This window comes from Megalops cyprinoides, chromosome 5 (assembly GCF_013368585.1).
Source record: "Megalops cyprinoides isolate fMegCyp1 chromosome 5, fMegCyp1.pri, whole genome shotgun sequence".
NCBI lineage: Eukaryota > Metazoa > Chordata > Actinopteri > Elopiformes > Megalopidae > Megalops > Megalops cyprinoides.
Genome location: NC_050587.1, coordinates 28,134,032 through 28,254,251, shown reverse-complemented (window position 1 = coordinate 28,254,251; position 120,220 = coordinate 28,134,032). Strand labels below are relative to the sequence as shown.

The 120,220-nt window shown below is 39.0% G+C and overlaps 7 protein-coding genes and 1 long non-coding RNA gene across 8 annotated transcripts; 4 read left to right on the top strand and 4 right to left on the bottom strand.

The window, feature by feature from the left end:
- Positions 1–2,734: 2,734 nt before the first annotated feature.
- pcyox1 (prenylcysteine oxidase 1) lies at positions 2,735–10,073 on the bottom strand. Its single transcript, XM_036529545.1, has 7 exons — positions 10,045–10,073; positions 7,449–7,592; positions 6,740–6,946; positions 6,407–6,581; positions 4,905–5,116; positions 4,027–4,179; positions 2,735–3,473 (listed from the first exon to the last, which is right to left on the bottom strand). Exons 2-7 carry the CDS (start codon positions 7,558–7,560, stop codon positions 2,803–2,805), a joined length of 1,530 nt encoding a protein of 509 aa, XP_036385438.1. The 5' UTR covers positions 7,561–7,592; positions 10,045–10,073; the 3' UTR covers positions 2,735–2,802.
- A 1,032-nt stretch (positions 10,074–11,105) lies between these two features.
- Positions 11,106–14,401, top strand: fam136a (family with sequence similarity 136 member A). The gene is made up of 3 exons (XM_036529633.1): positions 11,106–11,430; positions 12,971–13,111; positions 13,889–14,401. The coding sequence occupies exons 1-3, from the start codon at positions 11,344–11,346 to the stop codon at positions 14,075–14,077; spliced, it is 417 nt and encodes a 138-aa protein (XP_036385526.1). The 5' UTR covers positions 11,106–11,343; the 3' UTR covers positions 14,078–14,401.
- Positions 14,402–17,044: 2,643 nt separating this feature from the next.
- On the bottom strand, positions 17,045–27,089 carry gmcl1 (germ cell-less, spermatogenesis associated). The gene is made up of 14 exons (XM_036529540.1): positions 26,998–27,089; positions 25,670–25,853; positions 25,167–25,290; positions 24,726–24,822; positions 24,513–24,610; positions 23,449–23,561; positions 23,136–23,201; positions 21,893–21,977; positions 21,055–21,145; positions 20,534–20,674; positions 19,821–19,890; positions 19,004–19,079; positions 18,139–18,372; positions 17,045–17,582 (listed from the first exon to the last, which is right to left on the bottom strand). The coding sequence occupies exons 2-14, from the start codon at positions 25,843–25,845 to the stop codon at positions 17,442–17,444; spliced, it is 1,512 nt and encodes a 503-aa protein (XP_036385433.1). The 5' UTR covers positions 25,846–25,853; positions 26,998–27,089; the 3' UTR covers positions 17,045–17,441.
- Positions 27,090–28,073: 984 nt separating this feature from the next.
- lmbrd2b (LMBR1 domain containing 2b) lies at positions 28,074–42,916 on the top strand. The gene is made up of 18 exons (XM_036528884.1): positions 28,074–28,396; positions 29,887–30,150; positions 31,087–31,193; positions 32,106–32,204; positions 33,976–34,143; positions 34,342–34,552; positions 34,661–34,735; positions 34,888–35,001; positions 35,177–35,360; positions 36,856–37,037; positions 37,678–37,811; positions 38,019–38,124; positions 38,951–39,048; positions 39,645–39,748; positions 40,332–40,378; positions 40,961–41,078; positions 41,171–41,294; positions 41,567–42,916. Exons 2-18 carry the CDS (start codon positions 29,977–29,979, stop codon positions 41,628–41,630), a joined length of 2,109 nt encoding a protein of 702 aa, XP_036384777.1. The 5' UTR covers positions 28,074–28,396; positions 29,887–29,976; the 3' UTR covers positions 41,631–42,916.
- Positions 42,917–50,536: 7,620 nt separating this feature from the next.
- Positions 50,537–54,903, top strand: capslb (calcyphosine-like b). The gene is made up of 5 exons (XM_036530181.1): positions 50,537–50,602; positions 52,663–52,802; positions 53,210–53,387; positions 53,607–53,816; positions 54,799–54,903. The coding sequence occupies exons 2-5, from the start codon at positions 52,666–52,668 to the stop codon at positions 54,901–54,903; spliced, it is 630 nt and encodes a 209-aa protein (XP_036386074.1). The 5' UTR covers positions 50,537–50,602; positions 52,663–52,665.
- Positions 54,904–58,203: 3,300 nt separating this feature from the next.
- On the bottom strand, positions 58,204–71,856 carry il7r (interleukin 7 receptor). Its single transcript, XM_036529902.1, has 8 exons — positions 71,685–71,856; positions 63,467–63,572; positions 62,346–62,500; positions 61,948–62,096; positions 61,569–61,731; positions 59,393–59,486; positions 59,099–59,171; positions 58,204–58,994 (listed from the first exon to the last, which is right to left on the bottom strand). Exons 1-8 carry the CDS (start codon positions 71,767–71,769, stop codon positions 58,611–58,613), a joined length of 1,209 nt encoding a protein of 402 aa, XP_036385795.1. The 5' UTR covers positions 71,770–71,856; the 3' UTR covers positions 58,204–58,610.
- Positions 71,857–96,247: 24,391 nt separating this feature from the next.
- Positions 96,248–96,918, top strand: LOC118777430. Its single transcript, XR_005004966.1, has 3 exons — positions 96,248–96,292; positions 96,465–96,540; positions 96,728–96,918. It is a non-coding gene; the product is annotated as an uncharacterized LOC118777430 (long non-coding RNA).
- Positions 96,919–105,349: 8,431 nt separating this feature from the next.
- spp1 (secreted phosphoprotein 1) lies at positions 105,350–109,579 on the bottom strand. The gene is made up of 7 exons (XM_036529946.1): positions 109,565–109,579; positions 108,036–108,077; positions 107,366–107,428; positions 107,133–107,183; positions 106,840–106,887; positions 105,906–106,199; positions 105,350–105,703 (listed from the first exon to the last, which is right to left on the bottom strand). Exons 1-7 carry the CDS (start codon positions 109,577–109,579, stop codon positions 105,350–105,352), a joined length of 867 nt encoding a protein of 288 aa, XP_036385839.1.
- Between the last annotated feature and the right edge of the window lie 10,641 nt (positions 109,580–120,220).

The following is a 120,220-nucleotide window of genomic DNA, read 5'->3' as shown; positions in this document are numbered from 1 at the left end:
CCACTGAAGAAAGCCATTTGTCAAAATGAAACCACTCAATTCCCAAGGGTTTCAGCTGAGACCTAATGGACTTCGACCTGCAGTGCCATCACGTTCAGTTTTACTGTTACCAGAAAAGAATGGAAATGCCAAAGACCTTCAGCTCACAAATCAAGCACTTGGCTTACATATGACAATGACTCCAAGAAACCCTTGACTTACCAGTTAGGACACCATGATAACCTTTAGACATTTATTTATGGCTCAATATGTTCTGCTTCTAGCCCAATACAATTATTTCTAGCTTGTTCAGTGAAAAATAAAATTGTGCTTGAGTGTTGACCTTATTATGCTTCCTTGCTTTTTTCAAAAAGTGCATCTTTAACATGCTCAGCGCATATAACATTTGTACTAGTGTTTGAGGTGGGGAGAGTTTCTTCTGGGAGAAATTCAGTGTTCACAGTTTAGGACCATATGGATCCTCTTGTCAGCCCGGACCCACACAACACAACTTCAATCTCCGAATATGCATAATTCATCAAACATTCCATGAATTAATCATTACTTGAACATAACCAATACTTATACTTGTGTCCTCATCAAGACCAAATTAACAGTTTACCTTAGTTTTTCTTTTTAGTTGCCCATTTATACAGTTGGATATTTTCCAGAGGCAGTTTAGGTCTGGTATTCCGCTGCCTTGCCCAAGGGTCTTATTCACATGCTTCCAAGCATTTGGAGATTCTAACAGGCGGAGCAATTATCAACCACAAGAGGGCAGTGCAATATCAGTACTTAGGAACAGCACAGAAAAAAAGACATTTAAGCCAAACTTGCTATTCTGTCCCTCCATGCCCTACACACCCCTTGCTGAGAGGTCAAGACAGGGTTGTTCTGTTTTATAGTATTACATCTGCTGTGCACCAGTGCATTTTACAAGGGAAAAAATACAGATTTGCCTTTTCAAACACTACCACTGTGTGTGCTTGTGTATCTTGAAAATGATCACAAAACATACAAAAATTATGTAACACCATCAAACTGTGTCTGGGGGTTATACAGTATATTTTTATTTAATTAAAATAATACACAGCAAGGCCAATGATCTGTTGTGCTTTTATGTAAAGAATTCGGTAGGTCTATACAGCCTTGTTTGAAAAATTTGGGGAACACCAAACACTTGCAAAAAAATATGCTTTCTGGCATCTCGACACCTCATCACTGTCATTCATCCTCATGTGATGTTAAACATCAGTTTTCCTTGAGTATTTCCTTTAATATCACGCTAACAGTCACAGCATTTTTCTTCACCAATTATGTTCATCAATTTCAAATTTAGTAAAGTAACTCAAATTACTAACCCGTTATGAAACTACATTAATTATATTACAATGCCTGCAATTAAAGAGCAAAGGAAATTACAGGGCATTACCATAACGCAATCATTAATGACATTTTTATTAAGAATTATGAATAACAAGTTTAAATGAATGTAGGTCTGATGACAATTTCAGTGATGATCATCCAATCAGCTGTGGAATGTGAGGCTGAATGGATCTCAGAAAGAATTTATTATTGTCTGTCATTCAGCCAGTTTCCTTCCATTTCAGGGGTATATCTAAAATTTAGAGTTCACCCTTCTGTTGAACTTGTGAAGTAGTCAACTACAGTTTAATCAGATCAATAACTATCTTTGATTTCAATCGTTGATGAAAACTTAACTTCTGGATGCCTTTTTGACTTGTTTTTTAAAATGATTCCAGTGTAAAAAAATGCAGTGCTGATCACAATAGAGGTCACACCTCAGACGTTAGCACTGATTAGAACTGACTGCATTTAGTGTTCTTTTCACAGTGACTGTTTAAGATGACCCGCATTTCCGACATTTATAAAAATACTGCCATTAATTGCTCTATGACACAAAATCCTGCTTTATGACACCTTATGACAATTCAAATGAATATTTTTGGGATAGCCTGAACTTGATGTTGCTGTCTCATAGGCTAATTTTGTCTGTAAAATAACATTTAAGGTAGACTACATCGATTTATTGTGTTGTCTTTAACTCCCCGTTTTCACTTGGTAAACCCATGGGGGAACTTAAATTGTATTTATTTTATCCTTTGTGTGTTCGTGTGCTCTTGTTTGCCCTGTACATAAATGCTAGGCTGAAGACTACGGTTTGTGTTCCCTGTGTCCCGTCATTCCTGTACCATCAACCAGCGTGCATCACAATACTGAATATTTGTATATTTAAATATACAAATATTTTTTAAAACATTAGTGTCTTATGAATAGTTAATCTCAATTTAAGCTTTTTTAGAGGGGAGAAATGAGATTTCTATTCTGTGTTTGTTTATATCTCACTAAGAACTATGGCTTTTTTGAAAATGTGGTTCACCACAGAGATTCCAGCACCACTTGTGACATAAACATGCAGAGTGTCTATCTACGCAGATAAAGGGTTGCCAATAACAACAACCACTTGGTACAAAAAATGATCCCCATGGGGCTCCCAACTAGCTCTTTGGGTAAGGCACTCGCCTTTAGTGCAAACTAAGCCCTACGACCCGCGCTCCATTCCAGCCGTGTCATTTGCCAACAAAGACCGGGAGCCCACGGAGATGGAACAAACTGTCTTTGTTCAAGCAGGGACAGGGATGGGTAGATTTTCCAGGGTCCCCACATATCAAAAAATAGTGTTGCATAAAGGGGAAAAAAAAACAAAACAAAAGCAAAAAAAACTACCCCTCTACTACCCCTCCCTCTACTCTAATTTTTCCTTCTGCTGCGGCCTTCAATCTCACAGTCCTGCTTCCCTCCCTATAGCTCACTCCTCAGTCTGGTATGTAGGTCTTCCTGATCAATTTTACCTTTCATCCCATGCCAGCGGTGATGTGCCAGCAGTGCTAGATTCCTGGCGGAGATGGCACTCATCTCCATGGCACTGGCCGCCCACTCAACCGCACCCAAGTAGTACAACCGCTCATGCAGCACAAAAGGGGGTGTCCTCCTGTTTGGTTGGCTGTAAGAGGGATACGCCAGCCATCGCTTCTCCGAAACCTTCTCCCAGGACAAGAACATCTGGGAGAGCTGGGTGTCAGTCAGCGGCTGGGGTGAGAACACCTTCCACACCTTCCGGACGCTGGCTGCAGGACGAGAGTAGCCAGGTGGGACATGGACCGGGTCGATGGAGCTGAGGCTGTTGAAGATGGAGCCCTTGTGTTCCATGGTGAGGATGTCAGACACAAAAAACTCGGATGGCGGATCAGCAACCCCCAGGAAGGAGGTGTTGAGGAGGCCGTGGACCAGGGTGGCAATGGTTTGGTGGTAGCGTCCAGGGAAGTGCGATGGGATGGAGGGGGAGAAGCCATGGAAGGCTATCTGGGAGAGGCCCTGGTGGAGTGGGGTGGCCACTATGACAATGTCATAAAGGGCATGGGCAGACCCAGATTTCTCAATATAGCTCACCTCATACAGGCTGGCCATGCCTCCTGCAGTGGAGAAGGGGGGAAGGAGGGAAAGAAGTACAGGTATTAACCGACAGAGGGAAACACACTTTCAGAATGAGTCTAAGTACACATCTGCATTGAAAGATTTGTCGTCAATTTACTAGCACATTAAACAAAGCACATCATGATTAACTCCTGTAATGACATGCACCAGTCTTAAAACCATGTGGTAACTGTCTCTTACAAACTGCAGCAGAAAGTTACTATTTGACAGAACAAAATTGTGGTTCCTTATGTGGCAGTGTTCCAGACTACCAAGAAAAGGCAGAGCTAAGACACCATTTAACTTCTTTACAAAATTTTGTTGTACGTATGGGTACGGAATCCAGAAAAAGGACAATATCGTTATAAATAGATAAAATAGATATTAAAAAAAATTATCATTCCTGGGAAGACACATGGGCTATTATTAAACTCTTCAAATTCCCTTAGACCCTTATAACCCCCTAAAAATATCTGAAATGGTTTAGGAAAACTAAAGTAAGTCAGTGAATGCCAGTGTTTCTCCAAGTGACTGTGTGCTCCTTCTTCTCACCAGTCTTGATGGGTCGTTGTTTGGTGGAGATGGCCGTCACCCGTGCTGGAATGAGCTCTGCCTTACTGTGGTACAGCAGCCCTGAGCACACCTTCTTATTGCCCCCATCCACAGCCCACAGCCCTGGATCTGTCCCTGCCAGGGACACCGCCCCTTGGGACAACAAATGAATTACACTTCAGGTCAAAAATTTCAAATACCAGAGATTATGCAGACACATATCTGCATCTGCAACCAATTATTTACTCCTGTGTTGTAGTGATAAGCATCTTCAGTATCTGCGTGTTGGGCACAGAGGTGCTGATCCTGGATCAGTTTTTTAAAGCTTATAGCGGGCAATTTCAGAACAAGGGTAGGGAAAGTGGATCTTTGCCCAGTGCAGCTGGGACTGCAGATAAACTGGTAGCACCATAAACTAGCCAGCAATATCAGTGGACCAAAAGGCAGCTTTCTGTCTTTCTTCCTATTTAAAGAAAGACCCCTCAGTGTATGACTGTCATATGGGAGCTGTATTCTCTTCGGTCAAATCCACCAAATCCTTTCAGACATGGTCTGACAAAACATAACGAATTATTTACAAAAAAACTGTATGTATCAATTTTTAGATATGGGTAACCATCTGCAATGCCAAATATGGCTTGACACGCAATTTTGGACAAACACGTATGTTGTCATAAATGGCAGGACCACTGTGCAACAGTTCTGGATATCTTAATAAATACTAAAAAATATTTTAAAAGTACAAGGTCCCACAGCATTCCACACAGCTTTGTTTGCTCGAGTTATATTTGTATAACAATTCCTCCCACAGCCATTTCAATGAAATCTTTCCACCTGACATGTTTCTTCTCCCACCATTCCTTTCTGCTTTTTCATACCTACGAAGCCATTGATGCGGACACTCTGACCATAGTTGACGCGGGTGGCAGGTGCTACAATGCCATTCAGGAAGCTCTGTGAGAAACCTGCTCCCAGCATGGCCTCCTCTAGTGTCTGATTGGCCAGATGAAGGAAGCTGTCCCCGCCCATAGCATGCAAGAGCCTTTCAACACTGGAAAAGGAGTAGCCAAACTGCTGGTACTGGTAGATCCTGGAAAAAGGGAGAGTCCAGAACCATAAGGAGTGGGACACTGGGCAGAGTAGCCTAATAAAACTGTCTGCTGTACAGAGAGGTTTTGGGTTAAAAAAAAAATAAAAAAAATTGCTCACCGTCAATAAAAGTACATCTATATGTCATTTTATCTTTAACCTGCGATAGTGCATTTTTATTCTTCACAGGTTTATCTACTGTTTTCAAATGTACTGGCTGATTTTGTTGTTAAGCATGTCGGGATAATCTGAAAAAAAAAAAAAAAATGTCTTCGACTAGAGGGTTCTGAGAGAGAAAACTAAAAATTTAAATACACAAACATTTCATACCAAGAAAATAACACCTGCTCATCCAAGCATTTACCCGATAAAAGGCAAATCTTCATAATTCCATTTTTACATCACTTTGGCAACAAAAACAATACTCTAAATTATAGTGTATTAATACATATATCTCATACTGGGGCTATAAAGCCATACTGTTAATTCAAATCTTCCAGAAACTTTGCACAGAGGTCAAACTAGAGCACAGGCTGACAACATTGATAACAGTAGCTCCTCCCAAAGTGCCAGAAGGTCTGGTTAAAGGGAAACAATTCACAGGTCACAGCATAACATATCAGAGCTTTAAGTAAACAAAATCATGGCCATAAAAATCTCTCTCATGGACTGTGCTCAGTGAGAAATGCAAACAGTTCACACACTCTTTAGTCCTTTGTTAGGGAACGCTAACAAAGGACTAAAGATCAGTTACTTTTGCTGGAACTTTCCGGCAAAAAAATGGGTTTTAGGCAAAAAACTTTTCTTACAATAACATAATAACTTGACATACAGTCTATGACAGTAGACAATTACTTACAAATCCCCGAAATATTAGCAAGTAGAGAGTGACGCATCATGTCCCCCAAAAGGAGTGGAGACTAATCAGTGACCAAATCAGTGCTTTTCTGCAGACAGCAAAATCTTTTTATGTGTTCAGACAAACCGTTCTGGGGTTCATGAAGCCTCACTCTCATAGCACAATAGAACAGGCCAAAAATTCTTTGACAATCCAGTAAAATCTGGCTTTTACCAAATATTTATGTTGAATACGAGTGTTTCTCACAATGGGCATGCACATCCTTGATTCAAAATCAACTGTTCTCCGAAGCATGTCATACCATTTTGAGATCTGTTCTTCGCCCACAAATATTTTAACTAAAGACGAAAGCCAAAGCTTGCAAAAGGGGGACACCAGGATGAATTCATGGCATAAAAGTCCACCACCAAAAGGTGTTCCTTTAGATTTTACCTCATGAACTTGTCCAGGACACCCTCCACCCACATCTGCATGCGCAGGAAGTTGAAGCCGTATCGCCACAGCATGCGCAGGAAGTTGATGATGAACCAATCACTTTCTTGGAAACTCAACTGCTCACCATCAAAGATGGCCATTTTGCCAGGGACATCAGTACGCTGGGACAGGCCTGAATTTGGAAAGAAGGACCAAAGGCAGGTGCATCTACCCATCAGTATGTGTACCTTTGAGCCACTCTTTGTGTAAGCAAACCCTAACCAAACCCTAACTCTATAAAAACTGAGTTTATAACTCTCTGACAGGGCAGAACTGTTAGAAACTGCTTACCCAGTCTGTCCACAAAGTGCTTCATGTGAAGGTTGAGAGGGTGAATGACAGCACCCCCCGTCTCATACTCAGCCCCTCCAATCTCCTCAGTAGCCAGTCGGCCCCCAACTGTCCCAGACTCAAAGATGTCAATCTTCACCCCTGTCCCAAACTCCTGACGCAGAAAGTAGGCGGTTGCTGTACCCCCAATGCCTGCCCCAATCACCGCTGTAGCAGAGTGAACAAAAATTGATTGCAAATCAAGAACACAAAGCCTTATCTTTTTCTCTAACAAAGAGAAAGAGTACTTTAAAGTGTTAAAATTAGAAGTTTTCTATTCCATCCCAAGATGTAGTTGAAACTTGCATTACAAAACTGTATCCCTCAGACAGAGGATCTGAAAATAAATGCACACTGAATTAACATCCAAGTTTTCTCATATTAATCAATGCTACATTAAAATGATACTCATACTCATAAAAACACTGACATTGCATCATGTTCTGGAACAAAAAATGCTATTTCAAAAAAAAAAATACAAGCACAGATACTGAACAAGGAACTGCAAGTCAAATCAAAAATGATTTGAAGGACCATCCACTTCAACAAGCTGAACCCCAGGAACAGAAGAAGGCAAATCATGTTGTCACAGGTCTTGATAGATACCTCACTGTAAGCTGGGATGATTTTTGCCAATTACCTAAAATATTAATGAAAGGTTTCAGTTTACCTATCCTCTTGGGAGGTTGCTTCACTTCCGGGGCAGAGGCGAAACCGCGGCGTCCAGCCAGGCACAACCCCAAGAACAGGAGTGTTCTGGCTGGCAGAGTTTTCACCATCATCCTGAGTTACCGTGCATTTAAAAAATGGGCATCTACAAAAACAGAAGTCAAAAAGCAAAAATGTAAAAACCTTTAATTCCTCCACTACAGAGGGACTAAATTACGGTCTAAGATTTGTAGCTGCATTTTGAGCATTTAGGCAAATGTGATTGGTTCTGAGTTGAAAATAAACTTCAGAGTCATTATTATTGAACTTGCACCAAGTGAACCATTTGATCAACAAAGACATAACTGTCAGCTGTCCTGATATTGGAAAATGCATCCTTGTAGCAAACTCCAGTATAATGGAGCTAATGATAGCGACACAAAAATAAGAGAATAAAAGGCTTTACCCAAGCTGTATGCACTTGTTTAACCATCTACATTAGTTCAACCATTCAAGTGGTCTGAATTACATTGATTCAATAAAAAACAAATGCCAAAGAATACATACATGAATGTTATGGGATACAAAAGCACAGGCTAACAAATATAATGAATGAAAACTCATTGCTGTAATCTTTGTAAAAATGTGCAAATAAATGTTTTCATTGCTCCATCTGCCATACTGCTCACCGCTCTCACCACTCATAGTGAATACTGAGGACAATTTAAGAGCTGCAACATGAAATTTGTCAATGTCCATCAATCATTCCACAGTTATACAATCAAATGCTGAGCTTATCACAGGACACAAAGTCCAGGGAAAATGAAATGCTAGATGTTTTGTTTCAAGACAGATAATAAAGGTATCCATTTCTTCTCATTCTACTAATCAGAATGGGCAAGAACACTGGTCCAAAATAATTTAGTTATTATTCTGAGTGAACAGATAAAGAAATGAAATTATATTATTATATTATATTAAATGAATTGTTAGCAAAGACAAGTAAATTATCAGAAAGTGGAAGCATGGTACTTCTGGAAATGACAAAATTCCCAAATTGAACTTGATAAATAGTGAAATTAGGCACTGACATTGATTTCAAATACAAACAGCATGGTTAGCTAGGTGAATGGCATCTACAATTCCTATCAATGTTCTGTAATGCAGAAAAAAAGTGTACTGTGAATTACTGTACAGACATGTGATTAGAGTGGAGAACAGCTGTGCATACGAAATCAAACATTTATTTTAGTAAGCCGGACCACAGTCACTGAATTTGAATGAACAGTGCTGATCCCAAAGCATAACACATCATGCAGCAGAAATAGCCATAGCCACAACAAGCAGCCAATAAGTTAGGAAATACCTCTTCTGCACTGCTTTTGTAAAATGTTAGAATGCGGTAACAAGAAAAGTGGAATGATGTTACAAATCGGAATGATTTTAAGTTAGAATACTCTGAATGTTTCTGAAATGAATCTAGATTAGAATCTAGAATTTTTAATGCTTAGAATGCGGCTGAATGAGGGAGCAAAGCCCTGATGGTGCAGGCACCCAAAAGATTCTGCGATTATGGTTAGAATGACATCAGAAAGGAAACAGAATATAATCAGGAAGGTGATATCTTAATCTTAAAAATTGTACGGGACAACTGGGTGGCACGAACAACTCTGAAAGTTACGACTTTTCAATGTCGTTGAAAATTTGAACTTTGTTTTTATGTAACCGGCAAAACTTTGGAGCAGTTTGGATAATTGCCAGTTAACAGCCACCACAACTATATCCTGAGCTAGAAACTGCAACCAAAAAGGGTACAAGCAAATGAAAAGGAATCATGTAACTCCTCTGACACATTTACTACAAAGTTTCTAAAGTGGATAGCAGAGGTGTGGTAACAAGACATCATTATCTACCCAGCCGAAACATTTCGCATATGAACAATGAATCAGCTAGCTACAGTCGATTCTTAGCCAATTACTTCTATTATCTACAGGACGCATACAACATTATCGACGGAAAAACCCGAGGACGGATTAAGTTGTATACTATTCGCGTATCGGTGAAAGCAAACCTAGGAGGTACTTTGCCCACACTGTCAATTATTTTTTGAGTGGCACGACTTCCCCAGCTAGCAAAACAATCAGGGACCGGCATTTCCCAAGACAACAGCACATACAAAATAGCCTGCCATCTATGTACGTTTAATACCAAGGTGAACGTAACTATTTTGCACATTGTCCTAGTAGCAAGCTACTTTGACCTCATAATACTTTCTATCTCGCAGACGGACTAGCTAGCAAGCTCAGTTAGCCAACTAGTGAGACTAAATATTGCATTTCTTGTTATAACTATCCCTGCATCGACCTGTTAAACTTAAAAGTAAAACTTCAACCTACTGATATAGCAAGTATAGCAAGCTAAGAACAGCAGACAGGATATCAACACTCCACACAGCTACAAGTGTATAAGCATTATGCAGCTTTATCGTGTCTAAACTACATGCCTAATAACGTTAGCTAATTAAGACAGTTAGTCTAGGCATCATAAACTACTTAGCTTACTAAAGTAACAAAGTTAGCGAGCGAGTTATTATTCGACTCTTCATAAAATATACTGACCGTCTTCAGAAAAAAACTCGTTGGTGACTCGTTGGCGCAGTCTCTGTAAAAACGGTAGCATTGGGTACGAGATCAGCACGAAAGGGTATATGAGACGCAAACAATCGATTAATAAGGCTGCTGCCCGGAAGTCTACATTGACAATCGGGACATGCATATTAACTAGACACCATTCACCACGCTCTCTCATGCAAGCACAGTCCAGGAAGTAAGCGGAGGTAGCCTAGACTGCGCCTGTCTGTCTGTCTGTCGGACCCATGTTGACCATTCGAAAGAAGAAGAGGGAAAAAAGAACTAATGTCAAAGGGTGTTGCTTCAACAGTTTGTGTTTTCACCCACTTGTCACCTTTACATTGCCATTTCGGGAAATGCATTACTTTATGCCGTACACAGAGAGCGCGTAATTTGTCATCTGTCGTTGGGTCCAAAAGGCCATAACTGATCATTTTAAACAGTCATCTTCTAAACTATTATGGAAGCTATTGTATAATTACAGGAAAAACATTTGCCCATATCTTATGAAATTCTATGAAATACTGTATTAGAAAATATCAAATTATGTGTGCCTTGCATAATTGACTTACTTTTTCATGATTCAATATTAGAGAATATTTTTTGACTAATTATGACTTAGTAAGTATAATAATCATTGTGGTTTTGCATTAGCTTCAGGTCAAATGTTTTGGGCACAGTGAATAAGGGGCATGCGCAGTACAGACTCTGTTCAATTCCTGGACTTCAACTCGCTAGGAGCATGTCGATCCTTGGAGTATTATGGTGATATGGTTGAAACGCCGGTCGTGTTTAGTGTCGCCATCTTTTGAGGTTCATGTATAGGTAAACTATTTCGTGCAATGGGATGTTGCTTATTTACGCAGCATTGTAGGACTGCGAGGCATTATTTGTGCCTTGTATTCACCAAATCTGCAATTATGATGGATGTTATATCATAAAGACTCAAATATTCAGCCAGATTACATGTAGCTCTAATGCGCGTGTGCAGTGAGCCTCACAGTTGCTTCGCATATGACCATTAACCTTAACTCCTCTTTCCACTGCCGTAGGTCAGTGGTTCCCATGTGCTACTGATTCTTTGAGGTGACCTTACAAGATAGCCGTTTTGGTGTTACCGTGCAGTTAAGAGAGCATATAATGTTGTCGCTGATAGCTATCTAGCTAGCAACAAATACGTTTTTTTCATACATTTAAATTCCGATATACCTGGTCTGTTAGTTACCCACTTAGCTAGCTATCTTTCGATAGCAACCTAGCTAGCTAGTTGTTTTAGCGTAGTCCGGCATGGCAGAGGCACAACAAGCTCGGGTTCAAACTGCGGTGGAGGAGATGGTTCAGGGTTTGGAACGGGACCACATCCGAAAAATGCAAGTAAGTTGGCTTGTGCATTAGCTGTGTCGTTAGATATAACTGCGGGCTAACCGATATCCTTTTTTTCCAGACTTGAGAGAATTGCTTGATTGCTAAGTGTACTCGTAGCTACCAAATATGTTTTTTCAATTTGGAGAAATGAACAAATTGGTTACCAAATAGTCCAATGAAATGTTGATATAATATCCAGCCATTATACATAGTACGACAACACACTCTTTAATGAGAATGAATTTGCCGAGACGGCATTTTTCGGCCATTAATAATGCGCGTGGGTGCATTCACTTTATTTTACTTAAAAAGCTTGATGATAGACCGACTCCTCTTGCGAAATTTAGGTTCGGGCTTAAAACACTGGTCTGACGATGATACTTCATTCTGGGCTTGCTGTCTGAGAAATGCTGCTGTGTTGGTCATAAAGACACGAACCTGAGTGTCACAAATCATCACTTGCAAGAGGTTAAATCAGCAGGTTACCAGAAAGTATATGGACGTTAAAAGGTGCGTGAGTGTTTGTCCAGTGTTGTCATTGAATGATCATTCGAACTGTACAATTAAATGGCAAGAGCTGAATCTGTGTGCGTTTTGTAACTTAAGTCATTAAGCTTGCACCGTATTCCAGTGGCAGAGCTGAATTCTAAAATGCATTGAAGGTCAAAGGTCATTTAGAGCGATTCTACTGAATACACGTCTGTACACCAGCTAGATACAGTCCTGACCGAAACAATAATACCCATTACCCAACAATATAGTTGTTGAGGGTCTTGATTTGTGTCATCCACATCACTTTTAACATTGAGCCAGAACATCGAAAATCACCAAACCAAACCAAAAAATGTTATTATAAAAACACAGAACATATTGGCCCATTAAAGAATCTTTCACAATTAATTAGTTAATTTCATAAATGGTGTCTGAGGTTGGGTTCAGACAGATACGAGATACTCCATAACTCCAGCAGGTTAGTCGGCAGTGGCCTAAAAATCTGAAGTGAAGTGAAGCAGCTGGTTCTGTTACATGTGCATTGCTTAGCCTTGTACTTGAACAGCTCTAAGTCTAACCCATCAGCATTTAATATTGCAATCATTTCATGTCAAGTAAAGTAGATATTTATTTTATCATGGACCCTACTCTAAGGATTCAAAGTCTCTGGGTGTACACCACTACAAGTTTGACAAGATGATTAGAAACGTATCCCTTGTCTTTCAAAAGTTAAAGATTGAGAGTACAATAGTAGATGATTATGTAGATATGTAATGCACCACCAGCAAGCTAGTAGCATCTTTGAGTGTTGTGTAAAGAAAAAGCTGTAAAATCAGCTGAGGTACATATCAACATGTAGCACTTTTCATGGATTTCAAATAGCGTTTCGGGTAAGGTTGGCATCAGGGCTAAGTCATGTGCTCCACCATCAAGAAGTGCAGTCCTTTATTGGACCCCTTGGTTTAGTGAACAATGCATATGTACAATGTCAATGAAGTATTGAACACTTAAACCAATGAAGCTGCATGAAAGTGACTGTCTCTCTCTTCGTTATCAGGGTCACATGTTCCGGTGCAGTGCAGAATGCTGTGAACGTACATCAGACTCCATGTCGCAGGTGCACCAATGTATTGAGCGCTGCCACACCCCTCTGGCGCAGGCGCAGAATCTGGTTACTATGGAGCTGGAGAAATTCCAAGTAAGAACGCACAGAAACTACACTTAAGTCATTATGGTAGATGCTGACAGTGTGTCCCAGTTTGCACAATCACCTGCCTTTGTCAAGCTGCACATTTTTGTGTTAGGGTCAGTAATAATAATACTGGTGCCATTTGACTCAGTGGTCATAACATAGATGTTTTAGGTGGTCGCAGGCAAATATTTTCCCAAAATCTTTTTTATTGTGCTTGAATGTGGTTTTCTAAGGACTGATTCCAGATTAAGTGGTCAAAACTGAGCTGCTTTCAGGATTTGGGCAACTTTGATTGATGCTATGGTTTATTGCAAGCTATTGGTCTAAAAATATAAAATTTACAAGTTATCCAACCATAATTTCTTTATTGATAGTGCTGTGTCAATTGTTATAAGCTTCATTGCAGGTTAACACTCATACCAGTAGGATCCAAAAGCAAGCTAACGTTGTCTAGCAGGTTGGCTACTCAAACTACATTTAGCTGCCTATCAAATTAGCTTAATCGCATAATTTGGGAACTTCATGAGCTAGAATTAGTTAATACCTGTACCTTGTGTTATGGTAAAGCCAAAAAGCAGGATCAGGCCGTGTGTATGTAGTCAGCCAGCACATATTCATTATGCTTTAGTACCTAAGTACCTAGGTTTGTCCTACTGAGGATAGTAACTTTGCATTTCTTTTACATTAAGCATGTCTGCTAAAGGCAATGTACAGATGACTTTGAATGGGCTTGGCCCACAATGGCCTGCACAATGGAGTCTGTAACATTTAACTCCCTCCCAGGACCGGCTGACCCGCTGCACCATGCACTGCAACGATAAGGCCAAGGATCTGTTTGACTCAGGGGCTAAGGAACCAGCTGTGCGGGCCCTAATGGAGAGGTGCGTGGGAAGCTGTGTGGATGATCACGTCAACCTACTGCCCAGCATGACTCGCAAACTCAAGGACAACCTAGCAGGGATACCACAGTGAGAGGCAGCAGGGAGGTGGGGGGGGATTTACAGATACTCAAACATGCAAGTGTACAGACTAACACTCTCAGTGATTAACCAGAGCTGGACGGACTGATCCTGCCGCAGCCTGCAAATATTCACGTATCAGTTAGCGGTACAGGAACACAATGAATCAGTCAGACAGATACAGAGACTGACTCGGGGGGGAATGACCTGGAGAAATAGTTGGCCGTTCAGAGATGTGTTTAATGGAGTCAGTTGTTTTACTCGACAGGTGTGTACCAGTGGTCCTTCTGTTGAGTGAATCATCTTGCATAAACCAGCACACACTCAATGATTAGCAGTCAAGACTCGAATAAGTACATAAGTACACACACAGACAGTGTATCTGGACGAAAGACTTACATTTTGCACGTCATCTTGTGATGAGGAAGAATATCTTGGGGAAAAATACTGTTTTCTGTTCAATTGTCTTATTACAAAAAATGAAGAATGCATTACATTTACCATCACAGACTGTAAGTTGAACTGTGCTGTTTTTAATGAGCTGAGCAGGTTTGTGAACTATCAGGGTCCGTATGCATTAAAATTCAAAGAAGATTCTTAACAACGGACTTGAGTCTCAAAAAAGTAATTTCACAGAAATACACCAGTGAATCCACCAAACAATAAACTTGTCGCTTGTTTTTGTAATTCATGAATGGAGTGTCATTATATCCATCATAAATGTCATGTTGGTATCAGTATTATTGATATTAACATTATTTTTGCCACTTTATTTAGCCAACATCCACACCTTTTTTCAAGATACTTGAGTTTTAGCTGTATAGCAGAGCATAAAGATAAAGGTTGTCATTGATGAATGCACCCTTCCTCATGACGTTACAGGAGTTATGGTTTGAGTAAACGCCTAGGTTGTTCAAATTCCTCACAGGTAGAATCTTTGGCATTTTAAGTGACAGAAATGAGGCATCTCTTCATACTTAAGATCACAGTTTTCCCCTTGGAAATTTCTTTAAATAAAGTGTCAGTTTCTTGAATTTTTTATGCCTTCAGACCCTGGGTTCTCTTCAGCAAGATTTTTACACTGTGATGACAACGTGCTGTACCATTGTTTTTGTTTGTTATATGTTTTTATATCAAAATTAAAGACGAAAGTGAAACATGCTCTTAATACACCATAGTTCTTTAGTGTGTTTGAAGGTATGACTAGATGAGTACATGTGGCTGATACTAGAGATTGACTTGATGTCTGACACAAAAGACCTTCACCAAAAATGTTGCAGGAAAAAGTGATATCTGAACATAGTCTTATATAAAGTGCTCTATTTTTTATCTTTTTATCAAACATTCATATATAGGAAGAAAATCGTACATACACCATACATAAATTAGTGACAATGAAATTTAGTGATTTCTAAGGACCCTTTTATGAAGTAATGTGATGAGTCTTGTATCAAAAATGTAGATCTCAGGAAAGAAGAAGCAAAACATTTTACTGTGCATTGTAATTTAAGTCAATACAATTACTATACAACAAGGCATCTTGGTAGCCTTCACTGTATAAGAAAGTAGCCAGCTAATCTGATCAGTTTGTGCTAATTGTAGAAAATTAAAACTGAAAAGCCTTAAGTAATGCTAAAGGTCTCCACAGTGAGATTAACTGAAATGGGCAAAGGTGGTGCCTAAGAAAATAGTAACATCAGAGATGTTGCTCTGCTCTGCTATGTGGCTATTTCACAGAATTTTCAGTGTAAGTGCAGGTCACACATGTAAGAAACCAATAGATTGACATCTGAAATTTAAATTAAAAGCATTTGAAACAGCACAGTGAGAATAAGAAATGACCCTGAATCCACGATCCATTGTGATGAAAAAAGTGATGCCCGGATCAGCACACTCATACTAACTTAACTAGATGCAGACTAATGAAAATTTTATGGGCAACCAGTGGGTATTTAGATTGTTTAAGCTCGGATCAATCCTGCGTATGAATATGGATACATCTATGAAATAAGGCTGGCTAAGGGGTTTTGATCTAACAGATCCAGTACATGTCCACATGGGAGTGTGTACTTGCAGGCACTAAATTCAGATATTATACAAATAATGCATTTTAAAGTAAAGAAATATACTTAAGTTACGCCTAAGGTGTGTCCAGTCCATGGTAACCTTAAGTCTACAAACAAAACGTAGGAAAAGCATGCACTTTATGGAAAATGCAACATTTAACCTAACATAATTATATAACTTATTCCCATGAAAAACAAGTTTCACATCTGTCCACTATTTAATTTGTTCATACTAGTGGAAACTGTCTAAACTTGATAAATGCAAGCAAATCTTTCTAGTGTTTCTATCTATACAAGCACTGCAATGCCCAAATGGAGGTCAGTCTTTACATACAAGAGTTTCTGGCCAATAAACTGGGGTTATTCACAGGGATAATATTCATAGGTACTGGAAATGTATCATTACTCTCTGTTGGGATTGAGCTCTCATACTGTAAATTTTACATGATGAATGACAAAGGTGTATCTGAATTTTCAATTATGCAATTGGATAGAGTTGTAGATGAGTGTGTATATGTACACTAAAACATCAACAGTATAAAAACAGCACAGTAAATACAAAGTGGATGTAATAGTTGTAAAAAGGACTATATCAGTCATTTTCAACTTGGACACGAAATGGCCGCTTTAACAGAAAATGTAAAACGAGCATAACCAATGACAAAAAGTTGTATAAAACGTGTACATATATATATAAAGGAAATAAGAACAAATATACATATTACACAAAATACTGTCTTTGTCCCCATGCTACCATAGTCCAAAATAAATTGGGGAGCAAATGGCTGGCTTACAATGTAACAGTGATACATTAACATCCAATAGTATTCCAAAAATCAGTTTTTGAGCTCTGGCCATTGAACATCTACAACTTACCGTTGGAGAGCAAGAAAATGCACATACAGTGTACACTGAAAGAAAACATTTGTATTACGGAGATATTTTTACTTAGAAATTAATTAGTGGTAACTATGAATTAATTAGCAATAACTATGCATATTATAAAGAATGCCAATATGTATTTATCAAAAAAAAAAAAAAAAAAAACATGAAAAGTTTCTTCATTAGAGTAAAGCTCAGTTAAGGTAAAAAACAAGTCAGATCACTTCGCCCTGACAGTTCAGAAGCTCTGTTCCTGGTGTTTTTAAAGAGGGCTGGGGGTTTTGGTTTTTTTTTTTTTTTTTGTCATGCGTTATATCCCCAACCACCAAAGTCCCAGTGCAGTGGTGGGTCTAAGAGGAAAAAAGTTTCCCCTAAGACTGTCAGTGAGTGGACCATCCAAGAAGCCGGTTTCCACTGATGGAGGCAGGGTCAGGACACGCTGTGGGCGCTGCTCTCTGGCTCTGGGGCATCAGCTCGACGGCCTGATGGTGGCGAGGTGTAGAGGAAGTTGCAACAGACATAGAGGGGGAAGGCCAGAAGCCGACTGTCCAAGTTCATCACAACATATTCCTGCGTGAGGAAGGTCAAGAGATGCCCTGAAGCACGCAATGTAAATCACTACAATCATCATTTTAACAGAGAAACAGAAGCAGGACTGCTTTCTGCTAGCATCTCTTGTGCTTTTCCTTATTCCAAAATGTTTTCCTCTGATTCTGCCATCCCTTCTCCATTTATTTATTGCCGTTTTCTCCTATCTACCACACTTCCTCTTGCCAGACACTTTATAATAGCAAGAATGAAAAAACAGCATCAGTCAGTTGATGATAAATCTAAGAGAGCAAGTCTAATTTTCAGTTTTAGATTTTAAATTTTAGATTAAATGCATATTGTGAATTATTAATCTAACGTATATACAACAGTACATCAAATGTGTAATTTTCTGTAAGACATAGTTCCTAATCATTAGCAAATATGATCAGTAAAGCTAGTGTTCAGATAATCTGCTGTCAATAAAACTCAATAAAACTTTTACAAGTTTTTTCCAGTTTGACTTTGGAAACTTAAACCAACCTGAGTAAGAACTGTGCAGCTCTCTAAAACACATTTCTACCTTCCCTTCCCGTACCTGGTCCTTTTCCAGAGTGAGTAGCTGGTAGCCAGTGGAGCGGCTGCAAACAAGTTTCCCACTGGCGTCAAAGGAGGCCAAGCGCAGCCTGTACGCAATGTGTCTGCGTGGCTGCAGGCTGACAGAGCCTCCGCACGGCTGGCTCAGAGTGTTCCTCTTGAAGACAATGAAGCGGTTGGTGTACGTCACCAGAAGGTCAAAGCCGAAGTTGAAGCCTGTCCACCGCCAGCAATACTGCAAGCGGAAATTTATCACTCGTTAAAAATACAGATCGTATCATTCCTCTTAGGTTTCTGTACTGATGTTTGCACATTCAGAATAGAATAATGTGCACTGTAAGTGTGACACTGCACACTGAAGATGCATGAACCATGAAGTGAAACAATGCAATACTCATGACAACTCCTTGAAAATTTATCTGTTACATTATCACAGTCATGTTATGTTCAAGAAAGGAATGGACAACAAGGTTTCCATACATAATACTGTATGGAGAGCAACTTTCAGGTGGAAAACCAGCTCTACATTATTTATTTTTGTGCCTCCTTGTTCAAGTGGCTGTATACTGTTAGTTCAGTATGAGCCGTACCTGAGATGACAGCAAGAGTCTGAAATATGATTTTGAAAAATACAGCAATTCACTGTTATACCTCTCAGTGTGTACATCAGTATAGGAAAGCAAATTACATATTTCGATAACTCCCCACAGAGAAAAGCTGAGATCTGTACATATCAGCCGTTGACTGAAAACGGGCAACTGACTGCAGACTCCCATGATGAAAATCTGTTAGGCAGCTAGTATGCCAACTGTTAAATGACCATGCCATATGTTAAATGATTTTACGTAGATTTTACATTCACTCACATCTCCATCTTTGGCCAGTTTCCTGCCACACCTCATACTGTTCAAATCAAACTCCTCTTTGTTGGCTTCCTGTGGCCTGAGGAACATAAACAAAAAGCACAACATTAATTCACAGCATTAATTTCCATCATTATAATAACTATCCTCAGATAAAATGCTTTACAACTGATCCCCAATAAAGACACACTATATATCATTTGCAAAATTAAAGCTAATTATAGATTATACATTCTAATTTTGTGTTGTGGTCATTTTTAGGTCTTTCAGAACTCAGACATTTGGGACACTTAGAATTACTTGTCACACATACCGTATGCCTTGCCCTAATTTAAATGGTTCAATCTAAAAAAGTTCCTATGAACCACTGTGACACTGACATGTCCTCAGAGAGACATCATTAGACATATCAATCTACACAATCAAATAGCAATTTAACATATGACTGTTGAAAGAGTCAGTTGTCAGATCTTCAACTGCTTCCAGCAACATGACCAGCTATCAAGAACGGTCATAAATGAGAGAAAATTATTCATTTGCAGGATCCACATCTATCATGAGAAATCACGCAATGGTTTTCAATACAGAACATAAAAAAGAAAATGTGGAAACAGAATATGCATTATAAGCAGATTAAAATTGATCCCGTCTCTGATAATCAGCATAAAAATAATTTTATCTATCAAAAAGAGTTAGTGTAGTACTGCCCATATCTTTTATACTCTATCCAAACCCATTGTCTGATGATTCAGTATTGCTGGCATTGTTTCCATGTCCACGTATATTGCTATTTATTACAAGTGATACATCAGACACTAACCCGGTATCATTGTCATGTTCTGTCCGCAGCATAGCAAACCACTGCAGCTTATACACAGCAGATAGCCAATCTGAGGGGCAGGGAAGAGAAATATAAGGTGAAAATTGAGCACCCAATCAGTCACACCCCCATCTACACCCTTGCCTGTGTCTCATTCAGCTAACAGAGGCTTCAAAGGCCTCTTTACATATGAGTATGACAAAAACAAAATACTTCACAAAGCAATTCGCTCTCCTCTGTAAAATTCCTCAAAGTATTGTAATATTCTGCAAGTACTGCACATTTTCCTGTGCACAATGACCAGCTGTGACTACTTAAAACTGGAAAAAAAATTACATATATACTTTTAAAAACTATTTTAAGACAGTATATGAGCCACTCTGCATATTGTGCTCCTGTTTCCACTGATTAATTTGGCATTAATAATAATGATAATATAATAATCAATAATCAATGACAACCATAATCATGCAGAACAGGTTCAACTGCATCAGTGTTTATAGGATGCGGCAGCAGCCAATCTGTAAGACTGTACCCTTACTATCATAGGCTTCAGAAGATCAGTTTGTGTACACATTTTGGAAATAAACCTTGACATTGTCCACTGATGATCTGTACTTGTACAGGGATATTTTTCCATTGTAGCATATTAACTGCAATCCCTATCAATTCAGCCTAATCCCCACCTTGCCCCTTCCCCCAATCGGTCTCACCGTGAGGCAGAATGTTGTCCCTTTCCAGAATGCGAGCTGAGGCCAGGTCGTTGATGATGTACTGTAATCGCACCTGTCTGAATACTGGGGCGAAAGGTGCCCCCTGTTCAGTGTTCAGGAAAGCTTCCTCCTCACCCCGCTCTGGAAAACATTGGAAACATTCACAAAAGGGAAAGTAAATACTAATATCCACACAAGTTTACAACCAAGTAGTTAATTTGACATATTTTTTTCTCAAAGAAAAAATCCTCATACGTGGTAAAATCTACCTAATTTACTCACTGTCTTTTTGGTAAAAAGTTGTGACATTTCATTGTCAACAGATTTTTAAAACATTTTTCACTGTAGCTACTACATGCATAGTCCTAGCAGTTATGCTGGACTGCATAGTGCTTCTTCTAATAATAAATTCCAATCAATGGCCTTTTTTGTTTGTGTCCAAGCTCCAAAAATTCAGTAAATGATGGAATGTTTTTACACTGAAACCCTGAAAATAGCGGTGTGTGTGGAGCAAAACCCACCACTCCTGCTCTTGCAGATCCAGTTGTCTGCATCAGCAAGGAGCTGCTTGATAGGACCATTCCAAGAAGGGCAGAGCTTAAGAAACATCCACTGAAGAGGAGGTGGAGGAGAAGCCAGCAGAGGGAAAGAGAGAGAGAGAGAGAGAGAAAATTAGATTATGAAGTCATCTAAAGGCACACAGTATCACTTAGATGCCAGTGCACACGGTAAACATTTCTTTACAATGCACAGCACATGTCATGTGGGCACCATGAGATCTACATAGCACATTTTGTTAGCTTTCTTTACCCTTTAAAGGTGTACATTCAAAATCGCTGCAAGGCTTTATAATACAGGTAATGGCCAAAGAAACAGAAATTTTTCCACAACGTTTTACACATTTATTTGAACCAGACACTGTCAGAGGTTGGGTCTAAAACTTGTTTTATATCCTGGTGTAAATATAAGTGAGTGAGGATAATATTTGGCCAGTCATTTAGTAAAGTGATGAGGCAGTTCATGGTCTGGATGTGCTTTCATTGATTCTCTAATTAATTACTTTTACCCTTTCATCCTTTAGTGGTAAAATAAATGTACTTCATGTCTGGGAAAGCCACTCAGTCAGTCCGTGTTCCAGTGAGTTAGTGAGATCATGGGCCCACTGATTCCAGTCAAATTACGCAAATGTGTAGCATTTCACATCAACCTAATCCCAGGATCAAAGATCACTTAAGATAGTATATTTTGATGATGGCATTTAGTATGTATCCTGCTAACCATCCGGACAGCTGTGCGTATTACAAAAAATTGCGTTCAGTTGTGCATTGTCCAATCGTGAAAGATGACACTGCCATCTACCTTCTTCAGTGCTGTGTAGACATCCATCTCCACTTGCATGACAAACAGGTCGGACGACTGCACCAGCTGCTCCATGACCCCCACACTGTCAACAAACACACACAGGCAGCTGCGGTTACATGACAGATCAGATGCATAAGTGCTGTATAAATGAAAAACGCATAGGCCGTACACTTAATACAATGTAACAGGTGACTTACAAAGCAAACATCTGTCATATCTACACATTTTCACTCACTTGTTGCTAGCTAGCAAGGAAGCATGCATAAATGACTGCAGTCCAAATAACACGAAGATAAAAGTTCACCCTCCATCTTCCACACAATGAAAAAGACCTGTCTGGTTGGATATTGTTTACATTTACTCTAAGAAACTGAAAATTGTGGGATATGACAATGTTTACTTGGCTTTGTGCCAGACTAATTCCTTCTTTACTGACTCCATAAACACACATCCTTCTACCCAACATAAGGTAACAGCATTTTGACCACATCAAATACTAGCTAGTCAGCTGTACCTCAATGGACACTTTCATTCCCACCTCCCCTATAGCTGGCTGTAATTGGAAACAGCTTTAAAAGCATGGCCACCTTCAAGTGAGTCTGGACATGTTTGAGTGGAAATGAAGCTTTAGATTTATGACTCATCACATTAAATGCTCTCAAGTGGCAGAATCAAAATTCTACGCTGATTTATTCATACACCCATGGGCATAACTGCAATTTAATCCTGTATGCATGTATCAATTCTGGTTTTTACAAGCAATTGGACTTAACTATTTGCCATTGATGAGAATAAATTAAGTACATCTAAATGGATACAGAATATGTTAGTATACAGGAATCTTACAAAAAAGGTAGCTTGGTCTGTGGGAACACAATCTCTGGATCTCTGAGGATGCTTGCTTGTAGCCACTGGAATGTTGCAATATCTGAGTTGCGATGAAAATTGTACAAGCTAAAAATCCATGTCAACTATGAATATGGCTTCATGAGTCAACACAGTTGTTTGTATGATGGGTAATGATGAGTCCATACTAGCAAGCTGCATCCCTGCAGTTAAGAAACATTATGCCCCATGACCAATGCCACACTATAAGCAGCAATGAACTAGCAACCACGCCATTGGCAAAAACTGGGGGAAGATAAAATCACAAAATTGTCCCAAATTAACCTACGGAAAAAACTGAAACAAAAGAGACAGCCAAATACACATCTCAAATTCTCCAAGGTAAGATACATACCCTAGCTCCTTCATGAGCTCCACGTTTTGGTGGGTCATCAGATTATTAAGCAGCCACTCCAGACATCTACAAAACATATATACAGTCATCATATCATTTTATAAGCTCATTGTGTTCTACGATACTTTTTATTTATATGTGCAGACTTGACACAGCAGCACTTGAACCAGACAAGAGAGGGGAAAAAAGGTCAAATTTATCAAAATCCAGACATCAAGGACATCTAAAGACCAAACACCAAAATATAAGACGGCTCATACCAAGGTTAGAAAAGTAAAAGTGGAAAAACTGGCACATAAAAAGGCGTACTGACTTCTTTGTGACTGAGTCAAGTCCGTACATTCCAGCAGAGGAGTAGTAGCCGCACACAGTCTTTGCATTGATGGTCTCTTTCATGGTCTCCCCACATTGCTGAATCAAACCATCCTGCATGCACAGACCATCACAGGTGGAAAAAAAACATGAGGTTACATCAGGCCTACAAACAAGTGGACTTCAGGAAAATGTGGGGTGCAGAAAAATCATTACTTAAATTTTCTGATTCCTGGCAATCTAATAAAAAAGACCATGTAGTCAGAAGTTACTGAGGTAAAGCAATATTTATTTGTACTGAAAGGACTACTAAGATGAGTTCCAATAAATATAGTTCTGTGTAGTTTTTCCTGAAATGAATATTAAGCAGCCAAGATGGTCTTCCCTCCCTTATTGACTGTATTGCAATCTGTATAGTAAAACCACAGAAATAGTGCATTGCAATTGTGAGATATACATTAGTAATCATAATGTCAGTATTTGCTGTACCAGCACTTTGCAAATAAAAATCAAATTGCAGCTCTTTCAGGGGAACTGCAAAACTAGCATGACTTGATGATCAAGGTGTCAATAAAAAAACTTTTACATAACTAATTTGCTGAGTAATCTTAGCTAACTGGTCCTGCAACCAAACCTACTGAGATTCCAAGCTAAAGTTTTCGAACACATGCTGTAATCCATACACTCTAGTTCTTCCTAAATTTCTGTTTGTTTCATTACGAGTAAACTGCACAATGAATTTGCTAAAAGAAGTTGCACACACACTTCTGAAAGCAACATATTAAGTTCTCTCAGTCTGTATTTACCCAACCTTTAGTCCACTCAGCCTGTATTTACAGGTCCATCTTTAGGCTCAATAAAAGGTGGGTCAGTTTTCCCCTTAATATATCTCTTGGCTTCCTTAAATCCTGAAAAATGTTTCCAGACTGGCATCCCAATCATTCATGATTTAATCCCACGTCTATTTACATTACACTACATTTACATTGACTCATTTATTTATTGATGGCATATTAGAAAAACAGGGGTGATAGATAATGATAATGTAATAAATAATGTACTGACCAGCTGGAGCATGCAGGCAGCAGCTAGGATACTGATAACTCGACTGGGCTTGATCAAGACATCGTCCCGGTACAGAGAGCCAAATGCCACCTGTAGTGCTGTACAGACACACACGAAGGAAACTACATTCAAACCTTGTAACAGCAGCAGCTGAATATGTCTGAGCAGTGTACGAATCATGACAGAACACTGTGCTTGTGAAGAAGACCTCACCCTCTGTGTCGATGTTCTGGTCTGGAATCTCCAATTCAATGGTTGTCATACTAGACTCCTTCCAGGAGCCACTGAACATGCTTGAAAAATACCCCGACTAGAGGGAAGGAAGAAAGAAATGGAAATATTGTCCATTTTTTTGTTTATCAACTTGAAAGCCAAAGCATAATGATTTTTATTTCAATGTATCTTTACTTTAAATGTAACTACGTCAAAGCAACATGCTCATAAGATAATCTTCAATGGAACCATCAACTGAATGTAATTTTCAACCGAAGTGGCTGACTTTATTTCTTAATTATTACTGGTGTACAAACATTTCTGGTTTACTCTGTTGTTACACAATTGCTATTAATGTTTGTAACAAAAATTCTAATATCAAGAAAAAGTATAACTGAAGGAATTGAATGGATTGAAGTAATAAAACTGTCCCCTGCTTACCTGGCACAGGTAAACCTTGTGCAGGTTCCACTCCTGCCCCAATGCACAGATTCGGATGTCACTGTTCTCCCCATTGAGGAACAAAGTCTGGTAGATGTACTTTGAAGTGCTTTTCAGCTTCTTCCTGTAACAGATCCAGAGAGGGTCAGCAGAGGAAGAGGATAAATGAACACAACATATCCAATTGCATGCTTTAGAACAAACATTATTTGCCATTGAACTGCACTAAATATATTACTAAACTCAGCATATTTGAATGTACACATTCATACCATGCAAGCTGATTCTAGCATAACAAAACACTTTTCTTCATTTACAGGCATGAAAAGAAAATCCTCCACTTTTTCATGACCATGAGTGGTACTTCATCAGAAATACACCTCATGTCATTTGCATGATGTTAGTCAAGCAGGTAACCTTCTACAGGGTAGATAATCAGCCATGACGAGCTGTCATGCAACCCGTGGCAATCTGTTTGCGTCTGGTCTCTGCACGCGTTTCACCTGCGCGGTGTGTTGAGCAGGCTGTCTTCCTCCTCGGCCTCGCTGTCGCACTGACAAGGCGAGCTGCGCTTCCTCTTCCTGCACTCACAGCTGTGACCTGCACCCGTGCAGGTCCCCTCCGCTGGCTCCTCAGTTCTGCTGGAGGACGCCTGAAGCCGACTGCCCAGTGAGCCCATCTCTCTAACTAAACAACGCACACAGGAAACACTACTGTCAGTATCAAATCATGAGCAACACTACCAAAATCAGGCGATTTAGCTGTTTACTTTATCAGACAGGGGCAAGCCTAGCTTTGAACTGTGCAGAAAAAAATCTTTAAATGCATTGTTTCTTTGTTCCTACGCTGTGTTTCTTTAAAATGCTTGAAAGAAAGAGAAAGTGAGGAACGAAAATAAACACCAATACACTGATCAGTTGTCCATATTTACACTGAAAACATGAATCCTGGCATTCAACAACAGAGTGGATTTTATTAACACGTCTAATCCGTTTTCCAGCGTCTAACTGGTACTTCCCTGACCATATGAAGGAACGAAATTGGGCAGACGACGAGGGATGCTTTTAGTTTTAAAAATGTTATGCTCCAATCAGACTCTTTGGCTTATCAACAATCATTACAGGTGCATTGTAGGACACGACACTCTACACCCATAACAACAGTTCAACAACAAGTTAATCACGTTAACTGAAATTGTATTTATAAAAAAGACAAGCATCACTGGGAGTATGAGTATATACATATAAAAACCCCGCTATATTAGACATGAAGATCACACCATTGCACTGTCAGCTGTGTAGCTAGTGGCAGCTAGCTACAATATTCGTTTCGACTTACAAATTCGCTTTTGAACGGTAGCTGACCACATTCTTCCGAGCAAGAGGTGGTCAGATTTCAACAAAACACAACTTGCTTGGTATTGGAAAAACAATGCGAGAGTACACTGACTAATGTTCGGTACCTAGGTCAATGTCAATGTTTTCAAGATGGCTAGCCAGAGCTAGTCAGCAACAGCACCTTCATAACTAGGTAAGCGAAGCTAACTATTTCTCACTTATAAACATTGTTGCTAATTTGTTGTGCATATTATTGAGTCAGTCAATTGTGTTTTCGTTCAGCAGCTAACCGGCAAACCTTGCTTACTTGGATCACAACAGAGAGGACAGCTAGCGAAAGAACAATGAGAGTAACGTTACACCCTGTCCTCCTGGAGGAACACTGGCTAATGGCTAACCGTCTGCCACACGCACATTCAGCTAATAATGTAACAAATAAGCATGCCTTCAATATTTTAAGGTAGAAAAAAGGCATCTGAATTTGTTCTACTTACAGTTCTACAACCGGGCTTTTTCCATTTTACCCAAACAAAGCGACGCTTCCTATTCGTTTATCTCCGATCCACACGACATGATGCAAACAGCAGCACCAGTCCATCAGACAATCGTAGGCTCAGTCCACCCTTCTGGCCAATAGGAGACCGGAATTCAGGACGAAAAACAGACAGTCACATACATTTGTCCAATAGAAACTAAGATATTCGCGCGACCGAAGGTGATTATAGCAACAACAGCAGCTAGCTAAATTCTGGACCTTGTTCTTGGTTGTGTGCGCTTTTTGTTCTCTTCGCAGTAGTATCGTCTTCAAAACATTTTAGAATGCAATAACACATGTATTGTTTATTTAGTGAAAAAATTTGCCCCTGGATCCTGTTAAACCGATATGAAAGAGCCATGGAGCTGAAACCCAGGAAGCAAGCGGTGTAGAGGGCACTGCGCATGACTCCTGTCAGTCAGCCGAAAACAACACTGATACCCAGTGAGTCAATTCAAAGCCAAGTGATACTCATATCAGTGGATTTGTGGTGCACCTACTCCAAACTGATGCTGATGAATAAGCAGTGTATGTGAAACCTATGAAAGTATGCCGGTTATGGCGCCAATAAATTAAATGGCAATTACACGTCTTACCCACAGACTCAAGAACCCCACTGCTGCAACTATGGCTAGCTGATCATTGTAGTAAGAAAGCTAAAGGGTTAGCTGGCAAATGAACAAACTAAACACATTCCAAAATATTCAGCTCTGGAAATGCTGGTGCTTTATCCATGGTGCAGCTGTATGCCACATGTATAGGCTTTCGTAATTTAATTGGGGAATTCATGGAAATATCGACTTAATCACCGATTTTCACTATATCATACAGATGATATTAAGGCATATTGTAAACAAAAAGATTCTCAAAAATATCTGGTTGTTCACAGGTATATCATTTCTAAATAGGAGCTGCAGAGATGCACGGATCTTTGTGTCATTTTGGGTTAGCTGCCTGTCACCAATGACTAGATTAATGCAGGACAATTTAAGGACTAAAGTCTAATCATTATTTGAAGGTGTCATTACCCCCACCTTTCTCAAAGACTGGCGTGTAGTGTATTTTCAACAAGACCTGCGGGTATCATTTTGGCTGTGTTGACAGATCCTTTGTCTGATCTGAAACTGCAGAACAGAAGGTGGCGGTATACACCTTTTAGCGTAACAAATCCACCCCATAAATCAACAGAAGAAGGAAGAGACAGGAAGCTACCGGGATATGACGTCGTGTCCAATGCAATGCCTCAATGGTACACAAATGTCAGTGGATTGCTCAAAATTTCCCCAATTCTGGTTCTCGTCAAAGGTGGCTTGTAGTTTAATTGGAGGTGTGGGATTCACTTTGACAAACAAGCGGAGGTAAGAAAAGTATCGTTTTGATTTTTGATATTTGTTAGCTAGCCAGCTGTTATAGCTGATTTACCCAGCTGACGTTGGTTAACTAGCTAACTCTAACGTTACTCTGTTTGTCGTTTGCTTATCCGTTGTGAGCGATGTTGAGTTTTTTTAGCCGTCGTAGACGATGCTGGGCCGCTTCACCTGCGATCTAGCTATCTTCCCAGATAATGTTGGGTAGCTACCCTTTACAGACCGCTGTCTGTATTAGATTGCAATGTCACAACTTACATTATGATACCTGTGTCTGTCTGAAGTATCACTTTCATGCACCCAATGAAAAGCGTATGTAGCTAGCTCGTAGCCTAGGCAGGTAATTTAGTGACTTAGCCACGTAGATACACGTTTCTTCTGTCAAGAGTCCCGAACATGAACGTTTGTTAGCTGGTCAGTCTTTAGCTTGTCGTTAACTAGACAGTCTATATAGCCTGTAGCTTTGTGCTAATATAAGATTTGAATGGGACCGTGACATGGACATTCTTGAGATATCCTCTATGATAACTAAGCAGCGCAGCTAGTCTGACAAGCTTGCGCCCAGTTCCACTTAATAGACCTATTTGAGTCCTTTAGTTTTAGCTGTCCAAACTTGCTCAAAGAAAATACGAACGTGCAATAGTCATGGACAGTCATTGCCTTCAATAAATGTACATTCATTCAGGGGGTCCAAAACGGGTATCAGTTTAACGTTTTTCTGTGAGAAGGAATACATGAAAAGAGAAAATTGGGTCTCTTAAAGTGATAATATAGTCACATCATGATATGGATGTCTACAATTACCGGTATTTCGAGTGTGGTGTGATATCTATCACTGATGTCATTTCTGACAGACAAAGGAAACAACATCAAAATGACAATATTTAATACATGTAGAAAATATGTATAATATGTCATGAAATACTTAAAACAGCTTCAGTACATCCTGACTTACTGGCTCATCGAGTATGCATGACACACGCAGGGTGCGTCATCAACTCCTTATATTATTCAGAGGAAAACTGACCCTTTTATGTAAACAAAGAACCATTTTAGGAAAGCAAATATTAGTACTGGCAATGTGTTTCATGGAGCTGGCTTGTATCTTCAGAGAGGTGTGCCTGGCATCAGACATAAATGTATTTAGATGTGACAAAAACCCAGGCTAGCTCAAATGCTGTGAAAACCCCAGTTATCTGTTTCTCAGACAGTATATTCTATAGGCTTTTCAGGAATTTCTGTTCCACGGTATGGTATTCATTTTTTTCATTGCTATCTATTTACATAATATTACTATAGAATGGAACCCAGCTTTTGAAATACGTTCTTTTGAACTGGAATGGCTATGTCAAGCCCTCCTTTTTTGTATGCGTCATCTTGTTATTTCATATGTTGTTGTGTTCTCCCACACAGCCTGATTGTGTTTTTTGGAGCCTAGTGGACTAGAATAAATTAATTGATTTGCCCTGCTTTCCCTCCAGGCTGGCTCTGTGATCTGCAGTGAATGTGTGGCTGGCTTTAGTTTCGGTTAGTTGACAGAGCTGCCCTGGGATCAGTGCGGGTGTGGCAGGATGAGTGGAGCTGCACTGGGCATCGAGATCGTGGTAGTGTTTTTCCTGGCGCTCTTCCTCCTGCACCGCTATGGTGACTTCCGAAAGCAGCAGCGCATGGTGCTGTTTGGCACACTGCTGGCCTGGTACCTCTGCTTCCTCATCGTCTTCATCCTACCACTGGATGTCAGCACGGTAAGTACAGCCCTTGTGCCCCTCCCCCGGCCCTTTTAGTCTCTCTTTCTGTCACATTTCTGTCTTATGCATGGAGATGTGCTGTGTCACCTCAATGCCCTCCTTGTTTGCATGATAAATTGTTACTGTGACTCTTACTGTCATTCCTGACTGCCTCACATCTATGACTATCTCATTCTCACACAGAGGTGCTTGTAATGTTCTCATCCTCTGTTGTATTACTCACTAGCTCATTGCATGTGTTGACATCAGGGCAAAGGAAAGGGAGAAAAGTGCAAGTGTTCAACTCACAGAGGTCATTCTAGCTGAATATGAGTGTCCTTTTTACCTCAGACATGCTCTGGTCTGATGTAAGGTGGCTTAAGGTGGTAATACAAAACTTTCTTGTTACTTCTTTCCTGGGAACAGTGACTTTGTGTTTTCTTTTTAAAGAATATTTTATATTTTTAGATCTTTATTTAATTTTGATGTTTACCTTGAAAAATCATGAATTAAAATTCTAGTTATGCTCGTGCTGTGATTCCAGTTGCCATTAATCCAGGTAATGTTTTTAAAATACAGTAATCGATTATTAGGGTGTATTTCTCTAAGATGTACTGCATTAAGTTAGATGATTTCGGTTTCTTTCTATGTTTTATATAAATTAGATAAGATTGAATCCCAAACTTTTGGCCAGTATTCCTGTTAGCTTTGCTGGTATTGTACACACTTGCTGACAATGAAGTTATAAGTACTGCATAGTATCTGTATGGTTAAGGCCCACACTACCTTTACTGGGTCATATAGTACTGGTCCTTGTTCACGTTTGGGTTCCTTAACCTTGCTGTTATACAATATATATTTTCTCTATAAGTCTCAGTGCTCTATTTCAACCTTTAAAGTTTTCAAAATAATTACCACGGTCATTGTTTATTGTTTATTTTTTTGCCTCTTTAGACAATTTACAGGCAGTGCAAAAATGAAGAGCACACAGCAATTCCGACTGTGACCTCGACCGTCTCCAACCGGACAGCAACAAACTCCTCCGTGTCCCCAACTAAAAGGTTAGGACAGTCTGCACATCTGCCAAGCATTGTCATCTCTGTATGTCATGCACTGATTTGTACAGGGTGTTATGGGATGTTGCCTTTTGAGGAGCAGGTAAACATTGGTAATTTGACTGATGTGACAACTGTTCTGAAATTTCAGAATGGCTGGATTCAGTCCAAATTTTGATTCATTCACTGATTAACAAATTAGATATCCAGGACAAATAATGACCTGAAATTGGGACAGAACAATGTTCATGGTCCTCTGATTAATAGTACCAGCTTTGGTGCTCGGTTTTCCATTTTAGTTTCATTTCAGCTGTAGTCAGTTATGAATGAAAATACTAGTGGTTCTCTTACTCAGGTTACTTTATTAGCTTGATTTGCTCCTGTTGAAAAGGAACAGTGAATATCAGTACACAGCAATGCACAAGACACATTTTTTTTTCATGGATTCCCACATGAGAGCGGATTTGACCGGGGCAGTTCTGCAGAGAGAACAGGGCTCTTTTTGAAGTCAAGGCCCAGTGAACATTAATTAAGTACGGATTAGACACAATCTGCTTTTTCAATTAGATGTACTCTCCTTTTCTGTCTGAAACTATCAAGGCTCTTTTTATCCCCCCCCCCCCCCCCCCTGGCCTGCCCGGTCCTGAGTTCTTTTAGGAAAAAAAAAAAACATAATTAGTCATCATTTACTCACTCTCTACTTAGTAAAAATATTTACAATGAAATGTAGTTACAGTTAGCTAAAATTAGATTTTAAAATTTAATAAGGTACTATATAAATTGGTTTCATTCAGACAAAAATGTATTCTCATTTGGAGATACAGGCTATTGTGTAACATACTTCTTCTCTGGTGGCAGCATTTCCTTTTGTTCACACAGCTAAAGGCCTTTTTCTGGGTCTTTCTTTTTCCATTATAGTGTTTCAAAAGTGTGTTACAAGCCATGGAGCTACATTCCAGATGGAATCATGCCTGTGTTTTGGCGGGTTGTGTACTGGACCTCGCAGTGTCTCACCTGGTGAGTACATGACACTGGTTTTCGGGCCCTGTCAAGAATTATGAAAGGAGGAATGACAGGGAGAAAGAAAGGGGGGGGAAAGCACCAAAACAATAGGCTTTTAGGCTGGCTTGAAGGCTGGAGTAGGCTATATCAAAACCATTAATAGTGTGTTGAGGTGACTGATCCTTCTATTGTGATATATTTCTCATATTAAAGGATTCTGTGCTGGGGAAAAATGGGTGGGCACCATTTCCTTTAGCCAGTCAACTGTTTCAACATGGAATGATGTGCTGTTTTACTGTTGGGTTATCACAGATGGGGACATTGGTCAAAGAGAGAAGCCTTGTTTTTTTTAAAAAAAAGAAGTAGCATAAAAGGAATTTAACTAATTTGGAGAATTATTAAAATATGGCATATGCAGACAATATTCAGTAATGTTAAAATACCCATTATTGCTCAGTTTTCCTTTTTCTGGTAATTTTTCCAAATGTAGTTCATGGATCTGGAATTGCAACTTGGCTTTTTTGCTGCAAGATTGACCTGAGTCTCTGTATAGATTTCTGAAATCAGCAAACTGCCTTACTGGAGAGAGCTGCATAGCCAGTGTTTGCATTGCCAAACATGAAGGTCAAGACAGTTATTGCAGGCTGTTGCCATATCATTTGGTGTCTGGGAGACCATAAATCAGGGGTAGTGATGGCTGTCTTATTCTGGAGAGGAGCATCTCTTCAGAGCCCAGTATTTCAAACCATTGGAAATCGGATTTTGCCTCCTGATCGGGATTATATCTTAAAACTTCAAAACAGACAGGATCAGGATTATTCTGATCTGGATTTTGATGCAGTAATCTGATTTGACATTTAATTGCAATAGAATGCTACCACTGGATTTTTCAGAATTTTAAGTACAAGTCAAGATTACTCTGATAGAAAAATACTGGGTCATTCCGATCTTATGAGAATTGTGGATTCAAACATTCAAAATGTGATTAAAACAATGATTCACTGTAAACAGAAAATGATAATTAAGCTTATGTTTATTTACTTTATCGGTTTTTCTGGAAACAACAAAGAAGCACAAATAAATTATGGCATATAACATGTCAACCAAAATAGTACAGCGTTAGGAGTGGTATTTTAATATTATAAAATAGGCTGTTTACACCTGCATGTTTAAATCCATTGGTTACTATTGGAGTAACTTATCAAACTTTATTTAATCCACAAGAACCTTACAAGTACATTTTACAGAATTATTATGGATCACTTTGAATCAAGAAATGAGGCTGGGCATGTCAGCACACAAATAATGATCTAATGATCATATTTTAAGATCTTTCTGTGTTGACAGTGGAGGCAAGTGGAGGCAATCAACCACTTGACTTGGTACATTTGTCAAAATAAATAAATAAATAAAAATACTTTTGTGACAGGAATTTGATATTGGTCTCATGAAAGTGTTACAGCCCAGCCTAAGCAAAACATTTACTTGTCACCACAGCAATGACTATCTGCATAAGATTACAATAGCCATTGATGTGTGAATAAACTTGGTCCAACAATGCTTTCCTGAAAACTAGAATCAAGTTAATCCAGACAAAATGTTTTAATTTGAAAAATTGGATTACAAAATTACAAGATAGATACACAGGTCTCTTAAACAATAATAATAATATAAAAAAGAAAATTGTTAAACACATCTGTGTCAATACACAGCCTATCACATAGTTGGTTATCCTTAATGAAAGTTTGTTGTAATATAGTAACTTCACCTTTTGTCCTTTGCACAGGTTGCTGCTACCCTTCATGCAGTCATATGCTCGGTCTGGGGGTTTCTCCATCACTGGGAAGATAAAGACGGCACTCATTGAAAATGCCATCTATTATGGCACCTACCTGCTCATTTTTGGCTCTCTTCTCATCTATGTGGCCGTGCACCCGCAATGGCACCTGTCCTGGTGAGCCCTACCTCTGTCACGCCACCCTACACCTTCGCTAGCGTCCAACCCATGCCTCTCCTTATGACATTCATCATATCAGCCATCTGTTCTCACTTCTGTTCTTCACTTCTCCCTTTCCCCGTCCCTTGTGTATTTCCCAACATTTTTGCTGACTCCCCCCCCTTCCCTCCCTGTATCGCCTGTGTTTGCGCTCAGGTATGAGTTGCAGACAATAGGCATTACTGCAGCCAACACCTGGGGGCTATTCCTGCTGGTGTTGCTGCTGGGCTACGGGCTGGTGGAAATCCCACGCTCCTACTGGAACGCCTCACGTCATGGCCACCTGCTGATCAAGACCTACTTCAAAGCAGCCAAGCTGATGGCTGAGAAGGCAGATGCTGAGGAGAACCTGGAGGACATCATGGAGGTAAGGAAGTAGGAGGTGGGGAGGCTTGGAGCTGTTGTTTTCATACCAAAATCAGGCTGAAGATTTCTCTTCTGCCCACCATGCCCTCTCACTGTCTGTCACTTACAGGAGGTGAGGAAAATTAGCGAGGCTATTAAGTACAACCATCCCCTGCGGAAGTACATTGACACCATTCTGAGAAAGGTAAGGGAGAGAAATTAACTGAAGCATAGAAAGCTCAGAGAACGTAGTAATTTAGTGTAAAGTTTCTGTGACCCTGCTCTGTTGGGATGGCAGACCTCCCCTACTGTGCTGTTGACTTGTATAACCTGAATCATTGTTGGATGGATCTTCAGTGTCCCACAGACTACCAGGAGAAGATGGGCAGGAACATGGATGATTATGAGGATTTTGATGACAAACAGAACACTTATCCCAGTGAGAAAAGCCTGGTGAAGCTTCATAAGCAGGTACTATGCAGAATTTTCACAGGTGTTGTTCTTGTTTGGCTAGTCTGCAACAAACATCTGTTACATTGCTGGAGAGTGAAAAATTTTATGGCATAGGGCAGTAGTGCATTAACAGAACAAAAAGTATGTTGTATAAAACTATGCTGTCATGTGACATTGTGGGCCTGTTGGTCAGGTGATCTATGCAGTGCAGCGGCATAATCGAACCCGAGTTCAGTGGCAGATCCTGTTGGATGAGGCCTTCCACTTGGAGGACGTGGCCAAAAATGAGACCAGCTCTTCTCGCCAGTTTGTCCACAGCTTTGCCCCTGCCGAGCCTCCTGGCTGGATCAACCGCTACATCTACACCCCCACAGTAGGTGAGTGGGGTGTCAGGCATGGGAAAAGAGGAGCATTCACATCAGCCTTACTGAGTTCTCTCATTTACTTTTCACTGTGCACCAATGTCTCTCCTATTTATGGGTGTAACTGAAGGGGGTATGCTCACTTTTTTGGCTCTGTGTTTGCTGATGGAAGGCCTGAACATCTTTCCACAGTGATTTGATATTCCTTATGGATCAAACTGAAATATTCCATGGCTTATGAACTTAGATTTCAAAATCAGTCCTTAACAGCTTAGGACCTTAACTTGAAGTTGCAGGGAACAGGGAGCAAGAGGCCTTCAAGTCACACAGATGAAAAATGTTTCAGTGAAATGTTCTTGTATGTTAACAGGTTGCAATAGTTGTAATTTTAGATACTCTGTAATAACATGAAAAGATAATAAACTAAACCAAATATCAAAAGTCCAGTCACAGTTTAGGGAGATCACTACCTCAGTTATGAAGAGCTAATTTGAAGGTCATACCTGCTTTAGTAGTGAGTATTTTTTTAATGTAGTTTGTAGCATTAGCAGAAATATATAGACCATAAAATTTGAGTTTCTGGACAGGAAGCTGGTGAATTTATTAAAAATGTTGTTCTCAGCAAGGTTAAAAATATTTTTCTCAGCTAGATCTGTGTAGTTAAAGTTCCAAACATCTTTTTTGCATTTTAGATTGTGTCAGATGACTGTGCTTAGAAACGTTAGAAACGGATGATATTATCATAGGGTTGCCTAACACAGGAAACCCTTGTGCTGTTATGAGGGATGCTTTTTCTAAAGTCTTAAATATAAGCAATGTCAAAGGTCTGTAGGCCATACCGCCTTGAAAGCCTATAAAGGAAGAAGAACAAAAGTCCTTTTAGCTGTGACTAAGCCCTCAGTGAGAGTACCACTTCTATAGCTAAGTCAGCGGCTCCAGCAATACCCTGTTCCAATGCCCTCATTTTTTCTGCTGAGTAGCAGAAAGTCATTAATAAGGGTATCCACCAGAGGTAGTTCTTTATCTTGTTTATTTTTAGTTTAGTTTAATTTTAGCTCATTTTCTGGTATTACCACAATATTGCATAACTGTAATCAAGCTGAGAGGGCAGAAAGAGAGGGGTAAAATAAAGCGGTAATGAAATGGAGTAAACAGTCTAAAATAACCATTTTGACAGACAGAATATGCACACAGTATGGCATCACAATGGGAGACACTAATAAAGACACAAATGGGAATCTGAATAGCCATCAAATATTCAACAGATGTTGAAATATCCAGTGATTAAGAGTATTTGTCCAGAATTAGACCATGTAGAGTAGACTATTTGAACAGTTTTAATAACTGAATATGAACAGAGAGAATCGCGTCTAGCCTGCTGTGTGTCTGATTTTGTAAGTAACTGAATGTTGCGTGTGTATGTGCATACACACACTTGTCTCCGTTTGTCTGTCCTCACAGTAGTGCTGTACATGTGTAAGTAATGTGTATGTGTATATCTCTCCCTTAGAGTGGTACTGGGAGTGCATGCTGAGGCAGTGGTTCTACCGCGTGCTGGCGGTGGTTCTGTCTGTGTTCTCTGTGGTGGTGGTTTGGTCCGAATGCACCTTCTTCAGCACTCGGCCCGTCCTCTCTCTCTTTGCCGTCTTCATTCAGCTGGCAGAGAGGGAATACAACTACCTGTACATTGAGGTGAGATTACCTTGCCCTGAAAGACTGCCTCTCCCTATTATATGCCATCAATGCCAATGGTGTGACAAGGTGCTGTTTGTACAAAAGAAAAATGTTGAACATCCAGAAAACCCTATATTTTTTAGTGCAGTCAAATTTTGTTAGTGCAGTCATAAGCATTGCCTTAAATGGCACCCTTCTTATCAGATAATATGTCTGAGCCCTGTTGTTTTTGGTTTTAACTGATTTGTTCCAGAAACATCATTTTTAATTAAAAACAGCATCTCCTGCTATTTTACTAGTTTCATCTGAATTTTGTCACCCAGAATAATTTAAAATACAAGCTATTCAGTAGAAACTTTAAAATGTCTTGTTTTTTTAAGTTTTTATCTAATATAAAAGAAACAAAATGTGTATACACCCTCCACACAGCTGGAAGGCCATTATTGTAATGGGGCACATAAAGAGCTTTGAAAATGACAGAAACATTGTCTCTGAATGATGTAGAGCCAAAGTTATAAAAGTTATATAAGCAGTAAAGTCACAAATGACTTATGAAAGTGAAACGTTGCCTTTTGCTTAACCTTAAAAGAGGACATGGATCAGTCAGCTTTGATAAATAATCTTATCTTCTCCCTGACGATATTGTTCTGCTTACCAGATGGCGTGCTTCATCACAATCTTCTTCCTGTGTACTTGTGTGTACTCTACTGTGTTCCGCATCCGAGTCTTCAACTACTACTATTTCGCCTCCCACCACCAGACCGATGCCTACAGCCTCCAGTTCAGCGGCATGTATGTCATTGAAAGCTGTGTTAGTCATGGACAAGTGAGGCTCGTCAACCTCTTAATGGGGGGAGCTGCCACGCACTGTCAAGCTGTGTTTAATTTGGACCAATGAAAGCCCTTTTCTCTAGAGTAAAGGCACTCTTGTTCAAGCTGGTAATTAATGAATCATGATGGCTCTTCCCACTGCCTTATTAATGCTATGCTGATCTGCAGGCTCTTCTGTCGTCTGACTCCCCCTCTGTGTCTGAACTTTCTGGGACTGATCCACATGGACTCGGCTATCTCGCATCAGCAGAAAGAGCAAACCGCATACACCTCTGTGAGTCTGTGGGGTCCCAGTGGGAGGGAAGGGGCAGGTGGTGCATTTCAGAATGAGCATTTCAGAATGAATGTATGGTAGTATACTTGGCTTTCTTTGTCTAGTCAGGTTGCACAAGTTAACTTGTGATAGGGCTTGCTCTGGGAGTGTTGTTAGCCTGGTCTGACACTGTTGCTCATTCAACTTGAATGCATACACTTTTCTTGTTTTATCCAGAGCAACTTCCAGCACAAGAGCATCTGCTAAATGAATGTAATGTAATGTAATGTAAAGCCTTATTCTTTAGTATTTCCTTGTAAATCATCTTTGTAATCATTCTTTGTAAATAATTCAAAATAGAAATAGCCTCATTGCCCTGCTCTGAACTTCCTCTTGAGCTTTTGTGTGTGATAGCTAGGTAGTGAAACTGAACACAGATATACTACCTTCGGCCTGAATAAGGCATTGTATAATTTTAGTAAAATCTGAGAACTGATACTCTATTTTACTTCTTCAGCATTAATTTACGACTTTGTCTACTGCACATTTATACGGCCACATGACTGCTTGTTAAGTTGTGGATGTTATTATACAGTGCAGGAAAGGTGGGGTACTTTGGGCCACTTGAGGGGACTTGGGGCTAATACATAAATCACAAAGAATAAAGAGAGGGCAAAGAAACAGAAGAGCAACCATATTTTAAAAAGGCCGTTTAACTGCAGGTTTCTTAATGAATAGCTGGAACATGTTCTTGAAAGTACACCAGTTCTTTAGAGCTAACAATGGGTATTCATTTGGACTACACTGCAGTGCTTTTTAACTTTGCCTCGTCTTCCCTCTGTTCCAGATAATGGGCTCCATGCGGGTGCTCTCCTTTATAGCCAACGGTTTCTACATCTATTATCCCATGTTAATTGTTATACTCTGCATCGCCACTTACTTCAGGTGAGCCTTCTCCGTCACTACTACATTATAGAGTTATAAGTGATGTAAGAGTTATATCACTTTCTGTAATGTAGACTGTGGTGCACCATAGCACATGAGGGGAGTAAAAAAAAAAAACTAAAACTCCACAAGTTTCATAATTCTACAAGTATAGCTTATATCAGGATAAGTAAAAAGAGGATTTTGTATTTCTTTGTTTCCACATTTTTTTCTCATTTAGGTACCCATTTCACCTGTTCCCAAGCAAATTCAAATGTATTGTTTGATAAAGAAATTAACCATTTGATTTTTCCAAAGCTACTTTCTTTAAACTAGCAGTCAAAATGACTTGAAATTCAATTTACATACTTTGGTGTGGCACTATTTGCATAAATGGTATATGTTAATTGTTACTGTTGTTTTAAGGCAAAGCTGGATTTAAACCTTAAATATGTATGTTCCAGGAATATAAAAAGCATGTAATTATAATTGTAAATGATAGTGCATTACAGTTATAATAACATATTGTAATGAGCGTGGGCAATGAAGTGATGCAGAAGGAAAGTGATTGACAGAGTGGGTGCGCTAACTCTGACCCCTGAACCCTCTTTCTGTAGCCTGGGCACCCGCTGTCTCAACCTCCTGGGTTTTCAGCAGTTCATGGGTGACAACAACATGACCTCTGACCTGATCGACGAGGGAAAGGAGCTAATCCGTCGAGGTGAGCAGGAGTTCATTTTTGTCTAATTTCATCCAGCCTGTGTGAGCTTGTGGCCACAAAAAATGTGGCCTTTTTGTTTAGTGAGTGCTTTGGCTCTATTTTCCTTACACTTAACATTTATATTTACCCATTTAGCAGATACTTTTATCCAAGGCGACTTACCAGTGAGGCAGAGTACAATACAAGCAAAAGTCACACACACACAGTCACAATATTAGAAGTGTTGCATGACTAAGTTTCAATAGTTTGACTAAGTTTCATCTGTCTGCCTTGTTGCATGTGTGTACCTTCCTGTTTGGATATGCCATAAGAATAAAGAATTTTTAAATGTACACCTCCTCCAAACAAGGTTGTGTTTGGTTGCCAGATGAGTTAGCCGCTATCTTCTAGCAACATGTTTCACATACAGTCATGAATGTTTCATCCTTTCTGTTGCTTAATTATCCCTTGACATGGGAAAGCATATCTGCTTTTGCGCCTTACTTAGCTTAAGAATATAATATATGTGGAATGTGTCAGTGGAGTCAGTATATGTGTCAGTGGAAAATAAATGGGATGTTGAGTCTGCTTGTTTTCGATACAGAGAAAAGGAAACGCCAGAGGGTGGAAGATGGAGAGAACAGACGAAGAGTGAGTGCTTATTTTTTTATTACTTCCTCTTTTGGGCCAGCAGGCGTATGCTTAGAGTAAATAAAGTCTATTACCATCATTATTAAATTATTTTAATGTCACTCCACCTCTGTCCTTGAAAGATGGAACCTGTTTTGCAACTGTGCATTCTGTAGTTATACCAGTAAGTACCTCTGTAGCCTCCATTATGGAAGCAAGTAGGTGGGTAATATCAGAAGAATGTGGTTGGCAGTGTTTGCTTAATTATTAACAGTCAGTGGTTTACAAAGTGGATGTAAAGGATAGAGGACGTGAATCTGATAAACAGGCCCTTACCCAAGGACCAAGGGACTTTTCAAAGAAAATAAAAAACCTTAAAAATAGAATCCTTAATTGTACAACAATATTTATTCCCTAGAGTATGTATGAAATTGGGTGGAATACATTTTTTCTGTAGTTTGTGTTTGTTGTTTGACGTGACATAAAGGCTTTTTGACAGTTTAAAACTATCGATTGCCCTTTGGGTGTTCAGCAGTAGGGTTGAGTTTTAGAGAAAAGGAATGCAGAATGCTGTTTTTTGTGATTGCAATACCTGTATTTCAGGAATGGAAAGAGCGCTATGGGAACCAGCGGGATGACTATTCTGCCAGGAACAGAAGCACTCATTCTGAGCTGAAAGAGACCAACTACTCTGACACAGCTAACGCGAGCGCTAACAGACGTGAGTGTGTTATCAAAAGTCAGGTGTGCTGAAGTAATGAACCAAAACTGCAAATGTGTTTACATTTGGTGCGTTTTCTCTCTCTGTGACAGAAGCTAAGTACTCTCGGTCCAGCGGCCGGCCGGAGAGGGACCGAATAGAGCTGCTGCAGGATGCCGAGCCGCTGGACTTCAATGCTGAGGCACTCTCCGATGACCTGGAGTCAGAGATGGGGAGGTGGGGTAGACCAGGCATTCTTTTATTCTCTTTCAGCATCCTTCACTTTCTGTTCTCCTCTTTTCCAGTCTCCCTTCTTCCTTAGGGTCTTTGCTTTCTCTGTCTCTGTTTTCCTGCTCCTCATTACCGCGTTTACTTGTGTGGTTGATGCTTTGATAGCTGTGTATGGAGCCCTTACGGTACACTTTCACATTTGGAGATGGAGCACAGTGAGAAAGAGGGAATGAGCACTACCCCTCTGTGAATGCACCCCTCTCTGTCCTGTCCCGCAGACACGCAGGGGGTCGCTACCTGTCCATGTCCTCGTCCCGGAGCCGAATATTCGACGACGTGTGACAGCAGCTGAGGACGGGAAGGAGAGGAAAGCATGCTGACTCTCTCACTCCTCCCTTCCACCCCTCACACAGGCAAGACAGTGGCCAGGAAGGTGGCACAAAAAGTAGCACAGTACCTCTCCCTTTCACTGGTGATGCTCTTTGCCTGTCAGGGCGTTGTGTATCCCAATGGCTGCTGTTTGGCCGGCTTGTACTCAGATGTGAGCATACATCCATGTAAAACTCAAGCAGCTCCAGAATATAATCTTGTTGTTGGCCCTGCTCTTGGAGCAACTGAAACTGAGTTCAGTTGAGCTGCCCACTAGACAAATTTGCCTCCTTTAGGTTAAACTTGTAACAAAAAAAGATCATTGATCATTGGAAAGAACACAAATCACTCCTCTATGGATAAGCCCTATCATTTTTGGCTTAAATTCATATGTATAAGAAAACTGACAGATTTATTTATTTACTTATTTTAAACAGCATTTTGATATTTACTGATTTTCAACCGTAGTTGTACCGTCAGTGATAAATGAAATGCCTTTCTGGGTTAAAGCAAACTATTGATTGAACTAACTTTCTTCCAGAGGAATTGTAAAGAGGGCACACAAGTTTACGTATGAAGATATATCTTGTACAAAAATGATTGGGCATGCTGCTCAGTTGGTTGAAATAACACTATACTTAAGACATAATGGAAACGTTCACTGATATGTTCACTGATATTCAACAAATGCCAACAAATGCAGACTACTTCCGAAAATATCTCCTCGTGTAAAGAGGCATAAGCCAGTAAGGAATTGTAGATGTTTCATTGCCAGATAATGTTATTGTTTGGTTTTGGATGGCAACATTGTGCAATTTTAGTAACATAAAGCAACTTGGAATTGCTAGTAAGCAATAGATATGAGTTTTGTAGATAACAACCTGACTATAACAATAATATCAAATAGTATTAGCCACTTAGAGAGGCTAGTTAGCAAGATAAAATCTGAATGAATGATGCTAGGTAATAGGCCAATATCTGCTTCTTACAGTTATAGTTCAGTAGCTTATGCAGAACACACTAACCAACATTTGGGTAACTAGTGCATTTCTTAGTGGACATAAATGCTTGTACAGCAGCTTAGCCTATGTCAGTTGTGATACCTAATATTATGCTGGTGATGAAGTTAGAGCTGTGTGTGAACCATGCAATACCAAAGGTGGGGAAAAGTTTTTGTTTCTAAATAAAAATGGGTCTGTCTCCTAAGTATCTTCATTTTCATTAAGGACATATCTCCCCTTTTAATCCATTTTAAATTACACCCGATAAATTGCTTGATTTTTTTTTTTTTTTAAGATTTAAGATTTAAGATTTAAAAAAAAAAAATAACGATGGGACTTATCTATAGATTGCTGAAAATCCTGCTCATGTATCACAAAAATCAATTTGAGTGTAGAATTTGAAGATTTGAGGCAAGTTCTTCACTTCCATTTTTAAATCTGCAGAAATATATTTCTTTAAGTAGTAAGTCACACAACTCATGTGTTTACAGAATAATTCATTTCTCCCAACTCTTGCCGTCTAAGAATTTAACCCAGAGTTACTTTTCCACAAATTCTGTTTTACATGTCCATAAGGAGGACATTGTGGAAAGATGTAGGGAGAGTTTTCTTAATGGAGTGGTCTAATTTGTTCACCTTGTGGCAGCTTTAAATTGGCTCGTTGCACTCAAGAGAACTGACACTTGGTCAGTGGGAATAGCTCACATCTGTTTATAAATGTGCAGCCACAGTATGTATCTGCCCCCTTTTCTGCTGTTGTATTAATTCTGCTCTCTAAAATTGTATTTATTACTGAATTGTACATACCTAAGTTACTGTGTCTGCAATATTTGGCAAAGTTGTTACATTATTAGTGATGTAGTTTGTAAATATTGGCATTTGTATTTAAGTAGACATTAAGTACCGTTTCCGGTTTTTGTGGCCTCTGCATGGCATATTATATGGTAAAGTAGCATCTGATGTATGAAGTAGTCACGGGGCACTCAGGCAGTTATTCCCTTTGGATTCCACTAGGAAAATCATGCTGTTGTTCAGAATGAACAACTCTGTTCAAGGGTCACTTACATGCTGTCTCATCTAAGGCAGCATCCTGCACTACTAAATGCGCCCCTCCTCCCCATCCCTTCCTAGAGTAAATCCTGAATGTGATGCTTTGGTCACATCATCAAGTGTCCAGTCAAGGTGGCAAGAGATGTGGGGTAAGATGTGCAGGGAGGAGGGCAAAGCTTAAACTCTCCCATATAATGATTTGAAGCTATTACCTCAACATTAATACTGTCCCTTAGAAAATTTTTAACTATCAAGTCAGCAGCCATTGCAGCATTTGCATAATTAAAAAAAAAAAAAAATTGCTGTGCTGCTTCGCTGCTTGTAGCTGGATCAGTTAGAGGGATTCTTCATTGGTGCTTATAGTGTAATTTGTTACACTTGTTTAGATGGTACATGTGAACTGCCTGGTCAGTAAGCATCTGAAAACTTATGTTTGATTTGTAGCCTGGGGTACTTACAGAGAGCGAAGATGAGTTTTTTCCCTGTAACTTGATAGTGATCTGCTTGATTTATAAACATACTAACCTTGTCAAGCATGCATATAATTGTTTTCTTGTGTTTGAAGAACAGTGCAAACCTGTGTCCTTTTTACACTCACTGCATGGATTGATGCTGTATTCAGGGTTATTTTTCAGGTTACACAAGGAAATTCAGTAAACAAATGAAGTAAAATTATTTGCATGAACATAAAGTACTTGCTTTATAACAAAACATTACAACAAAAAACATACATCCCATTGGTCAGGCTGATTTGAAGGATCATATGGTTTCATATCATGCATGTCTGAAAAGAAATGCCCCTGTTGGCCTTAATTGGGGAAAAAGGTTTATATTTCTGAATATAAACTTAAATATGTATTATAAATATGTATTTATTATATCTGTTATAAATATATATATTGTAAATATGTTCGCCATTCATTTGCAATATCTACCTTAATTGTATTGCTGAAAATGTTGGCGTAATTTTCTGTGCAGTTACTTTACAAGAAATTGAAGAGCATTTCCTCAAATTTTGCAAGCAGTAGTTTTATTATTGTATTTAACCTCCCTGCCAAGGCTGCCTAAAAATACCAAAATACTTCTTCAGTTTTTGCTATTATGTATTTTCATAACAGTAATAACACATACTGTCAATTATATATATTCATCATGCACACTATGCTTACTTGTTTTTTTTTTTTTTTACTACAGAACATTCAACAGGCATGCATGAGCAGTTCTAGTTTTTGATCCAGCTAGGATTTGTCAACAATTATCACTTATGTGCATTTTATAAATTTGTGTTTATTTGTGCATACAAAAAATAAACAGTTTATGTTTCAGAACATATTTATAAATTACTGATGAATGAGAACTTTTTGAAATTGTTGTCCAGGATCTGACTTTTGTATAAGATATAAAAGCGATAGCCCTCGTCACGGATCACTTTGTGAATAGTTCATGAGGTGACACATTTTGTTCAAGTCAAGCCTAACCTTGCAGAGAATCATTTTAAACATCTTTGGGAAGTCATTTGGGTGGCATAATATAAGTGTAAGCACTGAGGGAATTAAGATAATCGTAGACTTTTCAACAAAGGACATTGAACCTGTAGGCACTGTGAAATAGATGTGTCAGAAAAAATGAAAATTTTGTGGATAGGTCACACGGAATTGTTACTGTAGTCCATTTTAAAGCATTCTTCTTGGAAATAAAAAGCATCAGTGGTACAGGAGTGAAATGAATTTCTGATTATACTCTGTATATGATTCCCTGTAAGACAGGTATTCACCAAGAGCTAGTGTAACTACATCACTAACCATAAGGTAATGTGCCTTGTGGGTACACCAGTATGTTGCTTTGCTAATGTTCGTTGATCACAGTCATAATTACTGTTGTGCTGTTTCTTTTTTATATACACAGCATTTGATGAAGTTGGGTTACTTTGTTTATTTTCAGTGGCATTTGCTAAGAATGTGCTGTTTATCTTTGGTAAGATTGAAATGTGCTGGTACTGTAACTGCTGAATAATAGTACTGCTATTTAAGCGTTATTTATGATGAAACAAATGGAGAATGAAGTGAACAGACAAATATTCTGGCTTTCTCTGAATGCCACCCTTGCCATTATGTAGTGGATTCCCCCACTTGCTTATTTCCATTCTGATTGTGGCCTTTTGGTATGGCTTTCTCCCAGTACCAGAGTCTAGACTTGTGACAATCATTGATCCAAGCTATGTATTGGATCAAATTGAGAAAACTATTTATAGGGTTTGGGAAAAAAAAATGTTATTCCTTTTACAGTTTTGTTATCGTGTCAACAAGCATCAAAAGCCATTTTCCCCACTGTGAGAATGATGCAATATTACAGTGATCAAGGGATCTATTTGTCTGGCAGCAACAATGAAGCCACAGGTTCTTTTCCCTCAGAGCTACAAAAGCATGGTTGCACAGATATTTGATGTATTGTCTGACATAATGAGGTGCACTATGGCCATGTTAGTCTCACTATACTGGTAAATTTGATCATGGGAGATTAAAGTGTTTTTTGAACACATACTGAGATCTTTGGGGACTTTTTCTATGACTTTTGTAAGGGTTAGCGTTGAGATTATGGGTAATATTCATAAACCCTGTTCGTATGCGATTGATATTGATATCGGTATTGCTATAGAGATTGGCTTTGTGTTGTATAAACCGACAGAGCAAGAGAACTGTCAAAAAGTAGGATAGATGTTTAACATTAGTTGTAGTGAAGGAAGAGTGGTGTATTTCATCAGTCGTAACATAGCAAGTGTCTGTAAATTGTCTGTGATGACTATTTGGTAACTGCTAGGCTACTTAGGTGGCTAACATTAGCTAGCTATGAGTATATAGTGAAGTATAATCATTGTGTTAGCGTCCTTGCTGTTTGTACCTCTCTTTCTTTAATAAAGAGGGTGACAACTCGCAGTAGCTAGCTACCTGTGATGGCACTAATTCACCTCTGCACATCATCAGAAAACACTGACAAATATTGCACATATGGCTTGGTCTATAAGGCAAAAAGCTAATGTTACTTAGCTAGCCTTCTATCAATTTCATTTTTCTGTTTGACCATTGTTTCAAGTGTATCAATTAAAAGATCTAAAGATAACGAGAGAAAGGGGAGCATAACACATTAATGTCTTTAAAAGTGTTTTATTTGCTTGCAATTTTACGATTTTTATTAATGGTATATAGGTATTGAAGAATACAAGATCTGTTGTTTGTATTCCTCAGGAATGTTTCATTTTCAGTAGATCTTTTTTATCATGTCACCATGGCTTATGGTAACTTGCACCTTAACACCAACAGGTTGTGTATACAGTGGTCACATCTTTAAGACATTAGTCAACTTGAAAACATTGATTCCAATATCTGAGTTGAATGTCGTTTTGTATAACATCATGCTATATACTGTAAATAGCTCTTAAATAGCAGTTTTGTTTGGTTTTTATAAGGCACATGTATATTTTCCTTCCCCTTATTGTTCCAGTGAATGAGAAACATTATACCTACTTAGGGTATTTATGATTTTTTTGTCAGCGTCACAGCCAAGAGGTTTGTGGCCTACATCAATAAACATTGTAAATATTTCATTCCAGGTCTTCTCAGTGCAACTAAATTTCAATCATTCATCTAGGTGTGCAAAAAACTGTAATCTGATGTTTGCTTTTGACGATTTTGTTGGAGAAAATATTCACTCTTCTTATCTCTGCTATTTTTACCACTTCACACAAAAAGAAAGGTTTCATATTTTGTTTTCTAATTATTCTGAATTTTCTAATTGAATGATATAACTGGAAAAACATAATATTTAAACATTCTGTAGCATTTTATTTATTTGAAATGAAGAAACATGAGGAAGAGACTGCCATGATTTCCTTTTAAAAAAAAAAAAAAAAAAAAAAAAATCTGTAGCTGTATTTACTGGATGGACACGTGTTCTGATGCTGGGATTCTAATTTATTAGTCATGATGTACACTGTGTTCTCAATATATGTGAAATAAAAATGAAATTGTAAAAGAATGTCATGATGTATATTAAAATAAAATGATCACTTTCAATGACCTATCCAGTTTCATTACTTTACTGGGGCAAAAAAAAAAAACTAAAACCCATAACAATAATGTAGTACTGAATGGAACAGCAAACTCCCTTTTTGTTCTCATGAAAAAGAGCTTCTCCAAACAGTTAGAACTGAACACTGTGAATGCTTGCTGTGGAACTATAATTCAGGAGTATCTACCTGTGCACCGCCCATTCCCACCAAATTGATGCGCCCCCCCCTTCCTGTTTGAAGCCTGTCAAGTGGGCCATTCCTGTACAGTGTGCTGTGTTGGATCTAGGGGTCCAAGTGCATGGACGTTACTTGTGGCTGAAACTTCAGTCCAGTGAAATCCTCCATGTAATACTCTAGTCTACATGATAGAGTGGTGGATTGTCATTGTGAAAGCATGGCTCTGCGCTGCTGCTCAACAGCTCATGCTCCTCCGAGTGTTCTTGCCCCAGCTCTACATCCTGTATCGATGGACTCTGAGTGAGCAACCAGAAGAGAAAAAAACTGAGATGACTGGAGATTCTGTTAAAATTCTTTTTACTGACTTTTAAGAATTGAAGGTTGACCACCAAATAGCCACACCAAGAGGTCTATTTAGGATATGAGAGAAATGGGTGCACTTGTTAAAGAAATGAAATGTGCTGCCACAGTTAGTTATGGGGACACAAATAGACACAAACACACACACACACACAAATGAATAGATCAAAGAAACCAAAATAAACTAATAAGTAGTTACAAGCACAGTAAAGACTACTAATAAAAAGAAAATAAGTAAATAGCTAAATGGTCGGGAAAATTGGGTTTTTAAGCTTAACCACCCCAATGCTGCATTCCTCATTATTATACTGTCCTGTTTGTTTTTCCTCTCCCAGACTTTGTCTTAATATCATGTTTCTCAGCACTTTGAGATAACAAGCTTTTGCTGCCCATTTTCTCTGTGCATGCCCTGCCAACATGCACTACTCTTGGCTCAGTGTCAGCATCATCTCTTTAGACTGACTAAATGCTCAATGACCCCCATAATTCAATGCATCTTTTTTGTTGTCAGTTCTGCCGAGTCGTGGTGCTGAGTTTGAGGCAGTGGCATACCTCAGCATTACCTCTTCATATACTCAATCTGCACATCCACAGAGTACTTCTATGTGCCTTCTAATCTGTACCTTACTGCATTTGTTTACTATCTGCATGGAAGACATCTGAACCTGCTTTCCAGCTGAATGCACACTTTCACGTACTTCACCTGAGCCGCTAAGGAGTAAAATGGTCAATTGATCAGTCTTCTATTCATTAAATCCCAATCAATCAGTTGCATGCAAACTCATCAAACTGAAAATACAAAAAAAAGAAAGCATAGTTCAATTTTGAGAGTGGTTATTTTTTGTGTTGTGTTATTCCATCCTAGGTGAGAATGTAGTAAATGAGACAGCATCGTTATCAATCAAATTATTCAGTATTTTATATATGAGTTGAATTAAATATATAAAATTGGGAACATATCCATGATAATTCTGATCAGCACTGACATTGCACTTATGAAACCTGAAGATTAGAGTAGCCCAGACTAGTTAAATATTCAAAATGACTTCTCTACCATAGCTGTGCAGAAAGCCTTCATTCCCACACTAATGTTTTTTTTTATGCTGATGACACATTATCCCACTCCAGACTGACCTTGGTGATTCCATAATACTAAGTAACATAGCTATGTACAAAAAAAAAGCCAATTTATAAAATGGCTACTAACTAACTGGTAAATGTTTGGACAGTGAACACAAGTTGACTTCTACTTTGCCCTTACCCTGAAGAGTGATTCTGAATGAAGAATATTGTAAAATTGTGAGACTGATGATGTGACCTTGGAGACACTGGCTTTTCTTGAACAGGTAAAGTACTGGTGGGAACTAAGTTCAAAGAGCTTGAGGAGGTTCGCCAATCCTAAATCATGACACTGTTTCAATCTATATCCCACTTAAATAACAATTAAAACAGCAACCGAATTGACTACTCTTCAACATTTAGTTGCATATTCCTGTTTACTGTTCGGCTAGATACCAACATTCAAGCAAATCTGTGAGAATTTAGCTATAGCTTTGTGAAGCCACGTAGAGTTTGCTCCATACCCAAACCCTCAAAGAACACAAAACTTAATGTTGAACTTGGTGTAATGGGCGAATACTTCCGTGTTTTCCGATTCGCTTCGCTGCCCAAAGTGCCCATGCTTTGAAGATTACCCAGCAAAATCATCAAATTTACTATTCATTTTATTCCCCTGTCTTTCGCGGTCTATTACACGACCACAAACAGAACACACAGGCTATTTGATTTGATACGCAAAGAACGGGAGAGGACGAGCAGAATTACATTAATGCAAACCGTTATACATTAACTACACCAGTTACATTTTACATGAAGGCATCTCGCTTTTTTTTTTTAGTTGAGCAAGTCTGAGCCTACTTTTGAGTCGAAAATAATTCGAAAAAACCCGAATGTTTCCATTTTTACAAATTACACTTTTGCTCCTTATTCATTATAATAAACATGGATACTGTGAAATATAAATAATAATGAAAAAGTTAGCTAATGCGCAAATATTCTGTCAACACACAACCCAAAGGCGGTAAGGAGGCTATCTTCAAAAGATGGCGGGCAGAGGCTTCAACGGCAGACGCCAAACCCCTGAAATATGAGACGCATCAAACCAACCACCATGCGCAACAGCCATCAATACACTCTGTATATATTTCCATGGCAACAGTACGCCACGAAAGGATTCTTGAAGGTTGGTTGAGGTGGACAACCTGCTGAATTTTAATATCGTGTCGGTTTAGGTAAGAAATTATTAAACGGGATGTACTTTATTGTGATTTGACATAAATGGTGAATGTTATCGTCTAGCTTCTCAGCTTCGTTTTCATTAAGAGGAAGTAGGTAGAGGGACTTTTTGGATCCCTTACCAGTGGAAGCTATGTTAGTTTATAGTAATAAAGCCTGCTAACATCTGTTGCATGTTTTCTGCTACTTTCATGGTAGTGAAGAATTAAATACTAACTTTAGCAAGTTGTTAGTTGGCGACATCAGAAAAAGATTTCATTCCTTTGTTGTTAAATGAATTAATAATATTTGTCGATATTTGTCGAGCCAGGTGAGATAACGTTAGTTCACGTTATAGTGAGTGCTTTGGATGTGTTTCCTCCCACACTTGTGCAAATGCAAGTTTTCCTGGCTGATGAAACATCTTATGTTTATTAACATTAAATATTTCTTCAGATACAAAGAGGGAGACTCAGAGGGATAAAAGGACGCTGTTCTGGTGCCCATAATGTATATAGCGCTACAAACATTACATGGGACGTTAGGCTCTATTATTGCCAGTGCATAATATTTCTAACTATTGGCTGTAGACACAGGGTGGCGTCAGAACACAGATTGGGTATTTGTGATGCAACAGAAAAACGTTTTTAGGTAAAAAGCAAGTGGCAGTACAAGATAGGATACCAACTCTCACAAGCTGCAGTATTTGTATTACCTACCTAACTGGACGATGTGTGTATGGAATACCATTAAAAAAGAACTTTGCTAGCTAAATACTGTATATGTCATTCACAAGATGAAAAAAACATGTCATTATTTGTAGAACACACTATTCTGTTCTCTCTTTGTGTTCTAGTGTTGATAGTGCTACAGTTTTACAATTTATTTGCATAAATATATCAAGGGTTTTGAGGCCACACACACACACACACACACACACACACAAAGCAAATACAGTGCCCTGCATATTTATTTATACATCTGACTACATTGGAAGTAAAAAAGAGAGAGGAGAAATACATATTGGGGTTTTTGCTTGCTTTTTAAAAATCTCAATATCACTGCAAAGGAAAAAAAAACTCATATTACTCCCAAATAATTAATTTTATTTAAGAAACACAAGGGTTGCATTTATACATTTTAGTTACCTTTTTAACAGTCTTATACAACACATCGACACCAACATCCTGCTTTCTGTAAGCTAAATGGGAGCTTCTGAAACTATACAGAGGCCTCTGAAGGTTTCCTGTTTCTCTGGGGGTGGAGGTACGATATAGAAGAAATTAATTAGTAGCATATTCTTGGGTTAGAGAATGTGGTAAACTTAGTATATATATATATATATATATATATATATATATATATACACTCACACACAACAAGCTGAATCTACCACTTTTGCCCATAGTGTACATTATTAAGAAATTTAAGGCTGCAGATACAGATACGGGCTGCAAAAAAATGGTTCAAGGGGCAACTGTAAATCCAAGGTCATCAGTGTGCATCTCCAGAACATACAGCGTTAGAATGAACCATGGCATTCATGACCAAGTTGCCAAGGAAGATGCCTCTACAGAAAGAGGTACCTTGAATTTGCTAAACTGCATATGAATGACAGTTCGAAACGTGTTATGGTCAGATGAAACAAAAATTGAGCTTTTTGGATATACTTATGGATGGATATAAACTCATAAACTTATACTTATAAACTGGAGTTTTATGTTAAGCATAAATAGGTAAAGATTATGTTGAGAAGAAAGTAAGTAACAATCAGAAGCATCATGTATCGATTGCTCAAAATTAACAGGTGCTATAGACAACACTATCTTGTCGTCATGGTGGATGATATTTGAATCCCAAGAGCAGAGACCACTGCACAACAGGGAGTAAAGGAGTAAAGACAATCATTTCAGTTGTTAATACACACACACACACACACACGTTAATGTAATAAGTAGTCAAAGTATGCACAGGTAGGTAATCATAGGTAGTTTGTGCCTGTGTGCGTGTGCTTAATTGGCTGTGTTCCCTCTGTTCCTTTGCTGTCCTCCTACGCCGTCTGTGTGTGGTGGTGAAGGCCATGGCAGGGACATCACGGCACGATCGGGAGATGGCCATGAATGCCAAGCGGCAGCTGTCTGCCTGCGCGGATCCTGTGGAGCGACTGAGGCTGCAGTGTTTGGCACGAGGGTCTTCTGGAATTAAGGGGCTGGGCCGGTGAGTGAGGCACCTCCTGCAGTGTACGCGTAGCAAAAGGATTGAGCAGCACCCACACCAAGGCTCAGAGAGCGACAGTGTTGGGTTGTGTTACTGCTTTGGGCCCTGTGTTGAGATTATTGTTCCTGAGGGAGTCGTACAACTGCAGTAGTTATAGCTGAATACACACCTCTCGTCTACCATACCTTTATTTTAGGTTTTTCCAGGGAGCCTGGGGCCTTTTGTTCCACCTCTGTGATGTAAGAATGTTTCAAAGGAAGGTTTTTTTTTTTTCATAACCCAGCTTGGCATGTCTTATCGTTCCAGTTGGAGCTCTCTGCCCCTCTGTTATGTTTTGCAGCCTTACAGTCAATTTCTATTTGAAAATAATTTGAAATTAATCAGCCTATATCTGTATATCTTCTTAGGACTTTCAGAATAATGGATGATGACAACAGCCGTACACTGGACATGAAGGAGTTTTTGAAGGGCTTGAATGACTATGGTGTCCTCATTGAAAAGGAGGAGGCCATGAAGCTTTTTCAGCAGTTTGACAGGGACGGCAGTGGACTAATTGACTTTGATGAGTTCCTTATCACACTCAGGGTCAGTACATCAATATTGCATTTGGTTCACTTCATGTCTGTTTAAATGGACAGTGGGCTCACCTTATCACGGTAAACCCATGCAGTACCCATCACGTTGTTGCCACACAGAGGGATGTTTATATATTTGTAATTGTTTATCACATGTTTCAAATGTTTTTTGTTATATCATTTCTACTACCAACCGAATTTATGACAGTCACTGTCTGCATCCTTGTAGCCGCCCATGTCTAATGCTAGAAAGGAAGTGATCCTGCAGGCCTTCAGAAAGCTGGACAAGACAGGTGATGGTGTGATCACCATAGAGGACTTGAAAGGGGTTTACAATGCTAAGCACCACCCAAAATATCAGAATGGAGAGTGGACAGAGGAACAGGTATTCCGCAAGTTCCTGGACAGCTTTGACTCTCCTTATGACAAGGATGGGAAGGTACGTAGACGGTATCTAGTCATATTAATTTCTTATTTCCTCTGATAATCTTCTACTCTGTAGTTATGACATACAGCAAAAAGCAGCTCCATTTTTTCCCCCATTTTCCAGGATTTAGCTGGACTGTGTTGGGCCACTTACCACCTGGGTGCTAAGTTGCCAAAATGTATTAATGCACAGTTCATGTTGATTGATATTTTCCACAGGAGGACTGATATGTTGATATTTGTAAACACTGAAAAACACTGTGATTGAACCAGCATAAAATTACTGCTTCTACACTCAGTTTCAGTCATATGGATAACATACACTTTTTTCCTGTATTTCAGTGCAGCATCGCTAAGGTGGCATCCATATTCAAAACGTGTGTGTGTGTGTGTGTGTGAGAGAGAGAGAGAGAGAGAGAGAGTGAGAGAGTGAGAGAGAGAGAGACTGTGTGTTCACCAGCTGAAATGTAGTTATTTATGCATCTAGTTAGTGTTAGTGTTAAGTGTTAAGTTAGTGTTGCTTTTACTTTTTTAGGTGTTTGAGTCTTTGATGCTGTATTAACTGCTGACTTTCCTTTCACAGATGGTGGGAGACATGTTATTATCCAGTATCAGTTATCCAATTATGCAATATCTTTTAGTGGAATACTAAATTGAAATTGAATTTTTTTGTTTTGAAATTTTCTTTGCTATTAGTAAACTAAGTTTCAGATAGATTAGAATCAAATTGGGCAAAAAAGGATATTACATACCATTTATATACACATGTATATATGGCAATTTAAGCCCTTCCATAGAAGTATCTAGTTATTTCATCTCATCTCATTTCATCTCGGGCATTTTCCCATTTTAAAATTGAAGCCAGATTGTCATTTTGCGTAACATTTTTCATTCCTGCATTTCCAGTGTCTACAGTCTTACATCCTATTGAAACTCCAGGACAGTGCAACCTTTTTTTGCCTTTATCAACTATGATTTGTATTTTGCTGCAATAGGTCACACAGGAAGAGTTTATGAATTACTACGCAGGTGTGAGTGCATCCATTGACACAGATGTCTACTTTATCGTTATGATGAAAAACGCCTGGAAACTAAACTAACGGCTTGACACCTAATTCCTAGGGTAACAACCCCTGACACCTTGGGATGTGGACAACAGAGATGGGCTTCTTTTCACTTTTTAACACACACTTTCATCATACTGTGGAAAAGCAATATAATTCCTTTAGATGTTTCATGTTCTGTCTTTTTCTTTGCATGACCTACTGTGGCGATATATTCAACTACTAACATGTGGGCATTTTGCTGTCCCTTTCCTTATTCTTCTTTTAGTAATTTCCCTCCTGACTCAACACAAAATCACTCTGCATATTGCCCATTCATTTGACTGGTGCCTTAATATGTAACTGCTTTGTGGGGAATGTCACATGGAATATAATCTCATAATATCTTTGCTAGCCACTAGGAGCTCTTGTTAACAATCTACCATTAGGTTACCAAAGGTAATTTTCACCTGCTAATATTTTACACTTTCGAAGAAGCACTATATATTATATATTTTATATAATATACACACTATAATTTTCAGGTGGATTACATTCTTACAGCATTCTCTGATTTGCTACCCATTTTATTTTGCAGTAACCAGTTGGTTGACTAAGCATTGAATCAACAGTTCATAGTTACAGATTGAGATCATTATTTGTCATTTTGCAATATGTATTTTTATGGTTATAACTGATAATTAGCTATGTGTTTGGTTACATTTAGGTGTGTGTAAACATACAATCTGCATATATTGTTAATTTTGCTTACTTGAGAAAATTTAATTTTTTTCAGTCTAAAGTATTGACCCAGCCAATTATCTGTTATGAATTCCTATAAGTGTAGTTCATCAAAGACTGTATTTTCTTCTGTGAGCTCCCTGTTAGGCAGTGCTCACTGGGTCTTTCCTTTTCTGGGCAGTTTCCTTGATCAATTCTCGGGTTTCCTGGTTTCCTGTGTCTGTTTCTAGTTAATTCTGTCATTATAGGTTAATCAAATATGTTATGCTATCCTTCAGAGAGCAATTAGTAGAAACTGAAATGTAGATTGTTGGTGTGTTGCATTTGCAATAGTTACACACAATTGTATGAAAGTCTGTAGATGCTGAATTGTGGGTTGCCTCTGATGACCAGTTCATTAAGATCCATTTTTTTCTCCGCTTCTGAAGGTCACCAAAGAGGAGTTTTTAAACTACTACTGTGGAGTCAGTGCCTCAATCGACAACGATGTGTACTTCATTATCATGATGAAGAATGCATGGAAATTGTGATTTTTAATTGGTTAGTTATAGAGAACTTTACATGGACGGTTATCATAAACACTTATTGTGTGAAAAACTGTTATGTAGGGGGTTATCATGAAGACAGCTGAAATCAATGTGACCGAGTCAATAACTGTTTGTTGGTGCTATAGAAATTTTGTGAAAATGAAGGAAATGAATTTGGAAGGGGATTGTATCATGTTTAACAATTTACTTATCATAGGAAATTGCATTTAAATAATTGATTATATTACCACAGTGTATTTTATCAAACCAGCCCAAGATTAAAGATTGAAAAGATATGATATTCTGTCTCAACATGTATGGTGCATGTCAGTTTGCAATGTCTTGAGGAATTCAAATCCTGTGCTTAATGTACTTGATAGGTAATGGTGCACCACAGTGCAGATGTCAGCTTATGAAGCAGAATATGGAACATGAGAAATGTTGCCCTGACGATGGCCCTGTCTTTCAGTGATAAGGGATATACTTGCATTGACTGCCTTTGTGGTAACCCATATGTGGTACCTACTTTAATTTTTTTTTTTCAAATGTAAATTTTTATTGGTTGGTTGGTTGATTCATACTGTCCAATTACAGTACATCTTATTGATTGTGCATTTACAGAAAATGATGGCTTCAACTTCACCAAAATGTTTTTTCATCACAACAATTCTGTGTAGAAGGCACCCTGTAACCTCATGCTGTCTTTTGCAACTTAAATTCATGGCAAGTACATAAAATACTGAATTGACATTTCAATTTTGTGTGGACAGCCTACATAAGTGGATTTGTGAAATGAAAATATTAACAGATGCCAACATGCTGCTCAGCAGAAATCCAGGTGATGAAGAGGGTTTCTGTGCACACATGCTAGTTTTCTGAAAAGGTAATAAATACCTTTTCTTCAATCAGTCATACTATTGCCTTGTTCTTCCATGACTGGAAACCTGGAAATGCCAATGAATCTAATATAATGGAATTGATAGATCTGTACTCAAGTAGAAATAAGGCAGAAAATTTAACTTAACTCATGTGATTTTAGTGTCAGACATCACTGAACACTTCATATTCACATTTTCTTTTATTTACATTTAAATGTGGATCATTGTACCCTTTTGTATAATTTCATCTTACAAATGTTGCAAGCTGATATTGCTGTACTCAAGGTTTTCTTAATCAACATACTCTTTATTATAAGTAGTTTGGTTCCTTTTCTGTGTAAGTTGTTACATATGAGTATCTCTAAGTGCCTAATGCAAATGAAAATTACTTAAAAAAATAAATAAATAAATAAAGGAATGAGTCAACATGATGCTACAAAAGGGTGTGCAAATGTTTAATAAATCTGAAAAGACTGGTATTGAATTAACAGTTGACATTCAGTATTCTTTACAGTGACCGCCTTGATGCTACACTAAAAGGACATTTATAGTAACCAATAATAATCTACAGATTAATTTTCAAATGTGCTCTGAGTAGTATTCCTAGCCCGTGTTTGGTCATGTTTTGTATGAATTGTAGGCATCTTTGGCTGATTCCAATATGCAATGCATATTGCAAAATTAAGATGGACTCCTCTAGCCAAATGCACAAAAGAATTATTCTTTTACATAGGTGCATTGTGTAGTGGACTGAATTTAGTAATAATTCAGAATTTTTAATGCTGAGTAAAGTGGTGTTTTAGTTCATATTCATCATTGTCATGCACTGAAAATCATAAATGGTACGTCTTTATGTTTATACAGGAATACAATTACCTACAACCCAAATGTCCACATTATGAACAACTATGCCCATAAGCATCATAGTTATCAGCCATCAAAATGATGAGTTCAAGTCATCAAAAACCTTAATACTGTAGGTACCTAGCATTCATTAAAGAGTAGACAGCTTGGCAATATATAACTCTTTAAACAATACAAGTTTACCTGTCCAATGTTAAATCTATACATTTATCTCATCTCTAAAGAAAACTATTTGGAGAATAAAATTGTATATGACAAAATGTATTTTAAAAAGCCATAATAATAATAATAAAAAGGGAATAAAACAGCCTCCATGAGGTCACAGGTTGGCCTCACGTGCAGGCGTAACCGAGCAGCAGTTCGTTTGGATGTCCCAAAGGCTACAAAATGACATGAAATACGGTGAGTGCAAACAGAGTGAAGAACATGGGGTGGCGGTTAATCTCTGCCCACTCCTCCCTCACAAATAACATTCTTTGATCCTCTGTACCAAAGCCCTGAGATATAAGCCCCAGAAATAAGCACAGTGCTGGGTACTGATAGTGTCCTGTTGCATGGTGGGTGTTGTCAAAAGAATAGTGCATGATCTACAGCAGAAGGAATGTTGTGATGGTACCATACTCTTGTTTGGCTGCACTGCACAGACAGAAGCAGCAGCAGACCCATAACTGAGAAGCTGTGAAGTGGATTGTTACATTTCTTGACTCATAGGGATCACTCTGATAACTGACGATCTGCATCATATTTTTTCCTCTCACTGGGTCTTGAGGAAACTGGACATGGTTACATATGCCTCCTCTCTCCGTCCTGTCTGGGGTAATGGCAGGCTTTTTACCCCATCATTGCTGCCACCGTAGACGACCTCTGACCCATCCAACAATCCCTGCTTTGGGGTCCCCCCAACCATGTCTTCTCCATCCTGTGTGCTCCTCGACAGCATAGGGCTGGACTCTCTGTGGTTGTCGGCAGAGTTCCACAGGAAGCCCTCCAGCCCTCCACACTCCTGGCTCTGATGCCTGACCTCATAGCTGTCCCACGCTTCCATTAGCTCGGGGGCACTTGGCTTCGCCTCAACGTGGTCCACCATGTGAATGTTCCGATCACTGAAGGCCTCAGGGTTGAAGCTAACGGGCAGACCCTGCAACCAATATGAGAGGAGTTTTCTTTGTATTCCCACATCAACTGGATTTTTTTTAATTAAAAAAATACATAAATAGAATGTGTATCAAAGAAACTGCTCACTCTATTTGGCTTGTACATTTGGAGTAGAGTATTTTTGGGGTTGGGAATACTTGGCCATATGGAAGACTTGATACTGGAAAGAAAAAAAAAACAAGATATAATGACAGTGAAACCTCCAAAAATCACAAAAAGTCAAAATTTTGATCTTAAAAAATTTTAATTACTTTATGTTATTTTTTCAGTAACCATTGTATATTAGTCAACTTTTTACCAGGGTCATAAAATGACGTTGGCTGATAACTTGACAGAAGTCCCCATCATGTTGGAGATGATAGAGCAGTTATAAGGACTTACACTTTGTGCCATCGCAGGAGTGCCGTCACAATAATCAGCAGCAGGATGAGCAGACAAGCAAGGAGGATGTATATCAGCAATGAAGCATCTCTTTCTGGAGGGGCAAGAGGCAGTTAGTCTTCTTGAACAGGCACGGTACTCTGTGGTAGATGTGACAATCAGACACATTTCAAAGTTTCTGACATTCAGACACCAGCTGCAAACATTGTTGTCTGCTTTCTGGTGCAAAATGACTCCTTGCCCATGCAATACATTTCAGTATTGATCATGTTATAAAATTCTTTATGTGATGTCACCAATGAGGGCTGTTTCCCTGGAGGGTGTCCCGAGTATTGAGAATGAATGATAATTTACTGGATATGGCAAATTGTAAGACTGAGTACTGTGTATATAGGCCATTACTCCATCGAAAACAAATGGAAAATAAAATCTGTACTTTAACTTAACTTGCACAGAAGCTTGTCTATCAAGATAAAAATGAAGATCACCTCCTGAAATTATTGAGCAGTAGAGTGATAAAATCTCCAACAGACAAGCAGGGGGACAATCATGATATCTAAGCTCATAACTGAAAAATTAATAGTTGTACCATAGCAATATAATATCAATATACAACAACAACAAAAAAAAAAACTTAAAATAACATTGACTGCTATGTCAGGTCGTGATAACAAGGTTAAAGCGTACACAACATGCGTTACTCTCAAACTAGCCATAAATAACACATGTATTTAAGTGTTACTTAAGAGTATTTAAAGTGAATGCTAACTGTTGTTAGTGCAGTCACTTGAATGACATATTAAATGTGTACAACTAGTGCTGTGTTTCAGCTGTTCCGTGCTAGCTGGCTAGGTGTTTAAAACTGGGAGTTTAAAACTAGTTTAAAACTAGTTGATCCAATGAATATGCAAAACAATAAAACAGTACTGGAAAGTTAATATCAGGAATGCAGCTGCTGCTTCCCAGGTTGGCCACCAGATGGCCACACAACTTCCTGTGTACACTATATCTCATTTAGTTAACGTCTTTCACTTGTGTTCAGTTATTATTTACACCTGTGTTCACTGCCCTTTGTCCATGTGTTTGCTCAGTTTTTAAGTGTCATGCCTTTGCGCGTGTGTGTGCGTGTGTGATTGTGTGCACACATACACATACTCTTGTCCGAGCCTGTTTTGCATCTCACGAGTCTCCACTGAAGATAACTTTATTTTCTTTGAACCAAATCTCTTGTGTCTGGACTAGTCTTTGTATTTGGGTTTGCCCTGCTCCTTGTCACAATACAACTGTTTTTTATTTAAAATTTTATTTGTAACTTTATTCCAATGGCACATCAGCAGAGTATAAGAATAACCTCTAAGCTTCAGTTTGCTGAAAGGAAAGGATTAAGAAAAGATTACACTTGCAAGCACGCTATCTCATTTTCACAATGGTAGTTAACGGTTTTGTTACATTACATTTTGGTAAAATGTAATGTATCCCTGCTCTGATATTCAAATAGTCAATGATTTTCCTTGAAAGAAATAAGCACTTTTTGTAATGTCGACATCACATTGGGTACAAGCATTCAGCAGCAAATTGACCTCCCTAGTAGTTCAGCTCCTTGGACTTGGTAATGGGATTGTACATTCATGCCCCCGAAGTACTCCGGCATTCTGTTTAGTCACTGTGTTATGGTTATGAACTTAATCATGTTACAATTCCTAAAACATGTTCATGTTTTTCTTTGTATTTCCATTACATTTCAGAATTGGTGTTTTTGCATTTTATTTCAAGAAATTGGTTTTTCTTTCCAAAAAGTGGCACTTTTCTACTTTCCAAAAATTGGCACTAATATCTATGTATTAACACATTACCTACATGTGTACTATTGTGTGCCTTAATAGCAATGTAACTTACTCAGGTGTAATTGCACAAACTTCAAACGGGTTTAATAGTTGCAAGTACTTTGTAACAATGTATTATTACAAATAAGCATTACTTCCACTGCCCCATAAGTTGCATTGTCCCTATGTAATTACAGTTTAAATACACAGGTATGAGGGCCACCTAACATAAAGAGGGACTGACAATCTTTACAAGTACTGTATTGGTAATAAGAATCATTTACAGTGTATTATAATCATCCCAATATGTACAGTAGTATCTGTCACCCATCAATGGTCAAAACAGTACTTACCCTTTAGTGCGGGTGTCTTGAAACTTTTATATGGGCTCCACTCACTCCATGTACCTTTGAAGTATTCCCCATTAGGTATTGCCCTGACCTTCACAAAGTACATTGTGTTCATTTTCAAATATGCCCCCTCAATGGTTAAAGACTGGTAGGAAATTGCTCTTTCCTATTGCAAAGAAAAAAAAAGGGAAGTAATGTTTCATTCACACTGACAGACGCAGGCAGCCTTTGAAGTGTGCTAAGCGATGAACATAAACTTAAAATGACCTTGTCATCCTCATTCGGCAATGTAGAACTTTTTTTGTGAAAAAAGCTTTTGCATTAATTAAGTGTTAATCTTTGATGCCTTTGAGTATGAAGGCAAGATAATGAAGATTCTTACCAGGTGTTTGTCAGGGCCTTCGATCTTTACTTGAAACTTAAGTTTTCCTCCAAGGTAATCTCCCTCGTATGGAGTTCCAATGTGTATTGCTGCCGCGTTGCTGCTCTCTGAAAATGTTGCATTCACAATCCAGGGTGGCATCGGCTTGACTGTATAATGTATAAGGATGTATAAGGAAAGGGGGAGAGAAATTAAATCCCTGGCAGTCTTAAAAGCAAAACAGCAGAACAGGAGCAACTTGGAGACAATGTGTTAGTCATCAATATCATTCTTTAAATATGATGGCCGTAAAATTGAATATTTCCCTTCTATATTTTTCATTTACACTATAAACCCAATCACCGTTTTATCATTTCAAGAAATAGGACAGTAACAAAACAGTGGTAACTAAAACTTACTTATATCTTTAAGATGAAACCTGCTATGATATTTTTCCATTGATGCAAAGCAGATAACAAGCTCATATTCACTGATTGCAGTCAGGCTATTGAATGTGATGATGTTTCCCTTCCTTTCTCCGTCATGGCAGGGGGATCGTCCACGATTATTGACACTGAATATGAAAAGAGAGGATTGGGAATTAAGGCTTTTTGTACATCTATTTATGTTTTATACATCTCATTTCACACCTCATAAGGCCCAGTATTATTGGCTGTAAGGCAGAAGTCATTTGTAGTAATCTATTGTGTTAAATAGATGCATAACAGATATAAAAACTCATAAAACTCCCAAACCAAGCACTAAGTGGAAAGCAATTGTAAGCAGCTTTAAAACCCAGAAGGAAGTTTTAATCTACTGGCCAGCCAGGGCTGCATAGTCACATTGCTTTTAAATGCAATGCTGAGCCAAATGATTCACAATGCATGGGACAAAACCCACAAGATTTCACTTGGGTAGCACTGTGTTTCTTTTTAATCATAGTATGTATAATAATCTCTTCTAATAAGCAAGCGTGTCTTGTAGAATGTTTGGACATGTTTGGATTTACTGTAAAGTATTTCTGTACCACATTGCATACCAACAGATCCAACATTTGGATCTGTTGGTATGCAATGTTAGACCTTATTTGCATGTTACACATAAACACATTACATTACATTACATAAACACTGTAAATAAATTATGGTGGCCTCTGTGTGTGCTTTTTAAGGAAGAGTGTCTACTGGAAAAAAACAAAACAAAACTGAAAGCTGCATGTCAACATGACAAATGGTTTCACAAGTAACGTTGTTTAGGTGTTTTCCAAAAATAAAGAAAGCAGAAAATCCAATATGGCAAACATCATGTTAAGTATATGTTATATAAATATTCCTTTCCAAGTGAGATGAATATTGCTACAAGACTGTACTCTGCTAAATAATGACATGTGAAACCGTAGTATCAAAAAATGAATTTAATGCTCCTTTGCTCCTTTGGAATATTTCCAGTTTCCTAATCATTGTTGGTACTACTTATATATCATCGACAACATCCAAATAACACTAGTATAATGAGTAGATAACTTTTAAACGTTCCTTACCATAGGGTTATATTTGTCACCTCATCAATGCTTTCATTCTCGAGTTGACAGGTTAAGGTGCCGTGTTCCTTGACATTCAAATGGGAGAAGCAGCTCACATTGCACTCTGTGGGGGTTCATAAGTATAGTGTGAAGAAATGCAGGATATTTCAGGTCAACAAGGTAACAAGTGTATGTTGTACATCCCAGTCACTCACTTAGTTATTGACTGCTAACACTGAGCACCATTAAATCAAATAACCACACTTGAAAGCATTGAAAGCATAACACAATACTATTTTAAAAATATCTGATACATATATCAGTATAGATATTTTCTATTTTTCTTGCAAAATATATAAGTTGTGTGGTACATTATTCATCAAACAGCTGCTTATTTGACTACCCATGAATAAAAGTAATGTGATCCAGCAGTAATGTGGTCCATATTTGCCTATGTCATTTATTAGCATCTAGTAATGGTCATACATGTGTGATAATTGTGACTTTGCAGGCTTAATACCAATAGATGTCACAACATATTCTTCATAAGTATGCGTAAGTAAATACCAAAACCTGCCTTTGAAGCTAAAAGATAAAAAAGATAAAACAAGGAAAGTGGAAACCAGCAAAATTTCAGAGGACATCAGGACCAGATCCCAGTTCAGTCTTAGTCCCAGTCCCAAGGTACTTGTCTTGACTCCAAGCTGAGCCCTACAGCCCTGGTTCAAAACTGACAGTGTCTTCTGCTAACAAGACATGGATCCCATACTGGTGGAACTCACTGGTTTTGGGTAAGTCGGTTAGGATTTCCTCATCTCAGTGATCTCAGAGACTGTGTGAATTGTTAGAAACCGGCGAGTTGCTTGGCTGTTATCAGTTGATTACTGTCTAACCTCCAATGAGATGACTTCACTGTAGTGCACTGTGTGACTAGTACCATTGTAATGGAGTGTCATGGAGAGACACTTCTGTGTTTATTTTTCTTTATTTATTTTCATAAGCTGTATACAATGTGCCTGTGTGGACATGAAACACTAGATGTAGTTAGCATAATTTACAAGATGGATTCCCACTCTAAAAATCCTTATAGGTTTAACACTGTCAGGGAAACTGGATTAAAAATAATAAGTAATCTAAGTTAGTTCTAAATTTTTGAAACAAGTGTAGCGCCATCTTGTTTTAGTGTAGAATGTGATGTCATGGGGATGGTTGTCTTGGACATTCTACATTAGTTCACATTAGCTAACTAGTGACAGCACTGAAAATCACTGACTCAATGGAAAATAAGAAAAGCCATACTAAAAAGCGATGCAAGGGGGTCACTTTTGTATTGCCCCTGGATGCAGCAATGAATTTTATAGAGTCAAAAACCAAAGAAAGATTGTTCCTTTTCATACTTTGCCTCTTAAGCGGCAAGCAGTTCTTTATCGTTGGCTAGCTGCACTGAAATGAAATAATCCCCCACTTAGCCGTGGTGCTAGGGTTTGTAGCAAGCACTTTGCAAACGAGGACGATGTGGACGAGAGTCAGGCGTGCTGGTGGTTCGCCGGACCAACAAGCTGAAGTTCAAGGCCGCTCCCTGTGTTTGACTTTTCCTCTTATAAGATTGGGTGTACAGACCGTCCGACCCAGTCTAATAGCAAAGAAGTAGCTGTGTGCCGTAAGGAAAGGGCCCAACGGCACGACCATCTGGCAGAGCAGAAAGAGGTACGACCAGGATTATGTTACGTCTTTTCCCGTCAAAGCACAGCCATCTAGTTGACAAGTTAATGATTAGATAATATGTAAGGGATAATGTACAGCGAGCCGGTCATTATTGTGAAATAAACCCCGACGGGGTGATGCAGGACCCTAACGCGAAGCTGTACATTATCAGCTTATTACATGGCTACTTACTAAAGAAATCAATAATTTGACATTTTGATTTAAAAATGATTTTATTGATTTTTTTTATTACTTTTCTCTCGACCAACAAGCAATTTCTCTCGAAATTCTATGTACCACCGGTGCAACTGCTGTCTTCCTTGGTCTACTTTCCAACTAACCAACCTCATGACGTAGTCAGTGACACAACGGCAATATGGCGGCGAGCCAGAGCGAAAGCATAAGTACCAAACATAAATCTATTATAATTTAATGTGTAATCGTTTTATTTCTAAAATTTTCTCAAAATAAATTCCAACACACTTAATTCTGTACAAAACTCATCAAAATTAGGCTGTTTCATGTCCACTTTAAGATGGGAAACAAACCTTAGGGAGGAGCGGAGGGGATGATTGTCAGATGAGGAGGGGGTGCGGTGGAAATTATACTATAACTTTGTTTTAACTTTGAATTCTGAATTTTTGGAAATTACAAATACAAAATTGATCACAAAAAAGACATTATTATGAAAACCAGGTGTCTGATAATCATGGATGAGGTGGGTTTCGCCAACTGGCTGCTTCCAGTATTTCAACACTTGCACTCAGAAAACAGTGAGGAGGCACATCAAGGCCTAGTGGCTTAGACTCTCAGTGTCTGATCATTATCTATTGAGGCGCAGGAGTGTCTGCCCCTTTGCGTCAGGGTTGCTGGTGACATGTATTGTCCTTGACAACACTGAATTGTCAGAACCAAGCCATGGGGGTGTCATGGAGGGGGGCTTTGTGCAAATGATTTGCATGCCAACATGATCTGTCATTGAGGGAAAGCGTGGAGGACACAGAGTAGCCTCTGTCCTCAATAATTTGACTTGGTGATTGGGATCATACCTGGCTTTCACCTATTGATACACAGTGTGAACATGGGAGCATGTAGCCAATGGTAACGGCTTTAACTTCTTAAACTTCGTCATAATCTTGGTGGTGAGACAGTCGAAGCCCAATTTTAGTCCCTCTCTATCATAAGGGGACATTCCAGTTTGTTGAATCCGAGTTTGTGGCCCTTGTGCAGGGAGGTTTGATGCAGCACTTCATCGAACTGCTAACCTTCACGCAGACATGCATTTAGGTCGTTCTTAATTGTTTTGCTTAACCACTCCACTCCACTGTTTGCTTAGGGATGTTACAACTGTGTTCCATGCTGTTTTCTTATTTTTCCCATCTCCTCCCAGCAGGACAAGCATGCTGTGTTTGTGGAGTTGTCTCTGTGCTCCTACATCCAATCGGATAAAAATAAAAATTGGGGCTATTCACCTAGCTATTAAATAAGGTAGGTCTGATATGCTCCAAAAGTTGAATCTTTTGTTGCCATTAGGGGACTGAGAGGGAAGTTTCCACTTTTTTCCCCCGTCGAAGCATTGGCTAACAAGCTAGCTCGTTAGCAAAGATAGCTAATTCAGCACATATTGTAGCTGACGAGAGTTTTTTTGTGGTTTTTCGCCCTCTCAGGAGCAAATCTTTAAATCTTTAAGTAACATGCTTTAGCTAGCTAGTTGGGTAGTTTAGCTAGCCAGCCTGTTCGATTGTTTACTTTGTTTTTACCATTCTTCTGCATTTGCTTTTAGGATATCCTGATTCTGGTTGTGTTAGCGCGTCTGCTTTTGCTGAACTGTAAGCATAGTATTATTGTATCTAGGCTAAGTGGCATTTCTTGTGTTTGATTTCTGCCTTTGGCTGTTCTGAGCCACCTCTGTACTTTTAGCACTTTTTAGCTGGTAATTCTGTCTCAGCAGTAAATCTTTATGTAGGGAAAGCATGTTCAGTTAGGGGAGAAAAATTAGCCCATTTTGTCCCCACTAGCATGTCAGGAGAGTGAGACAATAGTAATGGGGGATTTCAATTACCTTTCAGTTAATTGGGAAGCTGTGTCAGGTCAAGGTAAATGTGAGGAAGAGTTTTTGGATATTGTAAATGACTGTTTTTTGATACAGTCTGTTACTCAACCTACAAGAGAGAACACAATTCTAGATCTGGTTCTGTGTAATAATCCTGATAGAATTGGCAGTACTGAGGTAGGGGAGCCACTCGGAAAAAGTGACCATAGTGCAGTTACATTTGAAGTTTTTTGGCAAGTTAAATCTGCATTCTCCAATGCTAGAGGTTTCAACTTTAGACAAGCTGACTTCATTAAGATATGTGATTATACAAGGAATATAAACTGGGTACCTCTTCTAGATGGCAAAACTGTGAAAGAAATGTGGAGCATATTTAAAGCGATTATTCTGGATGTACAGTGTAAATTCATTCTGCAAGTGAGAAAAGGGAAGCTGAAAAACAAGCGTCCACAGTAGATGAATAAGTAATTACAGGACAGTTTGAAACAGGAAGCTACAGTGTGTTTAGATGCAAACCAAGCTTATGATATTATCTATTTGGACTTTCAAAGGCATTTTACAAAGTACTGCATGAGAGGCTCATAGTGAAAATGAAATCTGCAGGAATTACAGGAGTTATCACTGAGTGGGTTTGAAGTTGGTTGTCTAGTAAGCAAGTATTATTTTACACAAAGAGTTATCAATACATGGAATAGGTTGCCAGGCCATGTAGTTGAGGCAGAGACCCTTGCTGTGTTCAAGTCCAGACATGATGCAGTTTTGGATACTCTTTAATTGTAATGGTGAGCTTAGTTGGGCGGAATGGCCTGTTCTCATCATAATATGTTCTTATGTTCTAAGGTTCCAGTGGTGTCAGGGGTTTGATGGCATCCGACGGCAAGTCATCTCCTGCATTGTCCCTGCATGGTGTGAACTCCAAACTGAAGTTATACCTGTTCAACTGTTTGTCCCATCCGTATGATCTCAGGGTTTTGTACCCTCACTGAATTGTGAAGATGGAAGTGAATGCCTCATGATATGTATGCAAGGTGAAATACTGGTCATATAACATCACATGTCACAGCTCATAGGATCATAGGTTTGCCAATACCTCCCTTTATCCTGAAACTGGTGTGAGGGCATAGGGGGTGAAAGTCAATGGTCGCTCCACTTGCCTTGTATCTTAGACGAAACAACTCCCGCTGTCACTTCAGAGGCATCATAGCTAGCTAACATAGACGCTGTGAGGCTGAAGTGCGCCAATGTGTGCAATGATGTGAGCTAGTGCTTGATTGTCTGCACTGCTTGTTGGCAGTCTGTTGATCCACAAAGCAGCATCCTTCTGAAGCAGCTGTTGCAGTGGGGCAGTTGTGATGGCCAATTCGCTATGATGAGAAAAGTTGTGGCGCTGACTGTCGTTGATGTAGATGTATAATGGCTTCAACATTTGACAGAGTGGGGCTGATGGCATGACTGGAAAGTTGTTAGCTGACAAAATGAATCTCTGACAAAAGTAGCGACATTATTTTCTGAAAATGTTCAGGTACTACATTGAAGGCAAAAGCCATTCTGCTCTATACGAAGATTCTCATATAGATGATGAACGTACTGAGGTCCCTCCTTTAGGTTGCCAGAGGAACTTGAAGATAGTTCTGGAAGAGACCAAACTTGGTAGACACTGTGGATCCATGAAAGAGATTTATCTTCCTCAGACTACACACAAGCATAATTTGCTTGTCTGTCTTGCGAGTCATAACTGAGGTTGACAACAATGGTGATGCTTTGATGGGCCCGATGATGATAGATCTCTTAGTAGATGGCCAGTGTGACACTGCTCTGTGGCTACAGAAGCAGCTTGACAATGGCATTAATAGTGGGCGAATAGGCAAAGCTTCTGATGCAACCAAGGCCTTCCAGGAGCAGGATATTCTCTTAGCCAAGAAGAACACGTGCCCCTTCCGTATCTGAGACAGTGAAATCCAAGGTATGGAAAAGGTCAGGATGTTAACACCCTCAATGGTGTTGGATGGAAAACCTGGATTTTGTAGCACACAGCATATCACTAGTCTGTAAAACAGAGATCAGAGCCTGGCCATATCCAGATAGCGCCGCTGCGGGTTTCTACAAAAGGATGAATGAGATTGTTGTCGTCTTCGTATGCAACAGTCACAGTGTTTGAAGACAGCAGGTTTCAGTGTTGATAGAGAAGGATGGTCAGAATCAAAACCTAAGAACTGTGAGGGTGAATGACACCAGCAAGTGAAATGGTTGATTCTGTTGCATTTGCAACAGTGCTGCTTCTGCTCAGGGAATGTAGGGGCCTGCATTATTACATTATTACATTATTACATCATTGGCATTATTGTATCTTGTGTCTGGGAAAGCCATTGCTCATGAGTCATCCGGTGCTCGGCATGCTAGTTATGTTTTGAACAGGTATCTGACTAGGGGCTGGGTAGTACACTATTCTGCCATAAACAAAGATAGCACCTGCCTCCCTGAAAGTCCCTTCCTCAATGTTAAGTCATCAGATTATAAAAGTAGCCATTGCTGATCACAATTTCTCTTTTAACTTAACTGGTCAATAATTTTCTCCGTAGAAGACACTGTGTTTACAGTTCTTGACTGGCTCATACAGAGAGAAGACACACTACATCACTCAGTGACTCACTCACTGTCATTGAGCCTTCTGGAAACGGAGTGCTATAACCAGAGCTGATGCATGTGGCTTCCGTGGTGGTAAAAGTATTTTTGTTAAAAAAAAAAAATTATCCATTACAGACTTTAAATGCTTTTGATGTGTATGACCTCAGGGAGCCCAGGGAGCCAATAACAGTGCTGTCACACTGTGATCAACAGGATCCTCAGTTTCCTGTCTGCATGCTCTGATGCAGAATGTCTGACAGACTGCCCTAGGCTAGATCAGTCGTCCTGTTAAATGCAAGCAATCTGTTTCAGTTCTCCGTCAATGATACTATCTTTGGCGTCAGTTTTGTTGCTAAGGTTTATCCCTTTAGCTCCACTGTAGATCTATTAGCACTGAAACTCACTGACTTTTGAAGGAACCAAATCCATGTTCCTTTTCTTTCAGATTTGCCATAGTTTGATGTTCTGAGTCCCCATATCTTCCTTTTTTACATATTACAGAGACAATGACTGTGCACTTCAAATCTGGCTCAAGAAGCCAACCTCTTGCTTAAATCCAGTAGTCACAGTGTCATACAGTAAAATGGAAATGTAAACGAAACACACACAGTATGCAACACATAAATTTCTTTCTGCAAATTAATGGTCATATTTTTATATGGGTTTTATATGGGTAGCACTAGGTTACTTGTGTTAATGTCAGTGGAACTGAAAAAAAGAACTTGTACTGTTAGGATCTCTTGCACATGTCAAAATAATATTTAAATGTTGTCATGTCAGATTGCTTAATTTTGGTGTAATAAGCATTCTCCAATAAACACACTGATCTAAAATGCTACACGTTAAATGTGCTTGTAGACCTGACCTGATGCTGCCATGCCTTACACAAGAGGGCCAAAGGTACGTTCATTTCCAGCAGATGTCATATTTTGGTCTCTCCATTCAGAATGAAACTTTTGTCTGGGTTTTTGTGCGCACCGCCGACAGTTGGTGACCAGCAGACAAATCGGATGACATTGTCAATATGTGCCTCTACAATGACAATATCAATGTAAGAAGTATCACCAGTGATCGCAGGACAAATGAAGAGTGCATGGATTTTGTGAACAAAAGTAATTGTGCATGGAGCAATTAGCACTGCTCAACTGTAAATATATACATGTACATCTGAAAATGTTAGATGCCTTTGGTATATTTTGGTGTTCAGTTCACTCTGGTAAGTAACCCGTATCTCTGGCATAGGAGACTGTAAAAACACAGTCACAGACACGGTCACACACCTCTAGCTGTAGTAAATAAAGGATCTATTGTGATGCACTTTTTAAAACTACTTATTCAGAGTTAACATGATGATCAGTTGGCATAAGATGCACATGCCTCTTCTTTATAAATAGGTAAAGAGATCATCCCACATCTCTATGCTGCAAAATAGGGTGTGTCTTAAAGAAAATACTCAGGATTGCTACTCAGGATTGCTTTCAACAGAGGCATTTCAGCTGACAATCAAAGATTCATCATGTGTGTCAATACATAAACACACAGGAACATGAGACAAATGTAGAAAGGTATTTTAGGTATTTGAAGTCAAATACAGTACAAAATGTGAACAAAAGTCCCACAGTATACAATTCTTGTTGCAAGTTAAACAACTATCTGTCAACCACAGAAACAATTAAATTTCACATTTAAACATAAAAATTATGCGAAACCACGAGTCAAACCAATTTTGTGTAGATTCAAAATAATGTAAACAACAGGTTTATAGCCATGAATGTACATAGGAACACTATGGTAGAGGCACAGCTTTTTCATATGACAAACGGGATGGAATAGGCAGTATAAAAATGGACTTACCATAATCTCCTCCTCCGCTTTCGGCTTGAGCCACAAGTGGCAAGAAGAGTACCCATGGCCAGTACGCCATCTCTCTCTGCTGCATATACAGACAGAAGGGCACATACACGTGCGCGTGCTCAGAGATGGGACATACACACTCAGAGACACGCAGACCTGAGGCTGAAGTCACTCTGAAACCTGCAGCAGGTTCTGAAGTCTCAGTATCAGCATCAAAGAAGAGAGGGAGGGGAAGAGGGAGGGACAGAGAGAGAAAGAGAGAAAGAGAGAGAGAGAGAGAGAGAGAGAGAGAGAGAGGTTGGTTTTGGAGGTCTGTAGATAACAGGAAATTCTTTTTATGTGATTGAAGAAAAGTGAGATGAAAAAGAAAACAAAAGGAGAGAATATGAGCACTTTTTGGGTTCAGATGAAGAGAGTCAGCACTTTATGTGTGGTGGTTCTATCTGTGGGAGGGAATGGTTTCATGGGGATACACTAGGCAAAAAAGGAAAAAAAAAAGTCACTCTGACCATATTTTTAGTTGAAGTCCTGGCAATAAATGTTGTGAACTAATAATGAAACAAGTTTAACCCTCAAAATCTGTGCCTAACTTATGTATAAGAATGGTTTGCATACCATTTCAAGTGCGTTCTCAAACCCAGCAGGCCTCCGCACATCATGGGGTAAAATAATCAATGGAACAATCTGATTCTCTGTCTGACATTTGTAATCCAAAATGATCAGGGCCCCCCCCACCTTTCTCCACTCCCACGTTGAATCCACCAGGTTTGGCTTTACAAGGTTCCATTGTCAGTTTTCAGTATTAATAATGCAGCCTTTGTGTGTCAACTTCCCTCATTGTGTGGTCAAAACAAAACACATCAGGGAAAGTCACCTCCATACTACTGGGTTGTTACAATCACCTGATATGACAGAGGTGCCGTCTGACAGCGGACTGTTCACCATTTTCTTCCCCGGAGCAAACGGAGGAGGCTTTCCTGTGTTTTTAATGATTTTGCTAAGAGCTTAAGAAAGCTTGCAAGTGTGTGGGTGCTAGAGAATTTGAGACGAATGGAATCGTAGGACGTGACTGGAGCCTCAACTTAATAACAAGATTCACACAACACCACCCCCTGACTTCATAAGAAAGTTAAGTTTCACTATCCTGTCTAGTGTGGACAGATGCTTTTCTACCATCTTTTCCCTCAGTTGCTGCCATACCTCTCTCTTGACCTTGAGACAGGCATTTATTGAGTAAGTAGAAATCAAATAAATACTAACAAGTCTCCTACACCCTCTCTCTTTCGCAACCTCTCTGCCTCCTGTTTCTTGCCACGCACTGCTGATACTTTGGAAATGATGTAGCCAGTTTTCATATGTGTCCCTGCAGCTATTTTGTGTGCATGTCCATTTGCAGAAAAAAGGGACATGTAGGGGCCTGTGGTTTCATCTGTACACAGAGATAGAAAATATATTTGGATGGAGTTCAGTTTAACTAAACACACTAATGTATTCCAGAAATGATATTGAATGTTGTATTACATTCACTGTTGTAAATACAGATTTCAGTGGAAAGCTGACATACCATCACACTATGTAACAGCTGTTATAATATGACATGAAATATTCATGAAGGCCTACTGGCTGAAAAATATAGGTGTTAAATAACTTGCTGACACATCTCACCACAAAAATTAACAGAGGAAAAAAATAATCTGAAAATAAATAATTTATTTTAAAAACCCGCCAAGACCACTGTTTGGAATGACATTGAGGAAAACCCAATTCTATTGTTGGATTTGAATTGGATGGAAGACAAAGAGGGCCCTTAAAAATTTAGCATTTAAACAATTCAGAGTCAAGCAATTAAACAATTTTGGACGAACAGGTCAAAGTTCCCCTTGACAAGAAGTGTGTTTCACTTTCTGTTATTCAATTGGATTGAAATTGAAATTGAGGCTTTGACGGCCTCCTAGGCACATTATTTTTTTAAATTTGTCTAGAGATTTTAATTTATCCTTGGCCAGGGTGTATGGGGAGGGGAGACACACCAGCTCACTGCCATCTTCCACTGGAGTATCCGGGCTGCATGGCATTAAATGTTGCAGGAGTTAGCAGCCTGAAGGGCATGTACGGGTCTCTGAAGTGGTGCCTCTCAGACTGTCCATAGCAAAACACAGCCATCCGACAGTAGGCGGATTTTTCTGTTTCCAGGAAATATCGAGAAAATTAGTGGGAAGTGGACTCCTCAGACGAGTGCTGTAAATACACGTAAACCTTGTCAGTAAGCTCCTACCCAATTAAGGAGCACACAGGGAGACCTCTTCCATCAGGGCTTGGATGCCGTGCTTGCATTCATCCCAGACAGAAAGTGTTGACATTGCAATGAGGTGCTATTAATCTTGTAGTGCCACTGAAGCAGTGAGATTCTGGCAGGGGAAGCTGCCTTTAGGGCAAAGCAGTTGAGATAATCTGTTTTACATCTGCTTGCCTGGTGGAAAAATCTGGACTTTTAAAGATTGTTTTATTGTGGCTGTTATAGGCCACCAGCCTCAGACAGCAGCGTTAACAGTATGCTCTGTGATAATATTACACTAGCATGTCAGGAGGGTGAGACAATAGTAATGGGGGACTTCAATTACCTTTCAGTTAATTGGGAAGCTGTGTCAGGTCAAGGTAAATGTGAAGAAGAGTTTTTGAATATTGTAAATGACTGTTTTTTGATACAGTCTGTTTGTCAGTACTCCGCCTCCCTAGCTGTGGTGTTTTTGTTTTTTCCCCTGTCCATGTGCTTTTGTTTGTTTCTCCTTGTGTTTCAGCCCTGCCCCGCTCTCCGCCTTGTCTCCACCCTCCTGATCAGTTCCACCTGCCTGCCCGCACACCTGTTTCCAGTTCCCTCATCAGCCCAGCCCTATTTCTACCCTGCTTGTTTCTGTCTTGTTTGCTAGTTTGTCTCAGTGTATTTTTGCCTGTTTCGTCCCCGCCGGTTTCTCTATCTGTTAATTACCGTATTCGACCCTGCCTGCGCCTCGAATTCGTTTCTGCTTCGTTTCTTCGTTTCATTTTTGATTTCCCTTGTGTTTTGCGTTTTAATAAACCTGCCTGGAACCTGAAGCTCCCGTGGTCTGCGACTGAGTCCTTACCTGAGTCGTTACACTGTTACTCAACCTACAAGAGACAACACAATTCTAGATCTGGTTCTGTGTAATAATCCTGATAGAACTGGCAGTACTGAGGTAGGGGAGCCACTCGGAAAAAGTGACCATAGTGCAGTTACATTTGAAGTTTTTTTGCAAGTTAAATCTGCATTCTCCAATGCTAGAGGTTTCAACTTTAGATTAGCTGACTTAAGATGTGTGATTATACAAGGAATATAAACTGGGTACCTCTTCTAGGTGGCAAAACTGTGAAAGAAATGTAGAGCATATTTAAAGCGATTATTCTGGATGTACAGTGTAAATTCATTCCGCAAGTGAGAAAAGGGAAGCTGAAAAACAAGCGTCCACAGTGGATGAATAAGTCGCCACAGGACAGTATGAAACAAAAGGAAATTATTCAGAAAAAACAAGTTGGACAGCTCAGAGAGTAATAAGATTGAATACAATAATATGCATGCTGAAGTTAGAAAGAAATAAGGGAAGCTAAAAGGCGTTTTGAAAGACAGATTGCACTAGATTCAAAGAGCAACCCGAAATGCTTTTTTTTCAATATTACAGTTGAAAAAGGATAGTTAAGGATGAAAAAAGAGGTATAAAAATAAGGATGGAGTTATGGTTTATGATAACAAAGCTATTGCTGATACCCTAAACAGTTACTTTGTGGAGAGTTTCACTAGTGAAGTGTTTTCACAGATGCCTTCAGGTGCATTCAGTTCTCAGAGTATTATGGAGGAAATTGATTTAAATGATGCAGAAGTACTAGAAACTTCAAAAACTTAAAACAAATAAGGCAGCAATGGAATATATCCAAGAGTTCTCAGGGAACTAGGGGAAGTGGTTTACAAGCCTCTGACAGTTATTTTTAAGCAATCCCTTAAAACTGGAGAAATACCAGATGACTGGAAACATGGCAGTGTAGTACCATAGTAACTAGTAATTACTTGTGAGAAATATTGTACAGTCCATGTAATGAACCCATAGATTAAGGGTACCCATACATTAATCATGATTTTGTATTTCTACACCAATGTGTACAATACTCAATGTTTATTTGATATCAGCAATGTGAACGGGTGACATTTATTTGTAATCTATGACTTCATTTCTGTAAATTCCATGGGTTTTCAAATTTTCTTGAAGGTCATTTTCATTTTCATCAAAATTATTCAATTTGGCTCCCACCTCTGAATGAAGGGTTGAACTTAGTAACTTTGGGTCCTTACTATACAGAAAACTACCATACCCCCTAGCACCTTTTCAACTCCGTGGCATACTCCCATGAACACAGGCCATTCTATGCACTCCTTATATAGAGGTCCCTATATGACCATCTACTGTACAGTGTTCAAGGGTTCCAGTGTTGACAGTTAGGACACTCTTTATTATCGCTAACATCTGTGCTGAATGTGTCCAGAGTTCTCACAGGTGAAGTCGGCCAGCCCTGTCTTCTTTATCAGAGAGTGAGATCCATTGTCTCAAAAGCACTGCATTCTGGATTTGACCTTGTTACTTTGTGTCTTGTGTAGATCTCATTCTGATATCTCATCTCTCACACAGTTGAAGGGATGAAACATAAGGATATCACAACTCATCTTCTGTGTGTTGTTTAACAATCTGGGGCAGACTTGCTAAGGACAACATGCTTCATGAGCCTCCACCCTTCTGCTGTGCATGTACTTGATCAAGAGCAAATAAGATAAAAACAAACCAGAAGCCTACAAACCACTTCCTGTCTACTCAGATGATTTGGTTTGCATTTGAATGAGGCCAACTTGCATTCTGCTCACACAGCATTGCTTACAGGTTTTGAAACATCACATAGCTCTTGATTGACTGACCTTAAAAGATGAACATTATATTTTGAAATACATCAAATATGGATCCAAGTTCACATCTTTAACAATATAGCAAATGGTGTTCTATTATTGCCTTTTCTGACTGGCCACAGTCAAAGCTGATGGCTATAAAAAGTCAAAATTAAAATTAGTAAGTTATGGGTTATCCTTACCTCCTTAAAATCCTAAGGCTGGAGACCCATCCAAGGCACAGGCAGGGTGTTTGGAATAGTGGTGCATAGAAGAAAGTCTCCTGATGACTACACTGAACACCCCCCCCCCTCCCCCCCCAGCATCCAGTAGTCTGTAGGCTGCCTGATTGTGCACACTGCACAGCATATGCAGGAATGAATCCCCCACTCTACAACACTCTATAAGCACTGCAAAACAGGGGAAACAAGCAGTGAGATATGGACAACCAGGTCAATAACCCTGCTCTTTTCTACCATGCTTTTACTGAAGGATGCAAATCTCTTGGATTTGTCTTGGAAGTTTGTTGTACGTAACAATAACAATACAATGCTGCAGTGCACAGGAGTTGAGTATCTTCAATTAAGACAGAAGGGTGAATTTATGATGCATATTTGTGCAGAAAGAGCTATGCATATATGTGCTAAGAGCCACTTGTGAGCTTTTAAGGTTTACCAAAGTTTCCTGGCAGCCAATAGACCAGTTTCATCAGTTAGCATGACAAAATATGTGGTTTACTTAACACACAATATGAAATCATACAATCCACTTATATCAAGCACAAATAGAAGGAACAAAAGGTTATAAGGTTAAAGGTTATAAGAAAAATTAAACAAATGGCTACTTAGTCACAACTATTGAAACGGTGCAAATAAGTATAGTGCTCTGTTGGATTTGAAGCAGCAATGGAAAGAGCAGCAATGTGAGAAGGATGAACACCCCAGATACATATCCTGACGACAGTGTAGCATAGTGGTTAAGGAGCAGGACTCATAACTGAAAGACTGAAAAGTTGCTTGTTCGATTCCCCACTGGGGCACTGCTGCTGTACCGTTGGGCAAGGTACTTAACCCACAATTTCCTCAGTAAATATTCGGCTGTATAAAAGGGTAAAATTGTGGAAAACCATAGCCGATGTAAGTAGCTCTGGATAAGAGCATCTGCTAGATGCTAATGATATATAATGTAATGGAGAACACCAGAGGTCTTCTGCCATTACTTCAATGCTGTTAGGATCTACATTCTGGTCTATGCTTTACTCATTGAGTCTTCTGTTCATTTTATTATTGACTTATCCTTCAATCTATTGCACATTTATCTACTTGGTAAAACCATGTCAAATACAAAGCTATAAGGTCTGGCTGGTCCACACCAAATGGTCCACAGGAACTACCCTAGAACAAAGAGTCATTATTGTATCAATGTAGACCATACCAAATGGTCCACAGGAACTGCAAAGGATCATATCAATGCATATAGTTCACCGTCATGTCACTCTGTTTAAATGCAGTCAACTGTTGAGGTGTGGGCTAATCACACCTGGGTATTTATGTGAGTGCTCATCTGAGCCTAGGCTGTCTTAGCTTGTGCTCTGTTCGCTTGCACAACTTTGACTCCTGGGGAATGAACCTCGCCTCTGCAAGACCGGTTTCATCTGATTCATCTGACTATGCATTCTGTGAATTACAACCTAACAACGCAGACTGAGAAATTTCACTCAAGCTTTGGACGTTGCGGTTATACAGTACATTTCATCTTATCCCCTCCATCTCCAGTGACAACCACTCAGGAATGTGGTGCAAGGTGCGTGCAATCCTCTGGTGCATTCATGCAATTCTTTGATGCATATGCCTATTGTGACTATTTTCCACATTACCAGCCCCAAAGTGCAACAGAAGCCAAACAGTGTTGGGGGGATGGGCACATCTTCCTGCTGTTATCTGAATAACTCACTGGTACTCAAATGAGTCCCAGGGTGGAGTAACAAGACAACCTTGGCTGGCCTACCCATCCCTATTCCCTGCGGAGCAAAGCCAGTTTAGCCTGAAAGTTGAGATAATCTCTTTTTGTACTTTTAATTACACAATTCATATTCATGCATTATGCTCATTGATCTCAAGATGGATAGGAACAAATAACAAATCATAAACAAATTCAGGAAGAATTGAGATTCCTTTTTCTGGGTTTGTGCTAACAGTGCTGGGAAAAGGCCTGTGGATGGTGAAGAATGGCATCTAAAGAAGTCTGTGCAGTCTCTTGTGGGCTTATCAATAAAAGCTTCACAGTCTTGTGAGGAACTGTGGCCTGACAGTTCCTACATCTGGCGGGGTGCCCATTTCTACTTCTGATTTCTCTCTAACCACAAGAAAAGACCATTAAAGCAGCGTGCGATTGTGGTCTCAGAGGCAATCACTTTTCTCTGAAATCGCCTGTGCAGGCGAAACTAACATTTTACACATTAACAAAATCGCTGTATCATGACACAGTCTAGACACAAAGACAAATCATACCACGCACTTTCATTTTAATTTGTTAATCTTGGTTTTCCATTTCTTAATTGCAGGGTGTGGGGAAGATCAGAATGATGAGTGAGTTCAAGATCAATGTCTGGGGTTAGGGAAGAACAGAGCAATGCCTGTGTATTCTAGTTCAGCTTTAAGGCAAAAGGCAGAAGAGAGTGATTTCAACATTGGGGAGCATGAGAAGAAGAAAATAATGCTGGTGTTCAGCCGTTCAGCTGGTGGGGGGTAGGGCAGGAGCATAGCGGTGTGGATGTTTACTTGTGTGGGCTGAGGGGTGGAGGGGAAGAGACTGATGCTGGCGTTCCCTCATTCTGGCAGCGAGCAGATGATCAGAGGTGAGGATGAGTGGGTTAAGTTCTAGAATGTGTCTGTTGGAGTGAGAGGGAAAGAGGGCTGATGTTGGTGTTAGTTCTCGAATACATCTGTGGGTGGCTGCTGTGGTTGAAACACTGGGGTTAAGTGTAGAAAAGAATGTGAGAAAGAGGAACAGGGGGAAAATGTGCCTCACTCCTTTTGCTCACTTCTTCTGGGTTTTGACACCTTTTACACAAAAATGTTACAAGTTATCTTCGGCTTGCCCCAAGAAGATGTTAGCTCAGCTTCACACACGTTCTCTTTTGAGGGGACAGACAATTTTGCAGTAGGCTGTGCACACACAGACAGGCTCAGAGAAGTTGATACTAGCCTGGCGTGTCAGCGGTGCTTTGCAGGGCCCCAGCACACTGCGCCTTACCTTGCAGTCTCACGGCATGATGAGCAAACTCCAAAACCGCACCTCATCGCAGGAGGTCCCTATCTCACAGCTCATCTCACAACAACATTGCTGTGGTTTGACTCTGCTCTGCTTTCATCTGCTGCACACCCAGCACACCGGGAATTTTTCTCTTTCGCTCTCTCCTTAGTTCTTGTTGTGGTCTGGACCAATTTTGTTCACTTTGTCATTTGCCTGCGCTGTCTGATGATCTGATTGGATGTTGGGTCAAAAAGCTCCTTCAGTCACTCTCCCACCTCCTCTGCACCTCCCCTCTACCTCCCCCCGAAAGGTGTGGTGTAAAAGAGTGATGGAGAGGTGTGTGTGTATGTGTTTGTGTGTGTGTTTGGGGGGGATGGGGGTGAGTGAAAAGTGCCAGAGCTCTGCAGCAGTGCAAGTGCAATGATTACAAAACGGAGACTTCCGTTCAGTCTAGCTCATGCATGGCTGCTTAGTTGCACTGTATGTCCACATTGTGCTGGCGTGCAGAAGGCTGGGATGACTCTAATACCACAGCTTTAGAGATGATAGATGACAGTTTGTAGGGCATCTGCAGTACCTCTCAGTTGTAGAAGCAGTAAATTGAAGGAAAGAGCAGGTTGGGGAAGGAGAGTAGTTACATAGTGTAACAGTGGAGATTGGGGATAGTTCAGGAGTTTTGGATACATTGTGGCAGGTGGGACAAAGGTGTAGGGCTGTAGGGAATATTACATTACATTATATGCAGATGCTCTTTTCAGCAATGACTTACAAAGGTTACAGTTTTACATGTTATCCATCTATACAGCTGAATATTTACCAAGGCAATTGTAGATTAAGTGTCATGCCCAAAGGTAAAAGAGCAGTGCCCCAGCGGAGAATTGAACCAGCATTCTTTTGGTTACGAGCCCTGCTCCTTACCACTACACCACACTGCTGCCAGCCTTTACCATCATCAAGGGTTACATAATATTCTAATGTAAACTGGTATTGCAAGAGCTGTCTAGATCAACCAAATGGAATTATTTTTGTATACCCTAGACTTCAACTTCCTGTATACGATCCAGGACTCAAGCAATGCACATCAACACCAGTCTCTTTTGAGAGCAGATATTTTGACTGCAGTTATTACCTCTGAAAATTTACCCTCACCCTGTGGTCTGTGTGGTCACCTTGATGTAGTAAACATCCATAAGACATGTCACTATAGAAAATGAAAGAAATGTATGTTGTCCCCCATGATGATTCACTTCAAGTCGTCACCTTTAGGATCTAGGAACCTCTATGGGAACATGGTGATGAGACCTGTGATGAAGGTAAAGGTTGGCTGCATGATGGAATAGTCAGACTTAGACATTGAGAGGATGTGGTCCAGAGACAGCTAAAAGTGAAAAAAAAGAGCTGGAGATCAGATGAGAGATAAGTCTTATAATAAATAAACTGTTGCATCTAATAAGGTGGAGCGATAGAGTGTAGGTGTGTAGTGCTGTTGCTTGACAAGGGTCTGGAGTTCAAACCTGACTCTGTCTATGTGGGGGTGTGAAAGATAAGCATGACAATGGAAATATCTTTTTTCTAAAGAAAATTCACTGGCAAGCCACTTGACAGTCATTCTGATACTCAAAGAAACATTAGCATAATACTTACTACATAGTGGCAGCCATGGGAAAGGAGGATTATATGTGATCTAATGCTTCTGTAATGTGATGTACTGTAAAGAGAGATACTTGGTCAACACAAAGTATGCATTTATATTTACATTTACATATACATCTATCTATTTGGCAGATGCTTTTATCCATAGGGACTTACAAGTGAGGCAGAGTACAACACACACAAGCAAAAGGCATAAAAGGAGACACAAGGACATGCAAAAAACATAAAAACCACATAAGGCTACAGATATCAAAGACGTATCACAGAGAGAGAGTTGTGTCATAATTATTATACTTGAAAGATGATTATGGGGAATGAAAAATAAATGAGAATCAATTTTTATTGTTGATCACTATAATGACAACATTTTGACTATCATGCTTAATCAGTTCACACTTTCTTAAGGCCACAAGGGGAATATGGGGTTGTCACGAGGTGGGGCAGCTCATACAAATCTACATTAAGTTGGCTCCTGCGGCCTGACCTTTGACCCATTTCTGTTTCCTGAAGACAGTAATTGGGTTTACTCTTAAGGATGGGTAGACTGAGCCTGGATTGGCTGTTGGAGGTGGAGAGTATCCAGAGCACCTCATTCATTACAAAATCATGCTTTGAAAGACACTTCTCGTTCTGCTTTTTAACAGCTGACTTGTAATTTTGTAGTGCAGTCAGCAGTCATCCACACTGTGAAGAGAAGTGTGGATGACATACAAAAACAGTTCATTGACATGGGAAAAAGCAGAACAAACTATTTCCTTTAAGACCTGCCCATAAAGTACACAAGTAAAGAGGTAAAGCAAACCAATACAGTTTATAATTTTAGCATTTTTAAATATCAAAAAAAAAAAATACTAAGTCTTGTAAATGTCAAAATGTAAAATACAAAAACCTAGCATTAATTATTAAATCAAAATTAATGTTATTCATCTGAAATAACTTTTAAATCACAGAAGACCTCTCTGGTGTATTGTTATAAACAGGGATTGAATTCAGTTTAAATCAACATGACACTTGTCATGTAATGTTTCTGTTGAACCAAAATAAAGAGTTACACCCACACCCACACCCACGACCAAGGCACATAGCAATCTCATTTAGTTGCAGATTTTCAATAAACCCGCAGCAAACAAACTTTCCTTTCAACTTTTTTTTCTGCTTAGCCACATGAATCATTCTGTAGTGCAGCACTGTGTTCACTTCCTGTTTCCTGTTTTTTTTCTTCTTCCTCTCACCTGGTCATCTCTCTCTGAGCCTACCGTCCATAGCTAGGTAAGTCTGGTTCATTTGTACCTGCAGACTGTGCACCACACATGCCTCCTGCCACTGTACCAGTTCTGGAGGCACCTCCATTTTACAGTCTGGTGTAAGGAAAGATATAGAATACTAGTGTAAGGGAAATTGGACTTAGCTCTAGTGCAGCATTTCCCAAACCTCTCCTGAAGGACTCCTTGTCCTGCATGTTTTAGATCTCTCCCTGCTCCAACATGGCTGATTTAAATGATCAGTTTGTTATTAAGCAGCTTCAGGAGTTCATAACGAGTTGATCATTTGAATCAGCTGCATTGGAGCAGGGAGAGATCTAAAACATGCAGGACAAGGGGAAACAGAAACAGGGGTAATCATGAAAAGAGGATCATAGATAAATGACAAAAGCAAAAAAGCAAAACGACATTGGCCCTCTATTGTTACACCTCCGCAAAACCCTTCATAGATTGGAGAAGCATGTCAAAGGTGTCTCCAGACCAAACCATGTGGTAGATGGTGGCATGGACAATTTGCTAGATGCCGTATATCAACCAGAAGAGAACATATCTGTCCCCACACACTGGTTCACAGCTGAAGACTGGAGAGAGACCACAGTCAATCACTGTGGATGTAACCTTACCACTGACACAGGAAATACCATAATTACTTGATATGGGAGAATGCTACTACATACATGGGAGAGACCATAGCCAATTACCCAGTGAAAAGTCTCAGTTGAGAATGCAATTATTTGCTATGGGAGAGCAGTAATTTGGAAGAGAAATTATGCTGTAGATTCTTAGTCAAACCTTTCAGGGCACTTTCAAAGAATAGTGTGAAGAAGCAACCAACAGAAAAAGAAAAGTATTTTGCATGTCTTCTGTTTTTTTATTTTTTTATTTTTCATGTTTTTACTGTGTATAAACAAATGGCGAAGACTGATGCTTCATGAATCTCAAAAAGCATTCACAATCATTGACTCATATGGATGAATCGCAAAACTTTGCTGTAATTCAAATTAGTCTTTAACACCTGTTGTCATGACACACACTTACAGGCTGTGGTGGAAAATTTGTGGCAAGGCGCATACTCCATATGTAAATCATAAGCACTGCCAAGTAGATGTCAGTTAGGTCAAAGCAAGTAATCAGTTATTTTTTAATCGAACAGATGTGTGGCCTTGGCAATACTGGTGCACAGGCAAGGCAGGACTGTTATTTATTTTTATATTTTATATATGTGTGGCCTTCAAGATAATGGTGTACAGAGAGGCAGAATATGAAGTGGGCACGATGCCAGAGAGGAGATAATGGTGTACCACAAAGGTATGCAGCTGTGAGATATCTCAAAGTAGAACCGGGAGGGAGTAGAGAAGAGAACAATTCTACATGTGTGCCGTAAGTTACAAAGTAAGGCCTGTTGTTGGGGAGGATAATGGGAATTACACACTGTTCGGACACCTGTTAGGGAGGAAAATGGGAGTTAGACACTGTCTGGACATTGCCCAGAAGATGGACCTTGAGTGTAAGATAAAAATAATTGGACTCTGTGAGGAGGGGGTTGCGACCATTGGGGATCTTTGTTCAGCGCTATACAAAAGACTGTTTAGTGTCATATCATTTTTGAGGTACTCTCCTTGATGCTGCCGAGCGTGCATTTATGTCTTCTTCAGATCTGTGATAAAGGTTTTTTGCCTCTGTCCCTATTATGGAGTACTGTGTCAGTTATTATAATACACAGTCTATGATCACACACAGATCATGCCTGCAGATTAAAAAAAAATCAGTTTTACTGGTCCTCTTTGTGGTCTTTCGATTATGTTTCATCATAAGTCTTCTACCGGCATAATTTAAGTCACAATGGCCTAGAGCAGGAGAAGCACACTAGTTTCAACCAGCAGATAACCCCTCTGAACCCTCCATGCAGCCATTCACAAAATCACAATGTAAAGATCATAGATGTCACCACAGAAAAGGCCATTTCGTGGAACAAGATTAACGTCAGAAAAGGCCGCGCAAATGTACTTTCCCCTTTGACACCGCTGCAGTGAACAGCTGTGACTCCGTAATGTAACTGAAAAGGAAACCTTGTTTCATGGTTACAAAACCTTTTTAGCTGGTTAAGCAATTCTGGTTCTCATTGTTCAATTAAAGAATGGGCTAAAAATTAGGTTACTTGTGGAAACAGTGACAGGGCTATCTTATGATACCATTGTATTGATAAGAAAAGCTCCTAATCATTAATAAATGTACAGCAGTGAATGGAAATTTACTGCGTTCCCCACAGCAACGAATAAATGTTTCCCTCTTTTTTCATTATGACACATCAAACTTGGTGTACCTGAACAATTCTGACGCATATACATTGTGAGTCCTTTTGTTTAAGTCGCTTTATCAGCAAAGTTTGCACATGAAGACTTTTGTTAATGTGTGCCAGTAACTGAACAACAGACAGACGCAGAGTAAGAACCCTAAACACAGATGCACAGAACACCAGCACCCCGAGAGAAAGAAAGCTGTCAGTAGGATTTATGAATTTTTGTGTCATGTGACTGCTGCCCAGCTGGCACCTAAACCAATGCAACGGCAAGGGGAATAACAGCCATGGGAAAGAACAGAGAGGTAAATTCACAAAGCTTGCTCACACCGGCTGCCACTACCCACAAAACACCGGGGTGGGGGAAGGGTTTTTTTTTGGGGGGGGGGGGGGGGGTTTGGGGGGTTTGGGGGGTTGGGGGTGAAGAAATAGAGAACCCGTATCAGAGGACTGGTTGCTTTACTGGAGATAAAGTTTTATTTGTGACTTAGTGTGACTTCTACCACTGTCCATTCAAGTAAACGGACAGGACACAGCAGTTCATGGTTGGTTTCTACCACCTGCTTACGCAGAGTTGCAAATGAAAACAAAGAGGCCCTAAATGATGTTTGAAGTCCCCTGCAACCAAAGACTTATATTCGGTTCTCTTTTGACATCCACTCTGTAGTTGCAAATACCACGAGTGTGGTGTCACTTCCTATTGCATATCGGAGAATTAAGTCTACAATAACATGGGATTTATAAAATGTAATATGTTTGTATGAAAACGCTCTCTGTTAGTAAATTGGTGAACATACTTGGTGTTATACAAATATGGTAATATACTACTACAAAAACATCTGGAACACAAAACCAGAACAATACAATCATTGTTTTAAAATGTGATCAATTTAAATTTGTTATAGTAATATACAATATTGTTAATATGAATCTGTATATGATCTATGTGATTTATAATAATTTTATAATATTACAAATTTTAAATGACACTTCAGGGTGCTGCTGACAGATAGCATAAGGCTCTGTTTAGGCAGCAAGAAACACAGCTGTCAAATGCAGACACAATTAGCTGATACTGATCCACAGAGGCCTGTCCAAATCAGTTTTGTACAGGGCACCCTGCTTATATGAATCAAATCCATCAAAAATTATTTGATTCTTAAAAGGTGTTAATTCTTAAAAATGGATTTCCAAATGAAGGAAGGGCATTTAAACAGCATTTCTAATGATATTCTTCAAACAAGTAAATTTAAAATAAAGTAAATAAAAAAAAAACATAAAAATATCATGTACCATTTTAGATCCATACTCATGATGTAACAGGCCTCCCCGATCTTTTCTAGCAGATCACTGGGTCAAAATTCATTAAAATATAAGATGGCATTGATCTTTCTGGCCTGAAATTGCTGCATATCCCCAGGGAGCCATCTTGCCTGGGTATGATGACTGTTGGGTTGGAACATTCACTCTACAAGGGCTCAAGTTTCACTCAAGTCCACCATTGTTCTGGCATACTGCTCCATTAGACTCTCTGCAGTCCTGTAAGCATGCTGACGAATGAGAGTAACATCCTTCAAATGACTCGTATTAGAGACGAGGATCATTCTGCCTGAGAACAAAGAGTGAGAATCTGTTTAAGATCCTGCGTCTCCAGGTTCCCATCAGTACTGATCAAGCTAATCCTGCTCAAACACCAAATATGAAGACTGCTGGGTGACGGCTCACATGTACAGGTTTTCTTTTACGTAGGAATGGAGATGTTGTAAAAATGTATTTATCATAAATAAACATAACAGGTTAAACAGGGTACGATTAAAGGGGATAGTAAAAATACTACAAATAAAAATAAGGGCTAATTATTTTTAAAAATAATTATTATGGTCAGGTAAGATACTGTAATTTGAAAATAGCTACTATATGGAGCTCAAATTACAGATGATGTTTTCAGAACTATATTGCCTGAGGATTCTGAAAAACCAGCTGGATGAGCCTGGAGGTCCCATTGAAAAATTGTGTAAATGTACTGTAGCATTATGGCTCTACTGTCCCACCTTCAGGCTTGTGAGACATATACAGTAACTGACATGTACTGCATGCAAAGTAGCTGACTGATGCTCTGAATTGTTTATACCACACAGTATAGAAATAAAAAAAATTGTTCACAGGCCTGGCAGACATTTATACCTACAAAGAAAGACAGTTAAGCCCTGAACAACAGCTCTTTCAAAGATGATCCTCCCTTCACCTTCTCTCACCTGCATTTATATTGTACACTGTGGACAACCTACTGGAATCAGGTATGTAATAACCAACCAATTACCAATTCAATAAATTTCACTCAAGATGGTTCTGATGATTTGTTAGCAATTTTGCATTAAGAGTTCTGAATTACAAGTGAGTAACTGCTAAGACAAACATCCAATGATAGTCAAAATTAAAAGCATGAGTCTTTGTATGCATTAACAGAATTTAAATATAGTCCATACTGGGAAGATGAGGCTTGCATTCTCACATTCACCATCAAATAAGAGGTGAATGTGAGGATGAATAAACTGAATTAGACAACTTGTGTCCACGAGATTAGGTATGGCTAAGCAGTCCCAAAGTATCTGTTACCTGAAATTAACTTCTGAGGAATTTAACTTTATGTAAAACAATACTATACTTTTCTTTCTCATTTTACTCTACACAGATTCTCACATTGGTAGAATTAAACATTGAAAATCTCACTGTTGTTAACACCACTTTTGTCAGAGCCCTCTCTAGTGGCCTATTTGTGTAGCAGCAGAACTTGAACTGCAAAAACCTGGCACATTTTATTGGTTATGGCAATAAGGTAAACAGGCTTTGCCTTGGATTTTGCTTCGAAACTGTTGGATCAGAATACCCACGTAATGAATTTCTTCAAAATATCAAATTTGGTACTGTTGTATTGATAAAATGACCTCATATTCTAACCCACATGGTTGCATTCTTCCTCTATTACATTATTTAGCAGATGCTCTTACCCAGGGCGACTTACATAGGTTACAGTTCTTTACAATGTTAGCCATTTATACAGCTGGATATTTACTGAGGCAATTGTGGGTTAAGTACGTTGCTCAAGGGTACAGCAGCAGCAGATCAAACCAGCAACCTCTTGGTTATGAGCTCTGCTCCGTAACCACTATGCTACACTGCCGCCCATGCTGGCAATGTTGACTTTCCAGGATTTTGATTCCTTTTCCTTCCCTATCCCATGTTTGCCAGCTAGCATGTATTCATTGTGACACTTGAGGTCATCGCAAGATAAAAAAAGTATGAAAGTCACAGTGAATCCATGCTGTTCTGTGGTTAAGGTAGTATCGCCTTTACTTGAAATCACAGATGCTGCAAAACACTATTTGGTTGACAGTGCACAGTCCCTCATATCATTTGTTTTACTTGCTGCAGTTGACACAGGTGTTTTATCTCAACAAAGATGTGAAAGGTTGTCAAGGTTATGTCGAGCTGTGAAAGTTAAATCAGCAAAGATTAGAAAGTTGAAGCAAAAAAGTTTATTGCCATATTGTGTCAACAGTGTAATCGAAACTCTCATTGAAATTAATGACTAGTTTTGTGTGGATAATGTACACGGCCTGCAAGGTGTCCATTACACTTATTAAGGCTGGTCCATTTTCGCAAAACTTGCATTTCTTTTCATAATTCTATTATTTTGTTTTATTATTCAACACTATTAACAATAATAATGACTATGAAGCTATTAAAACCATGTTTTTCAATATTGTTGAAATCGCTAATATGAAAACGTCCGTTGAAGCATGGCATCATTCAAGTTTTCTGTTGTCCAAGGACTCAGGATACACTTCATGCATATTCTAAAAAATCAGGATACTTGTCATACATATTTCTGAAAAATTGATCCCTTTTACAATGGGCCCAGGAAAATGTTGTGCTGGGGGGCAGTTCGGTAATAAACTGTTGCTAATGGGATCCTAATGTTTTTTTTCCTGGCATGTGGAACAGAATTTGAAATTATTTCACCACCAGGGGGCAACTTTGAGCCTGCATTGTCATTCTATTTCCTCCACACAGGCACAGAAAATTTTATTGTTAGTGTCATTGTGACTCAGAAAGAGGAAATATTCTGCCGTGATCACCTTATCAGCTCATACAGTCAGCACATAAGTGAGGTGTTGGATGGAACATTACTCAAACTCACATACTCACATGAACAATCTTATATAATATGAAACCCTTGCACAAGCATCCATACTTTACCAAGTGTTCCATATGTACGAGTATTGCAGATATGCTGGTCAAAGCAACACACATTTATTAATTCTTATTTTTATATGTTTATTTTTATTAAGTGCTGTTTGTGCAAGTGGTTTTTAGGAATGTAGTTATTAGCAGCCTTAATGTAGTTACTAAATTTCAGTTGTTAAATCTGAGAGCAACTGCTGGAGAACTTTCAACAAGATCTGTTGGAGGACTCCATAAGGCTGACTGTTATACCGATGTTGCGTGGTATTTATTTTATTTTTAACATGTATTATTAATTTTTAACATGTATTCTTAATTATAAGACCTGCAGATGATGTATAATGTCAGGATCGGGGAAAATTATGACTACATATTTGTCATGATGTATTTATTTTGAACTGACGATGGGTTATTTGTTAATAGTCTTCATTTTTTTCAGTGCATCATCTTCTTGACAAGTTATTTCATGTTATATGCATGCATTTGTAGTTAAAAAGGGCTAAAAGAGACATACATATTTACAAAAGAAAATAATAAATAGAAAAGCAATATTTGCAGACAAACTGGACACATGTTATGATAGCGATAATCAAAGATGAATATGGAGCTCAACCATAAAAGTCTGGAATTGTTACTACAAATTCTGTATTCAAGAGTAGGATCACATGTCATCACATCTAAACCATGCTGTGGTTAAGCCTCAAGTTACAATCCTAACATGTCCAGGGGCCATTCTGATTATTTATATCAATTCAGCATGGTTTGCTGTGTGTTCACTTACCTTGGAACTTAAAGAAAGCTAAAGAATTCAAATTAATCAAAAGGTAAGCTCTAATACAGTATGAATTTTCACATGCATATAATCCATATATTATACATGAACAATGAAAAATCTGTTTACATTGCATTGTTTAACAGTGCATGTTTGTATTTAGGTTTGAATTACTACCGATAAAGGCAGTAGTATTAGTACCAACAAATTGTCAAATGCAATCTCATTTAATGTGGTTGAGTAATGTGCTTTATGTTGTATGCCCTCAATTCCCTTTGGAGTTCATTCTCTCCCAATTATAGGATAAAGAATATTGTACAAGCATAAACACCATATGCAAGTACTTTAAGAATGATGTTTTTGCAGGTGCACCTCCACAATAAAAACAACAATCTTGGTATTGTGTCTTCTGAGTTCATGTACTGCTTCCCCTGTACGTATATGAATTAATCACAGATTAATTAGTGTAGCATAGCGGTAAGGAGCAGGACTCGCAACCAAAAAGGTTACCAGTTCAATTCCCCACTTGGGCACTGCTGTTGTACCCTTGGGCAAGGTACTTAACCCTGAACTGCCTCAGTAACTATCCAGCTGTATAAATGGGTAACATGTAAAAGATTGTAATCTATGTAAATTGCTCTGGATGATAGTGTTTGCTAAATACCAATAATGTAATGTCATCAAGTTATATGTTAATCAGATTACAAATAATCACACTCACAGACGAGTATCTGTGTGCCTTGGAAATGTCATTTGTTTCTGTGCTTATTTAGGTGACTCAAAGTCAGAGGGATGGATTGTTGAAGATAGATATGAGTATAATTAAGGAATTTTTAGGTATTTGGTAGTAACCTGGTAGCATGTTAACATGTTGCAACATTTGTCATTGACAATAGTTAAATTAATAGACAATCAGCACAATGATCAAATGTTGTTAACAAGTTGTTGTTATTTCAGAATCCAATGTTCAGATGGAACCATTGAGTCAGACCTCCCCAACCACTACCACCTCCAGCACATACTACTGCCCCTTTCCCAGACTTGAATACTTATTCAACAGCAACCTGCTCAACCTCTTTCTTAGTTACTCCCCATATAATCCATACTACTACTAGTATCAACCTCAGGTCTACACCCACTACCCTTTCCTCAGTGGAAACCACATACTCCCAGTGGTTGTTCACCTGAGACAGAGTTGAGAAGGAAATCTATCACCCAGGAGTTTTTCAACAAAAATGCATGCATGTTACTATGAAAACAATGGTTTTTGTGACCATGTAGTAATGTAGTAATGTGGCTTACTTTATCAGAAAATGCCCAATCAGTGGAATATATTGAACATTCAACAGAATTGCAGTAATGATATACAGCTGATAGTTATATGCAGAATTTACATATAATGCACATGTGCACTTTAATGGTCTGTTTTTTGTTAATGCACTCATTGGTAAGCAAAAAATTATCATACAACTGAAACTTTTTTAAGAGAAACATATGCAAAATAGCCTGTTTGTGCATGTCATAAGTACATTGTTATGCTAAGTGTACTTTTAGAGTACTCCATATGGGTCATATTACCCATATATCATATTAAGCGAAAAATATAGTTGCATAGAGCCTTTAAACTAAACATATAGTGTAATGAAAGTTGCAAATCAAATTAAAATTTGTATCTTTAACTAGCAATATTCTGTAAAAAGGGCCATACTGTATGTATTCAAAAATTACTTGGAATGCCTATATTGTATATGAGCATTACTGAACATTATTCCTACTTTTTCAGGGATAGCCTGGGCTGGTTGACAGTCCAAGGCATGCAAGAAAACATCCCTCCCACTCATTAAACTGGAACCTCAGGTTTGTCCCAAAGGGGAATTTAGTGGTAATGATGTTCCACTGCATCCAAAACATTTTGAGACAATATCAGGTGGAAATTATAGCTAGGTTCACAGGCTTGACATGACATCTATTTTACAATTATGACACATGGCACTCAGTTGGTCAATGCTTTGAACTGCTTCTCATTCTTTTAAAGTGCAACTTTACCACCTTGTGTAGAGCAATTATGGTTTGTGCTGTTTGCATTGCACTCCATTTTCACGTCAGGGATCAAACAAGGAGGCCACACAGGTAACAGGTATTAGACAATCACTAGCATTTATCCAGTGTGAAGGACAGCCTTCACCACCTCTCCCTGGAGACTAATTGTCAATTGTGTATCAATCATTTAATTGTGTGCCCATGTTGGCAATTTCTATGAGAACCAGCCTGTTGGCTAACAAGCTACACCTGACTAACTGAAGGTGGATTAAAAACAGGTGTGGCTGGTGAACAGGAGAAAAGGCTCATTTTGTCCCTGCTGGTGGTTGGTGTAGGCTAGTTTCCTTTGTCTTGTTTGTTGAGTTTTTTAATCTTTGCTCTTTTTGCTTCATTCCTGGTCACTTATGGGAGAAGTGTTAGCCAGCTTCTCTACATCCAGCTATAAGCAAATCATCAAATGAAATCAAATCCAGTATCTTCTCTGGCTTGAGATGCTGTGTTTGATTGCCTCAGCAACCACACATTTTTAGGAAAGCTGTAAAATGTCAGCGTTGGTATTACAATACATTCTTGTAAATTTCCAATAGCATTCATGGACTAACATTACAGTATGGGAAGGATTGTTTCATGGCTATGATATGATATGGCCTTGGGTTAAAAATTACTTGTTTTGGAATTAATGAAAAATACATAAAGGGCAAACTATAGAAATATTTGGTGTTATTCATTGGCTTGGAAACGTCCTGCTCAAAAAATAGCCAGTAAAAGAGTAAATGGATGCAGTGCTGATATCAGTTGTAAATTGCATTGTTTATAATATTCAATAGGGTTTAAAGATTGATCACTGCCATTTATAATGGTGTTAAGTCCTAAAAAGTGGCTGGAACGCCTTCTGGCCTCAGCTGATAGTTTTTGTGCAGGTTTCACTGAGCTTCTGTGTTGCGCAACTGCCCTGCCAGGCACTTCCCTGGGCGTTTTCCATAACGAGCTATAGCGAGCATGAGGCAGTCAAAACAGGATTGTGGTTACAACAATGAGATCACTGATGATTACATGAACCAAACAAATTACAGGGGCTAGCACATCATGCTGAGTAAATGGGAAACAAAGTATCATATGTAATCCTAACCTTGATAGGTGTCTAGATGCACCTGAAAATCAAACCCGCTGTATATCGGGGCTGCTTGGAACCTTACTGGAATTTCAAAACTCAAGCCACAGGATGTAAACCACAGGCTTAGTCAGTACTGTGGGGAAAGCACATGGGGATTTTTCTTAGGGATGGTCACTATCCAGTTACAGGTTAATGCACAGAGTGGACAAACAATGCGATGCATTGGTCCTCGGCAATTCCTTTCTAATGGCATTCTGTGTGCTCTTGCATGCGGAGCACTCTCTGTGTCTGTTCCATAAGGTACTCAGTGAAGCAGGTGAGTCGGAGATGGTCTTTTTGTGGGACCTGCTTATTTAATTAAATGTACTTAGGTGCCTATGTTAGTCAGGCAGACTGAGGGCTCCCCAAATCTTTATGCCAGTATGAACCAGCAGGGGAAGTCCAACCACTAGTTCAACATGTCCTTTCATGACCTGGCCCCCTTTGAGCAAGCCACATCATTTTTTTTGTGGGACTATCAAATCACCTTAATGTTCAAGTAACTAACAAAAATCATAATGTCACTATGAAATTATATTCTGTTAAATAAATTGAATTCTGTCAAAGAATTATCCAAACTCTGCTTAAATTTATTACTCTCCCTTACAGGAAAAATTATTCCTTGTAGGTCTCATTTGCACATTCTAAACGAAGCTTTGGCAAATTAAGTGTTCCAAGAAAATTGTGGGTTTTTCCATTCTTTTCTGTTACACAGATGACGTGCCACTGTGGTTAAAGTATATGTTAATTGCAACGAAACTCATGTGACCAGTCAGAAGTGATTGTACACTCTCAGCAGCAACTGATTAACTAAAATGTTGGAGCCGAAAGTCATTACATCATCATTATGGTGACTGCAAAAAAAAAAAAACCTTTGAACAAAGACATCATTACATAATTTACCAGACAGGCAGACAATAATTATACTAGATGTAATACAATAAAAACATAATAATAAAATAAATAAAATACAATTGAATAAAAATACATTTAAAAAAATTCAGAGGTATATTGTACGGGTTAAATGGGTATAGACTAAATTAACAATAACTATAATGCATTTCAGACAAAAAAGCCAAAGGAAAGAAAAACTGCTGCCAGTTTAAATTTCTTAACACCCATTTACTGCGGAACAGTATTATCATTATTTGAAATCAGCTTATGAATGTGGAACTTGCAATGCATTACACGCTTGACTATTTCAATTGAGGTGAATGATAGACAGGAATGCTATTTCTATACAGTGAATGAAAGTGAATTGACAGGAACTGTATTGTTAGCCCTTTTGACTCTTTGGGTTTGGTTCTTTGTGTTATTTATGGGTGGGTTTTTGTAGTTCATTTCTGCTGTTTCATTCAGGATGTTAAGTTTGCTGATAGACCCACTGTCCAGTATGCCATCATCCAGCGTAACATCATCTGTGAAAGTCCCAAGAGCTCTGCCTTACTACATTCCCTGGGATATGGTCATCTACTTTAAGGTGGATCAGGTTAGCTTAGTCAGCCAGCATGGGCTTATGAACACCTCCAAATAAAAAGAGCTTTTTCATGGAAGTCAAGGCTCCTGCTTTGTGTTAGCAAATATACAGAAGTCTGGCTTTTGCCCAAAATCTGAGCGATCACACCCAAATGGCTTGAGGAAGTTGCCATCAGATTCAATTCCACTGGTTTCCATTGGCTCTCCAGTCACTTCTCACTGGACCCTCCCTCCGCTGTTCTGACCCTCCAAGGGTTTTTGATGCCGTCCCCTGTCCCAGAGGTAACCTGTGACCAGACTTTTTCAGCATCCCCCTTCAGTGTTTGGGTTTGACTCATTCAAAGGACCTATTCAGCTGTTCTCAGGATCAATCCTGCATATTGCTGGTTTAGTGCAATCCGATCCACCCATCTATCAAATCCCTCCCAATTTCCCATATGGAGAAATGCCTAATCAGCCCCTCACCCACTAAAACACTTGACAGATTGGTGACTGCAGTGATACAAAATAAACTGCTGATGTCCCTTCATTGTTATCTGCCACTCCTTTAGCGGCAACTTATTTCTTGAATGATATGTTCTTATGAAATTGCTGGTTTCTTCATCAAGTACAAGAATATACATGCCGATTACAGTAAACATTTCTACACGCCTTCTTCTTTATGGACTACGTGCCATATATACGCACATATTTTTGACCATATATGGTGAAAATTCCAGGAGCAATTCCATCCGTAAAAATCAAGTAAAAATCAGTAAAAAAAAGTTATCACCTGAGTCAGTTCACAGTTAATCCTGAAAAAGTATGACATCCTAAGTTAAATAAATATACCTGAATGCCCTTCAGTTTACCTTCCTTGTTGAACTGTGGATTCTCTTTTTTTTTTTTTTTTTTTGCTCCATGGCAACAGTTGCAGCAGTAGGTTTGTTCCAACAAGTAAACTGAGACACTGAGAAACTTAGACAATGAGATACAATACTGTACTTTTCAAAGAAATGTAACTTCCCATGTGTCCTCACAGCTCCAAACTCTCTTTTGTACTCATGGATGGCTGGTTTGTATTTTGAGATACATGAATTCCTGCTGAAATAAAATTGTGCAATTTTGTACGCCCCACAGTAACTCTACCATTAGCCACATGTTGTTTTGACAGTAGATCCATGACCATATTTCATGGCTAAAGCACTCTCTCATTTAAAGCCATGTTTGTGGCACTGTAGGGCAAGTGGTGTTTTATTTCAGAGAGGGGACAAGAAGAAATTCCTGAAAATTAGTCATATGGTTAATGATGGAATGACTCTTTGGGAGTATTGCACAAGATATTCCAGAGCCTAAAAGCCAATATCCGGCTGCATCATTGTCATTGAAACATTTAACAGATTATCTGTTCAAACACATCATGCGTTACTCACTGCCTTTGGGTATATTAACACCTGCTCCCTAGTGTCAGTATTCAGTTTGGAACTGTTGCTTTTCACTGCATACTGGACAAGTGAAGTTATACGCTCAAGGTAATATCTTAAACCAGCAGCTATGATTTTGACATGATGTTATTACTGAAACAAAGTACAATTGTAAGGGTTTTAACTTAAAGTTAATTTGTTGTATACTCTTGTGTATTGCTGTCCATCTTGATTCTGAGAGTGTACACTCTACATCTGTGAAGCAATTTATCTTTTTCAGAAAACTACAAGAGATGGAGATTTTGAAGACTGCACTTTTTATTCTTCTGATTGTGACGACAGCAACTTCGAAGCCAGTAAGAATTGTTCAAATTTCACATTTGTAATTGAAGTCATAGGGAGGTAATCTTGTTATTTTGTACCTTTAAATTTTAAATATTTCCACAGAGAGATGAAATTCTATACACTTGGAAAAACATTTCCAATGATGGCCACTGTTTAAAAGTCTGTTTTGAAAGGTCTCTTTTAATGTGTGATCAACAGGCCCGTTTCCGTGGTGTCCACTCCAGACAGTGGAGTGTCAGCAGCTCAGAATCCTCTGAGTCCTCAGAGTCCAACGAGTCCAGTGACTCCTCAGAGGAGGTTACCACTTCCATGCCAACTCCCCAGACGACCACAAAAAAAATGACAACGCCAGTCATCATCCCTTCCACGAGAACTCAACCTATCACCAATGGGACAACTTCTCCATCAGTCACCACGACGAATGCCATCACTAGATGTGTTACCATGAACATTACAGATATCCCACCAGTCACTGATGGACGAGGGGATAACTTATAGATAAGTCTTGGTTGTTCTTAAACAGCATTTTATATTGGCATTTATATATTTCTGTTATCCTTATTAACTAATGTTCAATTTTGAAAGAGCACCTAAGGAATGTTCTTGGTAGTTATACTCAATAGTTAACCTCACTATTATCATATAATATGTAAATTCACTTAATATAGGTTTGGTGCTCTCTGGCCAAAATTAGCATGCATCTGAAAGTGAATTCAGCCCAGGAAAAGTATTTATCTGGTGTAGCAGGCATCAAACCTATGGTCCTTGCGAGTCTGATTTCTACGTGCCTGATGCTGTACATCTATTAAAATGCTGTTTTCATTTTTAACGTTACCACCTCAGATTCTTTTGAGGGTGTTTTGTACTGATCTCCAAATAAATTAATGAGCATACAAGTAATGTTTTGTACTGTCCTTCTGGTGATACATCCACCTCTGAAGCATCACTCCCACTGAGATTATATTGTTTTGTGTGACAGCACAGTCAACATAGATATACTGTGTGGTTGTTTGGGTGTCTTGGAAGTGAATTCAATGGGTGCATTTTCATTCAGACATGTTAAAAATAAAGGTACACGCTCCTCACAGAAGAAAAGACTAAACCAGCTAGCAAGACCCAGCAGTGGTCTCACTGTAATGCCACAAGGTTTCCATTGTGTTTATCTTCAGTACTTTTATTCTTTTTTTTTTTTGCTTCAAGCTGGAGTCAAAACCAACAATCTCTTCCTGTCTGTTTCGACAGAGCAAAAACATAATTGCAGTAATCATAGCCATGGGTGTTGGAGTGTCTGTGTTTGTTGTTTTTGCCATGGAAGGTTGTAAGTGAACTCACTGGATAGTTCCAGCATTGAGTTTTCCGTGGCTGTGTGGGGGTGTGTGAGAATGTTAGTAAGTGCATAAGTGAATAAGAAAAGGAGGGGAAAAGAGACAGTTTTGCAACAACTGAAATTTCATATCCAGCTTCAAAGCTGTCTTTTCATTTATCTATGAACCTGGTGATAATATTTGATTATATTTGGTTGTATGAGCTGGTGCTATGATAACAATGGATAGATCAGTCCCTCTGTTTGATATTAAAGCAGCTAAATTTGAACAGATATAAGACATATGTGACATGATTGAACAGAATGCTTGTCTTTCACCTGTGCTGTGACTGACAAGTTGAAGAAAGGTCATTTGCAACTCAGAAACGGCATCTGAGTGGTATTGGTAAAAGTCATGAAAATGTAGCATGTGCATCTGAGGTCACCAGTGTCAAAACTAGAACACAACTGTTCACTGTTGAAAGGGGAATGAAACAACCTGTATCAACATGACTTTCCCACACATTATTAAAGTGAGTCCAAATTTCTTTTAACATTTTCTTAGACACAATGCCATCCTCAAATTGTCCTATAAATCTATAAATTTGTAAAAGTTGTTTATTTTATCTGAAATTAACCATTTTGATTTAATCACTTTCTTTCCAAGGGCTAAATAATACCTGAAAACCACAACTACTTTCCCAAGCCAGTACTGACAAGTGAATTTTGTCTGTAAACTGTCCTTCTGTCCTTTTTTCTTCCTGTTGCAGCAGCTGTTCTCATACCCCTTTTCGTCCCCTGATTCCACCTCTCACCCCTTTTCTACTTACACGTCTCTATCATGGGCCATCTCTGAGGCCCATGATGGAGACATGTTGGATACAGGGCTCCACCCTCCTGGACTGGCCCCTGCTGATTCAAAAGGCATACATAGGGTCTCCCAGTACCATTCCATTTAGGTAGGCTGGTCCCCTGACAGAGTGAATTTTAAATCATGCCCAATTTTCCATCAGACCTATTGCCCATTCTACTTTCAACATCCACATTTAGATTAATACATCCCCTTAAAACTCATTTCAGGCATTTTGATTTTTTTCCTTATTGTGATTCAAATTCTGCACAGGGTGTTGTCCTGAAATGAACATTGCCCTAACCTCTTTTGAGCAGTCATGCGGTATTTCACAGATTTCTTTTTTTTCTGAGATTTAATGCAATAGCACCCTCTTGTGCTGTGTTATGTTACATGCGCTTCAGGAAAATGAATGCGGCAATTTTGAGAAGCAGCTCAAATGAAAACAAACCAATTAATTCTGTGGTGACAGTATGTCATGGGGCATGACAGCACGGGACCCTGTGCATCTGTGTCAAAGCAGTCAAAGTCACGCGAAGAGCTGCAGACTGGTTGGCTGCTCTGGGTTTGTGACTGCGTGGGCAAAAAAAAAACAAAAAGACAATGAAAACAAAGCATTATTGAAAACGGACAAATAAGGGGAAGGTAAATATGCTGGACAAGTGATACAGCTAAAGTGATAGAGATAAATAAGACAAAGAGGGTCCAAAAAACACTACTAGTATTCAACTCAACTGTGAAAATTTGTCGGACAGCAAACTGACAAATAATTTATGTAAATATATCACATTTCATGTTCATGGCTCACAAGCAGGGTGGCTCAATGATTCTCTGTCCATCTTTCTTGCCATGAAACCATGGAACCATGAAATTCTGGTGCCACACATTCTTCAACAGTTTTTTTTTTTTTCTCTGGGCTGGAAGTATATCTATATAATGTGGAAGTGTGCTACTTAAACCCCATAACAATACTGGTGAGAGTGATAGTTAATATATTTTAAAAGATGGCAAATACAGTAGCAAATACAATATTTTCTCTTAAACTGATTAAAGTATTGAGTATTTTATTGTGAGGTATCCATCTGACTCTGGCCCTGAGATATGTTCTCACAGTCTGCAAGAATTGGAAAACATCAAGTTACTATGAGTTACTACCACTTGCCAACCTCAGGATGGATCAATAATAAATGCTCTAGTGTCAGTAACCTAAGACCACATGTCTTTCTAAGTATAAAACTGAATTGTTCTGTATTGTCAGCAGAAAATCATTTGACACCACAATCTCCCTCTGTTGGCTAGGCCTGGAGGTGGGAAGGAGTGGCCAGGAGAGGCTTTGTGAAAAGAAAATAAATAAAAAGAAAAAGCTTTTTGGTTTCTGCTCCCAGTATGGTCTATCAATTTGCAAAAATAAAAGGGTACTTTGTCCACCTAGAACCAACAATAGCAGGCAGTGACGCAACTCCTCTTCTCTGGAACCTGTTGTTTCAGGGTCGGGTAAGTGCACTTTTGCGGTGAAATTTATCGTAAAGACATGAAGGAGGCACCGCTGGGGTGCAAACCCAGGATTTCCTGTTTACTAAGCAGGCATTTTAACCCAGTGAGCCACAGCGTGCGAAACTGCTGTTCAGTCCAACCAAGAAAACTGCCTATACTGAACAGCTGCAATGGCAACAAATGTAAGATCAGCTTCATCATCATGTTCTCACCATGTTTTTGTCCTCACGCAATAACAAGTATTATGTCTGTATTTCCCCACCTACCTGAAAACATCGTAAGGCCCCTCAGCCGGTCCATAACCAATAGCGAGTTTTTGTAGAAATGCAGAGCTAAATGTGGTCCCCAGTGTTGAGAAATGCAACATTTTGCTAACTGAGTTAACTGAAGAAATAGATGGAGGTAACAAGTAAGAGATTGTAAGCACTGCACTCAAAAATCAGGGAAATTTTAATTACCATGGCACTCTTCACATGAACCTCACATGAAAATACTGTACATGAATTATTTTCCAACAAAAATACTTTCCGCTTAGCAGGTAAGAGGTATGAGTTGCTGAGGATAGAAATGTAACACGTACCTGCCATAAACATCACACCATTTGAGACCTCTGGTCATGTCTCTGGCTTGCTTTGGGTCTGAGGCCTTTTTGTGGGATCTAAGGGTGCTGGAGTCTAAATATCCGGATTCAGCTGTTCAACGCCACTGATGTTCTGATCCTCATAGCATGCTTTTGTGCATTCTGTATGCTCTATGTTTCTGCCAGTTTCCCTTTTGACACCTTTTCTCCTTTGACTTGAGTTATTATTCACACATGTGTATGTAAGTTTAAGGCTTATATTAAGTTTTTGATAACTGCTCCATCTTGTCCAAGCCCTCCAAACTGAACACAACTGCACTTGTAAACGAGAGACGACAGAAAAATAGAACTGTCAGACATAAGGCGTGGCTGTACAGAATTCTCCTTATATTTATAATACTGTGCAGAAGACAATTAAAACATTGCAGCACTGCAATGTCACATAAATCCATATTTTACAGGACCATGAATAAAGTATTTCTGTGCTTACCACTAAATAACCAATGGTATGATAAATACTTTGTACAAGCCACATTGAACTTATATACATAAATATACATAACTACTTTTTGCAAGTGTTTGTGTGAGTGCACCGATGCGAGTTTAGCTGTAAATGGATGCATCAGCCATGTGTTTGCTTTCATGTATGGAACTCTTCTATTTGCGTCTTGGGATAGCATTTATTATTTTTTTCAAAAGAAGGGTTGTATCAAAAAGAAAGCAAGGCACACAGCAGGCAGCCTAAACACAGAGATGCATACAGTGAGAGAGCAAAAGTCTGGGAGGAGGCAGCAGTGCTTTCAGCAGTAATTGCATACATGTCCCTCAGAAGAAGGCCTCAGGGATTTCAGTGTTTATTTTTCAAATCATCTTTTTTTCCCCTTGTAATTTTCCAGTAAATCAAATTCAAGATAAAAAAGAACCCTGAGAGCTGACTCTGCTGAAATTTAATGCAGATTTCTACAATGGCTAAATTTCTGTATCTTTTGTGTTTTCCATTTTTATTTCATTTTCATCTTAATTTCCCCTACGTGTTTGCTTTCACATCCTTTTATCCATAAGTAGTAGTATGTATGTGCGTTTGCATTTTGATGATTTTTGTCTTATGCAAACATCACAGTGCAAACTGGTAAGCAAATTGGCCCACACAATTTAATTCTTCAGTTGTATGAATTTTGTATTCTGTTAGTTCTAATTTTAGTGACTGGTGTCTGTTACTTCTATGCGTTGTGCTCAAGGTAAATTTTTATGTCAGTGGTGACAGCAGTTTTCAAAGTCTCTGTAAAAGTTACTGTTGGACAAAAGAAAGTTGCATTTGATGCATTTGATACTGTACTTCATAGCTGTATCCTCTAGGGGGCAGTGGCTGTGAATTTGGGCTTATCACAATGGAGAGGAATGTCATTTCAGCAATAAGTGCTTATTTAGTTGTAGGTCATCGTCGTCATCGAATGGTTTTCACACCTCCACTGCTAGATCCTCAATCCATCTCCTGAAAGGTGCGTTGCTTTCATTTATGGTGTTATATCCGCCCGTCACATTCGTGACTGGGCACTCCATTAGTAGGTGGTCAGTGTCTTGCACATCTGTTCTGCAAGCTGGGCAGGATGGTGACTCACGCAGCCCCCATAGGTACAAATTTAGGCCTGTTCTAGCCTGTTTGCCCCTGAGTCTGTTTGCTATTACCCATTGTCTGGGTAACAATACAAGTTGTAGCTGGGATGTACAGTAATCTCTCAGTGATAAACTCTGGTTAGTGTGTTAGTATGCTGAATTGTGACTGATGCCCACTTTTGAGACCAGAGATTAATCCCTTGCCCTTCTCTAAAGACATTCACTTCTCTGTGGGGCCACTCTTTGTTCATTAAGCTTCAAATCTTTTATTAATTGTCAGACTCAGGTCATCGGATGTGCCAACTTTTGCTATCAGGGCAGTGTTTCTCAATTCTTACCTCTGTGCTTTCTCAATGATTATCTTAGTGATGTTTTATGACATTGAAATGAAATTGAAATAATAAGATAATGCCACATATTTGGCAAAAAGCAGTTTGTAGTTCTGAGTCTTTGTAAATCATTTCACATTTACTGTTATTTTCTGAGGTGTATGGGAGTACTGGTGTTTTTCACACAATGCAACAAAGCAATGCACAAAACAATGCATTTCTTTCAACGTGTATGCCAGTCATTGTCAATTGCTTGACAGATGTTTGTATCCATGGAAACAGATATAGCTAATGTGCTCATCTGTTGTATAACTCTGTATCAGCTAAAGCAGCTCAATACAACTGTATTCATTCATCTGTTCAACCAGCTATTGGGTTCATGTGATTTAAAAATCCACTGCTTCAAATGCTACTCTTCTTTTTCTCGTATTTTGAATAGCCAACATGGCATTTCTGTATTCAGAAATACACTGTAGATCTTCAAAATTATAGTGATAGAAGTTATGCCATCCATCAAGTTTCCGGTTGGTGGGGCAGACCCAAAACCCATACAGCATACTGCAGACAAGCAGTTCTTGCTACATTGTCATTGTTCAGCTCAATGGGCTGTTATTTTATTGTATAAATACTATGTGTGCTTATGAAACCAGAAACCAAGGGACAGGGGCAGCAGCAGCAAGGAGCTCTTCCTATGACAGTGCCCTGCATTTATGTTATTTTAAATAGTGCTGTGCTATGGAAAAAAAAAGTTGCAGGGGAGAAAAATATTACAAGAAAAGCTGTTGTAAAAAAGTTGATGCTGGAGGTACACAAACAAAAAGGTCTCTGCCAAAAAGAAAAGCCCTTTTGTACCAAACAAAAAATGTCTGCAAACTCATAAAAAATGAGAAAGCACAAAAGAATCACAGTGTGCAAGGAAAAATCTCCCTAGATTAAGTGGGGAATCAGCATGTGGCACATGACTCTCCAATGATTACTTAATCAAGTACTGTGGCCTGAACTAGCTAAAAGCTCAGATACTCTGAGTGACAAGACACTGTTCTTGTAGATTTATAATATTTTTGAAGATGTTTTGTAGAAACATGAATCAACCAATTTGTGCAAATTCCTATGAGTGGTCGGGGCACTTTATTCTATTGCCAAAACTAAAAAAAAGGCAGACATGCAGCCAGAATATTGCTTTGTGCATGTTGTTTTTATGTGCATGGGCCAGCATGATGCTGTTAGGTCATGTTAGAATCCTATTGTCACTTTCTTGGCTGCCATGACATTCCACATGCTGTTAAATGGGTGACTCTTGTTTGCATGGTGTCTGCCATGTGTGGGAACTTTTTTCTAAGTTATTTTTCATGTTATTATGAACCATTTTATTCAGATCAAAGGGGAACTCACTGTGACATGGTTACACTGTTACCAGCAGACACAAAATTAGGCAACAAGATGTGGGTGGTCAGACAGCAGAGATGTCTTGTGGCATTTTTGGCTTGAGGTCCAAGCTGCCACAGACCTCTGGGAGCTCCATGCCTTTGAGGCTCTGTTTTCGTCTGCCCTTGGACTACACAGTACCGCATTCCCCCACTTCCCAAAGTAGGCCTGGTTGCCAGAGACGAACATGTATCCTAAATGGTTCTGACAGAAAAACAAGGCTACAGGCACACTATATTCGTATGATTTATTGCTTTAACTACTGTGCCATAAAATATTTATGGTCTCAATGCTTTCATAGTAATTCACTCCAGTGTGCTTGGCTGAAAATTATCTAAAATTTATGAGCAGTGGGAGCATTTCAAAATTTTGAAATATTTTGTGGAATTATCAATGCTCCAAAGAATAACAGACAACTGATTTAAAATATACATGGTGCATAACACTTGTGGTTGACATTTGCTCTAGTCTCTGTCTATATCAGCTAACACGCTAACTGACAATAACTGTCATTGAGTGTCCAGTATGATAACCTGAATGGATTTTACTGTCTTACACAGAAAAAAAATCATCTAATCAATATCACTTTTTTGCTGTGATGCTGATCACAGACCTGTTTTACATTACACAGTTTTAGCAGAGCAATCAACACAGCTTTTGATTTTCACATCATTTCACAATATTATCTGTTTACACAGCTGAATGCTGTCTAAGGCATTTCAGGTAAGGTACCTTCTCCATGGGTGCAACAGCGGTGCCCCACCAGGCAATGAAAGCCCAGCTCCTTACCATTACCCAACACTGCTGCTTTTTCTACACTAATGTCAACAACTGCAAGCCAAAAACTGAAGTGATTAATTAAATGATGTTCAAAGACTCGAAACCGTTTTGAAAAAAAAAAAGAAATTTATTTAGAAATAAACATGATACAAAGCAGTACAAAACACTTTTTAACAAAATAACCTCATAGTGTAATTCATTGTGCAATGAACAAATGAAAATCCTGGATTACGTATAACGAGTTGCATTGCTCTTTACAGCTATTGCAGTAACAGGGCGTGGAGAGCCTGTTTTGCGCGTCTGTTCGTCATGGGTCCGGGTTTGACTTCCTGTGGCGGCGGAAGGCAGACAGCAATTCACCAAACCACTGGAAGCGACGTTGCATTCTTCACTGTCGACAGCATCTTGGGAGTATGGGGTGGGTCTGGGGGGGCAGGGTGGCGGTTTACTTAGCGGTGATGACAACGGGAGCCTCGCTAGTCTCCTCGGTCTCGTTGGAGTCACTCTCCTCGCTCTCGGAGGTATCAGAGGAGTCGCTGTCGGCGGCGCCGGGTGTGGCCGTGGCCTCCTCGCTGCTCTGGCTGCCGTCAGACTCCTCGCTGGTGCTGACACTGTCGGCCATGCTGGCGCTGGTGCTTTCTCCTTCGCTCTCTGTGGCCTCGCTCTCCTCCGGGGCACTCTGAGGGGCCTGGCGGTGGGTAGGCTCCTCGACTGTCCCGCTCGCCATGTCCAGGCCCTGGCTTTCCACCTCAGGGGTGCTGGTGTCCTCCTCCATGATGTCCTCGTGCACCTGGAGGGCCTGAACAGAAAGGGTGAACCATTACCATGCCCCATTTAATAGTAACCCAATGCAATGGAGCGGGAACTGGAGGCTTTGTGGCATTACAACTTCTTACAAGATTAAAACTACAAAGATTAAAACTGAAATGTAATGGACTTCGTGGGCCTCACATAATTAAAAGGCACCAAACTCTGAAATCTATTAGAACAAGTATAATTACCTTGTATACTTTCAGGTTCTTTTCAATATCGTTTCCATCCTTGGCATCATAGACGGACGTTTTCTTGCTCACCAGGCCCTCCTCTGCCTTATCCACACCGTAGAACTTGTAGGAGGACGGTTCCTTCTCGATTTTGTTGCTCTCCACGTAAACAATGGACTTCTTGTAGTCACCGGGGTAACCCAAGCTGTCACCCCTCCCGTTGTCAATGACCGGGGGGAGTGTGGTCTCGATGGGGGCAGGGGGGGCGGTGGTGGTCTCCTCAAACTCGGCGCTTTCACTCTCATCTGTGTCCTTTAAGAAATGATATGGTGTCAGTGAGGAAACACTGCCCAACTGTTGTATTTGTGCTCATGCTGAATTTGTACAGTATGCAGTGTTGTCAGGTTGACTTCAGAGATATCTGAAGCCAGGCTCAAGATTTAATGCTAAAAAATTTGATGCTAATGCAAGCAAATGCTAACCAAAAAAATCTAACACTACCCACTGGTAATATTGCATGGTAATATGCATTCTGAAATTCTATTAATAATTTGGAATTGCTCCCAGGAATGTTTTAGACAAAACTCATTATTACTGTCAAACCAAAGGATTTGGATTTCGAAACCTGGATTTAATCAAACTACTGTATGATTTGTCCTTAACCTTGAGAAACTAAAATGCTGAATTTATGGAGTCACTACATGTTTTCATTGGTTGTAGAAGAATATTGTTTCATTTCTGTTTCAAATTCAGTCACTACCAAATTGATTTTAAAATAAAAATTACTAAAACATTTGCTTAATTAACAGTTACTTCATTTTGTAATATGAAATGAAAAGGGAAAAGCACATTATAGGTAAAATGAACCTAGGCCACAACACCATGCAACATAATAGTGGATGATCATGGATATGTATCGTTGTAAGGATTAGAATGCAGACATATTACTCACAGCCTCATCTGTGTCATCGCTGTCGGTATCATCATCATCGTCATCTGATGCTGTTTCTGATTGCTAGAAGAGAGGGAAACAGTGACATATGTCACTATCACCTGCAAAAGTACCACACATTGTCTACCAGGGAAATATTACTCTTGTCTTGCTATTAATACTGACCAGGTGTTTAAGTATGTGTCTACTTTATATGCCTGTTCTGTTATGTGTAAATGTTTCTGTCCCTTTTGTATGGGACAGAGTCTTGTTTGTAAGAATTCAGCATCAAAAAGGAGGACAACGAGTTTTACCTGTGCTTCATCTGAGCTGTCAGAGCTCTCGTCAGACCCTGCCGTCACAGTCTGAAATATGACACGGCATTAGACAAACACTACTAACTTTACATGGTGATTGCTGTGGATGCAATTTGGGGGTGGGAGATAAAATAAATTAAAACAGGTTAAGGATTCGTAAATGTTGTTAATATGAACATTAAACATTTACTTGCGCTGCCCTGGAAGATATGCAGTCAGGTGTTTCTTACCTGTACAGGTGCTGCTTTTGGAAGAGCCGCTGGGGCTTTCAGCTGCATACGAGCAGGCTTTACCTGTGTGCCAGAAACACATAATAAACTTAAACACCAGAGAACATTTTGCCATTAGTGGTCCCTACCTGGTGTAATGCGTATTTTCTTTTGGCTCATGTATTACTTAGCACCTGTTACATTTACATTTACATTTGTTCATTTGGCAGATGCTTTTATCCAAAGTGACTTACAAGTGAGGTGGAGTACAACACAAGCAAAAAACATGTAACATTGAAATGCCATATATAACAGCAAAAAAACTAAATCTGTCATCATGTTATTAAAGGGTCACATGTTTTTATAAGATTGAAATGCTCTGTTTCAATATTTCAATGCCAGCCATCTAAAAGAAATACAGGAAAATACATACACGTAAAATGTAACAACTTCCCAGTTACAACAGGTGAACACTGAATAAGGCTCAGTGAAGCTAGCAGTCAATCAACAACTAAACTCATATTTAAAATGCGTGTTTTGAACTAGGGAACCAATGAAGACAGTATGCTGAAATGTTTGGAGTCTTTTAGCTGCGTCTTTACTCGGAAATGTGAAATGCCAATCATTTCTGAATGCAGTTGATGACATGGGAACTGAACATTGTAAATATGATTATTATAGGAGCACTCACCACTTCCTCTGAGCTCTCTGAGCTGCTTGCTGAACGTTTCACCTGAAAGCACAGAAGATTCATGTCACTCTTTGAGTGAGCTATGCGATATGAACTCCTATGACATTTTCATAAACCTTGTACCTCTGTGTTTATGTGTGTGTGTGTGTGTGTGTGTGTGTGTGTGTGTGTGTGTGCGTGTGTGCGCGTGTGTGTGTGTGTGTATATGTGTGTGTATGTGCACTTGGCAATCTGTCTGTTGAGAATTATTTGTTCAATTGTCTGGGAAATAGAGTGGGGAAATTGCCATACAATACATTCTATTTATGTTTTAGTGGTGAAAAACTTAAAAAAAAATGATTACTGGGGTCTCACTGTTACTTCAACTGAATGCTGACTTGGTACTTACAGGATGACAGAAGACTGTAGCAAGAAGAACAGCCAAAACAATTGCAGTTTTCATGGTCTCTGCTGTTTACCTGGAAAAAAGAGAATTTTGAGAATTACACTGACTCTTCTGTAGTCCATCATCCATTTCTTTTCAGAGATCATTATTTTCATAGGGAGAGAGATAGTTGTAGTTATTTGTGTCAGCCTATAACTGGCTTTCAGATGAGGCCCATTTATACATCTCCTGACAGGAACTGTAAGATGTGAAAAAGCTTATCATCCAATAAATGTTCATTTGTAAGCATTTTGTAACTTCCCTTCTTTATTACTGCAACCCCAATTAAATCTAAGACAAGGGAGAAAAGACTATGTGAAGTTTCCAGTGCACATGAAATTGATATCAACATACAGTCATTTGCTACTGAACTATATATGTGTATCCCATTGAAAATACATGTAGAATAACAGAAAAATTTCTCTCACACATCACCTCATAATGGTCTAATCAATAAAAGCCTTAATTAAAATGAGGCAAACCACAAGCTGGTGTTTTTCTTCTCTGAGCAGAAAGTTGTGGGACAGAGTTCAGCTGAAGCTTGCCGTTTCTGAGTGAATTACCAATTCTTGGCAGGGAGAATATGGGTTTCCCTACTAACTGCATCCAGCTTTCCTTGTACATGTCTTTGCTGTTTTCTTTGTGATATGTAACTGCATTACACTAAGTATAACTTGAGTTATATGCATTTATCTCATCCTATAATGATCTCTGCCAGTATGTAATTCACTGAGTTAAATATGGACACTTCCAAACCACAGTCCAAAGGCATTGAAACTAAAGCTTCCTGCTTTATTTTAGTGTCTGCCCTGGTTTCTCATTAGCGTTTTCATTGTAGAGGAGAGTGCTCTTAAATTTGTGGCAGTGCCAAAAAAAAAAAAAACAGCAGCAAAAAACACAGGGAGCAGTGTGAAAAAGCATAGAAATGATTCCGTGCGGCCTGCCTTCAAACACAAATGTATCAACCGTTAGTTTTTTTTTTTTTTTGTTCACTGTAGACTATAATTTTGAGGTTCTGTTCTTTGGATGTATGAGTCATAGAATCAGCTGACAAATTAGCCGGGATTTATGGACGGCATCTGCCACTTCCTCTTCTCCCTCTCACGCTGCGCTTCGTCATCCCGCACCCAAGTGCTGGGGTGGCTGTGATGGAGGAGGACCTGCATTTCCACATAAACACAACTATGCCACTCTCACTCTGTGATCTCTTTTGTTTTTGAAGTAGCAGGTCACAGAAGTACGAACGAAAAATAATAATTGCTGCGCACAAACATTCACGTACCCACTCATGTTGTTCAAAGGCGTACCTACAGTATGTATGATATCATTCATTTGAGCAGAATTTGTGCATATTTTCTTAAACTACATGCACAATAGAAATACAACAGGCACTGAGAGTATGAATGTTTGCAGTGCTGAAGCAGATCGCCCTAAAAATTTCACCACATAAAGGAAATATTTCAAAGGTGATAAATAACAATGATATATAGATATATCATTGTCTATACATAGTTATATACAAACACTAATAAAAATAGGATACATAGATTGCTATTACTTAAAATGATTCCATCCCTGTGGGAGGAAAGTTGTCTCTCAAATAATCATATTAAAATATGAGCCATTCATAAGTACGCAAAAGCTGATGTAAATATCAGAGCAATATATTTAATGAAGCAGCAATGTTTTTCAAAGGCATTAACAAACTTTCCCACCTGTACTATAAACCTGCACTTACTGCTATGTTTAAAATAGAGGATATTCCTTCTGCAAGATCTTAAAAAGAATTTACCCATATTAACATTTTGCAAAAAAACATGAAAAAGATGCGAAAGTGATACTTTACCTCAACCTTTCCTTCAGGGAACCCAGAGGCGTCCACTTGACTTCTCAGTGTTCTCTCCTGGAGGCCAGAGGAGTAATTGTTGTGTTGTGATGCTGCTTAAGGACAGGCTGCTGGTTGGCTTTTAAACCCTGCTGCCTGTGGCAGCATCCAATGGGAGTGCAGGCTGTGATGTCATGAGGTTTACCGCTGCTGTCCCACCTTTCTTCTCCCACTCTTCCTGTGGTTACTGTGGCAAGTCAATGCTAACATTCACCAATTGGTACAACATGTGAAAAAAAAGTTAGATATCCTTTCTTACTGCTGTCAGAGAATCAAGCACTGCCATGCTATCTGTAATATAGCAATTCAAAATTCAGTGTCTGGTATGCTCAGATAGCATTATCATTGTCTGACTTCATACTGTCTATTCCTACTGTATCATTTAAGAAATGATACAGACAAATAAACACTGTAATAGCAGTGAACTACTTTTACTGTTTCTGTAACTGTACACTGCTAGTGAGTTGTCCTCTTGGCACTGCCCATTCCCAAGGACTATCAGGGCAGTCTATAACAGAGGGGTGGAATAAAGGTTTAGGTGATAAAATGTAATTGTTTAATGTTCTTCTCACATGGCCATAGAGAAAGATATCTTTCCACTCTTACAAAACAGATCTTCGCTTCATTGCAAAACTCACAGTATGCAAACACAACTATTTAGCACGCTCCCTCCCTCAGATAAGGCTGCAGTAGGATGATTCACATCACCATTGATTACTTTCTACAACTTTAACACTTTTGTGTTTGTTTGTAAAAGGAGTTTAAATAACAGCTTAAAAACTCTAAGTAACAGTTGCTTGAGTGAAGTGAACTACTGTGTACTGTAACTACAGAGTATGACTCGGTGTCTCAATATGGTGTGAGTCTGGATCATATCAATCAAATTCAATTTCCTTTTCAATTGAGACAACATATTTCAATTGAGTCAACAGAGAGAAACCTAATAAAGCTCAAAGCTCATTGATTGAATCACCAATGCTACATTCAGACTGCAGGCTTTAATGCTCAATTCTGAATTATTCCTCTGATCTGATTGTTTTTGTCATTTTTGAAAGTGGCCCATATCTGATATCAGTGTGAATGAACCACTGTCCTGAAATGTCCTGCATGCACATAGAAACAACAACAAATGACATCACGTCTGTCTAGTCACACAGAATTATAACGATGAAGGTAACCTTTCATGTGCAGGGTGATGTAATCACTTGTGCCATACTAAACATGCTCAGTTATGATTTTTTGTTCTTCACATATATATTATAAATACCCAAAGTGAGTCACATATGAGGGGAAAAATCCCACTTTTAGCTGCAGTCTGAACGTAAGAGTACATCTCTTAGGTTTGCTGGAAAAATTATCACCTTAATCCCAATGATCAAATCCTAAAGAGAGCAACTTCAGTACAGTTTTCCTCTTTGTATAACACATCACCAGTATTTTTATGGAAATATGTTCAGACAGTTCTGCATTCCCTGAATTTAAGAGGAGTGATTATTTGCCATAAAAGCAGAAAAGCAGTTAAAAAACTGCCTAGCATAAATAGCAGTTGGAGAAACTGGTTTGTTTTTTCATCAAATATTCCTCCTGGGGCGACAATTAAAGAGTCTGGGTCCCTGTTTAGGTCTCAGTGTTTAACAGGTAAAGTTTATACAAGGTCGTTACTTTGTTGTATTTATGAGGTTTAATAATTCATAGCTTCTCTCTATGTTGTGCATTAATGATAACACCAAAGAACTATCTGATCTTTCACAGCTTTATTAAGTTTGTACATGTTTGTACAAGTTTGCACATTTTAGCTCAAAGAGCAGGGTATCATATCATATGTTGAAGGACAAGTATCTTGGGTCTTTTGTTTTCCAAGTACATATGTGACCATGAGTCAGGTGAAAAAAAAGCAAGGACACCAACTAAATTCTTCCAAACTAAAAATAGAGACATCAGACGCCAAAATTTGTCTGTCTGTCTGGGAAGGTTTACTGTATGGTGCATGTGTCAGGACTTGTTGCATTAGATGCGTTCAAGTTAAAAAGAAAAAAAAAAGTGTTTTCCTTTTGTGTCATGTCACAACAGTGGAGTCTGAAGCTTCTGTCTGGAATTTTAAATTGTGAAAATAAAAGTCTCACTGACTTCCTCAGCTGCCAAACCACCAGTGGTTTATGAAGAGATTAACACAAAGATATTCTATAACACCATCACAGTGCCATGCCACAAGCTTACAGAAGAGAGATTTCCTCATTTCTCTCAGAAAGATAATCATATCTTTAATATTTTCCCCTGTTCCCCCTAAGATGTTCAGACATCTTATCCCCACATGGAAATAAACAGACTGTTGGTGCACAGCAATTATATTGTTAATTGTCCAAATTCTAAAGATATGGAGAACACTAGTATTGAAATGCAGTACATTGCAATTTTATGAAACAAACATTCTAGATTCAAAACCAGTAAACATCACTTCCATTCATGCAGAAATTGTAGAGAATGCTGCAAAGGACAGAAAACCCATTGTCTGTGAAATGAACGTGACGGAGGTTTTCGTGGCTGCAAGAAATGATCTACAATTTGCATTTTTTTGAACGTGTGCAATCTTCTCATGACACAGTTTACGTTCAAACAAGCAATGTTATGTTATGCTGAAGCAATTCACTTTGTCCTTTAAGTAAGAACTTTAAGTAACAACTTAAAAGTCCAGTTCTGTATTTTACATTTTCTTCAGTGAATTCCTCAGTGTTTTGTGTAAGAATAAAACTAACACTTGTTAAAATTTACCCAAAAATGACGGCAAGCATAAAAGAGGAATCCTTTCCTGAAATTCCAAAACTTAGTAAATATATGCGTATTTTATGTTTTAATCACTGAACTTGTCAAGGACACACGCTGGAACACAAAATTCATACGCCTTCTTCAATGCCATATTTATCACGATATGCATTAAATACAGAAGCAAATCAATCGCATTACCACATCCAAATGTTTCACTACTGTTATGGTGAAAATCATTTGCTGTCATGTTCCTTACTTTACAAAAAGACATCCTTACTATCCTTCCATTCTTACCTTCCATGTCTTTAACCAAAACTTGTATCATGGAACAGCATCAGACCATTGATGTGTTGCTCTCCTCTACAGACAAAGTTGTGCACGTTCACTGGATGGTGCATTCCATGCTCTTAGTCTGGTCTCACACCATTTATTTAACACAAGGATAGTGAAGTTGACACAACAACTCTGAGACCATGCTGATTTTAGTTCAGGATTACTGGGTTCAGTTTCAGCCATGAAAGAAGCCAGGAATACTACTCTTTTAAAGGTGTCTTGAGAAATGATTCATATCTTTCAGTGGCGTTATACTTTATACTCTGATAAAAATACAGATACAAATATGCCAGGTGGTCCTTTGCTGAATATATTAATCACAAGTGAGCTATAAATTTGTAGAGATGAATATCGCAAATGATTACCATGGCTGCTTTTCACTGTCCATTGTGCATTCCAGAGATCTAAAAATGCTATCCTGAAAAGCCTCTTAATTTACCTGCAATTACAAGTAGTTCGTGAAATTTACTCCCGTTATGTTGCACTAATTTTGAATAGGAATGGTTTCTGTACGCACCTGGATGTTAAAGTCTAAAGAATATCTCTCTTAAATATAGAAATGTCTTATTTTGTACCACCACATGTATACTCCTGAAATAACAAATATGATAAAAAGATAAATACCTATATAGGACATGATCATATAACAATCCCCTACCTAACTGTAATTAGTTTTACATTACATTACATTATATTATTGTCATCTAGTGGACACTCTTATCCAGAGCAGCTTACACAGGTTACAGTTTGTCCATTATACAGCTGGACATTTACTGAGGCAATTATAGGTTAAGTACCTTGTCCAAGGGTACAGCAGCAGTGCCCGAGCGGGGACACGAACCAGCAACGTTTCAGTCATGGGCCCTACTACTATGTTACCCTGCTACCCTGTTTACTTTTTGAATCCTGACAAATGCTAATCTTGCATCCGCACTATGCAAGAGTCTTACCCTGTCAGACAAACAAAAAAAGCGTAATGCATGTTAGATGAGGCCCAAAGAAAACAAACATGCAGCAAATGTACAAATTGTGTTGTGCAATGATGTATCACTTATGACCACTGATGTTTCATCGGTGGACCACACAGGCCACGTTCCGTTCCGTTCATTAATTGAGTGTAGCCTGTTTCGGTGCCCTAATCCTAGTCTGGACAGACCTGTGCTGTGGTTTTTCTAAATTGGAAATCACAAAAAAAACACATGGCTTCAATTCAGCTGCTATCCACAACATCGATTTATGGAGCTGAGGTCATCTTTAAACATTTAACCCGCATAGAACTTTGGTGTCATTAAGTGCAGCTAAAACCATCACGCTCTGCGGTCATTTAGTTTGGAAATAATGTTTAAGCCCTCTCTTGCATATATGTATTATGTAGATTCTATCTTGTTTTTAATGGAATATTGAATTAGATCGTCAGATTCCGTTATCGTAAAAAGTATACAAGAGAACGAATATTTGGTGGGAAAGATCAGATGTGGTCTATATCACTCTGATTTACAACGGGTGAATAACTCGCTCGAGGCCTAAAGGCAGTAAAGTGTGGTATTACACTCACTGTTAAACAATGGAATAACCAAGTACAAGCCAAACTGTGTAAAAGGACCTGGAAATCTGTTGATCTGATCCAGAACAGTGGCTATGGCTGGTGTTGACAAAAGCACCCTGCTCAGATCAAGTCATTACTGTGACACTGAGTGTGTGTGGTGTGTAACAAGCGCAGGTGCAGCCGCAAAAAATCTCCTCAAAAGACTCCGCCGCAAATTTAAAAGTGAATGGTGGATTTTTGCTAAGGCTTTACAGCTAATTGTCATGTTATGGGTGATGGTTGCTGCTGGGGAAGCCTAGAGCTGGCCACGTCACATGGGGCACTGTAATCTTGTCTGGATTTGAATGTCTGAAAATGGGACAGTGTCTAACACTCTTTTTTGAACATTTTTTTCTTTGACTAATACCTGCAGGTAATTTACACATGTAAGATTCCATTATTGGAGAGATGCGTGGTTGTATTCAGTAGCATTCTCTCAGATGAAAAAATACAGTATGTTTGCTTTACAGAGTTCGGGGAGAAAAAAAAGACCCATAAATTAAGTTGCAATTAGGCTTCACTGAGATGGGCACATCACTTGGATTCAGCTTCTAAAGTTCTGCATTAATGAAGCTGGATAACAATGCCTGGTGTCACATTTGCATAGCTCTTAAGCTGCAGGCCTTTCTATCTCAGACCCCAGAGACCCCAAGTGCTTGAAACGCACTTGACACTGTGCGGGGACTCACGTTGTGTGCACAGTGGTTAGCTTTTGATCATTTTTGCATTGTTTTGTATCATTATCATCTCTTCAATAGTTTGGTTCTCATTTGGAAGCCCTTTGTGTCTGAAACGCATTAAAATGAGAATTCTGGTATTGTCAAGAAGCGGAGGCTCCACAGGCTCTGAACCTTTAAAGGACACCTTGGATAAAGCTCTAAAAAACATCAGCAGTTCACATTACGCTTACAATTTATGTGCACTGTTTGTGAGGGATACCACTTAGGGATGCATGTGATGAGAATGTGTGTTTGTATTAATACGTATACGTATGTCCAAAGAGGGAGTACTCCCTGACATGAACATTTAAAACTGCAGCTTGCAAATCTATGAATGACCACAGGATTCCTGTGTATTCCTGTGTAGGTTCTGTATCTACTATAGCTAGACGTGATTAAAATGTGATTCAGAGATACTCTAAATCCTACTGTGTGTACTTTCCTATATGGCAGACTAATAAACTATTACCATAATGATCCCATTTCAATATTTCTACATGCTCCATATGCCATGGGTGATCATACGGGCAGATGGACTGCCAGGAAATAGTTCTGGACATTCATTAAAAAAGGGGGTATCATGCTGTGAGGTTTGCTGAGGTCAGCTGTTTAATTTCAGTTGCTTGTGAGATGTCTTCTCTTCACCCTCAACCTTGAAAATTTAAGATAATGTCAGGCAGAATAAAAAAGCAGAAAAATCTTTTCTGTTTTTTTTTTTTTTGAAATCCAAATTCAAATCAAAGGAGGTAAAGTACCAAGGCTGTCCCTTTTTCCATAAAACAAGTTCTGTCTCTTGTGTCCTCCAACAATGCTCACACCTAGCATGGCATTGACAAAAGAAATCATATTTTATTCAGTGGGAATGGAAAGATACAACTCAGTAAGTGCATGTAAGTGCTCACCATGGCACACACACACACACACACACACACACACACACACACACATTCAGAGAGTCCCACCTGTACTCTACTAGGTTCATGTGAAGTGGAAAAGGCTGTCAGGGTAAGATTTATTTTCACCTTTATTCTGAAAAACTATTCCTATTGGTTGATATGTTTAATGTCATGCAATAGATCTGTGCCTGTGCACCACCGTGCTTATTGTAATCAGAGATATGCTAGCTTGCAAATGAAATGTCTGTCATGTATGTCTGCCAGTTCCTCCTTCAGAAAATGAGTTGCACTTATTTTGAAGACTGCTGCATTCTTCATTTACCCACATTCTTTAATATGAGGGATTGCTAGAGCAGCATCTAATTAATATTTCTCCCTCTTACACCAAGGCATCACATGTTTTTCCATTTCATAAAAGCCTATTTTTGCACAAAATAAAAGTGCAGCGTGTGGAGCAAATATATGCTCAATAGCAATACACATTCACTACACATTCGAGTAGCCAGCAGTTATCTCCATGTCTCTAATACAGTTATCTCCATCCATACTGTATTGCAGTCTATACCAATACACCTCCAAGCAATCCACTTATGCAATGCAACATGGAAAATATACTCTCCACCTGCTATCTTGCTGGAACAGATTCAACTGTGACTGTAGTAATGCACCAGTTTGCACTTGACCAGTTTCTTTTGATACTTCCTTGTGCCCAGGCACCCTAAAGGGTCATTCAATGCCAACAGCTGTACAGTATTCTCCAACTCATCCTAAATCTATTACTGTAAAGTAGGCTCCCTCTAACACCTTTATCCTGGAGCTATCATGACTTGCCACTCTAATATCCAGCCGTCCTTGTGGCTCTTTGGGATGCAGGAAGATGTTGATTTCACATTCAGACACAGTATGTGGCTACTGTAGTTGTCATCAGAGAGCAACTGAATCCCTCTGACAGCCCCAAAAATCCTTACATGATGACCTGTGATATTACACCAACAGGACATTCCTGTCTTCAGCTTCCCAAAGCCCTCTTTCCTTCCTCCTGGTTGCAGTCATGATATTATTTCCGTCATAACTGATGGGACTTTTCCCCTTTGCATTTGTATATATTCAAACCATTCCATCATATATGGTGCAATGCAAATACTTAAGTGTCTGAGATGAAGTTTGGTTAACTGGTCTTAACAAAATGAAGGGAAAAAATTATTTTTTAATAATCTGTGAATATATATACTTCTGGGGAATATGTGAACCCCAAAGTGTTTGTTGTGTATTTAAGTTCTCTCTGTATATATAAGATATGTAGTGCAGTAAAACTTACACTACTTAAGTTCATTCCTTACAGCTAAAGATGAAGCACATTGTGGTCAGATTAAATCTGGGCCAGAATCCCCCAAGATGAGTTTTCATCCTGTTGTTTGAGCAAGAGAATGAAATGATCTTGGGGCAATTTGTCTGAGAGTGAGCAATTTTCTCTCACTGAGACAAAGTACATCCCAAACAAGTGGCAATTTCTTGAAAAGTATGTCTGGAGGAGAGAAAAAAAGCTACCGCATACCCATCTCTGACACTGGGTAAAGTTTGAAGAGTCTTGGTCATACAATCCAAATACATGTTTCTAAAACTGCACAGTTTTATTTATTTCACTTCTACATTTCTACACATCCCAGGGGAAATAAAAAAATGTAGAGAATGTGAATTTTTTTCATGTGAATAACGAGCACTGAAAAATATACTGGAGTACATCCATGCTCTGTATTCTGAGTACTTCTTAAGTTTAATATGAAAATAAAAAATCATGCTACTTTTTGTTCAAGAGCGCATGAAATACACACAGTAAGAACAATGAAATTAACCATGTGGGAAGCTCTTAAAACAAGGGAACCTTAGTTGCCCTTAAAAAAGCCATTCTACTTCATATTATTCTTGAAATTATTGTACATTAAATATTTAAGCAACAATCAGAAATAATTAGGGGCATTCTATACAAAAATACTTTTTATTAAGAAAATGAAAAATATAAACACAAAAATAACATGCAATACAGTGTACTACTTGACAACAGCATATTGAAGGAAGGAACATTTTATGTATCATTTAATTTGAATCAGAGAATGGCACATGCTTCTTTGAAGAACATAACACTGGAATGGTGTATGAGAAATTAGTATGTATGAAGACATTATTACAAATTATAAGATCTCATTGTTAACATATAATTCCAAGAGAAATAATAGTTTTTAAAAACGTAACCAGAAACCTATTCAGTGCAGTGACGGCCAGTTAGCTGCAAAATGAAGAGGCAGAACACCTGGCTCTGATAATGGTTCTGAGCCTGTTTTACATGAATGAACTACAAGCTAGGTTATTTTTGTAAGGATGTGCATCTAATTTCTTTGTGTCTAATGTAGTAGCATTACATTTGTGCACATCTCACATGCATTAATTTAACTTACAATGAAGAGATCAGGTGACAGTATATTAAATCATTATGATTGCATTTAACTACATAATGTAGTTGCAACATTTAACTATACAATGGTTCTTTAGTCATAACAAAAAATGGTAACAAAAGGAAAGAAAGCAAGGAATTTGCTGCTAATTCTGTTGATGGTCCTTATTTTACATTACATTATACATTATAGTTATGTTTATTTTTATTTAAATTGATATGTGTATTAATTGTGCAAATTAATCAAAAATAGGTTCAGGATAATCATCCAAATACTGAAGGTAAGTTCTCTGCCTCCCTCTATTTATGGCTCACCCGCCGCCACTGATGTAGTGTCTACTCTTGGTACTCAAATACATTTTCATCATTACTGTGAAAAAAGGAAAAAACAGCGTGTCTAACAATGAACCATCAGTCGTGTGGTAACTGCTGTCAGTGTCACGGAAAAAAAACAGACCACAGTTACAAAAACTTCATTTCATCATCAGATTGGTTGCCACTTGTAGCCCCACATGTTGTGTCTGAAGGAGGCCGCACATAGATCGGTATTTATGTAGAGGCTTATGTATTACTGTCTGCAGTATTCATGGTTTCCACCCCCGCTTTCCACTATGACTAGGCTGTCATGCTTCCTGTCTCTGGTCTGGGTCCCGTGTTCACTTCCTTGAACCCTGGTCACTTTACCCATGAGTCACTGTACTATGGCTCTGCAAGCCATTGGCCCACCACAACAGTGGCATGTGGGATCTGTCTGTTGCTATTTTCCATTGTCAGCAGAGTGGATCCAATGGGAGATGATAGTAATTCAGCCAAAACAAAGAGGCCCTTCAGCTGCTGATACAACTTTCTGTACTGCTAATTTTGAAATGTATAGTGGAAGATAAACTAGGAGAGGTCACAGTAGATTATGGTCAGTTCTGATTGCAGTACATCTGCTGTTGCTGAATCTATTCTTCTGAGTGTACTAACCTTGGCATGAAAAATGCAGCCATGCGGTCATGAACCCGGTCATGAACCCTACACATAACAATGCCTGTTTCTGCTCACAGATAGTCTTTAATGACTGTTGACAAGCGTTGAATGATTGATCTAACTATGGCTTGTTGAACCGACGATGACCACTAGCGGTGA

Excerpts from the sequence above, each read along its gene's own strand:
- lmbrd2b (XM_036528884.1), top strand. The coding sequence starts at position 29,977 with ATGAGTGGAGCTGCACTGGGCATCGAGATCGTGGTAGTGTTTTTCCTG. Across the intron at positions 37,812-38,018 it reads AGCCTCCAGTTCAGCGGCAT|GCTCTTCTGTCGTCTGACTC; the intron begins GTATGTCATTGA and ends GCTGATCTGCAG. Across the intron at positions 41,295-41,566 it reads CTGGAGTCAGAGATGGGGAG|ACACGCAGGGGGTCGCTACC; the intron begins GTGGGGTAGACC and ends CCTGTCCCGCAG.
- capslb (XM_036530181.1), top strand. The coding sequence starts at position 52,666 with ATGGCAGGGACATCACGGCACGATCGGGAGATGGCCATGAATGCCAAG. Across the intron at positions 52,803-53,209 it reads GGAATTAAGGGGCTGGGCCG|GACTTTCAGAATAATGGATG; the intron begins GTGAGTGAGGCA and ends ATATCTTCTTAG. Across the intron at positions 53,388-53,606 it reads AGTTCCTTATCACACTCAGG|CCGCCCATGTCTAATGCTAG; the intron begins GTCAGTACATCA and ends GCATCCTTGTAG.
- spp1 (XM_036529946.1), bottom strand. Across the intron at positions 107,429-108,035 it reads CAGAGAGCTCAGAGGAAGTG|GTAAAGCCTGCTCGTATGCA; the intron begins GTGAGTGCTCCT and ends TCTGGCACACAG. Across the intron at positions 105,704-105,905 it reads AGAACCTGAAAGTATACAAG|GCCCTCCAGGTGCACGAGGA; the intron begins GTAATTATACTT and ends CTTTCTGTTCAG.
- fam136a (XM_036529633.1), top strand. The coding sequence starts at position 11,344 with ATGGCAGAGGCACAACAAGCTCGGGTTCAAACTGCGGTGGAGGAGATG. Across the intron at positions 11,431-12,970 it reads ACCACATCCGAAAAATGCAA|GGTCACATGTTCCGGTGCAG; the intron begins GTAAGTTGGCTT and ends CTTCGTTATCAG. Across the intron at positions 13,112-13,888 it reads TGGAGCTGGAGAAATTCCAA|GACCGGCTGACCCGCTGCAC; the intron begins GTAAGAACGCAC and ends ACTCCCTCCCAG.
- il7r (XM_036529902.1), bottom strand. The coding sequence starts at position 71,769 with ATGCAGCAGAGAGAGATGGCGTACTGGCCATGGGTACTCTTCTTGCCA. Across the intron at positions 59,487-61,568 it reads CAAGACACCCGCACTAAAGG|AAAGAGATGCTTCATTGCTG; the intron begins GTAAGTACTGTT and ends TTGCCCCTCCAG. Across the intron at positions 58,995-59,098 it reads AAATGTACAAGCCAAATAGA|GGTCTGCCCGTTAGCTTCAA; the intron begins GTGAGCAGTTTC and ends TATTGGTTGCAG.
- gmcl1 (XM_036529540.1), bottom strand. The coding sequence starts at position 25,845 with ATGGGCTCACTGGGCAGTCGGCTTCAGGCGTCCTCCAGCAGAACTGAG. Across the intron at positions 25,291-25,669 it reads CTGCTCAACACACCGCGCAG|GAAGAAGCTGAAAAGCACTT; the intron begins GTGAAACGCGTG and ends GATCTGTTACAG. Across the intron at positions 24,611-24,725 it reads CCAGAACATCGACACAGAGG|CACTACAGGTGGCATTTGGC; the intron begins GTGAGGTCTTCT and ends GTGTCTGTACAG.
- pcyox1 (XM_036529545.1), bottom strand. The coding sequence starts at position 7,560 with ATGATGGTGAAAACTCTGCCAGCCAGAACACTCCTGTTCTTGGGGTTG. Across the intron at positions 6,947-7,448 it reads GCAACCTCCCAAGAGGATAG|CGGTGATTGGGGCAGGCATT; the intron begins GTAAACTGAAAC and ends ACTCTGCTACAG. Across the intron at positions 6,582-6,739 it reads GCACTTTGTGGACAGACTGG|GCCTGTCCCAGCGTACTGAT; the intron begins GTAAGCAGTTTC and ends TTCCAAATTCAG.